The 129853-nt window shown below is 40.6% G+C and overlaps 1 protein-coding gene across 3 annotated transcripts; it reads left to right on the forward strand.

Annotated features, from left to right (window-relative positions):
* Nucleotides 1-38625: 38625 nt before the first annotated feature.
* On the forward strand, nt 38626-113601 carry LOC122553421 (galactocerebrosidase). Of its 3 annotated transcripts, none has more exons than XM_043697162.2 (17): nt 38626-39135; nt 40673-40741; nt 45101-45164; nt 57404-57517; nt 59172-59311; nt 62969-63007; nt 67590-67717; nt 81521-81676; nt 84641-84765; nt 87320-87447; nt 89440-89529; nt 90885-90974; nt 91755-91899; nt 96383-96563; nt 106856-107019; nt 111710-111786; nt 112868-113601. In XM_043697162.2, exons 1-17 carry the CDS (start codon nt 38947-38949, stop codon nt 113009-113011), a joined length of 2043 nt encoding a protein of 680 aa, XP_043553097.1. In that variant the 5' UTR covers nt 38626-38946; the 3' UTR covers nt 113012-113601. The 3 variants fall into 3 exon arrangements, with proteins under 3 accessions (XP_043553097.1, XP_043553099.1, XP_043553095.1); XM_043697160.2 differs by lacking the exon at nt 67590-67717 and adding an exon at nt 80800-80930 and having other exon boundaries at nt 38628-39135; XM_043697164.2 differs by lacking the exons at nt 57404-57517; nt 67590-67717 and adding an exon at nt 80800-80930 and having other exon boundaries at nt 38627-39135.
* Nucleotides 113602-129853: the final 16252 nt, after the last annotated feature.

The raw sequence follows: 129853 nt of genomic DNA on the forward strand, positions 1-129853 counted from the left end.
TTGGGACAAAGAGAAATCCTCATGTGGAAAGAGAAAGGTAGATCTCAGTGAAGTTCATAAGAATAATTTACCACAGGATAAAAAAGAAACACATGAGAGGGACAAAGAAGTTAAAAAGCTCCGTGTTTTCATTGTAATACAGTGGGCCACACAAAATCTCAGTATTGGTGGGCTGGCAGAAAGCCAGATGTAGGAAAACCAGACAAGCCTGAAAGTTTTGTTGGGCTAGTAATAAAATGGACAAGGGAAGTTAGACAACTGCCTCAAAGTGCACAAGATGATAAGAGGTTGGTTAAGGAGGAAGTGCCAGATCTGCTTAAAATGTATACATGAAAGGTAACGTTTATTCACGTAGGCCAGGATTATTTTGTGAGGAGTTTACAATATGAAGGGACACAGGATCCTCTCAGTCTGTAATGCTGAAGGATGAGGAGACATGTACTCCTGAGGGACTATTGCCAGAAAAGGTACTGGTAACAGGAATTCATGGTGAGACAAGAAGTGCTCAATTATGTAAAGTGAGGCTAGAGAGTCCAGAGAAGAGTGGAAAATTTGTGGTCGGAGTACTGTACAAACTCTCAGCTCCAGGAATACAATCTGTCCCTGCAAATGATACAGCTGATTCTTCGGTAGGCGTGCTGCCTACTCTAGTTGAAAAACCAGTGGAGACGCAGGCAACTGAAGACATGAAGGACATTTATCCAGGAATTTTCTCTGATTGTGTGGTCACAAGATCACAGAGGCATACGCTGAAGCAGGAGAGATCAAAAGGCACAGATAAGGAAGCTGACATAGCTTCATCTGAGACTACTTTGATCAGTGGCACAGAGCACGAACAAATAAGTAAACATGCAAGTATCTTTAGCTCTGCTAAGCCGATTGAATTACAGCAGAACGATGAGTACCTAAAACAGTTATATCACAAGGAATTTACAAAGATTAGATTCACTACAGTGTAGAAACAGGCCCTTCAGCCCAACAAGTCCACACTGACCCTCCGAAAAGCAACCCACCCAGACCCATTCCCCTACATTCACCCCTGGCTAATACACCTAACACTACGGCAATTATCATGGCCAATTCACCTAACCTGCACATCTTTGGACTGTGGGAGGAAACCAGACCACCTGGAGGAAACCCACACAGACACAGGGAGAATGTGCAAACTCCACACAGACAGTTGCCCGAGGTGGGAATTAAACCCTGGTCCCTGGCGCTCTGAGGCAGCAGTGCTAACCACTGAGCCACCATGCTGCCCCAAACGGAGAGTGAATGCATCCCTGTGTGTTATTACTGAACAAATGATGTCTTAACGAGGAAATGGAGACCGTGGCACAGTCAAGCAGATGAGAAATGGGCAGAGATTCATCAAATTGTTTTGCCAATAGGGTATAGAAAGGAGGTGCTATGAGTGACGCATGAGCTACCACTAGGAGGTCATTTATGGATGAGGAGAACACAGGCTAAAATACAAAGACATTTTTACTGGCCTGGACTACACAAGGATGTAGCTGAATTTTGCTAGACGTATCATACATGTCAGCTAATCGGAAAACCGCAGGCAGTAATAAAACCTGCACCTTTAATACCTATTCCAGCAATTGAGGAGCCTTTCACAAGACTCTTGATTGATTGCATAGGACCCTACCTCAAACAAAGAGTGTGAATAAGTATTTATTAACAATAATGGGTGTGTCGACTGGATTTCCAGAGGCAATCCCATTACGCAACATCACAGCTAAAAGAATTGTAGAAGAATTACTTAATTTTTTTACGAGATACGGACTACCAATAGAGATCCAGTCAGATCGATGATCAAACTTCATATCCAAACTATTCAAGGAGGTTATGGATAACTTGGGAATAAAGCAATTCAAATCTATTGTGAACCACCCGGAATTGCAGAGAGTGCTAGAGAGATGGCATCAAACACTATAGACTATGTTGAGGGCTTATGGTCGGATTATCCAGATGATTGGGACAAGGGAGTTCCGTTTGTACTTTTTTCAATCAGAAATGCACCGAATAAATCAACCAAATTCAGTCCATGTGAATTAATTTTTGGGCATGATGTAAGAGGACTCTTAAAATTGATTAAGGAGAAATTAATAAATCAGCATTCAGAGACCACCCACTTGGATTAAGTGTCAAATTTTAGAGAACGATTAAATAAAGCCAGAGAGTTAGCTGAACAGAATTTTAAAGTATCACAGCATACATTGAAACAGGAAGCAGATAAGAAATCACAAATTCACAATTTTGCAATTGGGGATAAGGTATTGGTGTTACTTCCAATAACAGGAGAGCCTTTAAAAGCAAGTTCTAGTGGATCTTATCAAATTGAGAGGAAATTGAGTGAGGTCAACTACTTGATAAGGACTCCAGACAGGAAGAAATCTCACAGAATGTGTTATGTGGATATGCTGAAAAGGTACTTTGATAGGGAAGGAAAGCAAGAGGAGAAGGTGTTAATGATTACAGCACAGAAGAAAGAACCAAGTTCAGAGGATTCTGAATTGGACATTCCTCAAATCAAATTGGACAATGAGGAAGCTATCATAAATTGGGATAAATTATTGAATTACCTTCCACAAGGAAATCGAAATGACTTGAAAGAGTTATATACATAAGGAGATAGATAGAAATAAACTGGGATGTACTAATTGTGCATGATGTAGATATAGGAGATACTGTTCTGATTAAGCAAAATCTTTACAGGCATAACCCTCTAAACTTGGCACAGGTTCAGGAGGAGATAGGTCGCATGCTCCGAGATGGCATAATCAGAGCTCACTGTCATGGTGCCAAAGCCAGATGGCACCCAACCGTTATGTGTGGACTATAGCAATGTAAACGCCGTTACACAGACTGATGCATATCCAATTCCACGGTTGAAGGAATGTGTTGAAAAGGTGGGACAAGCAACTTACGTTTCTAAGTTGGACTTGCTCAGAGGCAACTGAGAAGTACCTCTGTCAGAGAGAGCAAAGGCAATTTCAGCTTTCGTATCGCCAGATGGACTATGTCAGTTCAAAGTCATGCCATTTGGTATGAAAAATACCCCAGCCACTTTTCAGTGACTGACTAATAAGGTCATTGCCAGATTACCCAACTGTGTGGTGGATATTGATGACTTGGTGATTTTTAGTCACTTGTGGAAGGAACATTTACAACATTTATCACACTTGTTTGATTGACTTGAGAAAGCAGGCTTGGTGGTAAACCTAGCTAAAAGTGAATTTGCCAAAACTCAAGTCATCTTCCTGGGCCATGTTATTGGACATGGACAAATGGCTCCATGGGATTTGAAAACGAAAGTAATTGGGCCCACACCATCAACAAACAGTTCCTGGGATTGAGTGGGTTTTACTGGAAGTTTGTGCCAAACTTTAGCAGCGTGGCTGCTCCACTCACCGAATTATTAAAAAAGGGCAAGAAGTTTAAGTGGACAGCGGACTGTTAAAAGGCATTTAACAGCCTAAAACCTGTGTTAACCACTGCCCCAGTATTAGTCACACTGGGTTACACAAAACCTTTCAAGGTGGCTATCGACGCCAGTGATGTGGGTGTTGGTGCGGTGCTCCTGCAGGAAGATGACAAGGGGACAGAAAGACTCATCAGGTATTTTTCAGCAAGTTGAACATTCATCAACAGAAATATTCAGTGGTGGAGAAAGAGACTTTAAGCTTGGTGTTGGCATGACAACATTTCAGTGTTTATATTATCAGCAATGCATCTGAGACAATCATATACATTGATCATAACCTATTGACATTTGTGGAAAGGTTTCAGGACAAAAATGCCAGACTGTTAGATGGAGTTTGTTGTTGCAGCCATTCAATTTGACAATTGTGCATGTGACAGGTTGTGAAAACATGATTGCTGATGCGTTATTGAGACCTGAATTTGCATGTAATTGTGCAGGTTACCGTGTTTATAGTTAGTCTTATATATATGTGTGATAAGACTATTAACCAGGTTTTTGAAGGGTTTTAAAAATGAAGCCATCTGTTTAGTATTGATGGTTCATTTTTCTTTCGGGAGGAGGTGCCACAAAGCTGGTTCTATTCTTTCTAAAAGCTGTTCCTTTTCTCAAGGATACTATGTCCTTGGGTTTTCTTCAGAAGGGTTGTGAACACTCCCAGTGCCAATTAGACAGCTTTGGTACAGAGATTAAAGGGTATTGAGAGGTCTTTTTGTTTATATATAAACAGGTGAGACTTCAGGCCAAAGTGGTCATATTTTAGAAGTGACCTGTATTACAAAAGAGGAGTGGTCAGCTCTCTAGCTGAGCAGTTCTGTCCAGAACTAGTTGGGAGTTTAACAGTGGGCTGCATGAAGACAAACTTTCTCTCTCCTTATGCCCTTATAATTTCAACCAGTAGTTGACGTGTGTTCCATTTTTTTACTGTGTCTTCAGGGTGTTTGCTTATTGGGACTGTTGTGTATGTTCAGAACAGCAAAATTAAGTCTAGTTTGGATAGACTGAGTTCTGTAGGGGTTCTTTATTCTGTCCTTTATGTTTCATTGTGTAATTTTGTGAATAATTTTTTGTCTGTTTTAAAATGTGGTAGTCAACCTCACTCACTTAATCTGGGTAATTTTCTCTGTACACTTACCAAAGCAAATTGCAAAGTAATGGTCTGGGTTGCCTGTTGAAGAATGATTTGAGTGATCTGGCCTAGTCCATAACACCAGCAAACCCCCTCCTGGCCACCAACTCTACTTTCGGTAGTGCATTTATTGGGTTACTGAAAAAGCCTGGCCCAGAAAGGTCCTGGAATTAATATTAAGTAGTGTGGAGATAGGGAAATGTTCAAGTGGAGCATCAATCTGACACTTGGAAGATCTGGGCTCATGTATTTCCTCGTTCAGATGCTGTCCAGCCTGACATGATTTACCTCGATGTTTTGTTTTAATTAGTAGTATGGCTGACAAAATCTCCAGAACTATGTTTTAAAAATACTCAGTATTGTTGCAGTGGTGACAATGGTTAGAATGGCAATGCAAACTCAGGTTTAAAATAGAGTCGCTGAGGTTATTGAATTACAAATACCCTTTTACAAGTGTTAAAGGTCAGTAACTCATGAGTGATGAAAATAGAAATGAAAAATGACAGTCTCCGATTATTAAAAAATGGGAACACCTGCAACTCACAGTCACTGGTGTCCAGATTCTTTTAAATTGCAATGACCATGATCATCATGTAAATACATTTTAAATGTGATTGTTATTCTGTACAGGATGCGTATAATACATCATGTGGAACGTCAATTACCAGCAAGAGAAGGCCATATATAAAATAAGACAAAGATTTGCCATTTCTTACTGTTTTTCATCATGCTGCCTACACCTGTACATGTATTGAATTTCCTCTTTGATTTTCAACAACAATAAAAAATAATCAAATACAAACACATGGTTGCAGATGCTGGAGACCTGAAATGGAAACAGAAAGTGCTCAAGAAACTGCACATCGAATAGCATCTGTGGAGAGCAAAGTGAGTTAATGCTTCAAGTTCAATGTGACTTCTTCGGAACTAAAAGAGCTGGAAAATTATCATTTTTATTTTGCTGACAAAGGGGAAGGGGCAGCAAGCGGAACAGATGGTGAGGGTGCACAGAGAAAAAGGCAAAGGGAGAACTCATGGCAGAAACAGGTGCTAATGATATGTGTGAATAGTAAGAAATAGGTCAGCTCTACTGAGAGCCAACCCTTGCAAATAATTGGGGCATTACACCCTTCCCCCCCATGAATATATTTGAATATTGACAATGCCCAAGCAAGGGATGGCAGACTCATTTTACACAGTTAGCTTGTCACGTGTGGACTGGACCATATTGTGCTAGTTCCCAGAATATATATCTTGTACGATGCATAAAAGGATGACACATGTTTGCCAGTCTCAGTCTTGGCATATATTTCATGTTATCCATTCCTTTTGGCATGTATCACCTAGATGTTGATAAAGGCTTCAGTATTTCTGTGTCCATGTGCTGTCTGACTGGGGATTGTAGGTTGTGATGTTACAGCTAGCTCTTAGACTTCATTGATATACTTGCGTGCCATGAAACATACTTGACCTTGATACTCGGTGGGACACTTCTTCACGTGCTATTGTGCAGGTGTTGGACTTCGGGTTTCTCTGAGCAATTAGATTTCTTGCACATATCAGTCCAATATCCTCTTGTTGAATATAGTTTGCATATGTTCCAAAATGTTAAATATGTTGTGTGAGACAATGTACAATTCACACAGGATTTGGATATTTTACTGAACCTGTTGATAGCTGCTATTGTTGTTGTGAAGTCCTGAAGATGTGGCAGAGAGCCCATAATTGCTTTAAATGTGCATCTTTCTATCAGTGTGTTAAAGATTTTTTTTTGGTTTGTCTAAAAGTCCACTTCTGAAGGATTTAATAAGTGTAAGGGCAATGACCAGTTTTATCAGTTTTCAGCGAAGTCAGTTTTGATTAAATCATATGCCATCATTTTGTATCAGCACCTGCCTATGAATAATTCACTGAGCTATTGCGGGTATGAGGGTGGTGGCCTGAAGCTGACTTGAAGTTGATCTGCTAAGATTTGAAAACTTTTGTCTAAGTCTTTGTGATCATCATTAGAAACACTGGAGGATCTTAATCTTCTTAATCCTTAATGTCCCAAAGCAATAAGGAAGCTTGACTGCCTGTCTTTCTTCATAAGATATCTGTTATTCTATGAGTTGAAGATTGGTTATTTTCTTTAAATAACTGAAATTCTGATAGCATATCAATGGATTGTCAACCCATGCTCCAATACAAAGTCCTGATGAATCCTAGCAGGGTAAATGTAGAGAGGATATTTTGCCTTCTAGGAGAATATTGAATTAGTGTGAGTGTTTAAAAATCAAGAGTTGCCTATTTAAATTAGAGATCATGTACAATTGCTTCTCTCAGTGTTGTGTATCTATGGAACTGATGGCGAAAGTTGATTGTAGAATATTTTTAATGCAGAGACTAAATCTTGTTAAGCAAAGAGTTGTAAGATTACGAGCAGTAAGCAAGAATGCAGATGTGAGGTTACAGTCAGAGGAGTCTTGATCTTAGAGAATGACGGAGCTGGCTGAAGGGGCAGAATGGCAAACACCTGCTCCGAATGAGTATGTTCATAAATTTGCTCTCCGTTTTTATTGTGCTCATTATGCTCTTTAAAGATATCAGAATAAAAATCGGTATTGCAGTGCAGTACATTTATTCTGTATTTCATTGTTTGCTGCGGTTTCAGTTTATGTGAGACTGGTATCAGTATTGTGGTAGACGGGACTCACTTGAGCCAAGCTCAGAATAGTGACCTGGTAAATCAAATAGCATGACCTTTTGAAAAGGTTTTAAATTAGGTGGAGGATATATACTCTTATAAAGTAAAAAAATGTAGCATTATGCAGGACAACTATTTTGCCCAGACAGGGACTGGAAAGGACAGAGTTTACAGGCATTAGAAACAAATAGTTAATTGATTCAAAGAGGAGGAAATGGTAAAATGGAGAAAATGTTATTTTACTTAAATTTGCATTGCCTTTGGAACAAATTAAATCATTTAATCATTTAAAGGGGACATTTTCAGAACTGATACTTAGGGTAGTGCCACAGTGTCACAGAAATCTGTCTGGGGACATAATTATTTAGTATATGCATTAATGGCATGGATGGCAGAAATGAATGTACTACTGGCAAGTATACAAATGATACAAATAGGTGGGAAGGCAAATAATGACCATGGCACAACTGCATCACAGAGGTATATAGATAGGTTGAATGAGTGGGCAAAGACTTGGCAGATGGAATATAATGTGAGTATTTTTGCAGGGAGGAAAGAAAAGCTGAATATCACTTAAATGGAGAAAGACCACGGAAGGCTGCAGTACAGAAGGAATGGAGGTGCTTGTGAATGAATCATACAACAAGAGCATGATCTTATAGTCCTTATTGGGGCACGTTTATAACAAGAGCACAGTAGACAATGAAATAGGGGCAACCTCGATTATCCAAACAATACAGGTGGGGAATATTTTGTTCAGATAATCGAATGTTCAGATAACACCATCTATCCAAGTATCAGGACCTTGAGATCTTGTTCGGATAATCTGAAATTTGGATAATCAATGTTTGGATAATCAAGGCTGTACTGTAGTATGAGGTATGTGATTTTTCAGAGCTGAAAATGTGTTGCTGGAAAAGCGCAGCAGGTCAGGCAGCATCCAAGGAGCAGGAGAATCGACGTTTCGGGCATGAGCCCTTCTTCAGGATTCCACAGTGTCACAGAAATCTGTCTGGGGACATAATTATTTAGTATATGCATTAATGGCTTGGATGGCAGAAATGAATGTACTACTGGCAAGTATACAAATGATACAAATAGGTGGGAAGGCAAATAATGACCATGGCACAATTACATCACAGAGATATATAGATAGGTTGAGTGAGTGGGCAAAGACTTGGCAGATGGAATATAATGTGAGTATTTTGGCAGGAAGGAAAGAAAAGCTGAATATCACTTAAATGGACAAAGACCACGGTAGGCTGCAGTACAGAAGGAATGGAGGTGCTTGCGAATGAATCATACAAAGTGAGCATCCAAGTTCAGCAAGTTGTAGGTAAGACAAATAGATTGCTGGTCTGTATTTCAAAAGTATTATTGAATAGCAATGGCTGAATTACTTACTTCTGCTATTACCTCTTATTGCCTTACATTCTTTTATCATCTCTTTTATTTGTGTTGTGACATTTGTCGGTGACAAAGAAGTGCCGTGACGTCATCGATACCTTTTTTATATTTCATGCATTTTCTGAGAAGAAAGATGATAGAATATAATGAGACAATATAATGACATCTGGACATCTTGGTATAGCAAGCGGTATTTTCCAGTATTTCTGTAGTTTGTTTTGCGAGCATTTTAATAGATTGGACCAGTCGGCGAACCTTTATAAACTCATTTTTTAAAAAAGAAGACCAGCTCTGGCCTCTGTCCTTTTAAAAGGGTGGAAGTACTCTCAGATTTTTTTTTCTCTCTGGTTTCCGCTCTATTGATGTTACCATGCTTCAGTATGGGCTGTGGTTTTTGGTTGTAGTTTGACGACTAACTTCAGCTCTGATCTCAGGCAGACGATTAGAAGTTGTCAGTTAAAATACCACTCTCCTATCACATTTCAGCCTTTACTACCGCTAACTTCTAGTGCCCATGTACTGTTACAAAGACTTGGTTTCTCGGGTAAAATACCACTGCCAATGTGATATCTTCTGAGTGCTGCCAGACATGTTAGCTCATATAATAAATACCAAAATTTTGGTTTCTTGTTGACACAGATGTCTTAAAGTTTATTAAAACACTAACTACTTACATTGCTATAATATTGCACTTACATATATTCAAGGTTTGATTCTTATTGACGTCATTGTACACAACATGCACATAATATACTCAATAAATACATCACACTGACCCTGTTTCAACCATGGTTAAATGTTATATACCTTGATATCATGCCTTCAAAGTGCATTGCCTATCTGGTCAAGAATCTGCAATTACACAACATCTATTCCCTCAAATATACTGCTATCCATTAAAATTAAAACCAGCAGTATGAGCTTTTATATTTTCTGACTTATTGTTGCAAGTAATCAATTCAATCTTTATGTCCATCTGAAGTTTATCCTTGTGCATTTCAACAAAATGTACAAATAATTTCTGGAAATCTTGTTTTACCCAATACAGGCTAAAATATAGCTAACATTATCAATCTCAAAAAGAACATAAAGTTTTATATCACTTATTTCAAAATCTGGTGTCTGATAATATTTGATGTGGAGACTCTGGTGTTGGACTGGGGTATACAAAGTTAAAAATCACACAACACCAGGTTATAGTCCAACAGGTTTATTTGGAAGCACTAGCTTTCAGAGTGCTGCTCCTTCATCAGGTAGTTGTGCCAAAACCACCTGATGAAGGAGCAGTGCTTCAAAAGCCAGCGCTTCCAAATAAACCTGTTGGACTATAACCTGGTGTTTGTGAATATATTTCATTATGAAAGATTGATTATTAATATTTAAAGTCTATATTGTGCCTGGCTTCCTAAAAGGATTAATCATGAGAGAGGGAGAAATACAAAAAGAAGTTGAAATGTAAAAGAAAGAAAAAATTGTTTATCATGACAACCTAATTTCTCACTATGGTTTAAACCCAGAGAAATATGTCTTGTAGGAAATGTTGTAGGCAATTTTCTAAGAGCAAACTACCACAAACAGCAATGCAATATTGACCAGATAATTTATTTATATGGTATAGATTGACCAGAACACTAGGGCTAGCTTCCCTGCTGAACTCTAAAAATAGCGTCATGATATCTGGGCTAAAAACACAATAAAGGGCGGCACGGTGGCACAGTGGCTAGAACTGATGCCTCACAGCGCCAGAGACCCAGGTTCAATTCCTGCCTCACGCAACTGTCTGTGTGGAGTTTGCACATTCTCCCCGTGCGGGTTTCTTCCGGGTGTCCGGTTTCCTCCCACAGTCAAAAAATGTGCAGGTTAGGTGAATTGGCCATGCTAAATTGCCCGTAGTGTTAAGTGAAGGGGTAATTGTGGGGGAATGGGTCTGGATGCATTGCTCTTCGGAGGGTCGGTGTGGACTTGTTGGGCCGAAGGGCCTGTTTCCACACTGTAAGTAATCTAAAAGTGAATAGAGCATGACAAATATTATGTTTGAAAGTATGTATTAAGAATAGTAATTAAAAACTGCGAGCAAAATAATTCATAATATCTATTGAAATCCCATGTTTTATTTTCTGGAATAAAATTAACCAAAGTAGCAATCTAGGTTACAATATGAAAGATGTTAAAATATTTCACCAGACATAATGTTTGCAAACTTTAAAAAAACGTTCCACAACCATAGCTTATAGTTATTATTGTAATACAGGAGACCTAAACATTATTGTAGTTGCATAGCTTCAATCACATTTCCAAAATTAATTTGGTTACGTCATGCTAAGAAAATGAAAATGTTTTTCATTTTAGTCCTTTAAGGATTGTCATAGTTTTAAATATATTAGAAACAATTTCAAAAGTATTTCACTCTAATTTCATTCCTACCCAAAGACTGGTTTTATAGATAAATATCAATTCTTTGGTGAATCCTAAGAGATTGTCTCTGAAGAATATAATTAGAATGAATTTGGAATTGAAAGCTCAACATAACCATTATCATATATTATATTCCCCATGATGAATTAGTAACACTGGAAGCTCATTACTGCTCAATTGTCTGAACAAGTGATAAACATTTATGATAAACAAAAAGCACAATAGCCAAACAGGGAGTTCTTAATGCTTATTAAACTCTTTAAGAATTTACATTTTACTACTTAAGTCTCATGCAAAATCAAAGTTATCACAAAGACAATAATTACTAACAAAGAAAATTGTATTACCAAGAAAGAAAGCAAAGCACTGACATAACACAATAGGAGACCTTTGTGTAAACAGTACAGAAATATTATTTGATATTAGGAAGCAAGGCAAATATAGATTTCAAATTTTAAAAGTCAGTCTTTCATAATGAGTCAAATATTATCAGATATTAAATTTTGAAATAAGTGACAAAGGACATTTTTCTGTCCTTTTTTGTAATTGATAAGTCAGTTACCTCAATGGCTGTAATAGGTAAAATATTCACCGTAATAGAACATGTAAATCATTCTGTGCAAAAAAATGTTACAATTTTACTGTCCATGGATAATTTATATAGTCATGACCAATTTCAGCTTGAACCACCTTGAAATAGCTGTTTGACATATATATTTTAGAAACCCTCATCAATACTGAATGTATATCCACACAAATAAATCACTGAAAGGGATTTTTGTTCCAACAAAATATGTATTTATTTAGGAGTGCTTAATGAAATTCATTCAGCTAAAAGGGATTTATATGTCTATTTTTCAACCACTATTTGTACATTTTACTTCTCGAGCAAATATATTAATTGGGTCAAAATCCTCTCATGGTCTGTATGCTACAGTAAATTAAATTCTATACAAATGCAATAAATTTGATCTATTAGTTCTTGCACTGACAGATATACACATTGTGTGAAAATTGCATAATACTGTCATCTGCTGACCACTGTAAGCAATACTTTGCAACAATATTATTTCTCAGAAAGCAGTTATCTCTAGTGCACAGTGCCCCCTGGTGTAACCTTTTAGCAATGAACACAAAATATTTAAACTCTCTTCCCTTGTCAGTTTCATGTCTTTTCAATTCCCACAGGTTCCACAAGCATCTCTGAGCAACTACTGCTGGAGGGGCTTACAGGTCTCTGAGAGTAGGGAACCCACTTTAAGTGGGCACCATCATGTGATTCATTCAGACCTTACACCATTTCAGTGGGGTCACAAAGACAAAGGCACAAAGACATATGGTGAAGCATGTTGTATGACGCAGTTTTTTTCCAAGAATTAATGCTGAAGACTGCATTAAGCTCCACCTAATCTGATGACGGGTTAAGGACTTAGGTAGGGAAAGCCAGAATATCTTCACATATCGAAGACTACAATCTTGCCATCCTATGTCTCCCAAAAGTTTTCTAAGAATGTCTTTATTTTCATCGTGCAAGAAGCTACATCTTGTTTAAGACAACAGCCTGTTCTCATTTGAGTACATTGTGGTATTACTTTAACACTTCAGACCAGATAGATCTTGCAGACCCAGTCAGAAAAGGAAGATAGTGGGGACTATCTACCCAACTTATGGTGGCAGTGTATAATCACGTGATAAAACTCACATCACTGGTGAGCAAGATCAGGTGCTGGAGGCAGGAATAGCAGTGGAGACTCCTTATTGCAGAAGATAGGCATCTCCAAGCTCTGCTCAGCTAAACACATCAACAAAGGAATAATCTGGAAGAACGGTCAGATTCTGTTTTTCCAGCCATACTGCACACATTTGGAGATGGATTGAAGGAGTCCAACTCTAGCATGAGGGCCATGATATCTTAGACTTTCACAGTGATGTCTAACATCCATGAAAAGGGTGGTCACCTGCATATAGTATCCAGCTGAGTAGTCAAATGACTGCACAGGGACCTACACCTATAGCTTACACTCAGAAGGCAGAACCTTATGCCCTCCACAGTCATTTTCTTTTGGTTTGGGGGGCATTTAATTCGGCAAGAAAGTAATGGGCGAGGATTTCATTATATTCCCACCTCCACTCCAATTAAATACATGGTGGGATGACCCACAGACTACCTTCCCACTGCAACACCAATAAGTACTTTCAGTGGACCATTAACGATGTGTAAGTGATTCGTTCCACTTAAACTAGTATTGACCCAATGGTGGGCAGGGGGCTTGCCAGTGAATGATATTCCCTTATTCACAGGCACTCAATATCTGGCATTGGGAAGGATGATGAAGTGAAAACCATCCTCCTGCCTATGACTCCAGCCTCCCTCCAGGCAACAAAACCCTCACTCCCCCACTCACCATCATTCTTCTGTGCCTGTGCCTTTACATCCACTTACCGCCTTCCCCTCCCCACCCCCACCCCAGCCCCAGCCCCAGCCCAAATCCACCACTCTACTGATCTGAGGGCTTTGGTGGTTGTAGTACCAGCACTGGCTCCTTGGTGATGCTAAAGAGCTGCTGGCTACTGATAGGGGAGCGTAGGAGCATCAGGAGGCAACCAGGAACCTGGCAGCATGAGGGTTCCTGCTATTTTATTCTATTTACGCTAACACTATTACTAGCACAGTTAGATCTACAAATCTTCTCAAAACTCACTAACAGTTAGTTACTTCTTAATATTACTTATTGGGAGTTTCTACACATACACTCTTAGAGACTTCGAGTTCCTTATCTGAGAATATCACTCTTTCCAAGACTACAACACACTTCATTTCTATGTTGCAATAACTGCACAGAGGCTGGTATCTCGTCACCAATTCACCCTTTCTTTACTTTTATACATTATACTGGCAATGGCCAGCCAGCTCCGAATCAGTCCACTGAATTGACGAGATTCTACATCCACTGTTAATTTTTTTTCTCTCCCCTATTAATATTGGTCATCCAAAGCTTCCAGGTTGGCTCCAATCAAGAATCTCATATCAATTAGATCAACCTAATTCCAATCGCTATGTATGTATATAGTATTTACATACATACATAAATACAGCTCTCCAGTACAACATCTAAGGCCTCTCCCTTTATAAGCTGCTTCCAGTCTGAACTCACAGTAACATCATCAGTTACATCATCATTATGTGCCCATTCAGTATACCTGTAGCCTTTTACTTAACTGCCACAATGTCTGAAACCTCCACTCTGGGCTCTTTGCTGGGGAAAGCCTTCTGATGATCTGCTAAATGCCTGAGTAGCAGAAGACATGGAAAGAGGTGACACAAGTGGATCCTGCTGCTTGTCCAGTTCGTAGCCAAAGATCCCTATTGTCACTGCAAGATTTTGCCATGAGGCTTCCCTTTTAACTAGGATGAAATAAAAAATGTCTTTGACCATTCAGCGTTTTCTTGGGTCTCAGTAGCAGGAAATTGCCGGTAGGCCTTTGGACTGATACTGAAATGGGGTTGATGGAATCAGGGGCTCTACTGAAAGCATGTGCTCCAATTTTGCATTCCCCCTTTTCCAAGGCAGAGTAGAGTACACTGCCTTTTGTTCTGATGGTCATAGCAACACTCCTGCATTAATGCAGGTGGTGTGATCTTTGCTGGGGCCCACATGTCTTACGCAGAATCTTAAAATGGGGCGATGCCAATTGGGTTAGATGAAAAGGAATGAGAGGAAGATCTTCTGGGTCATTAGCAGTGACATAAACATTTTGAGCCTCGTGACCTGTAGCTGGTCTGTAACATCTATATAATTCTATCCAATGCATTGCACAGACAGGAGTAGAGTTGAGTTTTAGGACCCAAATTGTGAGAGCAACAGGAGGCAAGGGAGAGCAGGCCAACTGCAATTAGAAACACTTGGGTAGTAGCCCAGAGAGCACTCGAGATGAAACCTAATTATCTGTTTTCATTACATAAGTTAAGTTGAATGTGGATTAGGAACAACTTTAGCTTGTTTATTCTTTTAAGAGGACAGAAGCGTTAAACCTGATTTCCGATTTCAGTTAAATTGAGCTTCGATTGTTTAGCTGCAGGCACAAAATTGTCTGTTGTGTTAAAGTAAGCTATTGCATATGTAGACAATTCCTAATGACAATTAAATAGTCCCTGAATGTTAAATATTCTCTGCGCATTACAAGGAATGTGTGGCAGCCAAAACAGATGAAAGGCTTAGGGAGGATGAAAATGGAAACTGCAACAATTATCGTGAAGGGATGTGATCCAAAGTGGCACTGAATTTTTCTGAGGAGTGGAAATCTCATGCAGCTCCACATTTTGGAGAGGAGATTATGATCAGGTCTCCCTCAGCAATATGGAGCCATGCTTCCATTCAGATAGTTCTGACTTAGTGCAGAGGAAACCACACACCCCTTTCCCTGCAGTTAGCTGCCATATTCTGAAATTTAGCAGTCCTCACAGTGACTGCTGACAAATGGCAACTATGATCTTCAGGTGCTAGATAGGTAAAGGGGAATAGAGTGCCAGACAAGTAGGGCACCAGTTAGGTAGAGTGCCAGAGTACCAAGTAAGTAGGATGCCAGGTGACTAGGGATTATAGTTCCTGGTTGAAGGACCTTTGATAACCACGGTATAAGCTGGTTAGGATGTCAGCTGGGGAATCATAGGTAGCCAGGAGTAGGATGCTAGATGGATAGGGGCAAGTTACCATGTATGTAGAGCTCAGGTGGGTAGGGTTCCATCAGGGGGTTGGGTAGGATGCCAGTGCTGAGATACACGTTGAGAGACTTTGGGCTACTTATCTGAGAATATCACACCCTCCAGCACTACAACACACTTAATTTCTATGTCAAAAAGTGTGGCGCTGGAAAAGCACAGCAGGTCAGGCAACAACCAAGGAAGAGGAGAGTCAAAGTTTTGGGCATAAACATTGACTCTCCTGCTCCTCAGGTGCTGGTTGACCTGCTATGCTTTTCCAGCCCTACACTTTTCAACTCTGACCTCCAGCATCTACTGTCCTCACTTTCTCCTACACTTTATTTCTATGTTAAATAGGCGTTGTTTAGCTGGTAATTATGTTGAGCTTGGTCTGGTGCTAGGTGAGTAGGATGCCAAGTGGGTAGGTCATGAGGATCTGAGGTAACTTAGTGCAGTATTTACAGTAAATCGGGTTTGGGGGAGTTAGAACTGAACTGGGTCCAGCCCAATCAGGGTGCTGTAAGGAGATTGGGAAGGATGCACTTGGGAGATGACCTGATTAATTGGTCCTCCGTAGTTAGAAAATGTACTTAATTGTTCAACGTTTCCTGAATAACTATTTTACTTAATTTCATTGGAACCCTCGGAAGGCTATAATTTAAATGGAGACTTTTGGAAGGCTCCAGGCATAGGGAAATTGCCCAGCAGAAAATTCAATTTCCTCAGCAATTCCTTTGGAGTATGCCATGATGAGGCTTTAGCAGAGATTTGCCTGATATATAACTCCAATCTATGTTGGCATAACAACTATCTGACCAGCAGAAAATGCCTGCTATTAAGATACAATATGTAAAATATTATGTGGACCCATGTAAGTATATCATTAACTTTTAAACAAAGGACACTTTGTTAAGGAAAATGGCACTGAGTATAAAAACAACAAATTTGCACATGTAAACAGCAGGTAGCTTCAATGGAGTCATTTAGTCTTTGACAGTTTTTATAAAGGTCACACCACCCAGCTTTGGATGAAATAGGACTATTTCATTTTCGAACTTGAGGAAAAAGAATTTTACTTCTTTCTTGTGATTCCTGTCAGCAATGTGCGTTAGCTGAAAATGGCGGTGGACTCTTGGAGAGAATTATTTGGAATCTAACCCATTCTCTTCCAATAAAGAAAATTTAACCAGCTCCAACTGTTTTAGGAACAATACCCTACTACCATTTGGGAAATCTGTGACTTACCCTTTGTTCATGATTTGCCTGTTATTTGACCAAAGTATTTCAAAATTAACTTTCTGTAGAGTTAATATTTTTTGTTTCTTCACATACCTTTGTGAGTAATAGATTGTTTTCAGAGTATATACATATGTGTAAAATTTGCATAATGCAAACAGTTTGTCAATTGCCTTTGTATGTCTTATTGAGTAAGTTTGTTTTTGTAATGAATCAGTTGTTTGTTGTCAAATAAAGAAATCTGGTGGGCAAATTCTTCACATTAAACTTGACACAGTCTGAGACCAATATTATTGCCATATCACCAACCAAAGTTAAAATTTGTTATGGGCAGTGGCGGAATGGAACGAGAAAAGGAAATAGTGCACACTTCCAATCTCAATGGTCAGGCAATAATGAATAATAGTTTACTGTTAACAAGTAACATGCTGTGAAGTTATCATAGACATGCATTCCATAATAATTAACACTGGGCTACAGAAGGAGATATTTGAAATGTTGGTTAAAGGTTTGGGCAACAGGCACATTTTAAGGAGAGTTTTACATGAGAAGAAATTGCTGCAGAGCCAGAGGAGAGAGAGAGAGAGAAAGAGAGAGAATTTGAGACCTTAGGGCCATGACAACTAAAGATATGTCACCAATCATGACACAGAGTTGTTTGCAAATGCACAGGGGTCAGTTTGAAGAATGTAGAGTTCTCTGAGTATTGTGAGGTTAGTGATGGTTACAGAGATAGGGCCATCATAGGCTTGAGTGGGAGTTGATGCAGGATAGGATAAGGGCAACAGAATTTTGCCATGAACTGGTGTATGTCAAGGGGTGACACGAAGTTCAGCCAGAAACACATTGGAACAATTGGGAACTGCACAGGCATGGATGACCATTTGAACAGCTCATGAGCTTGAATTAAAGGTAGACACTCACCATGTGATGGTGTATGTCGAGACTGTGGTGCCGGAAAAGCACAGCAGGTCAGGCAGCATCCGAGGAGCAGGAGAGTCAACGTTTTAGGCATAAGCCCTTCATCAGGAATGAGGGGTTTATTCCTGATGAGGGGCTTATGCCCGAAACATCGATTTTCCTGCTCCTCAGATGCTGCCTGACCTGCTGTGCTTTTCCAGCATTGCACTTTTGACTCTGATCTCCAGCATCCACAGTCCTCACTTTCTCCATGTGATGATGTATATCTGTATTTATTGTGAGAGGATATGAAGGTGGAAGCCCAATTCAAAGTCAAACAGCTGCCAACAACCTGGTTTAACCTGAGACAGTAGCTGTAGAAGGTACTGTAACATATGTTTACATAGTTTGTAAAAAGACCTAAATAAATTGGCTTTTGTTTATCCAATATGGATTAGAGTGGTGCTGGAAAAGCACAGCAGTTCAGGCAGCATCCGAGGAGTAGGTAAATCGATGTTTCAGACAAAAGCCCTTCGTATTCCTGGTGAAGGACTTTTGCCCGAAACGTTGATTTTCCTGCTCCTCGGATGCTGCCTGAACTGCTGTGCTTTTGCAGCACCACTCTAATCCAGAATCTGGTTTCCAGCATCTGCAGTCATTGTTTTTACCTAGTTTATCCAATATGTACCGGACAGTATCATGGCAAAATTAATGTTCTAATGATCGCTGTTGAATTAAGTTAACATATAAACTAAATAGAGTTAATTGTCAAGAATCAATAAAGTAATGTACTGGAATTAGATATTAGGTGAAACGGGTAGCCAGTAAAATGAACGTTCAGGTAGATGAAGGGTATGCATGTTACAGGAGTCACCATATTTGACACTTCCCCTGAATACAACAACAGATAAGAGACCTCACATTGCTGTGCATGTTACTTATGAGATATTAGTGTAGCTGCATGAGAAGATGGCACACTTTGAAGAAGCCTTGAAATTAAAAAATGAGGGACAATGCTACTATCGGGTAGATATGCCAAGGTTGCACTTCATGTGGTATTGCCTTCAGTCCTAATGTTCATCTATGTTAAGACCCAGTACTAGTCAGCTATGAAATCACATATTTATACAAATATCTAACCTTCAGGATATCATGCTCAAGATGTAATATATAATTGCCAAATTTACTTTTGCAATATGCTGTTTCACCTTTGTGCATCTCACAGTATTTTTTTTCATTGTACAACAAGATAGCATATCAAAGACTCAATTGTAATCCAAAGAAATACCTCTATGTGAACTATAGATGTTGAGCACACATTTTTCAAGTATGCCATTGTAGCTCCAGTCATGTCTGAGGTTATTTAATTGGGCAATGGTGCAGTTTATCTCTGGTTCAGATAAGGATTTGGGGCCTGGAGGACTAGTTCCTCTGAGTGAATGATGAAAAAGAATCTAGAAAAAGAATGGAATTGCATCATTTTATTTCTAACAATGCATGAAACTCAATGAAATAGATGCTGAGCAATTGTAGATCATGCTCATTCAGAAACCAGATTAAAACGCATTTGAAAAATATGGTGCTGAAAGTTGTAAAGTGGATGTGTACCCACTTTATCAATGATAAGATTGAATTCATAAAAGTAAATAAAGAAAAATAGAAGGAAAGTACAAACTTACACGAATACAAAAATGTTTGATATTAGAGAAATGTGTGAAAAGCGTGTACGAAATGCACTTTCAGTGCTATATAGCCCTGGCACCTCCATCACTAAATTTTCTGCTCTCTCCCATTCCACCTTGTCCACTCATGAGACCCAGCACAAAGTTTCGATCACTATTCCAATAGCATATGGTGGAAGTATTAGATGAGACACTAAAGTATGTATCTCCAAGAAAAATATATTTTTGTAGATTATGTTTACAAATAGACAGAAAGAGTTTGCATAAACTAGTGAGCAACAAGAATACAAAATAAAGAAGTTGAAATGTAGAAAACACCTGAAGAACAAAAAGGAAGAAACGGCACTGACCCAACAAACACAACAAATTGATGAACATTTCAAGCAGACAACACAGACATAAAAAAGATGACAGTTATAAAGCACCAAACTTTTTTATTGGAGAAATAGATTGCACAATTTTAATAATAACAAACTTTAATGCTTCTGACATGTGGATACTTTCAATTCAATTTCATTGATTGAGTTATCATCATTTAGATGTTTCTATATCTGGCTTACTTTCAACATAATGTAGATAAACTATGTACATTACAACAGTGTCAAAATTCTCCTCAAGTTCTACAGCAGTCCATGCAACAAAATGTGTAGAATAGTCAAGCTTAGCTGATAAATGCCAAGTAACATTCACACCACACAAGTTCCAGACAATGATCATCTCCTGCAAGAAAGAATCAAACTTTGACCCTTGATATTCAATAATATTATTATCACTGAATCCCCCTCAATCAACATTCTGTGGGCTTCCTGTTGACAAGAAACTGAACTGGACTAAGCATGTAAATACTGTGTCTATAAAAGCAGGTCAGAGCTTGGAGATTTGATGATGTGTAACTGAAGAAAGAAATGGAGGCGAAAGAACTCAGAGAAATAACTATTGATGTTTTGAACAGAAGAGCAAGACTTAGAAAACATAAAGGTGGATAAAGCTCCAGGACCTGCTCAAGAGTATCCCAAGACATTGTGGGAAGTTAGGGAAGAAATTGCAGTACCCCTAGTAAAAAATGTTTTGCATCCTCTACAACCACAGATGAGGTGCCATAGGACAAGAGTGTGGTTAATTTTATGTCTTTATTTATGAAAGGCTGCAAGGACAAGTCTGGGAACTGTAGACATGACATTAGTGGTGGGTAAGTTGTTGCAGATGATTCTGAAAGTTAGGATTTACATGCATGTGGAGAGACAAGGGATGATTAGGGATAGTCAGCATGGATGTGTGCGAGAGAAATCTTGTCTCACAAAATTGATTGAGCTTTTTGAGGAATTATTCAAATTGATTGAGGAGAACAAAGCAATATTCATTGTTTACATGGACTTCAGTAAAGCTTTTGACAAGATTCCGCATGCTAGACTAATTAGTAAAGTTAGATCTATGGGATTCAGGGTGAGCTGACCAATTGGATACAAAATTGGCTTGACAGTAGGTGGCAGAGGGTTGCAGTGGAGGGTTGTTTTTCAGACTGGAGACCTGTCACCAGTGGTGTTCCACAGGGATCAGTACTGGATACATTTTTATTTGTATAAACAATTTGGATGAGAATATCAGAGGCATGGTTAGTAGGTTTGCGAATGACACCAAAATTGTCTGTCTGCCATCTACACAGCTCAGGAGTGTGATGGAATATTCTCCATTTCCCTGAATGACTGCAGCTCCAAAAACACTCAGGAAGCTCAACATTATCTAGGACAAAGCAACACACTTGTCTATCACCCCATCTAACAATGTGAACTTTTGCTCTCACCAGCACTGAGGCACAGTAGTAGCAGTGTGTAGTAAATATCACTTCAACAATTCACCAAGACACTGTAGACAGCAGTCTCAAATGTGCAACTTCTACTGTCTCAGAGGACAAGGGCAGCAGCTGAAAACCACTACATGCAAGTTCCCCTCCTTCCTTGGAACTTTGTTTTTTATTCATGGAATGTAGTCATAACCAGCTGGGTCAACATTTATTAGCCATCCTTCCCTTGAGAAGGTGATGGTGATCTGTCTTCATGAACCACTGCAGTCCACTATGCGTAGGTAGACCCACAATGTTATTATGGAAAGGATTCCAGGACCTTGACTCGACAATACTGAAGGAATAGAGATATATTTTCAAATACACAAAATAATTCCTCTTTATTTACCAAACATGATTTAATTTAATTTGATTTACTTAATGTCAAGTGTATTTATTACAAATAGATCGAAAAGTATTAATTAGTGTTGCCACTCTCCGACACCATCTTCAGACACAGAAAGTAAACCAAAACACAGAATGTAAAGCCAGGAATATAAAACAATAAAGTTCCTCTTACAGTCTGATCTCAATAAGGTTAAGGCTTCCTTGCAATAGCTCCTGCTTCAAGCTCAGCCATGGGCCTGGACTTGAGCTTCTCCATCCTGATGCCTTGAAATCCCTCTGCTAAACTGATGACACTGCTGCACTTTACCACGTTACCACCACTAGATCAAAGAGTGACCACTCTCCGTGCCATCTTGCCTCCACTAACGCAACTGTGTTAGTTCACATTGGAACAACCTCACCAATGCAAGCTGCCAGTTCTGCAGGATCCTATACTGAAGCCAAACTCACTGCCATCAGGCACCAGGCCTAGCTGCAGACCTGGAGCCTCAGCTCAGCCTGTGAGTCTGGACTGGTGGGGAGGCAATTAAATCTGGGCAGTCCCATTCCCCATCCCAATGCCCTACCTGACACGCAGACCCCACCTCAATGCCCTGCCTGACACACAGTCCCCACCCCAATGCCCTGCCTGACACACAGTCTCCACCCCAATGCCCTGCCTGACACACAGCCCCTACCCCAATGCCTTGCCTGACACACAGCCCCTACCCCAATGCCCTGCCTGACACACAGTCTCCACCCGAATGGCCTGCCTGACACACAGCCCCTACCCCAATGGCCTGCCTGACACACAGTCCCCATCCCAATGCCCTGCTTGACGCGCAGTCCCCACCTCAATGCCCTGCCTGACACACAGATCCCACCTCAATGCCCTGCCTGACACACACAGTCCCTACCCCAATGCCCTGCCTGACACAAAGCCCCCATCCCAGTGCCCTGCCTGACACATAGTTCCCACCTCAATTGCCTGCCTGACACACAGTCCCTACCCCAAAGCCCTGCCTGACACACAGCCCCCATCCCAATGCCCCATCTGACATACGGCTCCGAACCCAATGTCCTGCGTGACACACAGTCCCAACCCAATACCCCAACTGTTATTCCCCTCCCCTCCATGTTAGTGTCTTCCTAAGAGCCTCCAAGTCCCCATTCTGCAGATCCTCTGCTGTGGCCCAAGCCTCAATCTCAGTTAAATTGTTCATGTTGATTTGCTCTTTCAATCACAGACTGCTACTCACCAACATTTGCTTCTGATAGGTTCATTAGTGAACAGCTCCTTTCAAAATCTTCCACTCAAAACAACTCAGCGTATCACTCTTTAGCAGGGAGACTGCAGATCCTGGAGATCAGAGATGAAGAATGTGGTGCTTTAAAAGCAGAGCCAGTCAGGCAGCATCCGAGGAGCAGGACAATCAAAGTTTCGAACATAAGCTCTTCATCAGGAATAAGGGGGTGGCCCAAGGGGGCTAAGGGGTTAATGGGAGGGGGTGGGGCCGGAGGGAAGGTAGCTGGGAAGGTGATAGGTAGATGAAGGTGGGGGTGAGGGTGAAAGGTCAGAGAGGAGTGTGGAGCGCATAGGTGGGAAGGAAGATGGACAGGTAGGACAATAGGGCAGTGCCGAGTTGAAAGGTTGGATCTGGGATAAGGTGGGCGGGGAGGGGAATTGAGGAAACTGGTGAAATCCACGTTGATCCCATGTGGTTGGTGGGTCCCAAGGCAGAAGATGAGGTATTCTTCCTCACGGCGTCGGGTGGCTAGAGTTTGGCGGTGGAGGAGGCCCAGGACTTGCATGTTCTTGGCGGAGTGGGAGGGGGAGTTAAAATGTTTGGCCACAGGGCGGTGAGTTTGTTTAGTGTGTGTGTCCCAGAGATGTTCTCTGAAACGTTCCGCAAGTTGGCGACCTACGTCCTCAATGTAGAGGAGACCGCATCGTGAGCAACGGACAGCAGATGACTGGAGACGTACAAGCAAATCTCTGTCGGATGGGGAAGGATCCTTTGATGCCTTGGACAGAGGTGAGAGGGGAGGTGTGGGTGCAGATTTTGCACACCTTGCATTGAGAGGCGAAGGTGCTGGGAGTGGATGGCGAGTTAGTGGGGGGTGTGGACCAAACAAGGGAGTCGCAGAGGGAATGGTCTCTATGGAACGCATAAGGTGGGGAGGGAAGTATATCTCTGGTAGTGGGGTCTGTTTTTACGTGGCAGAAATGGCGGAGAATGATAAGGTGTATCCGGGGGTTGGTGGGGTGGAAGGTCCTTGTTGCAATTGGAGGTGCACGGTTAAAGCCGGAGGTGCGGGAAGTGGAAGAGACGTGTTGAAGGGCATCATTGGCCATGCGGGAGGGAATATTGCTGTCTTTGAAGAAGGAGGCCATCTGGGATGTTCTATGGTGGAATTGGTCCTCCTGGTGTAGTGGAGGCGGAGGAATTAGAATTAAAGGATAGCATTTTTACAGGAGGCAGGATGGGCGGAGGTAGGTTCGAAGTAGATGTCCGTGTTGAATTGGTTTCCAGAAATGGAGATGGAGAGGCCCAGGAAGAGGAGGGAGGTGTCCGAGATGGTCCAGGTGAACTTGAGGTCGGGGTGGAACGTGTTTGCGAAGTTGATGAACTGTTCAATCTCCTCATGGCACTACGAGGTGGCACCGATACAGTCGTCGATGTAATAGAGGAGAAGGTGGGGAATAGTGCTGGTGTGCAGATGGACTGTTCTTTAGCAGGCCACACTGTAGTCAAAAGGCCACCTGACCTAGAAGGAGAAGGGAAGCAGATAAATGGCAACGTCATCACATGAAATTTCCCATCAAAGCCATGCGTCATTCTGACTTGCGTCATCGTTCCTTCACTGTTGCCGGGTCAAAATCTTGGAACCCTCTCCCTAACAGCACTGTGGATTGCAAAGGTTCAAAAAGCAATTCACTGCCACTTTCTTAAAGGCAATTAGACATAGGCAATAAACACTGGTCCAGCCACTGACATCCCATGAATGAATAAAAAAGATGCTCCTCAGCGAAAAGATTAATACTTCTGTATAAACCACAGCCTGCACATTCATCATATTTGATAAACTTTTCCTTTAGTTACATGACGCATACAATATCTATTCAAATAGTTTTTTTGTAGAGGTACAATCTATTCAAACAGAACGTTCTCCTCTGACATTGATTTCTCCCACCCCCACTCTAATGCTTTCATTAGAAACTGCTGACCTGTTAACTATGGTTGATACATTATAAGCACAATTTAATCAAAGTTACATTTGACCTATTACTGTACTGGCAGACATGAGTATTTGAATACTTCGCTCACAGGATCCACTTTAGCAGCAAGTTTAAATGTTAATTTGCTGTCAGGGTTCACTTCATGGTTTTAACCACTGGGGATCTGGGCCATCTCCTATTAAAAATGCTCTTTAATATTGTCTGAATGGCACTGTCAAGCTCATGAGGACAAAAGAGAGCATCAATGCTGCAGTTAAAGCAGCGTTGGCTTAAACAGAAAGCTATTACAGCTGCAAACTGCAGTAGGACTTGAATGGCCTAGTGTGCTGCAATTACAAACTCATTCTGTGATGTTATTACAATGGAGCAATTTAGTGAGAACACAGCACCCTTCTAAAGTGATACCATCACAGCAATATGGAAGGACAAAGTTAAAATGTTCTCAATTTGAATTATAAATTTTATACTTACCAACAAGTCAATCTGAATGATCAAACGGAGGAAATATAATTGCTGAATGAAAAGGTAATTCAAATGCGAGACCTCTGATATTTATGCTAGGATCCTATCAATTCATAGCAAGTCATAGAAAAGCAAAAGTTTTTTTATTAATTAAAAGAGATGTATTTTTAGAGACTCCAACATCTACAACTTGAACTTCTTATCCAACGAGGCACTGACAGAAATGGCTTCCTTCTGTTCTGTATGATTCTATCAACTGTGCTGCGACTGTTTTGGCGTCACTTTGCTTATTATGGGTATGATCATTTGTTCACCATGTAAGGTTTTTGAGCTGCTTATTCCAAGAGTAAAATATTTCAGAAATGGAAGTGGTATACTAATCTACAGAGAGACATTGATTTGATGAGTGTCCATTGTGACACACAATTAGTTCACTTCAGTCAGAAAAACATACTGATAATTAGCAAGCTATTTTCTGAAAATATTGGAAGACAAATTTAAGGAGAAATCAAGCATTCTTCATTTGTAACAAGATCAGAAATTGCTGGAAAAACTCAGCAAGTCAGGCAGCATATGTGGAGAGAAAGAAAAGCTAACCTTTCTGGTCCAATGACCTTTCTTCAGAATAAATTCTTCATTTGTAGGTATCCTGATGAAAGTAATAATGGGATGTGCAACATCTCCTTCTCAACCACGAGCATCAATTTTCTCAAAAAAAGCATTCTTGATTGGTCTACTGTTTCTAAATACTATTCACTCTTTGTCTAGCTACTTTTTTTAAAGATTAAATTTACTTACAGTGTGGAAACAGGCCCTTCGGCCCAACTAGTCCACACCGACCCTCTGAAGAGCAACTCACCCAGACCCATTCCCTACATCTAACACTACGGGCAATTTACCTAACCTGCACATCTTTGGACTATGGGAGGAAACCAGAGCACACCCACGCAGAGAATGTGCAAACTTCACACAGACAGTTGCCTGAGGCAGGAATTGAACCCAGGTCTCTGGCACTGTGAAGCAGCAGTGCTAACCATTGTGCCACCATGCCATCCCTTGTTGAAGCTCAGTAAACTACATATTTATCTCTCCTACAACTGCCTCTTCAAACCTCACTTTTGTAACCCCAATCTACTGACAGTGTCCTGGTCAAAGTTAGCAATGATAGTGCCAGTAACTTCAAATATTATCTCATATTGTCTTACTCAGTACGTCTACAATGTTCAGTTTGGTCAATCACATCTGTCAACTTCATCATCACTCCTCTAGTTTAATATGGTAGTATTGCTCTCACATGGTTCCTTTACAATGTAGCTCCTCCACCACTCACTGGATGGCCCCAAACATTTAAATTCCCCAAAGATCCTAACCTAGCCTCCCTTAATACCCTTTCTAATCTGTATGCTGTCCACTGATAGCATCAACCGTAAATGCTGGAACAGCTTCCATGTATGTGTTGACAACAAAGCAACCCTGGCTCCTTGCATAACACCACTATCACCTTTGTGTGTAAGATGGCCTGGCTTCTAATAGGTCATAGATAAACCACAATGTTGTTTCATTGAACATTGACAAGACCAACGCCATTGCCACTGTATTCCCCTAAAGGTTTTTTACCATGATGCCATAACATTCTAATGAAGCACCTTGTACTATTTTACCACCGTCGGATGTTATATGAATGCACGTTGTCAATATCCTGGAACACTACTAAGGCTGCAGCACTTTCTGAAAATAAACTTAAAAGGATATTATTGATGGTCCCACAACAAATACCAAGGACATTCCCAACTGCTTCCTGCAGCCAAATTAAGCTTCATGTGGCCTTAGCATCTTAATGAGGCTGACACATCATTTCCTATTGATTATCAAGATCATTGACCTCCACTGGTGTAACATACCCTACTGTCACCAACTTTCTGTACATTCCTCATCACCTCTAGGCTCATTGTCTCAAATGCCCTTCTTGCAGACCTTGCAGCCTTCAACCTGCACAATTTCCAACTTGACCAAAATGGTCAATTCCTGCCCATATCTTGTCCCATACTATGTCCTCTTCCCCTCCTTAATGAGCTACATTTGCCCTGATTCCATGAGGATATTAAATGTAAACTCTTCGACATTGTCTCATGATTCTCTACACCTGCATCTCCTTTGCGTAGCTTAATCTAGCATCCTCTCTATTGGAAGGGTCTACCTCAGCCCTATTCTCTGAATCTCCTGTTTCAAACCTCTCTAGTAGTCTACATAAGAACTAGGAACAAGAGTAGGCAATTCAGTTCCTCAAGCCAGCTCCGTCATTTGTTATGATCATAGTTGATCTCACTTCGACCTCAACTCCACTTTCCTGCCCATTCTCCATAACTCTTCAACTCATTAATAATTAAAAATTCATCTCCTTCTTAAATTTACTCAGTGTCCCAGCATCCATCACTGTCCGTCGTCATGAATTCCGCAGATTCACAACCTTTGAGAGAATTGGTACCTCTTCATCTCAGTTTTAAATCTGCTACCCCTTATCCTAAAATTGTGACCTCTCATTCTAGATTGTCCACATGAAGAAACACCCTTTCTATGTTTACTTTTTCAGTCTCCTTCAGCACCTTACATATATCAAGCTCTGCTCTGCTTTTAATAACTCATTGGTAATATATCCCTGCTCAACAGACAATGTGTACTGACTGAAGCCTGAATAGACACTCAACCTCAGCACCATGTAACGTTACTGCCCCCTCTCATGGTCTGCTGTTTTCTCCCAAACAGAGAGGAGGATCTGTAAAGTGCAGATACTTGAAGTTGGGATCACCTGAAGGTACAATGCATCCAATCTTAAGCACCATAAGACCATCAGATATAGAGACCAGTAAGTCCATTGAACCTGTTCCATCATTCAATGAGATCATGGCTAATCTAAATCTTCAAATGCACTGTCCTGCCTTTTCCCCTGATCCTGTGACTGACCAAAACTCTATCTCAGTCTTGAATATACTTAACAATCCAACCTCGACAGCCTTGGAGTACACAATTGTAAGACACAGAATTTATAGCAAAAGTTTACTGTATGATGTAACTGAAATGATACATTGAAAAATACCTTGATTGTTTGTTAAGTCTCTCATCTGTTAGAATGACCAAGATAGTTTCACTTCTTTCACTTGTAAATCACAAATATTTTTTAAATGTTACATTCTCAGGTTAACTGTAACAATTGGTGTCAGGCCAGATAATATGTTGAAGGTGTCAGCCCCCTGTGTTCTGTTGTCTGTGCTATAATGTTTAGACTGATTGTAATAAAAAAAAATGAGTTAACAGAGTCGTACGTGGATTCATGCAGTTTTTGAGCAAAGTATAATGTAACTCTGCAAGTACAAATTCGCCCCACAAATGTCTTTGTGTATATGTGCGTGTGTGTGTGTGTCTGGGGTGAGGGGTTATGAGTGTCTGTGAGTGAGAGTGTATATGTGTGTGTGAGTGTGTAAAGAGGTCTAAGTCTGTGAGAGGATGCATATGTGAGTGTGGGAGCGTGTGTGTCTGGGGTGGGGGTGTGTGAGTGTCTGTGAGAGTGTGTGTTGTGTATGTGTGTAAAAGGGTCTAAGTCTGTGAAAGGACATATGTGTGAGTGTGGGAGCATGTGTTTCTGTAGGAGTGTGTGTGTGCGTGTTTGTAGTGGGGGGTTGTAAGTGTCTGTGAGAGAGAGTATATGTGTGTGAGTGTAAAGGAGTCTAAGTCTGTGAGACGGTGCATGTGTGAGTTTGCGCGTGTGTGTCTGTAGGAGTGTGCATGAATATCTGTCTGCGTGTCTGTGTGTATAGGAGTGGCTGTGTGTGTATAAGACACTCATGCACATGCTCTTACAGACACACTCACACATGCACCCTTTCACAGACTTAGACCCCTTTACACTCACACACATATATACACTCTCTCTCACAGACACTCACAACCCCCCACCCCAGACACACGCACACACATATACACAAATACGTTTGTGGGGTGAATTTGTACTTGCAGAGTTACATTGTACTTTGCTCAAAAACTGCATGAATCCATGTACGACTCTGTTAACTCATTTTTTCGATTACAATCAGTCTAAACATTATAGCACAGACAACAGAACATCTTCAACATCTTATCTGGCCTGACACTATTTTTTACAGTTAACCTGAGAATGTAACCTTTAAAAAAAGTTTTGTGATTTACATATGACAGAAGTGAAACTATCATGGTCATTCTAACAGATGAGAGACTTAACAAACAATCAAGATATTTTTCAATATATAATTTCAGTTACATCTCACTGTAAACTTTTGCTATAAATTCTGTATCTTACAATTGTGTACTCCACAACCACCTGATGAAGGAGCGACGCTCCGAAAGCTAGTGCTTCCAATTAAACCTGTTGGACTAGAACCTGGTGTTGTGTGATTTTTAACTTTTGAGAGAAGAAATTCCTCTTCATCTGTTTTAACTCTTAAGTCCCTGGTCCTAGACTCTCCACATCTTACATGTCAAGTTCGCTAAAAAAATCTTCTATGTTTCAATCAGGTTGCTTCTCATTCTACAGTCTGTTCTGTTGAAACACAATAGTTTTGTTCCCATGTAATCCTGCATTATAAGAAAATTACGAAATAGTAGCATCATCTAATGCAATGGAACTGGCATCATGTTGTAGCTAATACAGGTAAGGAAAGTTTGTATTCTACAAATAATGGTCTTAATTCTTCAATCGCTTTATAGCCAATTCGCGTTGAAGAAATACACGTTATAGCAGAACCGACTGTACTAAACACCAATGAGTAGAGACTCAACTGTAAGGTATAGGGTTAAAATTGTGCAGAATAAGGGAACAGGTGTTGCTTCTGCAAAAGCTTACATTATAAAATTAGGCTGCGCATGCCAATACTAAACAGAAGAAGCGAAAACAGGTAGAATTATCTATGACTAATAGGGCAGAGTGACCGTGTAGCGGGATGTACCAGTAACAGGAGAATAGTGTGCCAGTCGCAGGAGGGATGTGGCCAACGGATGGAATTTAGTTTGGCAGGATGATCGCACGAAGACAGCAAACTATGACAGGATAATCACATATGAGGAATGAGATAAATAAGAATAAGGGGCGACAGGCTTAGAGTAATGGGAGATGTAAACAGAGGTGGAGAGAAGCTAGACAAAGGTGGAGTGAAGCTAGAGCTTGTGACAGGCTACGCGCTACAGCAAAAGTAACCAATGGGGTGAAAGGGGAGGACCGAGAGTCGCAGCTGAACAGCATAAATCAGAATGTAACCCTCAGATCGGGGTGCTTACTCGTTAGGCACCCGTTTTTGCAAGTACGTATCAATAAAATTCGCTGCTTCAGAATTTGACTCGGACTGAAATTTATTAATATGTGAGTTTTGTTTCTCACACAACCTAGGAGAAAGTGAGGACTGCAGATGCTGGAGATCAGAGCTGAAAATGTGTTGCTGGAAGAGCGCAGCAGATCAGGCAGCATCCAAGGAGCAGGAGAATCGACGTTTCGGGCATGAGCCCTTCTTCAGGAATCCTGAAGAAGGGTTCATGCCCAAAACGTCGATTCTCCTGCTCCTTGGATACTGCCTGACTTGCTGCGCTTTTCCAGCAACACATTTTCAGATTCTCACACAACCTACTCAACCTCCCCTCATAAAACAATCTCTCCATACCCAGTATCTGTCCAGTGAACCTCCAAAGCAAGTATATCTTACCTTAGGTAGGGAGACCTCGAGTGTTCATATTCGTCCAAATTTAGCCTAGTATGGTTTTTGCTAAGACTTCTCTAATTTTATAACCCATTCCTTTTGAAATGTCAGGCAACATTATATTTGCCTTCCCTATTACCTGATTAACATGTGATTTATACATAAAGATTCCCAAACCCCTCTGTTCTGTAGCTTCCTGCAATCTTTCCCCATTTAAATATTATCATCTGGATTTATTCCACAACAGAAAAGTTTGAGTTGTGTAGAAATAACTAGGTCCACACGAACTGTGAACTGACCAGAGGCTGCCTGCTATATTATCAACAGAAAGTTCTCCAATGAGAGGAAATCTAAACCAAACTCATTCAGTCACACCCTGAACTCAACATTTTAACTCTGTCAGATGCTACCAGACCTGTTCAGCTCGTCTAGCATTCTCTGTATTTGTCCCAAGCCTGAAAAAGGGTTACACCCAAAACGGCAACTTCTCCACCTCCTGATGCTGCCTGGTTGGGGGGGGGGGGGGGAGGCAGCAGGGGGCAGTGTTGTGTTCCTCCAGCCTCCTGCTTATCTACCTTGAATTCCAGCATCTGCAGTTTTTTTGTCTCATTCATGTTGGAAGCAGGTTTCAAGTAGGCACTCCCTAGCTTCTCCCATTTGGTGGTGTATAACTCTATGATGGCCTCTGGAATGCCATTCCTTGCCAGTGTCTTCATTCTTATCTTCAGCCTTAGAGTGATTTCCTCGGACCCCACTTGCTGAACAGCCAGGACATTCCCCATTTGTCAGTTTCGTCATGAAGTGCTCATCACACCACAATGATGCAGGACACCCTTTCTGGGCTATACTGCAAGGCCCTGCTGGAGCAGTCCAGGCTAAGAAAACTTATCATCAGGAGTCCTATCATCTGTTTCACAATGGCCCTAGTAGAAACATGTATCATATTCTATCTCTTGTGCATCAGTCTGAAACTTTCAAAAAGTTGTTGTCAGCCATATTTAGAGAGGGTAGACCTCGTCATCTAACAGTCATCCCCGTATGGCCTGAAGATCTTGGAAGGATGCAGGCAATTGTGAATTATCCCATGAAATTTGGAGAACAGCTCCAAAATCTGCCAGCGTTGGTCACAGAAAACCAGACCTTGATGATGTTGAAGCTTTTTTGGTTGATGATCTCTGCAGTTTGGTGGTAGGGCGCTCGCAAAGTATTGCAAGTGTACTGTAGCGCATACAGCCAGCACCTGGGGGAAGACAGCAATGTTGGAGAATTCATTGCCTGGGCTGCTTGATTCTCCCCATCGTGGGTGGAGAATTGGCATTAACGACTTGGCATGAACTGGAGAAAATGACATTAGTGACCTCCATATTCATATATAGGTCACAAATTGGGAGATGCTACTTAGATCCCCATTTGTTTCTTGGAGTTGGTTCTGCATCTCCAATGCATGAGCCCAAAACATAATAACATAATAAATAGAACACAATATCAGTAATGGTAATCTCAAGCCCTCAGTATGAAGTATCATATTATACCCTGACACAGAGTGCTATGTAGCTCTGAACTATATAACCTCATCCAAGATGCATGTTTCAGAACCTCGGGCATTCATCGACTGTGATAGTGCCCCCTCACAAAGAAAAGCTCCCCTTAAACATCACAAACCTTGCGTACTTTCTGTTCAGTGTGAAAATGTGACAGCTTCAAAGCATTGTCTTCTAATCTCAAGTATGAGAAGTGATGCAGAAAGGACAAACACAGGTGAGACGTCTGAGGTTGAATCTCAATGGATCTGTTTATGTAAGATGGCGAGGTGGCAAACGATGCAAACCATAAAATGGTCATGATTGCTTAAGGTCATAATTTTTACTGTTTATTCCTGCAAAAAGAATGAGCTGCCAATGAATTGGAATTTGCTTCTAGGTAAGTTGCAATGTTGAATCAGTAAATGCATGATTAGTGCAATTGCCCCTAGCATGACCTCACATACAAAGAGTTCCACTCTGTTCCCAAAGAGAGAAACAGTAACTTAGTTCACACACTTTGCATGTCATGGCATCATTTTGTCTCCTTAATACACAATTGAATTTGGTATTAAAATGGCAAGGTTTCAACTTCATGTTCTGGTTGCAAGGTCAATCTAATACAAAAGGAAATGCAGCCTAACTTCATTTTTCTATTGTGCAGTTGTTCCTGCCAACCTTTTAACCTCCTCCATTTACATTAAACTTCTTTAGCTAATGTTTCCAATTCAATCCCTGAATCCATGGCTTTGCAAATTGCCATGTGTTTGTTGGCTGGTCACCCTCCTCATTATTCATCATCAATTCCTCAACAAAGTTCAAAGGAGATGTGAGGGGCAAGTTTTCTTTTATCCACAGAGAGTGGTGGGAGTCTGGAATGCATTTCCAGGGGTGGTGGTGGAGGCAGATATGATAGGGCTGTTTAGGGGACTTTTAGGTGAGCACATGAATATACAAGGAATGGAAGGATATGGACCGGGGCAAGCAGCAGGGATTAGTATAACTTGGCGCCATGTTTGGCACAACATGGTGAGCCAAAGGGCCTGTTTCTGTGCTGTGCTGTTCTATGTCAGCACTGCCCATTAGCAATATTCAAAACTCACCATTTAAAACTAACCCGAAATGATTGCAGCAATTCAAGAAGGCAGTTCACCACCACATCGTTAGGGTAACTTGGGATGGGCAACAAATGCTGGTCCAGTCAACAATACCCATATCCCATGAAGGAATTAAAAAGACAGGAAAATTGAAAAAAAGAAAATTCAATGTCAGAAATATGACTTTTTTCAAGTTTGCCAAATTCCCAATTTTACCACCATGGCCCACGACACTCAAAAGAGTAGAAAATTCCACTCAACGTTTCCACATTACCTTTCCAAAAACATTGGCACAAGACAATGGCCCAGCCATATTGCCATGCTGGTCAGTAACAGTTGGATTTATGGCGGGAGTTTGTCAAAACAACTAGAATGCCAAGAGCTTTATCTTGTCCTCTAGTTAATAGAAAGGCGCAGTGAACAAACAGAAACACCAGATAATTAAGCTGTTCAAGGAAAAGACACATCTTGTACTCTGACTTATCAAAGTCCCAAGTTAGCAAGAAGACTGAAGAACATAAAGAAAAACATGATTGATATGGAAGATATTCAAGGACAATCAAAAGCATGGAACAGTGAACAGAAAGTCAGCATAGTTTATGGTTCAATTTATGATGAAACTCATGAACGGAGCTCAAATTTTGTTTTAATGATTGGATACCTGGAAGTGGCAACATAAGTGGCATTAAAATGCAGAATTTAAGGCAGAACACTGCAAGATTTATCACCAATTCTGCCAAATTTTGATCCCAGATATCTGTTGGTAATCTTTGAGGAGAAAGTGAGGACTGCAGATCCTGGAGATCGGAGCTGAAAATGTGTTGCTGGAAAAGCGCAGCAGGTCAGGCAGCATCCAAGGAGCAGGAGAATCGACGTTTCGGGCATGAGCCCTTCTTCAGGAATCTGGGAGGAAGAGAGCTTCTTCAAGGAAGACATCCTTGCAAGAGGATTTGCAGTAGGTTAAAATCTTCGAGGAGGAAGTGAGGACTTCAGATGCTGGAGATCAGAGCTGAAAATCGACGTTTCGGTCATGAGCCCTTCTTCATTCTCCTGCTCCTTGGATGCTGCCTGACCTGCTGCGCTTTTCCAGCAACACATTTTCAGATCTGTTGGTAATGCCTTTCAAAAGAAGCTGAATTAAAAGTAGGGTCACTGAATTACATTAGCCAAAAATAAATTGCCTTTTTACTGACTGTTGAAGTTTTTTTTTTAAAATGAATCCTGATGAAGGGTCCTGCCCAGAAAGGTTGACTCTCCTCTCCTGCTCTTCTGATGCTGCTTGACCTGCTGTGCTTTTTCCAGCTCCATAATTTAACAAGTCTGACTTTCCACTGTCTGCAGTCCTCACTACCTCCAAGGTATTTTTAAACGTACATTGGAATTTGTTTAACAAAGCTATGCAATTGCAGCTTCCATCAAAAGCAAAGGAATAAAATTTTAAGGTTTGCATAATTAATCCAGGACACTGAGCATGATAGACAAATTTATAATCATCCAGAACATGGGACATGACAAATAAATGTTAAATAACCCCGGACATCTAAAGAACAAATTTCTGCATCAGTCTATGTAAATGTCTACCTTAGTCCACTCCTTTCAACAGACCACAGGTAAATAGTGGTAAGTATTGATATCCAAGACTGCTGTCAGTACCAAATTGTGTACTGTCACTAACGAAGTGGTACATGGTAAATGAAGTTCAATGTAGCAAAGTTTAAGATTGTTCATTTCTGTAGAAGGAGTAGGGAGGTGACCTAGTTACCAGAAGTTAAGAAACAAATTTAATTTCTAAAGGAATAGAATATAAAATCAGGGAGTTTTTTTAAAAAAATGAATCCTGATGAAGGGTCCTGCCCAGAAAGGTTGACTCTCCTCCCCTGCTCTTCTGACGCTGCTTGACCTGCTGTGTTTTTTCCAGCTCCATAACTTAACAAGTCTGACTTTCCACCGTCTGCAGTCCTCACTACCTCCAAGGTATTTTTAAACGTACATTGGAATTTGTTTAGCCTGCCATTGAGAACACTGGTGCAGTTCCAATCTTCACACAAAAAGCATATTGAAGCACCATAGAAAGTTCAAAAGGTGTGGAGTGAATCCAAAACAATGATCATAAAAAAAGTTCAGATAATATATAACAAAGAATCAAAGAGAAATTTGTTTACAGAGTGGTGGAAATGTAGAGTTCACCAAGATGAAATGGGAGAGGCTGACAACATTGATGCATTTAAGTGGAGTCTTGGTGCAAAAATGAAGAGGAGAACAATAAAGAGAGCTTTACTGTTGGAGGACGCGAGGTGAAATAGAAGCACCGAATGGCTTGTTTCTGTGCGGTTGCAATTCTAGCACTCATGGTTCAGTCTTTAACTTAAGTAGTAGCTTTCAGTTTGACATGTCTGTGAATGTCAAACAATAAGCTGCACATGGCCTTTATTGACTTCAAAAAAGCCTCTGATACTTTATCATCCTCAAATGTGGCAGTCCTCAGAAATTTATAACCATTTTTGCCTACTCCAAATGAGATGCAAGCCATGTTTCTTATCAATGGACCCACCACACATCTTATCTCATTGAAAATTGGGATTGCACAAGACTTTACACCGATTCTCTTGTCATTTTCCTTGCTCAATAATGCATTTCATCTCCAATATATTATTAACAATTTTGGGGAAAGTCTACAGGCAAGATGGAATGAAGGGCTTTTGCCCGAAACGTCGATTTTACTGCTCCTCGGATGCTGCCTGAACTGCTGTGCTCTTCCAGCACCACTAATCTGGAATCTGGTTTCCAGCATCTGCAGTCATTGTTTTTACCAAGGTGGAAACCATTCAACTTTCAATCCAAAACTAAAACAACTTAACCTCAGTACGCTGATGATACTCATGTGTGTGGTCACTTAGAAACTAAACTCCAGGTGATTGTTTATTCCTTCTCTGAAACATAAGAAAAAAAGTGAAGGCCCTCTTCCAACCAGGTCCAACATCAGAACAACTTCTGCTGTGAATTAAGACCAATGGCAAACTCTAAGAACACATGATCCAGTTTCTAAACTGTGGGAGCTTCCTCTTGATGAAGACCAATAAAGAAAATGAAATTTAGCATTACTTTCAAGTTGCTAGCTCAGCTTTTAGCTGACTAAAATAAAGGGTATTAGAGGACCAGGAACTCAAACTCCATATTATGGTGATGACTACCTGGCAATAGTGATCTCTGTGCTCCAATATGCTTTAGAGAAGTATTACCAGCAAAATCTTCCAAACTCAGTGGTAAGATAGGCAATCCAAAATAGCATCCTTTCATGAGCCCCCCAACATGCCCAACATTGTGATGCTAATCACTCAAAACCAGTTGCAGGCTGCAGGATATGCCTGACACTGGGCTTTTGGAGCAATTATGCCACCTGGAACTTGATTGAGACAGGAACCTCTCGGGATGTCCTCAAAGCATCCCTTCAGAGATCAATTGTATCCACTGATTCATGTGAGCCATGGACTGTGACTGACCAAAACAAAGAAGGCTCAGTCAGTAAGGCAGCGAAAGAAAGAGCGAATTCATCAGAAACACGCAGAGGCAAAACCAAGCTGATGTTGTGAAAGCACAAACCTCCAACTACCCTACCCTTCAAGGACGACTGCTTTATATGTGGCAGAGTCTGGGTACTAATGACACAGAGGTAAATGAACACCCATGGCACATTTATATGGCAGAGTGGCTTTGATGGACCAATGTTGCACCTGTGAATCCAATATTCAGCGTAATCATTTCACATCTGGAGCAGTTGGGACTTGAACCCAGGGCGTTACTGGGACACTATTACCGCACCACAAGAATTCCTGATCTGTGGTTCTACATCCTGCATTCTAATGGACTTACCAGTCATCTAAGTAGGCTGGCAAGTTGCATCCAGACAGATGGGACTGCCGAAGAAGGAAGAGTGATCGAGCATTTTTTCTTCCAATAATAAGCTGCTTCTATGCACTGTCCCTAATGAGAGAGGAGCCCTACGGTCCAATTGAACAAAGGCGCTTTTGTTTCCAAGTACGGGTGTCAGATTACTCAGTTGGTTGGATGGCAGGTTCATGATGCAGTGTGATGCCAACAGTATGGGTTCAATTGCCATGCTAGTTGAGGTCAACATGAAGGTCCCACTTTCTCAATCTCATTCCTCACATCTAGTGTGGTGGCTCTCAGGTCAAACCACCACCAGTTATCTGTCTGACGAGAGACCAACCCTCTGGTCCACTGAGGAAGATTACTTCACACATTTGGCAGATAAGACAGTACCAAGTGCAGCAGCTAAGGGAAAGCTGAGTAAAATAAATCAAAGAAGGGCGGATTGCTGGTGATCCAAAACAAACAAAAAAGAGAAAAGGCTGGGGAAACTTAGCAGGTAGTGTAGCAGCCTCCGTGCAAGGAAAACAGAGGTAAGGTTTCGAGTTAGCTTTGAAGGATGGCCAATCACTGGATCGGAAAGCTGGATGTTTAGCTGAAAAGAAACAAATTAAGAAATTGCTGGAGGAAATTCAGCCCTGCTGGAGTCTCGAAACATTAACTCTGTTTTCACACAGGCAGACTTTCCTCCAGCAATTTCTGTTTTCGTTCCAGATCTTCAGTCTTGGTTTTATTTTAGACAAGCAGGAGGCTGGAAGAACACAGCAAGCCAGCCACCACCAGCACCTCCGGACGCTGCCTGGCTTGCTGTGTTCTTCCATCCTCCTGCTTGTCTACCTTGGATGCCAGCATCTGCATGATTTTTTTTTGTCTCTAACTTGGTTTTATTTTAGCTGCAAAGAAATGCTGATTGGCGGGAGGGTGGTCTGCTCACTGTTTGCCTGATTAAGGGCTTTTGCCCGAAACGTCGATTTTGCTGCTCGTCGGATGCTGCCTGAATTGCTGTGCTCTTCCAGCACCACTGATCCAGAACCTGCTCACTGTTTGAGCCAAGATCATTCATTCCCCCTCCCCCTTTCTCGGTCAATGAATGAATGAATGAATGAATGAAGTGCTGCCGCCGCCAGCGCCGGGTGCCTCGTGTCTCCCCATTGTGACGATTGCGATCAGGTGACCGGTAGTGCTCGCGGAGACGGCTCGTGGGGGTGTTTCCATGGAAGCGGTGGAGTGGGTCGTTGGAGTTCGGCGGCAATGGTGTCCGGGGCTGGTGTCCCTCCCCTGGGCCTTGCTCTGGTTCAGCCTCAGCGCCAGCCCGCGCCTCGGAGCCGCCGTCTACGTCCTGGACGACGAAGGAGGCCTGGGCCCGCAGTTTGACGGCATCGGCGGCCTGAGCGGCGGCGGGGTGAGTAGCCGGGGTGCCGGCGCAAGAGGAAGTGAGATGACGCACAAAGAGGCTGTTCAGCCCGTCGCTGTTGTGCTGACCCCCATCCTTTGGGTTAGCAGCAAAGGCAGAGGACGCTGTAGACACTCAGCAGGTCTGGCAGCATTTGCGGGGAGAGAAACGTTTCGAGTGGTTGTATGACTTGTTTGGAATTGCTTCTTTCAGATTTTCAGGAGGTGCAGTATTTTCCCTTTTTGGATTAGATTAGATTAGAATCACTACAGTGTAGAAACAGGCCCTTCGGCCCAACCAATCCATACCGACCCTCCGAAGGGTAACCCACCCAGACCCATTTCCCTCTGACTAATGCACCTAACACTATGGGCAATTTAGCATGGCCAATTCACCTGACCTGCACATCTTTGTGCTAGAAGCCATCTTATAATTCCTTCTCCGTCCCCATTATTATGTCCAAGGTAATAGAGTCACGGAAACGGACCCTGTGACTGAATGTGTGTTATTAAAAGTAGAGATCAGGATGTTGCTAATCCGCTTCTCCGCTATTGACTTGACTGTGGAGTCTAGGGTTATCACTTGCAATTATCAGTTTCAAACTGTTCTATGTAATACTGTTGTGTTACTTCTTTTATGGCTTTACTTCCTTGTCCTGTATGTGCACATACTTTGCCCAACCTATATTTAGTCTCTTGTGCTTTTTAGATTAGATTAGATTACATTACATTACAGTGTGGAAACAGGCCCTTCGGCCCAACAAGTCCACACCGCCCCGCCGAAGCGCAACCCACCCATACCCCTACATTTACCCCTTACCTAACACTACGGGCAATTTAGCATGGCCAATTCACCTGACCTGCACATCTTTGGACTGTGGGAGGAAACCGGAGCACCCGGAGGAAACCCACGCAGACACGGTGAGAACCTGCAAACTCCACACAGTCAGTCGCCTGAGGCGGGAATTGAATCCTGGTCTCTGGTGCTGTGAGGCAGCAGTGCTAACCACTGTGTCACCGTGCTGCCCATGGTTGTAAAGAACGTCAAGATAATGCCTCCTATAATGATGAGTCCATTGAAAGTGCATGTTGCACGTTTGTAGCTTGTTTGGTTTCTCAATGCAGAAAACTGGTAAAATTGTCTGATGTTTGCAGAGAAATGCATAATGGAAGTGATGATCTCATGTGGAACAAATTATTATTAAAAACCCAGCCAGACAAATGTTTTCTATATCCTGACAGTATCTAAGTGGCCAAAACCTCTCAGATTAAGTTTGGCTGCAGTGTTTTGAGCTAAATACAGAAAATATTGTAAGCACTGCAAATCTGAAATAAAAATGTAAAATGCTAGAACAGATAGGTTTGCAGTTTGGGCTCAGCAATTCTTTTTAGAACAGCTACCCCAAGATATCATGCGTTCAGTGCTGCTAACTTTGACTTTATGCTGATCATAAGTGTGTTGTGCATCGTTGTAACTGCAGTAAGTTGTGTAGTAAATTTCAGTGATTTGTTTTGAATTATCATAGAATATTGTGCTTTTTTTTTAGGCAACCTCCCGGCTTCTTGTGAACTACCCAGAGCCATATCGCAGCCAAATCTTGGACTATTTATTCAAGGTAGCAAGTATATCCAATAGATACATTATTATGTAGCGGCCTTGGCATCAAGGGTGTAGCAATGATGTTTAACTGATGAGGTTAGTATTGCTGTAACTGATAAGATCACTTTTCTCTTTTGTACAGTAGATGGGCGACACAGTGGTTCAGTGGTTAGCACTGCTGACTAAGTGTCAGGGGCTGAGTTCAATATCACCCTCAGGCGATAGTGTGGACTTTGCACAGTTTACTGGTGTCTGCTTAAGTTTTCTCCCACAGTCCAAAGACATGCAGATTAAGTGGATTGGCCATATTACATTGCCCACCATGTCCAAGGATGTGCAGGCTAGATGGATTAGTCATGGGAGGTACAGGGTTACGGGTGTAGGGTAGGGGGGTGAGTCTGGATGGGATGCTGTTCAGCAAGTCGGTTTGGGCTCAGTGGGATGAATGGCCTACTTCCATGCTGTCAGGAATCTATGATGGTGTATTCATACTGACTTGGTTTGCTTCAATGGTGTGTAATTGTAATGCATCATGAAAACAAGTAGTTAAGGATCCCACTTGTATATGAACACTTTAAGTGGCATAATGTGGGTCTAGTGCAGGAAAGTGGGGTTTGTGTGGGTAGGAGTGCACTTTTAGCAGTACAGAGTTGTGGGACCAAAATGAATGGTGCCATGATTGGAGCTCTGCTGAGAAGGTACCTCCTTCTCAACTCTTCCCTTCTTCTGAATTATGGTGACTTCCAGTTAAACCACTGCCAGTCCATTCTCTCTGAACAGCCCTGTAATCCTTTGGGAATATGGTGACTCTTTTTTAGTGGAGCTCTGTGCATGTGTATCAATAAGCTTCACATCTCTCCTAGCTGGGGGAACAGAGGCATTGACAATTTTAGCAGTGAATTTATTCAATGATGAAGTACTACCTGATTCATAAGAATTTTCTCCAGCACTTTTGAAGTTTAGTTCATCGCTGTAAAAAATATAAAGAAATGAGTTTTCGTACACACTGATCAAAGTATCCCATGTCACCCAAAGTGAGCTTTCTCTCATATTATTGTGTGATGGAGCCTTTTGTAAATCTTAATCTATAATTTCTTAAATCATATATAAGCAATGGTACATTTTATGTCACCTTGTATACAATTATCTTTGCTTGTTGTTTAACTTGTATAGGCAATAAGTAATACTTTGAAATATGATGGCTTTAGCAAATTAGAGGAAAATGGAATTTCATTTGATATTTGACTAGAAGATTTAACCCTTTTGAAATGTTTATAATTAGAATATAATGTACAGTAATACAGTGCATTTGCAAACATAGCTGTTAATCCATGTTGGTGAGCCAGTGACTTATCGTAACTAAATAGGATTCAGTGTTTATAATGTTTCCTTTATGAATTCTATTCATTTTTTCATAAAGATAGCAAACTAGTGACCTTGCCTATTGATAACAGTTTATCACAAAATTAAAAATGTATCAATGATTTGATTATTTTGAATAAACAAGTAAAATAGGATTCACTGTATATCAATGATCGATGGTGAAATGTTTCTGTGTCCCTCATAGATGGAGGACGGGAAAAATTTCTGGCTGTAAGAGCTGCTCTCTTTTTTTTTGAGGTATTTTAGGTGTTGGAGGTGATTTCCTGAATTCCAGGAGCAGCAATTACTGTTTTATATGCTGTTACATTGTTTTAGAACTTTGGAAAAAGTGGATAAATCCCCAGGACCTGATCAGGTGTACCCGAGAACTCTGTGGGAAGCTAGAGAAGTGATTGCTGGGCCTCTTGCTGAGATATTTGTATCATGGATAGTCACAGGTGAGGTGCCGGAAGTCTGAAGGTTGACAAACGTGGTGCCACTGTTTAAGAAGGGCAGTAAAGACAAGTCAGGGAACTATAGACCGGTGAGCCTGACCTCGGTGGTGGGCAAGTTGTTGGAGGGAATCCTGAGGGACAGAATGTACGTGTATTTGGAAAGGCAAGGATTGATTAGGGATAGTCAACATGGCTTTGTGCATGGGAAATCATGTCTCTCAAACTTGATTGAGTTTTTTGATGAAGTAACAAAGAAGATTGATGAAGGCAGAGCAGTAAATGTGATCTATATGGACTTCAGTAAGGCGTTCAACAAGGTTCCCCATGAGAGACTGATTAGCAAGGTTAGATCTCAGGGAATACAGGGAGAACTAGCTATTTGGATACAGAACTGGCTCAAAGGTAGAAGACAGAGGGTGGTGGTGGAGGGTTGTTTTTCAGACTGGAGGCCTGTGACCAGTGGAGTGCCACAAGGATCAGTGCTGGGCCCTCTACTTTTTGTCATTTACATAAATGATTTGGATGCGAGCATAAGAGGTACAGTTAGTAAGTTTGCAGATGACACCAAAATTGGAGGTATAGTGCACAGCGAAGAGGGTTACCTCAGATTACAACAGGATCTTGACCAGATGGGCCAATGGGATGAGAAGTAGCAGATGGAGTTTAATTCAGATAAATGCGAGTTGCTGCACTTTGGGAAAGCAAATCTTAGCAGGACTTATACACTTGATGGTAAGGTCCTAGAGAGTGTTGCTGAACAAAGAGACCTTGGAGTGCAGGTTCATAGCTCCTTAAAAGTGGAGTCGCAGGTAGATAGGATAGTGAAGAAGGCGTTTGGTATGCTTTCCTTTATTGGTCAGAGTAATGAGTAGGTTAGGCCACTATTGGAATATTGCATGCAATTCTGGTCTCCTTCCTATTGGAAAGATGTTGTGAAACTTGAAAGGGTTTAGAAAAGATTTACAAGGATGTTGCCAGGGTTGGAGGATTTGAGCTACAGGGAGAGGCTGAACAGGCTGGGGCTGTTTTCCCTGGAGCATCGGAGGCTGAGGGGTGACCTTTGTAGAGGTTTACAAAATTGAGGGGTATGGATAGGATAATAGACAAAGTCTTTTCCGTGGGGTCGGGGAATCCAGAACTAGAGGGGATAGGTTTAGGGTGAGAGGTGAAAGATATAAAAGAGACCTAAGGGGCAACTTTTTCACAGAGTGGTACGTGTGTGGAATGAGCTGCCTGAGGAAGTGATGGAGGCTGGTACAATTGCAACATTTAAAAGACATTTGGATGGGTATATGAATAGGAAGGGTTTGGAGAGATATGGGCCGGGTGCAGGCAGGTGGGACTAGATTGGGTTGGGATATCTGGTCGGCATGGACGGGTTGGACCAAAGGGTCTGTTTCCATGCTGTACCTCTCTATGACTCTGTATGCACAAATACTAGAGCAGCTGTTTGACCACAGCACTTGTGGCCGTGAGGAATCAATCATGTGTTTATGTCTGAATCTATACTTCCTTGAGTAGTTAACAGAATTTACTTCCCTTTAGCTTATTACTAGCTCTAGATGGTTGCAACCTTTGCTTAAGTTGCTGAAATAGAAACAAAATTAATTCCGTGTCTCTTTTGTTGCTTGAGTGGCATTAATGTTTTTTCACCAGTACATAATCTGCATTTGCCTCTTCATTTATTTAGATCTAAGACTACTTTTTGGTGACGTTTATGAAGACCGCAATAAGCTCCAGTGTTACTGTTCTAAAAATTTGCTATTTCCTTTTATGATATGCTTTTGAGTTTCTCACAAGATCTGTGAAATTGTGATTAAATCTTTTAAGACAGATGAAAGTGAAGTATTGTTGTAGGAAGTAGCTTCTGCAAAACAAGTTGAATGGAAACTGGTGGTCACTGTGACCAGTTCCTCGAGTTCAACTGAAACTCCATGGAGTTCTCTTCTCTTGCTCTCTTCTGATAGTAATACTACATGATGTGCAGCTGTCTTTGTCAAGCATTATTCTGGTCAGAACTTCATTTGACTGGGATCTTTAGATTTGTCTTTTTTCAATTGTTCTAATAACAGAACAGTCAGCTTTACTGCAGTGAATTGCTACCTATAGGGTGTTTCGTGTAAAGATTTTGCTCTTTTGAACTACAAACCACAAAACCTCTATGCAACTTTTCTATATGTTTTTACTTTTGGACAAATGATTTTTGCGACTGAGAAAATAATTTGGTAGTTGGTGTTTTTTGATCTTCCTGATCCCTTGACTTCACCAATTCTTTATCATCTTTTTGAAAACCTTTTCAAAACCCACCTGTCAACCACTGTTAATTTCACTTCCACAGTTTGGTATCTGTTTCCATTTCTGAAGCTTTTCTTTAAAATATTTATAAAGAGACCATATAAGTGCAAGTTGTATTGCAGCATCCTTCATTACCTAATGAGTAATTCTAATAATGAATGGAAGTCCTGTTTCTCTTCTCACCTGTTGGGGGTTGTATTTGGTGACATAATCAGTATTAATCATAGTAATAATTTGTTCATAAACTTATTTTCTGTTGTCAGCCAAACTTTGGTGCTTCCCTGCATATCTTAAAGGTGGAGATTGGTGGTGATGCCCAAACGACAGGTAGGAACTTCAACTCTCTCTAACTTTGAAATGCACCTGCAAAATGGGTGATTGAAAATCATGTTGGGGTGTCCTGGATTGTCCACTATAACTTTGGAAAACATGATGAGCATTTTATGCATTTGTACTATTTCCTTCAGGTTATTGTAGCAATCTTAAAATTGTATGGACTGCAAGGAGGAGAATCCTCACAGTAATGTAATCTCATGGAAATTAAATCTTGTAAAGAAACTTCAGGACTAAACACAGCTAATATTGCTAGATCTTAAGTTTTATTGACATCTCAACTTTTTAAAGTACTTTATTTTCTGTGACATTCTTTTGTGATTTGGTGGTCAAATCCAAATAGCTGTTCACATTTAATGGCAGAGGTAAGAGTGCATGAGGCGGGGAGGGTAAATTAATTCAGTAGGCTGGTCGCTGGTTTTGACGCAGAATGATGCGTACAGTTTGGATTCACTTTCTGCACTAGGTGAAGTTACGATGAAGGGTCTCCTTCTCAACACCTCACCGTCTAATAACATAGTTAGACATATGACACAGTAGGATTATAGTGACTTTACCTTTTTAGTACTGATAAAAGTCACATTTTGTCCAAGCTTTCCATCTTGCACTTATCAGGACAATTTACAAAAAATGCAAAAGTAAAGGGGATACCAGCATTACACCATATGAGAACAGAGTGCTGTTTGGTTGGCAAGTGGATTCTGATTGAGAAGTGTTGCCATTAGACTGTAGGAGTTAGTGAATGAAGGTAAAGCAGTTGATATGGTGTATATGGATTTCAGTAAGGCATTTGATAAGGTTTCCCATGGTAGGCTATTTACAAAATACGGAGGCATGGGATCGAGGGTGATTTACTGGTTTGGATCAGAAGTTGGCTAGCTGAAAGAAAACAGAGGGTGGTGGTTGATGGGAAGTGTTCATCCTGGAATTCAGGTGACTAGTGGTGTACTGCAAGGGTCTGTTTTGGGTCCACTGCTGTTGGTCATTTATAAAAAATGACCTGGATGAGAGCATTAGTAAATTTGCAAATGATACTAAGGTCAGTAGAGTTGTGAATCGTGACAAAAGATGTTGTAGGTTTCAGAGGGACAGAAGCTGCAGAGCTGGGCTGAGAGGTGGCAAGTGGAGTTTAATGTAGAAAGGTGTGAAGTGCATCCCTTTGGAAGGTGTTACAGGAATACAAAGTACTGGGTTGATGGTAAGATTCTTGGTAGTGTAGATCAGCAGAGAGATTTGGAATTAGAATCCCTACAGTGTGGAAACAGGCCCTTCGGCCCAGCGAGTCCAAACCGACCCTCTGAAGAGTATCCCCACCTAAACCTGTTCCTTTACATTTAGCCCTGACTAATGGGCAATTTAGCATGGACAATTCACCTGACCTGCACATCTTTGGATTGTGGGAGGAAATCCACGCGGACATTGGGAGAATTTGCAAACTCCACACAGATAGTTGCCTAAGACTTGAATTGAACCCAGGTCCCCAGTGCTGTGAGGCAGCAGTGCTAACCACTGAGCACTGTGCCACGCCTGGTCCAGATCCAGATCTGTGGCCAGGTCCATAGATCCTTGAAGGTTGCCATCCAAGTTGATAGTTAAGGCATATGGTGTGTTAGCTTTTATTGGTAGTGGGATTGAGTTTCGGAACCTTGAGGTCATGCTGAAGCTGTACAAAACTTTGCCACACTTGGAGTATTGCGTACAGTTCTGGTCACCGTATTTTAGGAAGGGTGTGGAAGCTTTGAAGAGGGTTCAGAGGCGATTTACTAGGGTGTTGCCTGGCATGGAGGAAAGGTCTTCTGAAGAAAGGCTGAAGGATTTGAGGCTGTTGTCATTAGAGAGGAGGAGGGTGAGAGGTGACTTAATTGAGACATATAAGATAATCAGGGTTAGATAGGGTGAACAGTGAGAGCCTCTTTCCTCTGGTGGTGGCGGCTAGCACTAGGGGACATAGCTTTAAATTGAGGGGTGATAGTTTGTTTACTCAGAAGTAGGGAAGTAGTAGAATACCCTGCCTGCAACAGTAGCAGACTCGCCATCTTTAGGGGCATTTAAATGGTCATTGGATAGACATATGGATGGGAATGGAAGAGTGTAGGTTAGATGGGCTTCAGATTGGTTTCACAGGTCAACGCAACATCGAGGGCCGAAGGGCCTGTACTACACCGTCATGTTCTATGTAACTGCTGCTTGTTCAAATTGCAATTTACGTGATGCTTGCCCCAGAGTGTCAGGTTACTTGGTTTTCCAAACATGCAGCAATCCTTAAACATTGGTTTTAAAATAATACTTTCTCATTTCAGTCTACAAGTTTTAAAAGCACAAAAATAAAAAGGCACAATCTTTTCACCAAATGAAAAAAAATTTAGGTTTGCTCCCATTTCACATTTGCCTTCTATGTAACTAATCTTAACTGGATAGTAGCAAGAGTAGAAAAGTACATTGTTTTCAATAGGGAAGGAAAAAATAAATAAATTAGCCCATGCTTCTACTTTTGATAGCTCATATTACAAATTCCAAATGGGGATTTCATACTGCAATAGTCAAGACACCAGTATCTTTCAGTACGTTCTGTTGTGGCTCCTACCTTTGGTAGTTATGTGTGGTTCTTTGTGGAATTGAAATGCTTGTGATAAATTTCCAAATTCAGTATATTCACCAACTGTTGAGTTAATTGATAATGCTGAAACATTCTGTCATTTCTAAAGAAACCAAGGATTTGGCTACGTTGCTGGGGAATACAAGGTGGAAGGTAACATGGAGTTTGGACATATTTGAATTAGCCAACTAATGTGAACAGAAAATAAATACGCTTTTTTAAGAGTTGACGTTTATATGCAAACAATCAGTCGTTATGCAAGTTATTTTGATGCCACTATATGTGAACTGAAGTTGTTAACTTTTTCACAGAAATTTAAAAGTTGCCAGGAAAATACATAAATTGCAAAGAAATACTGGAACACAACTATACACTTATGGTGAAATATGTGAAATCACATAATCAGGACTGTCAATTCTAGAAGAAAAAAATTAAATTAATTATGTAGGTTCTATGAAGGTTTAGTGATAAATATCCTAATGAGGGAGGCTCTCTGGATAGCCGTTTTGATATGGGAAACCAGATACACTTGGCAGACAACATCAATCATTTTAACTACAATAAATCGCTGTCAGGTATCCAGATAGGAAAGGAAAAGAAGCTCACCATGTGAAGCATGCACTACTGGAGCATAGTCTCCTAGAAAGTGGTTGCATTTTAGTTAATATTACAAAAGGTACATTGGTTAGGTCACTTTTTTGGAGTTGTGCATTTAATTATGGTCTCTTTGCGACAGGAAGGATGTTGTTAAACTTGAACAGGTTCAGGAAAGATTTACAAGGATGTTGCCAGGGTTGAAGGGTTTGAGCAGCAAGGAGAGGCTGAATGAGCTGGGGCTATTTTCTATGGAGCTAAGGGGTGACCTTTATAGAAAATTTTAAAATCATAAAGGGCGTAGATAAGGTGAATAGTCAAGGTCATTTCCCAGGGTAAGGAGTCCAAAACTAGAGTTGAGGGGGAAAAGATTTAAAAGGGACCTAAGGGGCAACCTTTTCATGCAGGAAGCTGTGTGCGCATGGAATGAGCTGCAGGTGGAAGTTATGGAGGCTAATACAATTGCAGCATTTAAAAGGCATCTGGATGGTATATGAATAGGAAGGGTTTGAAGGGATATTAGCCAAATGCTGGCAAACAAGACTAGATTAATGTAGAATATCTGGTCAGTATGGACAAGTTGGACTAACACTACATCCCGATGACTCTAAAAGAGGAGGAATAGTGACACATGGAAACTTTTCCAAATCTCAGGAAGAAAATTCATCAGTGGTTAGCAGGAAACAGGAGGAATAATTTTTTTTAATGTATATATTGTACAAACATTCATTACTTAAGCATAAACTTGATCAGTCTAGGAATGGATGGCCTGAGCATTCTTGTCTATTCTTATGATGTGATGGACATAAAAATTAGGAAAGTGAGTAACAACTTGTATTTAACGGAGGACTTTCATTTTCACAAACTATTAGATTGGAAAAATATAAGTAGAAAAGCACATTAATTTCTAGGATAAATTCTGGATTGTTTTTGTTGAAGAACATGTTTAAAAGCCAACTAAAGAGCCCTTCCTAGATTTAGAGATGAACAACTAACAGTATTGTTATTAATCCATTTGTTAGCGATCATCTTAAATAATCACTGCAGTGACATGAGTTTCATATTAGGGAGAAAGAGAATTACGTTTTTAAGCTAAAGTAGGCCTCGAGATGAGAAATAATTGACTTGTAAACTGAGCTGAACTTTCATCAGCTGTAGTATTTTGCTTTTCTTTTAACGTTCTGTTGACATTTGAATCCTACCGCTGGCAATAATGGGATATACCAGCTTCAGAGTTGATTGTTACATTATTAAGAGAACGTTACAGTGGTTAGCACTGCTGCCTCGCAGCGCCAGAGACCCGGGTTCAATTCCCGCCTCAGGCGACTGACTGTGTGGAGTTTGCACGTTCTCCCCGTGTCTGCGTGGGTTTCCTCCGGGTGCTCCGGTTTCCTCCCACAATCCAAAGATGTGCAGGTCAGGTGAATTGGCCATGTTAAATTGCCTGTAGTGTTAGGTAAGGGGTAAATGTCGGGGTATGGGTGGGTTGCGCTTCGGCGGGTCGGTGTGGACTTGTTGGGCCGAAGGGCCTGTTTCCACATTGTAATCTAATCTAATCTGTTCTCTTCACTTGCTGAACCAGCGACACCTTCAACCAATGAACAGGTAAAATAAAAGAATATTGAACTTGTTAAAAGATGACGTTCATGGTTGAACCTTGTACAAGATCTACATAATGGCGTAGAATACTAACTTTTGTGCTAACAGATATCAGGAGCAAGGCTGGTGGAAAGTAGTTTTGTTTCCTTAAACATGCTGAATTGAGGAATGCTTCAGTGAAGCAATTTCCTCAGAGTAAAGCAATACATTGTCAGTAATCAAAAAGGGAGAATTATTAAACAGACCTTGAAGGGAGTATTTTTAAAAAAGGCCAAGCATTAGCTAATGTGGTTGGTTTTTGATAAGCACCACTAATTACTAACTGAGGACCAAAGAACTCCAGATTTGCATCTGAATTGGTTTTTAACTTGGTCAACTTGAACCAAGTTCAGCCCCCAAACAGTGGGAGGTGAGAAACCTGTCACACCATAGTACACACTGCTGGAACTTGTACCTTACAAAAGATAGTCAATGTTAAATCTTAGTGCTGCAGTCAGGAGGAAAAGTGACTTGTTCAACCACTAAAGAATACAATTAACACTGAACTGGCCATTCAAAATCGCTTTGATTAAGACCCAGTGATGGAACAGACCATCCTCGATTTAGTGATGAACAACTGACGGTTACCAATCCAAAGGTAAAGGATCAATCCACAGTTATGTCAGAGCCTGGGTGTCTCTAGAGAAGGAGCACATGAGCTGTTCAGGGAGAGATGGGCACCACAGGGATTGGAGTGTATTATTTCCCCTTCCAACTCTATTTTGATTTAATCCTGCCCTCTCCTTCACTGATCACGCCGCATTGCCCTCTAGGAAGAATACTGCTTGTCACTGCCAACTTGGGTGTTTCCTTTCTTCCTCGTGGTGGAAATTAAATAAAGATTTGTACACCTTTTGTCTTTCACTGTGTCTCACACCTGCACCCATACAACACACAAAGGGGGAGAAAAAAGTAAAGAATCAACTTTGACAAGGTTCCGCATAATAGACGAACTAGTAAAGTTGGGTCACATGGCATTTGTGGTGAACTTGCCAATTTGGTACGTAATTGCCTTAGTGGCAGGAGATAGTTGGTAGAAGTCTGTCACCAGTAGTGTTCCACAGGGATCAGTTTTTGATTTGATTAGATTAGGTTCCCTACAGTGTGGAAACAGGCCTTTCGGCCTAACTAGTCCACACCGACCCTTCAAAGAGTAACCCACCCAGACCAATTTCCCTCTGAGTAATGCACCTAATAATATGGGCAATTTAGCATAGCCAATTTGCCTGACCTGCACATCTTTGGACTGTGGAAGGAAACCGAAGCACCCGGAGGAAGTCACTACAGACACGGGGGAATGAGCAAACTCCACACAGCCAGTTGCCCAAGACTGGAATCACACGCTACTGCTGTGAGGCAGTAGCGCTAACCACTGAACCACCGTGGCGCCCAATTCTGAGTCCTGCTTTTGTTTGTTATTCGTGGAAATTATTTGAATGATAATACAAAAAGCATGTGTTATAGTAAAAGTCCTAAAACACAAATTTAGAAGCAAGTCAATCAAATTTATTAAATCAAGTGTTTGGGGGGGGGGGGCAAGCATGATTTTGACCCTAACCATGGGACTTGACCACGCCATCTCTCCCTGAACAAGTACAGCAGTTTTTACAGTCTGGAGGACATACAAAAAAAAACACAAAAGACGGTTTCTTGTGTTCTGTGCAGGCGCACGCAGAGATCAGTTTCCAGGAGTGGCGTACTATGACATTGTGTTCTGCAAGTATTTCTTCTTTAGTTTTCTCCCCCCCCGACTTTTGTGGTCTGAGACATGTGGGAGCATAATGAACAGGCTACCTACCCCCCGGCATAATTCTTGCGAATGGAGTTATGCAATGGTCCAAAGGGTATATCGCCCATGTGCAACAGCCTGCGCTCTTGGTCTATTCACAACGACCTGCACGCACAAAGTCAGCCGGCTGCGAGAGGAGTCAGTCTGACAAGAAAGCAGAGGGTGAGGATCATCAATCGGTGTCTGTATATTCAGTTGTGACCAGTGTTTCCAGTCACCACTAATGATAAAGTCATAGGGACATTTCCATTTGGGGGTGAAGCCAGGTTTAACGGGTATATAACCTTACTAGCCGCTGATGGAACCTCTGGACAATCCTGTAATTGCCTCTGTTCATCCCACCTCCTCCTGTTTGTCCCTAACTGTTTTCCACATTCCCTTCAGCTGGGCGCTCAGTTTGAGCACATAGAATACGTCGCTATCAAAGAGAGGGCTAACATCGGAACCCCCCCCCCCCCCCCCCTCAATGAGGATGGACTTGGGTACTTGCATTACCCTACCTGCCATCAATTCAAGGGGTCAAACCTGTCGATTGGCTTATCAGAGTCACATGAGTGTAGCAGGCCGAACCTCAGTCCAGCTTTTGTTAGAGTCCTGCATGGCCTCAGCAGGAGAGGTTTTAAGAGTTCTGTTCATTTGCTCCAGCATGCCAGAACTTTGTGGATGATAGGGTATGTGAAATTTCTGTTGAATGCCCATCAGCTGACACATGAGTTTTTAACATTCTTCCAGTAAAATGGGTCCCTGGTCGGAGTCAATCTGGGATGGCACCCACCCCACCTGGGAATCACGACCTCAGCTAAAATCCTTGCAACAGGGTTAGCTGAGCAGTTCTGGGTAGGGTAGGCCTCGACCCATTTGGTGAATTGGTCAATGATCCCAAGCTGATGCATCTTCCCATGGGATTGGGGAAGGGGTTCCGTAAAATCCATCTATACATGCTCCCAGGTCCCTTTGGGCCACTAACTCTGCCAACTGGGCTGACAGGCCGCCTCCTATTCTCCCCACTCAGACACCTCATAGTTCCATGTTCACTACTGCCCATTCCGTTCGTGGCAAACCGTCTATGTATTTCTGCGTGCCATCCACAAACAGGGCTCACCTGGTGCCTCCATGGGTACATTCTTTATCCTACTTTCCTCTACTTCATCGTCCATGTTCCCACACACGTGGTTCACCATCGCCTAACATCTCTTCTGCTGGGTTTTCCTGAATATCCCATACAATAGTAATTAGTTTGGTTGGTGGCAAAAGGACAGCCTCCCATTTTGCCCTTCTCGTGTTAGAAGCAGTGCATAATCTTCCCGTATTTAACATTTCTACGAGGGTGTGTTTGGTATGCAAGACTATATTCCCTGTCATCACAATAGGCTCACTGATCCTCAAAGCCCATACGACACAGTCTAAAGCAGCTGTACCTCTGGGCACGCTGTTCACTACGGGACCCTTAGCAGTAGAGTAGTACCCTGTAGGTCGCCGTTTTTTCGCCAAGGAGCTGGGTTACTACTGCTGAGTAAAACCTCCCTTTTCGTTGCAGTAAATGTGGAGGTCTTTACTAGTGTCTGGTAATCCCAAAATGCTGCTGACATTAACTCCACTTTCAGTTTTGTATAGGAGTCGTCTTGCTCCAGTCACCGGGGCCCGTTGTAGGTTTACCCCCTTTTACCAATCGTTGTATGAGCTCAACAACTTTGGCAAACCGGGGATAAAATTTCTTTCATAATTAAACAAGCCTAAGACCTTTCTCTCACCACGGACTGTCACGGGCCGTGGCATCTGTTGTATAGCTGTCTTCCTGTCTGTCTAGTTTTCTCAATTTGAGCTTTCTTTGGTTTGGCTTTTAATCCTTTGTCCTGCAAGTGCATCAGGACTAAGCATAGCACCTCCTGATGTCTTGGTTTGGATTCAGAAGCCAGGAGTGGGGCAGGTCGATCTCCCTGAGTACCTCCCTCATTACACGGTGAAAGATGGATGGACGATTACTAAATCCCCGGGGACATCTGATCCAGATATACTGTTTTTCCCTTATGGTAAATGCAAACTTATCTTGGGAGCCACGATGGGGTGATGACCAGAATCCATTCGCAATATCCAGTGCAGTAAAGAGTTTGTGCATCAGGGAGAGCCCATTTAAGATTGTGGATGGATTGGCGACAGTAGGGTGTAATTTAGTAGTGACCTGTTTAGGGCTGTACAATCAATTGAGATGGTAACTTCCATCAGGTTTACTGACCGGTCATGTGGGGGAATTAGTTGTGCTTGCAGTGTCTTGGAGAATTTTCCTCTCTGCTAATCTTTTCATAATTTCCACAACCACCCTTCTGGCTTCAGGTTTGATGGAGTTTGGCGGTGAGGCTTGTGTTCTGGACCATCCATGACTACAGGGTTGATTTTAATCAAGCCTGTTTCTAATTTAGTCTCTGCCCATACCCCTGGGACAGAGGTGCAAATGACACTAAAGCCATTATCATTTAGCTGCCAATCGTGTCCCATAGTGGAGGTGACTTGGACAGTGCTCAAGTGGCTCGCATAAGTTTCCATTTTTTCCTTTCTCCCATTGGAACGGGGCCAGGTTAATTTGCCCTTCCCAGATTCATTAAGGATTTCATACTCCTTTGTTAAATCATTCCCCGTAATAGTTCTTTGATTATTTTTACATACATAAAATCGCATCAATATATGCAGGTTACTGATTTCTACTAGAGTGGTCTCACTGAAGTACGCAGGGGTTCGTTGTCCATTAATCCCCTTCACACAAATCATTTTGTTACTTAGGGATAGGTCAGTAATAGATATGGAGGCTCCTGTGTCCACTAGCATCTCTCACTGTCTGCCCCCTACCAGTGCAGTCGCATAACTCCTTCCTTCCTTATCACCTGTGTCCATGGAGCTGCTGGACGTCAGTACGATGTATTTTCGGTGTTTGTTGGTTTGCCAATTTTTTTCCAACTAGTGTCTTCAGAGTGTTCTGTTTCCTCCCCTTACAATCCCAGACAAAGTGGCCCATTTTGCCACAATTGTGACACATGGGTCTGGATTTTGTCTTTGTGAAGGCGCCTAGGTTTTCCGGCTTTATGCGCATGGGGAGTTTTTCTCGTCCTCCTAAACTCCTTTTGCCTATTCTGCCAGGCATCATAGTCTTGGAGAACAACAAACCCCATTTTTAGGACTGCCTGGTGCGCGGGAGACAGCTCGTCCTTGAAAGACTGAATAAATGCCCGATCAGAGCAGTCTGTCTAGGGAATCCCTGAGCATTCTTGGTAGACCCTAAAGAGTCATTCCCCATATTCTGAGGTGCCCTCCCTCTTCTGTTGTTTGGTGTTTGTTATTTTTGCCCAACTGGTGGGCGGTTTCCCCAGAACGCACTGGATTTCAGCCTTAATTCTGCTGAAGGGCTCCTGCTGAGCCTCGATATCTGCTTTAGTAGGGGTGCCCTGGGTCCATCTGCCTCTCCTATAATCTTGACTTCATTACTATGCAACATCGGCTATGTCAGACTTGTCAGATACTAAACGTCAGTTGCCCTGAGGGCATGCAGCCTGGACCATTTGGTGGATGTCCCTTAAATGTAGTTGGTGGCCCACCCAGATGGTATCTAATTCAGCCCAAAACTTTGCAAACAGCACAGAAACAGTTAGACCATTCAGTCTAACTCATCATGCCAACCAGGTATCCTAACCTAATGATTAGATTACTCACTGTGTGGAACCAGGCCCTTCACTCTGCATATGTCCTCCGAAGAGCAACCCACCCAGACCCATTCCCCTATATTTACCTCTTCACCTAACACTACGGGAAATTTAGCATGGCCAATTCACCTAACCTGCCCATTTTCAGACCATGGGAGGAAACCGGAGGTGGGTTGCCTGAGGTGGGAATTGAACCCAGAATTGAATCTGGCTGGGTGCTCTTTGGAGGACATATGCAGACTGAATGGCCTCTTTCTGGACTGTAGGGATTCTATGATGTCCCTTTTATATCCCCCTTTTACCTATCTTACCTCTGCCACCTTAAACTGTCCAAATGATTGGGCTAATTGCTACAATCAGCTTTGAGCAAGTTTTCCACTTAAACAGTAAAGGATTCCTTCACATTGCAAAGACCATATAGAAATTATACAGTTAATGGTCAGGCCTTGGGGAGTGTGGGTGGAATCCAAAACCATAGGGTATAGTTTAAGGTGGGAAGGGAAAGATACAAAAGGGACCTAAGGGACAACTTTTCACACAGAGGGTGGTGCATTTATGGAATGAGCTGCCAGATTAAGTGGTAGAGGCTGGTACAGTTACATTTAAAAGGCATCTGAATGGCCTTATGAATAGGAAGGGTTCCGAGGGATATGGGCCAAATGTTCGCAATTAGGTCTAGATCAGATTGGGATATCTTCAGTGCTGACAAGTTGAGCTAAAGGGTCTGTTTCCGTGCTGTATGACTCTATGACTTGCAATGCAGTGTTAATGCACAACATTCGCCAATATATCATTCAAGAAAATTACAGACCTCTGCACTGCAGCATCATATCTCACAATCTGAACCTGCCACCACTGCATTAACAAGTGTTTATGAAATTTATGAACTCAGCAACTTGCACAGTTAGGTTCAATTTGAATGTCACCAATGTAGGTCCAAACAGATGATGCTGCCGTAGGAACCCCTCTAGGTCCATCTCTCTCAAATATCTTTATGGGATACTCAGAGACATGTCTGATGTCTATTGCCACTTACGTATTTCCAATATGAGGACAGGATGTTTGCTACAATTAAATCTGCAATTGCATGTAAAAAAAATTCCTTACACGTTTTAAGATTCTCTATCCTGCAGTCAAATTTACTTTACAATTGAGACAGTCAAATGAGCTCCCTTTCCTCCAAATTTTAGCGGAGAAATCATAAGTGGATATGATCAGTAACTTGCTTAATATGAACACATGGATATGCTGTTTGATGTATCCTGCCAGTCTTTGCAATATACAGCTTACTTTGCTCTTATCATATGAGCACTAAAATTTGTATACCATGTCATTCAGGAGAAAGTGAGGACTGCAGATGCTGGAGACTAGAGTTGAAAAATGTGGTGCTGGAAAAACTCAGCAGGCCAGGCAGCTCAGCCCACCTGGCACACCAGCCTCATTCCTGAAGAAGGGCTTATGCCCGAAACTTCGATTCTCCTGCTCCTCGGATGCTGCCTGGCCTGCTGTGTTTTTCTAGCACCACATTTTTCAACATACCATGTCATTCAGTTGTGTGATAGGCAAAATGACTTTTTTGGCTCAATGACAGCTCCCTATTAGTGGCAAGCTCAACTTGTGTTGTTACTGCATACTATCAGCTAGTGATGGTGAAGAGAAACTAGGAGTATCTTTGCATTCCTGCATAATCGTTGAATAGTGAACAATCTTAAGTTTTATTCGGTTGTGAGACTATGATCTCTTTATCATTAATCTTTTGGCGAGGATATTAGGGACTGTGACCGCCATTAGGTGGCACTGAATAATTTATATTTGCCACATTTATGGTAGTAATTGAGACAATAACTTAATACCAATGCCTATTAAATATTAATTTGTATTTTAACATTGAATTGTTTTAAGGCATGTTTTATTATTTGCTAAATAGATGGGACTGAGCCATCACACATGCACGATGAGAACGATGAAAATTACTCACGAGGATATGAGTGGTGGCTAATGAAAGAAGCTAAAAAGAGGAATCCTAATATTAAATTAATAGGTATGTACTAACACCTTGTCAACCATGCAATCCTTTTGGTTCTCAAATTACAGTCAATTGATGGTCATACCATTCTCTGCCAGCAATATCCAATGAATTGCAGTCAGATTAATGACGGACAAATCTGATTTTCTTTGATCTGAAGAAAGAATTTTGGTGGAAGAACCTAGGATGATTTGTGCCTTTTAAATTAACATTCTGTTCAGGTGCATGTTAAAAATTGTAGAGACAGGATCATGATTGACTGCTTTCTCTGAACGACTTCACCTGCAACAGTGCACCATTCCTTTATACTATACTGGAGTGACAGCACACTTTGTGAAAATAATCTGTGTCCATCTGGCTTAAAGGTATTAGAGTGGAGACAAAATGTAAATCATGTAGCTGAAGAAAAAATCATTCCCAGAATGTTCTCAAATTTTTGACTCTTAAATTACAGAATATTAATATTCCAGTTCCTCTTTTTATATTTGTAACAAAATCTCCAGATAGAAGTTAACGGTTCGGTTGTAGAAATTCCTAGTTTGCCGAACAAAACTTTATTGTCGAAACTTTATTGCTGGAACAGCACAGCAGGTCAGGCAGCATCCAGGGAACAGGAGATTCGACGTTTCGGGCACAGGCCCTTCTTCAGGCCTGTGCCCGAAACGTCGAATCTCCTGTTCCCTGGATGCTGCCTGACCTGCTGTGCTGTTCCAGCAATAAAGTTTCAACTTTGATCTCCAGCATCTGCAGACCTCACTTTCTCCTCGAACAAAACTTTATCCCTATAAATGGCATTCAGAATACATTGGAGCATCAGTCTCCATTCTATTCAAGGAAATTAGACAAGATTTTCAGAAATGTAAAGGGCATTTGATAAGGATTGAAAGAAAACTGGTCAATAAAGTAAGAACTTGGAACTGAAAACCAATAGAAATTTGTTATTCATTAAATATAGAATGCATATTATATAATTCTATTTTATAGATTATACATTTGAGTAAACTTGACTGGCTATGAGACTAGCTAGAATACCTTCAGTATCAAATACACATTCCTTTTAGTTCTCCAGCCCTTAATCTTGATACAAAAATAAATCAATCACTTTTCTGAGTTTGTTTTAATAGTTCATGGGATGTGGGTGTCACTGTCTGAGTCAGCATTTATTTGTCCATTCCTAATTGCCCTGGAGAAGGTGCTGGTGAGTTGTAACCTTCTGCTGCATTGGGGTGTAGGGATATGCACAATGCTGTTAGTTCAATTCACATTTCTTATGCTATATACAGAACTGCTTGGGTGATTGTGTGTGTTTATTTGTTTCTATGAAGCCTTGATTGAGAAGAGGAAATTAACAGTATTTTCCAATCATTCTTCAATCACAGATATAATTGGTGCGGCATTGAATCACCAGAAAAAAAACCCAAGAATCTTTTTTTCTTTCATGCTTTTGGATGAGTTGCTTGTTTTGGAAGTGTGGGTTTTGCAGCTTACCTTGGGATGCCCGAGTGAAGGGCAAGGCAGTTGATTAAACTGCAACCTTGGAAGTGTATCACATGTTACCACATTTAGAAGAAACTCTAAAACTTAAACTCAACAAAATTGAATTTGAAAGACTTTTAATATTGCTTTATATCAACTGCATTTGTTTAGTGAGTGTTTATTTTCTTATTAGGGTTACCTTGGGCCTTTCCTGGTTGGATTGGCTGTGGAACCAACTGGCCTTATACCTGCCCAGACAAAACGGCCTATTATGTTGCTTCATGGATTCATGGTGCCAAATCCTATCATAATTTGGATATTGATTATGTTGGGGTTAGTACCTGTATTAATTAATGTTGTTGAAACCCGAATGTTATAGCATATAATAATCAAACTTTCATTGTGCCCTCTATCTTTGAAAAATGAATGAAGAGCAGATTGGCTTCTTTGACATTGTGATCAGACTGTGATATCAGCTGCCCTCTGCTGCGTGTCTCCTTTTCTTGAGTGTACTTAGCGAAACTTTCTTTTTATGCAACCCTGGCATTGCTCTGAACTCTGATCTTTCCCTTGTCTCTTCTCATGTCCTCCCTGAATTCAATTTGCCAATGAGACTCCCTACCTGTTCCCATTAAGGTGTATCCTTCCAATCAGGTTTCTGTCCTTGTTACAGTACTAAAACACCTCTTATGACAGCACTAAATAGATCTTATGACAGCCACAAATTGTATCTTTTGTGACTGTTACAAAAGTAGTTCCCCTCATTGTTGTTTGCCTGTAACTTTGCCATATTTGTTCATACTATTCACTGTTAGTACCTCTGCGCTGTTGTCAGCTAGGTGAGATTATTATCAAGTGGTTTCATTTTTGTCCATCAGATTGTAATAAGAAAATTACTTGCACTGGATTTCCAACCTGCTCCCAAACTGCTATCTCTGGTAACTACAGATAACCTGCCCTGAATCTGCGACTCGGCGATCTCGTCTGAAAGCACAATATTAATTTTCTCAAATGTACTGACAACCTCTAGCTTTAACTCACTACCACTGCTCATAATTCCCAATTATCAGCCCACATATCCAATATTCACTATTGGATGAACAGAAATTCTTTCCAAGATTGATTGTATTGTCTTTGGTCCCCACTCCAAACTCCATTATTTAAGTACCAGCTCCATTCCTCATCAGGGCAAAAGGATGAAATTCTTTAGCGTCCTTGGTGTCATATTTTAAATCTGTGATGAACTTCAACCTCAGTCTGTAATAATGATGGCAAGAATATTTCCACCTCTACTACCATCCAACTTCACTCCTGTCTCAGCTCATCTGTTACTGAAAATCTCATTCACGCTTTTGTTACCTCTATATTTGCATTCCTGACTGGTTTTCTGCATTTCTCTGTAAACCTGAGCTTATCCACATTCCAATCACTTCTGTGCATTTGACCTACATTGGTTCCTGTTTGTCATCCTTTTCACATCTCTCCCCAGCCTCACCCCCCCCCCCCCCCCCCCTCTATTTGTTACTTGTTATTGTGCCACAACCCTCCCAAATATTTGCACCATTCTGTTTCTTATGCATTCTTGATTTTAATAGCTCCACCATTGTTGGCCATATCTGCAGTTTCCTAGGCTCCACACTGTGAATCACTATCCCTATACATCTCTAATTCACCTTGCTTTGTTGAGATTTCTTGGAAACAATTTCTTTGACCAAGACTTTACTCGACTGTCTAATAGTTCCTTGTATTATGCGATGTTATACTTTGTTTTATAATATTCCTATGTCAAGCCTTTGTGTTTTATTTTATAACACCATCATATAGATATAAATTGTTTTCATTCAATTCAAAGTTCACCTTTAAATCAGACAAGTAGGTACAAGAAATTGTAATGAATCATTGAAACTCCTTTACCAATCTAACAATCTGTTTGGGGATTTCTTTCAGATCCTGCCGATTAGGGTTGGAGGAGGGGTGTTATTGGAGACAAAAAAGAATGGAAAATTGGGGGGGGAGGGAGAAAAACGCATTAGTTTTTACTTGGCACATAAAGGGTAGTACTGCCAAATCTAGAGCTTCCTGTTCATCCAGATCTTTATAGGATAGGCTAAAGTTTATTTTTTTAAAAACAAGCCTCTGACAGTTACAAAAACTTAAATTAGGAATAGACAATAAATGCTGGCTGGCCAAAACAACTCCCACATCCCATGAATAATTTTTTTTACAAAAAAGGTACAGGTTGAAGTAAAATAGGAAAGAGAATATGAGAAAATAGTGGCAGTTAAAGTCAAGGAAAATCCAAAAATGTTTTATCGTTACTTTCAGAGCAAGAGGATAACTAAGGAAAGGTAGACCTGATCAGAGATGTATATGGTACCTTGTGCAGGGATAACAAAGATGTGGACAGGGTTCTTCATAAGTACTTCCTCCATTTGTGAAGACTACAAAGCAGGAATTTTGCAGATACTCAAGTTGAAGAGGAAGTGTGAAATAATGGATACCTAAAGCATTATGCATGAGGAAGTATTGGAGGAACTGACCACCTTGAATGAATAAATTACCGGTGCAAGATGGATCATATTGTAGTCTGGTAAAGGAAGCCAGGGAGTACAAAGTGGATGCTTTGAGCATTAGAGGATTGGAGGTATGCAAACGTTGTGCTATCCTTTAGAAAAGGTGCAAGGAGCAGGTCACATAATTATCGGCAAATTATTAGAATCAGTTCTGAGAGACAGGATAAACTGTCTGTTAGAAAGACCTGAATTAATCAGGAACAATTAGAATGGTTTTGTTGAGAAAGGTCATCTTTTACAAACTTGTTGAATTTTTTGAGAAGGGAGATGGAGAATTGATCGTGGTTTGGGAAGAGGCCCAGTGATCTTTGCCTATATAGATTGTAGTAAAGCACTTGGAACTGTACAAAACGCTGAATAGGTTACAGCTGGAATTTTGTCTACAATTTTGGTCGCTGCTATCCAGGAAGAACATAATTACTCTGGAGAAGATATATAAGAGATTTTCAGGAATGTTTCCAATTCTTGAAACATGCAGCTACGAAGAAATATTGAATAGGCTAGAGTTGTTTCCTTAAAACAGAGGGAGCTAATGGGTGAATTCACTGAGATTTAAGAAGTTCTGAGGGACATAGATAGTGTAAACTAGAAAGACTTGTTTTCCATAGCAACAAGGTCAAGTATTAGGGATAGAGATTTATGCTGATTGGAAGAAGAATTAGAAGTGGCACAAGATAAACTTTTTCACCCAGAGGGTGGTGGATGTTGGAATTCACCACCAGGTTTGTTGGTTGAGGCAGAAACCCTTAATTAATTTAAAAGGTTCCTTAGATTTGCACCTGGAGTGCTGTAACCTGCAAGGCTATGGATCATGTGCAGGGAAGTGGGATTAGAAGTGCAGACATAATGGGTTGATTAGCTGTTCTTCCTGTAAATTTTTGTTTGGTTCCAAAGGACATGGATTTACCTGATTAAAGCACTAGATTTAGTGTGGGAATGGAGGGTCGAAAAGCAGCATCCAATGCCATTGCTTTTGTGATTCTATATATGAAATTTCCTAGAAGTACACTCCATCCAAACTTATGAGGCAGAGAGTTTGCCTGTAGAGAATGTTCTTGATGCTGGAAGTACAATGCAATCTGGTATGAACATCATTCAGTAAAAATAATTATATTTTAACAATTCTCCTTAGAACAATGCTGCATGTGCACTTTATATTCCTATTGACCTGCACATGGAGCAAAGATTTTGCTTCTTAATTCTAGAATTTAAAAACATTAACAATTGTAGTTTGACATGCAGAATGTAGCTAAATGTGAGTAATCATTGCTTCTGGTTTTGGGTACAGTTCTTAACAACTAGTAGTAAAATTGTTGCTATTTCATAGACTTAGCATCACATTGTTTTTAAGAACAACTTTATTTGAATTTTAAAATGTCCATAGATAAAAATGGAATTTAATGCTTTTCTGTTCTAGATTTGGAACGAGAGAACATTTAACACAAAGTACATTGAGGTAAGTGTAGAATAATTTTGATGATAAGCTTTTAATTATCTTCACCTTTGTTTCTTTAAATAGTACATTATGTTTTAAAACATAATGTAAAAATATAAAATGAACTTCACAAGGACACATTTCTCTGCATGCTGACCATCTGTGAAATTTACCTAATACAGGTTTTGTGAATATCCTGTTGTGCAAAGATTTTTTAAAAACAAATTATAGCATTTAGACTGAATAAACAAAATAGAACAATTAACTTAGTTTTCATTATGTAAAATTATAATTGGCTTTGAAATTATGAGGTCCAGCATTGTCATTTGGTATGATAAAATTGTAACTGGAACTAGCTACAGTAACATTTTTCTTTTTGAGATAAAGGAGAACTGCTGCTATTGCTCAATTTTGTCCGTTGGAATAAGACATTGACATATTCTTGTAGAAAAGCCCAAATTCATGTCATGACCTTGAAGTAATGTTAAATTATCTCTCAGAATGTACTACTTTGTTTCATAAGTAAGGAATTTTCAATTTATTGGCCATTCATGCTTGGAAAGGCATAGTGTTTTTATGAACTGATAAAAATTTTAATTTTGCAAAATTTTACTTTTGAATAATCAGAGGAATGTGCCTTTGTACTAAAGTAGACTTTTTTTTCAACCTTTGTGATAAATGGCAAAAAGATACAAATTGCTATTTTTGCTCCAAAACTCGGGTGAGTTATTACAATTGTTTTTGAGAGGATGTGAATATGTTATATAATAACTTATTAAATCTTCGTTCATCAAGTACTTAATGAAGACTAAAGGCAACTTGTTATTAGTTTTGACCCTTGCTTTCAGAATGACTGAAATTTCAGTGAAAGCTTGTCTTTTGATTAACAGTACCATGCCAGAATAAGTTGGACCACTTCAGTTCCTTAAGTAATGGATGTTGTAGTTGTGAAAGGAAATGATTTATAGTTTTGTGCTTGCTTTGAAATTACATTCCAACCAGTCATATGATTATTTAATATTGGTTTGGCTTTCTGACATAACAAAGAAACGTTAGTTTGATTTAGAATCAGCTAACATTTTATGTTTTGTAAACATATACCTCGGTACACATATACTTATTAACTAAAGTTACTTTTCTTGTCATCTTCTTGGCTATTCCACCATCTTTTGGACTTGGTAATGTTTACAAATGGTGATCTACATCATAAGTAACTTCTAAAACCATTGTGTGGATAACAAAATATAACTGATGACTCCATGATGCCATATTACTACGCCACATTTATCAAAAGACATGATTAAAAAGCAATGCACTGCAAAAGTTTTTCCTGTGTGAAAACCCTGCCAGTATAACACTTCTGTGATCCTCCTCTTGAAACTCTAATGAATCATGTCTTACAACATTGGACACATTCAATGTATTTGACAGCACATTTCTGAGTAAGTTACCTTCATGCAGCTTCCCCGCAAAGCTATGATCTTAGGTATTTTATTTTCTCTTAACTGTTGCATGATGATGGTTCGATGTTGAACATTTTTAAATGAATGTGTTGTAGATATAGCCCAGTGCTATTCAGTAGCAAATTACAGGGTTTTGACCCAGCAATACTAAAGGAACAACAATATATTTTCAAGTTTATGCATTGGAGAGGAACATGGTGCCTGTACTGCCTTATCTTTCCAGTTGTTAGTGGGTCACCTATTTCAGTAGTACAGTTGGGGAAGCTTTGGTGAATTATTGCCATACATCTTTTGCCGAATGTGAGTTGCAGCAGTGTTGCACTGGAAATTGAGGGTGCGAGGTGGTGGGTGATCAATTTATGTGCTTATCAGTCAAGTTGCTTTGTCATGGATGGCATCACACCTCTTGAATGTTGGAAATGCAGTTATTCTGGCAAGAATAGTATTCCATCACAGTGGGTGAGAGAGAGACTTTGAGGAGTTAAGAGGTGAGTGATGAACCATAGAGTGTTCAGCTTCTGAACTATTCATGTAACTGCAGTATTTATTTGGCTGGTACCGTTAACTTTCTGGTTAGTGGTGACAGTCAAGATTTTGCTGTGGTTTTTGATTGTGGTGGTGAGATTTTTCTTTTCACGTGGAGATGACTGTGTGCCTACATAAACAGCATAATCTAATGAATTGCTCTTAGTTGTATTAGTTTTTGCAATTTATGAGCGAACACTCCTACTTCTAACTTTATGATAAGGAGGAATTTCTTTTGAGGGATGAGCTCTGGGCAGAATTCTTGTGTATAATTAAGACTGAGATAGATCCTTGATCAGTAAGGGAATCAGGGCTTATGAGCAATATGCAGGAAAGTGGATGTCAAATCAGCTTTTGGTGGAACAGCTTAAAGGAGCCAAATAGCCTACTCCAGTTCCTATTTCTTATGGAAGGAAAGTCTTGATAAAATAATGGAAATAGTTGGGCCTAGGACGCAATTATGGAACTCCTGCAATAATATCAGAGGTTAAATGATCAACCTCCGATAATCACAACCATTGTTAGGTGCAATTTCAGTCAGTGGAATGTTTTCTACAGATTCCCAGTAATCTCGATTATACTTTACCTCACAAGTTTTGAGATGATTTGTAATCGGTTTAGGTTCTGGGTGTAAGCTTGCTCGCTGAGTTGGAAGGTTACTTTTCAGAACTTTTGTCACCTTATTAGGTAACATCATCAGTGAGCCTCCGGTGAAGCACAGGGGTTAGTGACCTGTTTTCTATTTGTATGTTTTGGTTTCCTTGGGTTGGTGATGTCATTTACTGCAGTGACATCATTTCATGTGGTGATGTCACTTGACGTTAGCATAAGAAATGATGTCACCGCAGGAAATGACATCACCAACCCAAGGAAACAGAAACACACAAATAGAAAACGGGTCACTAACCCCTGTGCTTCACCAGAGGCTCACTGATGTTACCTAATAAGGTGACAAAAGTTCTGAAAATTAACCTTCCAGCTCAGCATGCAAGCTTACATTCAATAGTATAGCTCCATGATGCCACACTTGATTAAATGCTGTCTTCACATTAAGTCACTCTACCCACTAAGCATTTACTGTACCTTACAAAATAACTAAATTCTAAAGGTGTATGCTTGGGCTAAGGATGTAATGAAGTTAAGAGAAAAGTATTCCTGGTGGAATCCAGCTTAAAAACATTATTGGTGAGTAAGTGTCATATTGTAGTACTTTTCATCAAAGATGATTGAGAATAAACTGGGATGTCAGTTGGCCAGATCCCACACTTGATCAGTTTTCCATTTTGTTGGCTGGAGGCCTGTATTATAATTTTGCGATAATAGTGGTTCAAAGATTTCTGGAGCAAGTCTTCACAACAGTTGGATTGCCATAGCTTTTATTGTGACACATTTACCATTTTGAAGACTTTTTTAAAAAAATCTAGCAACTCTGCTAGAGCCTTGAAATCTTTTCTCGATCGTAAAGCCTGTAGTAAAGGCCATCCCGTGCCAAGTTTTGTCTTTTTTTCCTCGTAACTATTATAATAAAGACTGTAGAAGTTTTGAACAAGGCTTTCGTGTGTGTGGAGGCTCTTCCAAACCCCTCTGCATTACGGCAAAATGCAAGGAAAAGTCTGGTCTAATCAATTAATGCTACACTTGTCTCTGGCTTCTATTATCTCCACAGTAACTCTCCTTTTCTTAGTCTTGGTCAATTATTTTCAAGTTTCTTCCATTCATTTGAAGTTGCTAAAATACCATACTGGACCTGTCCATGCAACCTCATCATAATGAATTGAGCATTCATTTCTGTTTTTGTTCAGTTCTGCCATCTTTCAGGTTTGAGACTCCTTGCCTCCCTCTCCTCTTCTTCCTCTGATAATCTTTAGCCTTTTGGGTCCCAGATGGCATTTCATTGGTATTTCCTAATATTTGGTTTTTCTTTTATATCTGTCTGTGATATCTTGGCTCTTTACTCAATTTTTTTTAGGAAAAGCAAAGTTAGTGCAGTATTAAGTGGTCTTGATCCTATTTTCCTGTATATTTATAAAGATCAACAAGAGAATATTTGGTTTGTCAGTTCATAAGGAAATATTCTTCTTGAATCCAGTGTTTCTTGTTAAGCACTCCACGTGTTTTTTATGCCTGCTATTGAAAGTGAAGCAGACACTTTGTCAAAAATAGCTTTTTAATCTAATTAACTATTTTACATTTTGAGAACAAAACACAAAATCATGAGTAGACAACAGGGGGAGATCACTGATTTTTGTAGTTAACTGGCTTGATTGTGGTTCTGGTACTAACAGTTTCTAGATTAGAGTGGTGCTGGAAAAGCACAGCAGTTCAGGCAGCATCTGAGGAGCAGGAAAATCGAAGTTTCGGGCAAAAGCCCTTCATCAGGAATAGAGCTGTATTCCTGATGAAGGGCTTTTGCCCGAAACGTTGATTTTCCTGCTCCTGGGATGCTGCCTGACCTGCTGTGCTTTTCCAGCACCGCTCTAATCTGAACTCTGGTTTCCAGCATCTGCAGTCCTCACTTTTGCCTTCTGATACTAACAGTTTGTAAATTTGCAGTATAGATACTTAGTATGTTTCTATATATAGTCCAGTGATTTTTGTCTTTATTTGTTGCAAAGGTGCTGCGCCAGTCTCTGGATAAAATTGGTTTAAAGAATGTTGGTATTATTGCTGCTGATGGAACTTGGGGGATCGCAAATGATATGTTAGTTGATCCATACCTAAATGATGCAGTTAAAATTATAGGGTAAGTTTTTAGGGCTAACTTGTCTAAGAAATTTCAACCCATGTTTTTTGTCTGTCTTATGTATCCTGGGGTCCAATTTCGTTTCACATGTACAGGATGCAAATGAAAGCCTATTTTGGATTGACTACATTCATTAGGATTGATCTGTTCTATTCCAGTGGTAAAAGAAATTCCTCTTTCTTATATTTAATGAATGAATGGGATAGGAATTAAGCAAAAACATTGACCGTGGATCAAAATTGGAATATTAAAAATTCAAGGAATGTCTTCAAGGATAACTTTGAAATGTCCAGTGTTGCCTGTCTCCAGCGTGTATATGGAAAAAAAATATAGTTAGCCTAGTTTGGCTCCCTTCCAAATCAGCAAAAGTTTCTGATATGGCTATGAATCGTCTGCCTTTTTAAATCATCTTTTGATGTCTATCAAAAAGAATCTGACTACCAAATGGCTAGAATCCATAAAACAAACCTTTTTTGAAAATTTGGATATCTTTTATTCATTCCTGGGATGTGGGCATTGCTGGTTAGGCTAGCATTTATTGATCTTTTCTTAATTATCCAGAGGGCATTTAAGAGTCGACAAGGTAAAGGTGAAAGATTTCTTTCCCTAAAGTATTGGTGAACGAGATGAGTCTTTGCAATGATCAGTAGTGCTTCCATGGTCACCCTTTATTCCAGATGTTTTTATTGCATTGAAATTCCATTATCTACCATGGTAAGATTCAAATCTATGTCCCAGATCAATAACCCACTATTTCACTGTCTGTCCTTTTGAAATCCAATCATTTGAATTCTTCTACTGACCTCTTATAGGGAGACATTAAGAGTGGCAATAAATCAGATGATTGTATTATCAGCTTGGCATGTAATATGCAGTGCTTTAACCACTTGTCAAAACTATTATCTCTCTCTCTCTCTCTCTCTCTCTCTCTCTCTGTTTTTGCTTTTCTCTTTTTTTTCTCTTCCTTTTTTGTGTTCTTTGCTCATCCTTCTGTTTCCACTTCTCTCTCCCTACTACCTTTTGCAAGCTGAGCCCACATCTTCTTATGAAAACTGAGCTTGGAGAATTGTCAATATCAGTTATTGCAAGATCAAATATACCAAAGCTTTAGTACATATTTCATATATGCACAAATATCAGAAACTTTGCAACATTTTTGAATCACATATTGAATTTATGTTTGTGTTGCATCGTATTATACATGTGAAAGAAAAATAAATGATTGTAGGGTATTTTGATAAAGATGCTGCTTTATTTACAGTCCTGCTTTGAATGTTTTTTGCTGATTTATAAATATTAGGTCATCTGATGTTTTTGGTTGTTACTGTTAACATCCAAACCTGTGAAAATTAGAACTCAAAGGTAACTACAGAGAAAATAACACACATCTTTTGTTTTAATTTTAATGTCACTAAACCTCAAGAAAACCATTAAAAAACTAAACTATCTGTAGTAGATGCATCTGTTAGTGACATTATCAGTAAGCTTGATCACCCCACAGTTATTGTGAAGATGAAGTCTCACCTTCACATTTAAGATGACCATCAATGTATTGTACAGCTCTATCACCATGCTCAGTGACCAAAAAGAGGCTTCGGTCTGGTGAAAGTACAGCACAGGACTAGTTAGATGCCAAGCAGTTCAACCAGCATGTGATAGACTGGGTTAAGTGATCTCAAACAACAGATCAATTTAATGCTCTGGAGTTCTGCTAGATCCAGTTGTGATTAGTTGTGGTCAACAAAATAACTCACTTAAAGAGAGTTCTACAAATGTCTTTATTGAAGTGATTGGGGAGCACAGCACATCAGTGCAGCGGACAAGGTTGAAGCATGTCCAAGCGCTGTGAGCCAAATATACTGAGTGTGAGTGAATGCTCTATCTCAACTTCTTCCTGAGATTTCCACCATCTTGGATGCCAACATGTCAGCTAATTGATACACTCCACACGATATCGCGAAACAGCTGAAGGCACCGGATACTGCAAAGGCTATGGGTCCTCACAAAATTGTGGCAGTAATAGTGAAAAAGTGCCCCAGATCTATCCATGCCCTTAATGAGCTGTTTCAGTATAGTTGCTGGTATCAACCTGGCAACATGTAAAATTGCCTAGATGTGTCTGGTGTGCAAAAATAGAATGAATCCGACATGAACCATTATTGCCTCAACAGTTTACATTCAGTAATCAACAAAGCTTTGAAAGGTTTCATTGACAGCAGTATCGATGACTGTCTTTATCCATGTTTGTCTGCTCACTGATGTAAAATTTGGGTTCCACCAGGCATACTCCACTCTTAATCTCATCACAGACTAAGTCCAAACATGAACAAAATAATGGAACTCAATGGACTCTGCCCTTGACATCAAGATGATTTTTGATTGAAATGACATCAAGGAACCCCAGTAAGACTGGACTCATTGGAAATTAGAAAGAACACTCTGCTGCTTGGAGTCATAGCTATCACAAAGGAAGGTTTTAGATTACATTACAGTGTGGAAACAGGCCCTTCGGCCCAACAAGTCCACACCGGCCCGCCGAAGCGTAACCCACCCATACGTTTATCCCTTACCTAACACTACGGGCAATTTAGCATGGCCAATTCGCCTGACCTGCAATTCGCCTGACCTTGTGGGAGGAAACCGGAGCACCCAGAGGAAACCCACACAGACACGGGGAGAACGTGCAAACTCCACACAGTCAGTCGCCTGAGGCGGGAATTGAACCCCGGTCTCTGGCGCTGTGAGGCAGCAGTGCTAACCACTGTGCCACCGTGCCGCCCATAAGGTTGTTGTTGTGATTCTTGGAGGTCAGTCATCTCAGCTATAGGACATCATGGCAGGATTTCCTGAGGGTAGTATCCTAAGCCCAACCATCTTCAGCAACTTCATAATGACTTTCCCTCCATAATAACATCAGAAGTCAGGATGGTTACTGATTGTTCAGCTCCATTAGCAATGCATCAAATACAGAGGCAGTCCGTGTCCAAATACAGCAAGACCTGGACAACAGTCAGGCATGAGTTAGTGTGATGTAAGTGTTCTTTGTAACTTGTACATAAGTAACAGGAAATGCTCACCACCTACAAGTGAGAATCTAGCCATCACCCCTTGACATTGAGTGGCATTAGCATCGCAGAATTCCACACTATCAACATCCTGGGGTTACCATTGACTAGAAACAAAGCTGGTCTAGCACTAATAATACTGTGGTTACAGGAGCGGGTTGAAGGCTGGGCATTCTCTGGTGAGTAACTCACCATCTGGCTCCTCAAAATCTGTTCACCAGACTGTGATAGAATACTGTATATTTGCCTTGATGAGTGTAGCTCTTGCAACACTCAAGAAGATAAATACATTTGAAGACAAAGCAATTCACTCTATTATCATTCCATTCTCTACTTTCAAAATTTATTCTCTCCACCTCCACAGTGGCACATACAACTGCCACCTGTCGGGAGCATTGCAGTAACTCACCAAAAGTCTTTTTCCAAACTCATTACCTCGGTCATGTAGAAGATCAAGGGCAGCAGAAGTAGGGCAACATCATCCCCAAGCTGCACATCCTGACTTGGACCTATATTACCATTCCTTCATTGTTGCTGATCCAAAATTCTGGAACTTACTTCCCTACAGCACAAGATGAACCTAAACCATGCGAACTGCAGCAGTTCAAAAAGGCCACCACCACCCACTCAAATGCAATTAGGAATGTTAGTCTAACGAGTAATGCCTACATCCCGTTAATAAGTAAAAATGAATAAATAGTATATGTTGACAACTGGCAATTTTCTATTGTTCAAAGAAAATACTTCTGTAGATCTTGTTGCTTTTCCAAATGTAATCCATTTTAAGGATTTTGTGAACACCAAATACTGATGAGCTATTTACTAAAGTATGTGCGATATTTGACAATGGACTGTGTATTCTGACAACTGTTAGAATTAACATTTAATGAGCAGATCATCAACATTACAGTCAAGTTTAAATAAAATTCACAATGTGATTAAGTTGGTGTTAAATTCTATTTCTGTGCCATGAATGGTATATAGTCATAATTGTACATGGTGAATCAGTTTTGTTAATAACAGGATACAGGCATTTTCAGCACTCCTCCCTAACACCTTGTTATTACATATTCATTGCCTGCACGTCTTCTGATGTGATTTTCAAGAAAAACAAATTAGAATTTTTTTGCTTATTCTCTACCCAAAAAAAAAATCTAGTACTTCAGTAGAAATTGTTTGAGCAGTTCTGTGTATTTTGTTTTTTTCACAATAGCTGCTTATTAGTTGATTGCAATGTTGACAAGGTGATTACTTAACACAAATATGATAGTTAAAGCTAAAAATGAAACAAAATCAGGTAACTGATGTAATTAGGAAAACCAGGCTTTTTACAGTACAAAATACTGTTTGTGCATTACCAGCTTTAATGGTTTAGTGAATTTACTGATAAACCTGCAAAATTTCTTCAAACGTGGACTACAATCTTTAATAAAATCAGAAATTGATGGAAAACCTCAGCAGATCTGGTAGGAACTGTGAAGGTAAAATTAACATTTTGGGTCCAAATGAAGACCCTACTTTAGAATTGACTTGAGCAAGGAAAAGGTTGACATAAATGCTGAAGATGGTGCAGGAGGAGTGGGGAGGAGTAAATGATAGGTAGAGATAGAGAGAAGGTCAAAGGTGTGGTCATGGGCCTAGTTATGCCTGTCTTTTTGTGGGGTACATGGGTTCCTTGTTCTGGTCGGATATGAACCCCCACCCACAACCCTTTCTCCGTACATCCATTACATCATTGTTGCTGCTTCCCTGTCCTGTCTGGATTGGAAAAGTTTATTAATTCCAATATCCACCCGCCTTTACCTTTTCACTTGGTCCATCTCTGACTCCTCCCTTCCCTTCCTCAACATCTGTTTCCATTTCTGGGATAGGCTGGCCACCAATATCCACAACAAATGCACTCACTCCTATAGTTACCTTGATTATAAATTGTCACACTCTGCTTTCTGTAAAGACTGTATTCCATTCTCCCAGTTTCTCTGACTCCATTGCATCTGTTCCAATAATGCCATCTTCTGCAAGAGGGCCTCCAAAATGTACACCACCTTCCTTGTCTGAGGATTCCCCACAACTGTGGTTGACAGTACCCTCAGCTGTGCCTGACCCATCTCCCACCCCTTTGTCTTCACCTACCATCTCACCAGCATTCACATTCAAAGGATCCTTAGCTGCCAATTCTGCCACCTCCAGCAGGATGTCACCAGCAGGCACACATTCCCCTACTCTCCCTTATCAGCCTTCCACAAGGACCATTCCCTCTGTGGTACCTTGGTCTGTTCCTCCTCCACTCCCAACAGCGCTCCACAGCATCTCCCCATTCAATTGCAAGTGGTGCAATTTTTGGCTGTTTACTTCCTCTCTGTTCATTATCCAAGGGCCCAGACGCACCTTCCAGATGAAGCAAAGATTTACCTGCTCCAATCAATCTAGTTTACCATATTCACTGTTCAGTGTAGTCTGCTGTATACTGGGGAGATGAAATGCAACTTAGGAGATTGCTTTGCAGAACACTTATATTCTGTCTGCAAAAATGACCCTGAGCTTCATGTTACCTGCCACTTCAGCACCACCACCATGTTCTCTGGCCAACATCTCTGTCTCAGGCTTGCTGTAGTGCTGCAGCAAAGCTCAGCACAAGCTGAAAGAACAGAGTCTCATTTTCCACTTGAGGATCCTGAAGCCTTCCAGGCTCAATATAAAGTTCAATAATTTTAGGAACAAAATCGGAAATTACAGGAAAAGCTCAGCTGGTCTGGCAGCATCTGTGTAGAGAAGTAAGTTAACAATTTCAGGTCCGGTGACTCTCAACTTTGGGGCCTTTAACTTTAGTTCCTGAGCATCTTTGACTGTGACATTGCCGAAAACCCTACACGCCAGACCTTGTTATCACATGGGCTGCTACCAAGAACAACGACTGTCAGCCATTATTGGTCCCCTATTGATTCTCCCAGGCTGATCTTTTGCCCATTCCTTTTTCTCACTCCGTGTCTGTCTCTTCCCCTCCTTCTGGACTCATCTCCACTTATCTCTCCATCCTCTTCCTCCACTCCATCTTCAGCATATATATCAACCTAACTAAAATCAGTTCTGAAGAAGAGTCACTGGACCTGAAATGTTAACTGTCACCTGTTCATAGATGCTGTCAGACCTGCTGTGCTTTTTACAGCAATTTGTTTTCTGATTTCCAGCCTTTGTAATTCTTTGGATTTTTTTTTTGTTTAGTGCTCCAATCTTTAAGTTTATTTTTGTAATTTCCACTGGGAATAATATGTGACAAAACCACTGACTTATTTAACTGTTTAAATGTTTTATCCAAACTGATCATCAATGCCCTAGCTATGCAGTCATTCAGTATGCTGTATCTGGGATAGATGAGAGTTGTTGCTTTATTGAATCACTCAGCTTGCATGATCTTTCAAGTTCTAATGAATCTCTCTGAGCAGTTAAGTTTTTCTTTTGGCAGTGAGAAGTAGTCACGGCCTTGCTGCACTAATCCTCCTTCATCCGGTGAGTCAGTGTTGTGGGAAGAGTGGGCCTAATATGGCAATCTCCTTTCTTTATTTGTTGCTTCCTCTTTGACATGACTATTACAGTGCAAAGTCATCTTTTTCCTTTCTGAATAGATTCAGATAATTTTAACCCACTGTGGGGGGGGGTGCAGTTAGAAAATTTTAGAACAGGCCACCCAGCAATGGTTTTTCTGCAATGCTGTTTCTAGCTTCTGGCAAGGCAGGACTTCAGTACTAAGGCCCATGATTTGCATAAAAACTTACTGGTCAGCTCTTAAGGATTGAAGTTTGTCTGGGGATGGTGAGTCACTTGTCACTGAAGATCCCCATCCTCATAATTGGTGTTTGGATCATTAAATCTCAGCCAGAGTGTTGCCCTTTAAGATAGCGATTGGGAGGAATTTTCTTCTCAAAGTGTCATTATTCTTGGGCATTCTGTTCCTCAGACTGCAGTGGAGACCTGCCATGTCCAACTCAACTTTGAAAATATTCCAAGTTTTTATTGACAAGGGAATTACGGTTATTGAGGACAGGCAAATACAAAGAATTATACAACACTGCAACAGGCTCCTTGGCCCACCAATACTACACCAAATCACTCAAAGCCATTTGCCTCTTTGCTACCAATATACCTCAACTTCTTGCCTATTCATATTTCAGTCAAAATCCTTCTTAAACTTTATCCTCCTTCTCTGGCAGCATATACCAGGCACTTGCCACTCTCTCTATTTTTCAAAAAAAAACTTGCCTCTCAGATCTCCTTTTAAGAATATGGAGTTAAGGCCACAAACTTAGCTGTATCCATATCAAATGGCAGAAGGACTGAGTGGCCTACTCCTATTTCCTAAGACACATTAGTTGATGGGATGGTGGCCAGCTTGTGGCCCAGATACAATGCAGCTTGATGGGCTTACTTCACATAGTTGGAAATTGTGGAGGTGACTCTGTTGTAATTGTTTAAAGTTGCTTTTTTTTAATATGATTTTGATATTGTAGCTTCTACTTCAAAGTTTGTGTATATCGTAATGATTTTGTTTCCTGTCAAATGTTCAGAAAACTAATTCTGATCTGTGTTTTGTACCTATTGGTTTGCTATTCATGAGAAATCTTCATTCTGATTGGCCAATCAGCCTGCTTGTTGATATCATCCTTTCTGGACAGCACACATCTTGAATAAATAATGTCTGTTTCAAAATAATGTTAAATATGCTATTTCACATTCCAAAGCCCATTGAATCTTATGGGCAATGTTTTTTTTTTAAATTAGCAGAGTGCATTGCCTCAGACTCATCTGAATTAAATATTTCAGATTAATGTTGTCAAATGACTAAGCAATAACTGTTGTTTCTGCCAGCCTTGTATTTTTTGAATTCTGTGATGGGGTGTCTCATTGCTACCAAGGTCAGGGTTTTTTGTCAATCCCTAATTACCCTTGAACTGAGTGGCTTGCCATGCTATTTCATGGAATCTAAAAGTCAACCATATTGCTGTGGATCTGGTATTGTATATAGGTCTGTCAGGTAAGGTCTGAATGTTTCTTTCCTGAAAGAACTTTAGTGAACCAACAGCATTTTTTATAGCTGTTTATGATTTGCTGACTACCATTATGAAGGCTACTTTTCAACTTCAGTTTCTTTGTTTAAAAACAAATTTAATTTGTATCATGAGTAAAAACAAAGTGTTGTAGAAACTCAGTATGTCTGGCAGATTTGCAAAGAACCAAAAAATGTGAACATTTCAAGTCCAGTGTGACTCTTCAGCTGCTATGGTGGGATTTGAACCCATGTACTGAGAACATTAGTCTTTGTCTCAGCATTAAAATTATCTCAACATCTTCCCTGCCTTTAACTAGATGATGGTTGTACTTTGCATTGTAAGATGTGTTGTTTTTTTTCTTTAGCCTGCATAAATGCATTAGTGCTTTGGATCTTTCTAAGAGTGACAGAGACCATATTTAAAATTAATTTCAGCACAAATTTCAGGGAAGACTCAACTGGCTTGTATTTCTAGCTCTTGTCCACTATGCATTTAACAGTAAATTGTTTAATCCCATCCTTAATTGGAGGGCAGGAAGACGATAAGCTCGTGGTATCATTGTTAATGTTCTGAGGTCATGAGTTTGAATCCTGCCACAGTAGATGGTGGAATTTAAGAATCTACTGAAGACAGTGAAACCATTCACTGTCAGAAAAGCCCATCTGGTTCACTGAAGTTCTTCTGAGAAAGCAACCTATCATCCTGACTTGGTCTAGCCTCCAGAACTGATACACTCAACTGCCCTATACACCCGAATAGATGGCAGAAATAGCCCTATAGACCCCACTAAGAAGACCTTACTAACATCTGGGGCTAGAGCCAAAATTAGAAGAGCTATCTCAGACCAGTTGAGCAACAGCTTGGCATTGTCAAGCTTACAGAATTCTAACTGACGGGCAATGTCCAGGCACCAGGATCACCATTCCAATGCCAGGACAGACCCAGCAGAAGTAGTGGCACAGTAATATACAGTCAGGAGGGAATTGCCCTTCGAATACTTAACATTGACTCCAGACCCCATGAAGTCTCATGGCTTCAGGTTGAACATGGGCAAAGAAATTACTTGCTGATTACCACATACTGTCCTCCCTCGGCTGATGAATCAATACCCTCATGTTGATCAACACACAGAGGAAATGCTGAGAGTGGCAAGGGTGCAAATTATTTTGTTTTATTGACATGTACATGGACAGTATATGGGTCACCATTTACAATACCATCTTGGGTACAAAAGTACCTAGGTACAGCTTCTTCAATTACAAGATGTTAGAAAATAGAGAAATAAAACGTCCAGCATCGCAGAATAAAAGTTCAGAACAATGTTGTTCCAACCCAGACCACAGTGGCATCCTCCAGTCTGCAGTAGCCCCAGATCATTCCAAGCTTCACCTCAAGGTTCATGAGCCTGGGAGATTGAAGTCCAACACCAAGAATGGCTCAGCAGCAGTACTATTGATCAAGTTGGTTGGATCCTAAAGGACATAGTTGCTAGACTGAATCTGCAGCACTGGTGAGAGAACCAAGAGGGGGGCAAAGCATACTTGACCTCATCCTTGCCAATCTGCTGGCTTCAGATGCATCTGTTATTGCCAGTATCAATAAGAGTGACCACTGCACAGTCCTTGAGGAGACCAAGTTCTGCTTTCAAATTGAGACCTTCCTCCATTGTGACTATCACCATGCTAAATTGGACAGACTTTGAACAGATCCAGCAACTCAAGACCTGGCATCCATGAGAGTCATCAACAGTAGCAGAATTGTACTCCAGCACTCCCTGGCACAGCATATGGGATCAACCCTGATTCAATGGAGAGTCCAGGAGGGCATGACAGGAGCTTCTCCAGGCATACATGAAAATGAGATGTCAACCTTGTGAAGCTACCAAACTAGCTTAATTGCATACCAAACAACATAAGCAGCAAGAGCTAAACGGAACAAAGCAGCAAGTGAAAGACATAGCTAAGTGATCCCACAACTAACAGATCAGATTTACGCTCTGCAATCCTGTCCCATCAAGTCATGAATAAATAACTCACTGAAGGAGGAGACTTCTTCATTTCTCTATCCTCAATGATGGAAGAGCCCAACAGATAAATGCAAATGATAAGACTGAAGCAACTTTCAGCCAGAAGTGCCAAGTGGGTGAACTATGTCAGCCTCCTCCAGTGGTCCTCAGCATTACAAATATCTGTCCTCCTTCAGCTGATGAACCCTCCATGTTGAACAACATGTGGAGGAAGCACTGAGGTACCAATCTGCAGCCAATTCGATTCACTCCATGTGATATCAAGAAACGGTTGGAGGCACTGGATGCTGCCAAGGCTATGGGCTGTGACAACATTTTGGCAATAGTATTAAAGACTTGTGCTTCAGAACTTGTGACTCCCTTAGCCAAGCTCTTCCAGTACAGTTACAACACTGTCCAGGTATGTCCCATACATACAAAGCAGAACAAATTCAACCAATTAGCACTCTGTCAGTCTACTCTCGATCATCAATAAAGTGGTAGAATGTGTCATCTCTTTAACAGTGCTATCAAGCAGAATCTGCTCACTGATGCCCAGTTTGGGTTCTGCCATTTGACTCTTAACCTCATTACAGCCTTGGTTCAAACACTGACAAAAGAGTTGAATTAGAGGTGAGTGTGACAGCCCTTGAAATCAAGGCCGCATATGACCGTGTGGCATCAAGGAGCCCCAGCAAAACTGGAATCAATGGGTATTGGGAGGAAAACTCCCCTGGTTGGAGTCATTACTTGACATATAGGAAGAAATTTGTTGGAGGTCAGTTATCTCAATCCAGGACATTTCTGCAAGAGTTCCTCAGGGTAGTGCTCTAGGCTCAGTCACCACCTTTTGCTTCATTGATGACCTTTCCTCCATCACAAGGTCTAAAGTTTGTTTACCAATGATTGCACAATATTCAGCACCAGTCACAACTCCTCAGATAATGAAGCAGTCCATGTTCAAATGCAACAAGATCTGTTGGACAATATCCAGGCTTGGGCTGACAAGTGGCAAGAAATATTTGTCACACAAATGCCAGGCAATTCGAGACATTCAGTGGTTTAACCATCACTGAACCCCCACTGTTAAAATCATTGGGGTTACCATTGACCAGAAACTCAACTGGACTGGTCACATAAACACCTATGGCTACAACAGTATTTCGGAGGCTAGGAGTATCTCACCTCCTGACTCCTCACTTGCCTGGATGGGTGCTGCTCCAACAACACTCGAGCTTGACACAATTCAGGGCAAAGCAGCCACTTAATTGACACCACATCCAGACAGATCTAATCCTTCCATCACCATAGCAGTAGTATGTGACAATGAACGACATTATGTTGTCTTTGGTTTTTTTCAGAGGGGTCATAAAGTCAGAGGTTCTAATATATCTGGGTTTAACTACTTGAGAATGCTTTTAAGTCTTGCACAATGAAAGGGGAGTGGCCAGTACTCACAGCTCAGGATTTGTTTTGGTTTGAGTAGACTGGCTGTTTCGCAGCTGCTGGTCAAGTCTTAGCTGGGAACTCAGAAGCTGCTGGACCCAAAGAAACAGCTCCATGCTGATTTTTTTTTCTTCCCCCTCTTCCCCCTCTTTCTCTCCTCTCTCGTAAGAACCTGTATTTGATTTTATCTTTTTATGTTTATGGGGACGCATAAATAAATTCTGTTTTGTTTAAAACCAGGTAGTTGATACATTGTTCACCTGCTTAAAACAACTAATAAAGTTAGGGTCTGGGCTACCTTCTTGAAATGTTTTGGGGGGATCTGGCCTAGTTCATAATAAGTGTATACTGTCTACAAAATGCACTGCAGAAATTCACTGAAGATCCTTAGACAGCACCTTCTAAGTTTACAACCACTTCCACATAAAAGGGCAGAATAAAGATGGAAGCACCACCATCTGCAAGTTCCCCTCCAAGCTGCTGACCACCCTGACTTGGAAATATATTGCCATTCCTTCACTGTCGCCAGGTCAAAATCCTGGAATTCTCTCAGCAGCAGTTTAAGAAAGCAGTTCACCACCACAATAGCAACTAGGGACAGGCAGTAAAGGCTGGCCAGCCATTGATACCAACATCTGATAAGTGAATTAAAAAGAGGTGGTAAACATAAAACAGCATGGGAACAGGCCCTTCAGCCCATCATATTTGTACTGTGCGCAATGCTAATCCAAAATAATTCCATCAGTGCGCACATGGTCCATGTCCCTTCTCTTCTCTATCTGTTTACATGTCCATCTGAATGCCTCAAACATTGCTATCATGTCTGCTTCTAATCAGACTACAGTAGTGCAGCATTGATTCACCAACTTACCTTCCTGTCAAGCAAATGGTCTATAATTTTACAGAAAAGTTCAGTTTGAAATCAGTGTATATATATTATGTAAAGTGACCTCAGATTCTTTCATTTTAATGTTACAACTAATTTTCAGTGCAAGATTGCCAAATGTACTGCACTTAAGCATTTTTCACTTGAGCAATTTTGAGTTGTAAATTGCTCCTTTTCTTTTCTTTGTTGTATGCTATAGATTTTTCACAAATTTGCAGTGCATGTTAATAGTTTGAGATCTGTGTTTGATATCAGCCAAATTTAAAACTTTCAACTTATTATAATTGATGTTTCTGTGTTGTAATATGAAAACGTACCTGTTCTCAGTGCTTTGCACTGGCCCACTTACGGATTTGCTAGTTTTGCTTGAAAATAGGAGGGTGAAAGCCAGTTGTGTATGCCAACACACATTAGGAGTATAATGAATTTGAAAAGAACACGTTTTTTTAAAAAAAATAAATAGCTGCAAAATGTTTCAAAGGTGAGTGTAGGATGCGTGAGAGTCCAATATCTATAGACACTTCCTAATTGTAACTTCTGTCTTACAAATTTGTATTCACTCCTAAGTTTAATTGCATTGTGCTTAGTTAGCTAAAATGCTAACATTTCCTTTGACTATCTCTTTTTCTGCCAAGCTGCTGAGATACACCATGGACAAAATGGGTCTAGAGCAGGTGAAAATCATAGCCAGCGATAATCTTTGGGAACCAATATCTTGGTCTGTGCTTCAAGATACTGAACTATGTGATGTGGTCGACATTATTGGGTAGGCATTTATATGCTCTATTCTCGCAAGGTAATAACAATTATTAGGTTTCCAATGTCAGTGAGCTGCTTCTTTGGGGAAGTTCTTTGCACTTGGATATCACCTGACTTGATACTGCAGTTTGAAATCTAACATTCGAGGTATTCCACATATGTGCAGCTATAGAGACAAGCAGTCTAACTATACATACTCCTTGCTGGGTTACAAATGTCAGTGTATAACTTGAAGTGGGAAAGAAATTGAAAACCAAATACGTGACGAGGTCAATGTTTTTGCCTAGGTCACTTTTTTTTTATCCTTTAATGTGGTAAATCCAATATGTAAATCTAATATAGCAAAATCAATTCAAATGGTTGAAGCTGATCACCAACTTATCAAGATTTTATTAATTTTCACCTTTCTCTGTTAACATTTAGCTGTATTTCTGAAGTTGCAATTAATGTGTTTGGGCATGAAATCCATAGCGCATACCATAATTGTTGGTTTTTAAAAATGGTCTGTTTTAAAGTCGAACTAGGTGTAATTATTTTCAATGTTTGAATGAAATTTAAACACTTTTGGGTTTATGAATATTTTGTTTTATATCTTAGAGCCCATTATCCTGGAACATTGTCAAGCAGTAATGCCAGGAAGACTGGAAAGAAGCTATGGTCATCTGAAGACTACAGTACTGTTAATGATAATGTTGGAGGAGGTTGCTGGGCTCGTATACTTAACCAGAATTTTGTCAATGGCAATATGACTTCGTAAGTGTTAACATGGATTCTGTTAACAAACATCTGACTGTACATTTCTCTACAGTATTCTAAAGCAAACAAGTTCTTGGGATGTGTAAAATAACAATAAGACTGAAATTTGTGGACTTGACTTTTGAACTATTGTACTACTCTGGATGATGCTCCTTCCATAGTGCTCTCACATAGTCTGAAGACACTTACTCATTGTCAATAAGTCACTGAAGGCTAAAATATTATTAGGAAGGCTAATGGAATATTGGCCTTCATTGCACAAGGGTTTCAGTACTGGAGCAGTAAAGTAATTCTTCAATTGCATAGACATTTGATTAGACTACACATAGAGTACCATGTGCAATTTTGGTCTCCTTGCCTCAGGAAAAATATTAAGTTAGAAATCCCCTGGACCTGATTAAGTATTTCCCAGGAAGTTAGGGAAGAAATTGTGGGGCTTCAAGCAAAGATATTTGTATCTTCAGCAGCCGCAGGTGAGGTTCCGGAAGTCAAAGTCAAGTCACCCTAATCTTAGCAGACCATAGTGCTGTTCTCTCATTTAGAAAGAGACAATTAGTGATGATTTAAGCTGAGGGCCTCCATACCTCCGGTGAGGGGAGAGGTTGAGAAGTAGACTTCCTCATGGTAACCTCAGCTGATTTGGGGATTGAACCCATGCTGTTGGCATTAAACTGCTTCACAAACCAATCGTCCAGCCAACTGAGTTAAACCAACCCCTGTGGTGCAGGAGAACTGGAGGGTGGCTCATGTGCCACTATTTAAGAAAACCTGCAAGAAAAAGCCAGGCAACTACTAATCTGAGTCTGAGGTCAGTGGTAGGTAAGATCATAGAATTTCTACAGAGTGGAAGCAGACCATTTGGCCCATAGAGTCCTCACCAACACTCTGTAGAGTATCCCACCCAGCCCCACCCCCTACCCTATCCCTGTAACCCTGAATTTCCTATGGGTAACCCATAGCTTAAACACATCCCTGAAAGCTACAGGGTAGTTTACCTATCCTGCACATCTTCCGACTGTAGGAGGAAACCCACGCATACACGGAGAGTATGCCATCTCCACACAGTTGTCCGAGGGTAGAACTGAACCCAGGTCCCTGGCACTATGAGACAGTAATGCTAACCACTGAACTATCACATCTTTGGAGGTGATTCTGAGAGACAAGACTTGTGCGCATTTGGAAAGGTAAGGACTAATTAGGGATAGTCCGCATGACTTTGTGTTTGGGGAAGCATGTCTCTCACACTTGAGTTTTTGAAGAGATGACTTCATGGACTTTAGCAAAGCCTTCAAGGTTCCACATGGAGACTGGTTAGTAAGGTGAGATCTAGGGAGAATGGTGAAGAATACGTTTGATATGTTTGCAGTCATCGGTCAGAGCATTGAGTACAAGAGTTGGGATGTCATGTTATGATTGTGCAAGACATTTGAAACATTGCAGTCAAGATTAGAGTGGTGCTGGAAAAGCCCTGCAGGTCAGGCAGCATCTGAGGAGCAGAAAAATTGACGTTTCAGGCAAAAGCCCTTCATTAAGAATGAGGCTGGGAGCCTCGAGGGTGGAGAAATAATGGGAGTGGGGCTGGGGAGAAGGTAGCTGTGTGCACTAGGTGGATGGAGGTGGGGATAAAGATGATTGGTCAGAGGTTGGAGCTGACAGGTGGGACAGGTCATGAGGAATGTGCTGAGCTGGAAGGTGGGGGGATGGAAAATGAGAAAACTGGTGGCGTCCACATTGATGCAGTTTGAAACATTGGATACAATTCTGGTTGCCCTGTTATAGGAAGGATGTTATGAAACTGAAAAGGATGCAAAATTGCAAGGATGTTACTGACACAGGAGGGTTTGAGTTACAAGGTGAGGCTGAATAGGCTGGGATTCTTTATTTTTCCCCTGAAGCATAGGAGACTGAAAGGTGACCTTGTAAAGGTTTATAAAATCATGAGGGGCAAAGCTAAGGTGAAAAACTAAGGTTTTTCCCCAGGCTAGGGGGAGTATGAAATTAGAGGGCATGTGTTTAAGGTGAGAGGGGAAAGATTTAAAAGGGACCTGAGAGGCAACCTTTTCACGCAGAGGTTGCATATATGGGGCATATATGGGGCGAGCTGTCAGTGGAAATGGTAGAGATGAGTACAATTACAGCACTTAAAAGACATCTGAACAGGTACTTGGATAAGAAGGGTTTAGAGGAATATGAACCAATTGCAGGCAAGCGGGACCAGTTCAGTTTAGGAAGCGTGTTTGCCATGGATGAACTAGGCTAAAGGGCCTGTTTCCATGTTGTATGATTCAGTGTCTTGATAGAGTGCAATGAAAATTCACGAGGCTTGTTCCTGGGACTGACCTATGAACAGAGATTGGGCAACTAGACCTTTGTGCTCTGAAGTTTGGAAGAATGAGAGGTGACCTTGTAGAAACCTACAAGATTTCAAAATGGATAGACAGCATAGGAACATAAGATGTTGCACCTAATTGGGAAGTTTAGAACCGTGGGGCACAATTTAACAATAAGGAGGATGCCATTCAGGTTAGGAAAAATTTTGTTTTACTCGGACAGTTGAGAGTCTTTGCAATTCTCTTTCCCCAGAGGCTGTGGAGTCTCAGTGTTTGATAATATTTAAATTGGAGATTGATTTCTGATTATAAATTGTTGAGAAGGTTATGGGGATACTGTGATTTTAAAAAAACATCTCTCCACCCTTCAGGCTTTCTGCCTGTATTCCTGATAAAGGGCTTTTGCCTGAAATGTCGATTTTACTGCTCCTCGGATGCTGCCTGAACTGCTGTGTGCTTTCCCAGCACCGCTCTAATCTAGACTCTGGTTTCCAGCATCTGCAGTCATTGTTTTTACCTACCCTGATAAAAAATATTGAAATGTTCAATCAGCCAAGACCGAAATGAATGGTTCGATAGGCTGAATAGCCTATGTTACATTTCAGTTTCCAATGCATTGCTTTTTTTCTAGTACAATTGCATGGAACCTGGTGGCAAGTTACTATAAAGAGTTACCATTCGGGCAGGATGGACTGATGACTGCAGATGAACCATGGAGTGGGCACTATGACGTGCAGTCACCTATTTGGGTTACAGGTAAATAAATATTCTTTAAGATTCAAACTTTATGGTCCCAAAGTTAAAACATCCTGTATATTCCACCTAATTAGCAAATTACAGAAGGACGCAATCCAGTCTCTCCCTAGGAGCAATTTCCTCACTACCACTTGCTGTCTTCTCTCTCTCGTTATAAATTATCTGTAAAAACCGATAGCAGAGTCTTCGATTCTTTAACTTTTTTGTGGAATATTCAAAATGTATATTCATGATGTGTTACTTTGTCATAGTTGGTGATTGTTAATAGAGTGAATATGCTTTATCAATAATGTGCTACTCATTTTAGAAAATTGTTGTGGTCTTTGGAAAATTGCCCTGCAAGTGTTAAAAACTGTATTTCTCCACATTTTAACTCTTATGAGCTGCTAAAGTAAATTATGACAGAGTTCTGTCACCAAAGCCTGAGAGAACTAACATTATATAAAGATTGACACAGCTCACAGTTTCTACTGGCACAGTGGTGGAGTGCAGTAATGGAGCAATTAAGCCGGTGCCTCAGTATAACAAATGATGTGCTCGAAGATTAGGTGATCTACAAATACTAAGCAGTAACTGTATCAAGTCATCAACTACATATATTTGCAGCAGAGAAATGACCTATTTGGCCTAACTTGTCCATGCCAGTGTTGATTCTCCGCGCAAGCTTCTTTCTAACCCTTTTCATCTAACCCCATGAATGTACTTTCTCCCTCATAGTTACCTAATTTACTCTTAAATGTGTCAGTGCCATGAATTAGTGTTACTATATGTTCTGAATGTATCCATGTACATTATCCTGACATTGTGAATGAAAGATTAGATTCAAAATGAGCATAGGCTACTAACATGCCTGAATTTACAGTATGAATAATTTTTTGTGCAAATATTTCAGTTGTATAAAAATATTAGTCTTAAGATGTATCTGATTTATAAAGCGAAAAATATGGAGGAAATAACTAGACACAGGACAGAATATAATTCATCTACATTTGAAACAGGTAATATGCTCCATAGAGATTCCAACCTCCTACATCGATGTCCATTCCCATGAACAAATTCAAAAGTAAAAAGGTGGGACTGTTTTCCTTGGTGAAGAGAAGGTTAAGGGGAGGTTTCTTAGAGATATTCAAAATCATGAAGGATCTAGACAAATAGATAGGAAGAGACTGTTCCTACTGGTAGAAGGATCTAGACTGTGAGGGCACAGATTTAAGGTAAAAGGCAATGGAGACAGAGGAACTTGACACTCCAAAAGTGGTTAAAATTCAGAATGTGCTGCCTGAGAGGGTGGTGGAGCTAGGTTCAATCGAGGCATTCAAAAGGAATTCGATTACTATCTGAAAGAGTCCTATGCAGGGTGATATAGCAAAGGGAGTAGAACGGCACCAGGTTACTTGTTTAGTTAACCAACACAGATGGGCCAAATGGTGCCCTTCTGTGTTATAACACTTCAGTGATTCTGTCCTCCGAGTTCACAAATCTATATCTCCAACCCTTCAGTATTCCTCAGCATTCTTGCACTCCTGCTTGACTCCCATTTAGATAAGCCTAAGTCAACAACTCTCTGTCCCAAAATGCCTATCTCCAAATTGTCCATTGAGCCATACGTCATGCCTTGTCATACCTTCCTGCACACCGCATCAGTGCGGGATTAATCCTTCCAACCTCATTCCTCTGCTCCATTAATCATCACAAATATTTCAACTTAATCTTTCCTTAAGCATTTGTACTCAAGACAATGCATATCTAGTCTAGTCTCTTATAACTTTGTCCTCCATATGATTCTGAAGATACACACTACACCCCTCCAAGGCCATTACACCCTTCATGTGATGTGCTGCCAGATCAGAACTCTATACCAGGCCAAGTAAGAGCTTCATATGATTGCAAATTCACTTTCACTGCTACATGATAGGAAGGCTTCTTTAGTTTGAAGGCTAATATTTAATTCACCTCCTGTAATCTTTTGGTATCCTATGGACTACTTTTCATTGATTTCTGTAATTGGTCCAATAAATATTTTCCATTCTTCCATGGTTCTAACTTCTCACCATTTAAGAATTTACTCTCCTTTTTGCATTCAGAGTAGATGACCTGATACATCTCTGAACTCTGCTGCCTCGGATATGCCCTCCAATTTAAATCTATTGACTTGCTTTGTAGTTTTGTACTCCACTTTCACTGTTCACTGTCCCACTTAACTTGATGTTAGCAGCCAGTTTGGATAAGTGGTTCGCCCTTCAGCCAAGTCCTTTATACCTACAGTGAAAATTTCACACCTCAGAGCAAATCACTAACAGAGCTCAGTCACAGCTACTCTTCCAATGTTGTCATGAACCTCCATCAACATGTATCACGTGTTCACTCTATTTATAAAATATGTTAAAGAATAATGCACTAGAAAGAAACAACTTCTGACAATATGTACGTTATTTTCAAAGCGACTCATTACCTTGTCAGAAGTGAGCACGATTGCTCTAAATTCCCTGGTTTGCTTGAACAAACAATGCTGTGTGTGAGAAGTGCTATTTAAATTAACTTTTATTTTTTGCAGCACACACCACACAGTTCACTCAGCCTGGATGGCACTACCTGAAGACTGTTGGTCACTTGCAGAAGGGTGGCAGTTATGTGGCTCTTACTGATGGGAAGGGAAACCTCACCATTATCATAGAAACAATGGTATCTACATTTCATCATGTTACATGCTACATTGTGTCCTAACCCTATACTATGTATTCATGTGTGAATCTTTACCAATTCATTACTCTGTCATCACATTTGGCCATTTCTTTCACACCATATGTTTTTCACTTTCTGGCTGTTTTCCTGCACACAGAATTGGCAATGCAATGTTGCTTAATTTGTTGAGCCATTTCAAAACTCAGTAGCAGCTAATGGCTTCTGGAGTCAACATTTCTGATTCTACGAAGGTGCTCATTAACTTGTGTGTCTTCCCAATATTACAAAGTCTAGAAAGTTAAATGCACAAGATTGACATAAATAAGTACTAAATCTTTCTCTTCCAAAAGTATTTACTTCTAACTTCCTTTTAGTTGACACCTCAAGGGTGGGATATTAGTTCAAAGTTGTTCAGATCTAAATATATTTTTACTTATTTATTATTTGTGTTCACTTTATCTCAACTTTTTCTCATCGTAACATAAAATTGCTTCAAGCCACTGGGTATTTATATGAGATGTCATTTTGATTAGGGTGTCTTCAAAATTGCATTTTTCATTTTGCCCTTGTTTCCAACGGATTCACAATAAATAATTAGAATGGTGACGCCATTTCTCATTACTGCCACTTGCTAGTATGTAGAACATTAATATCTGAAAGGTAACTGGGCGACAACCTGCAGCTGAGATTAAGGCATCTAAGGGAAAGTTTAGTAAGTTCAGTAGTGTCAAAATGTGAGAGGGCCTGTCACTGGAAGCAAACTTTGCACTATAAAACATTAAAGAGCTACTTGAAAATAATTTTCCACTTATTTTAGATTAATTGGATTCTGAGTTTATTATTTAGTAAACAAGATCTCATTTCATGATCTCACTTTAATATATCTACTAGTTTGATTTTCTTTTGGAACTTGAGGAAAAATAGAGACTCCCAATTCCCTGAAAAAGAGTGCTGTATTGGGATAGAGGAGCAGAGGGATCTAGATATTGGTGATTATAAATCTACACCTATCTAGAGGTAGAGTCGTTGATTAAAGAAATCATTTAAAATGTGTAAACACAGGACTGAGGGGAACTTCCAGAGGGATTGAATTGAAAAGCAGATTATGATTTTGTTCAAAACCTTGGTTAAGCCAAATCTGAAGAGATCTGGTCTCCAAAAATGGATTTGTGTCCTGAAGAAAATACAAGAAAGCTTTATTAGGATGCTCGGAGAAAGTGAGTACTGCAGATGCTGGTGATCAGAGTAGAGAGTGTGGGGCTGGAAAAGCATAGCAGGTCTGGCAGCATCCGAGAAGCAGGAGAATCGACATTTCGGGCATAAACCCTTCATCCTGACTCTCCTGCTCCTCCGATGCTGTCTGACCTGCTGCGCTTTTCCAGCACCACAATCTCGACCTTATTAGGATGCTACCAGAACCCTAAAATTTTGCACTCTTCAGGATAGATTGAACAGGCTGGGGCTCTTCGCTGTAGCAAAGAAAAGATGGAAGTGTAACAGAGATATGATTGCTAATTTGTTTGATCAGGTGGAAGTAGGGAAGATGCTGCCGATTGCGAGAGCAAGTAGTCATAAATAGAGTGTAGTCATTAATAAAATCACTGGGGTATTTGGTAGAATTTGTTTTGTCTAAACAATGATTAGTATGTAGAACTTTGCCACAAGGATTAGTTGAGACACTTAGCGTTGATGCATTTAAGGGGAAGTTTTTTAAAAAAGCACAGTTATAGAAAAATACATTGGGGTTAGATGAAGGCTGCAGTGGAGCATAAGCACGAGAATGAACATGTGGCCTGACCTGGTTCTGTGTCACTAATACTGGATAATTAATTGACATGGTTTATAATAGAAATCATGTCAAAAATATACATTTAAGACTCCTTGATTTCGGTAAAATTTCAGGTATCTCTTTACTGTTGCTTTGCATTTTATTTCATTTATGGTGCATTTTAATATTGAGCGATATTTTAAAGCTGTTTTTTTCTAACTTAGACCCATGATCATTCAATGTGTATCAGGCCACCACTACCACCTTACGATGTCCATCAGCAAAATGTGACTTTTAAGTTGCAAGGATCATTTGTAAGTACCATTAGTTGATCAGTGCATATTGTTTTTGTGTATGTGAGAGGAAATTATTTTGTAGTTACATTTTGTCATTATTTAATAATAGTCACCATCAGAATTCCCTTTTTTAAAATCTTCTGCATGGGCCTCCCAAGACCCGTGCACAGTCATGACTTCCAGAACTGGAAATCAATGCTGCAATCCACATCAGCATGCTGATTGCCACGCACCCAAATATCAGAGAATAGAGTGAACATTGGTCATGAATAATAAAGTTGCATGCGGACTGTGAATTGGAGAGTAGCACAATGATGTGATTCAATATACTCCTTCTCAAAGTTTATTGAAACCCCTCCTTCACAGTCGATATGTGTCAATGTTAAATATTGCTGTTTCCTCCCTCTTGTCTCAGGCAGAGGCATAATTTGATTTGATTTATTGTAGTCATGTGTACCTGAGTACAGTGAAAAGCTTTGTCTATCAAGCAGTACAGGCAGATGATAGCAATCATAGAGTGCTTCGATAGAGCGAGATATACAGGTTACCCAGCAAGATCAGCATTATTTGAAAGTGGTTAAGGAGTCCAGTCATTAGTCGAATAGTGACAGGGAAGACGTTGTTCTTGAACCTGTTGGTGTGTGTATTCAAGCTTCTGTATCTTCTACCTGGTGAAAGAGGATATAGGAGAGCATTATCCTGATGGTAGGGGTCTTTGAGCCTTTCCATGCAACAAGAAGTATAAATAGAGTCCATGGATGGCAGATTGACTTCCATGATGGTCTGGGCTGTGCTCTATATTTTACTGAAAAAGTGGTTTTACACTAGCATCCACTGTAATAGGAAATTCAATCTGTTGCCTATTTGAGAATGAGATAAATGATGTTGAGATACTTCCCAATAATGTTCCTTGATTCTGTTCCAACTGAAAAGAGGAACATGCAGTAAAATGTATTTGTTTACTTATATTTCCACTGGAATGAAATCAACATTTAGTTTCTTAGTATTTCTAAAATTAGAGCATTTAGATGTATTGAGTTATATAACCACTTTAACACCATCTGGATTAAGAAAACAGGCTGTGCTAATGCATAAACATTGTTATTACAGAACGTTGCACACTCAATTTATGCTTGACACAGGAGGAACTGAAAAAAAAAGACCTATCTCTTCAATGAGAAGAGAACTTCTGGGATAATGTATATGTGACTAAGATATAATCAAAGACCTAAGCCTATATTAATGACTAATTTTATTAGTTTAAGATGGTTTGTGGTAACAATTTTGAGAGACTTATTTATAGATTTAAATATTATTTTCCTTTGTTTAAATATATATGCAATGATTAATAACCTATGTTTAAATTTCTTCAGAAAAATATTAAAGCTTTAAAAGTATGGCATTCAAAGTTTGACTTTGTCAAGAATTCATCAACATTTTTTAACCAGTTGTCTGAAATCAAGGTAATTCTTGTCTCTTGACCAACTAAAATGATACTTTTTTTAAATTCTGATTTTCTAACATGCTGTTTTAACTGAAAAGGTTAGCAATGCACAGTGAGAGTTACAAAATGAATTTGACTAAGTTCTTCCTCATTTCTAAGCTATATTACTAGCCTTCCTTGTCTCCTTATTCATCTCTGTTGTTGCCACATAACTGATATCATCATAGAATCATAATTAAATCGAGATAAGGTGTCGTTTTAGTTAGCATTTCATACCACATCAGCTTGAGAAAGTTTGTTAAGCCATAATATTGCAGTGGCATCTTTCATTTAAGTCCAATGTTGGGGATCTACAAGTAGCTCATACCTGAACGGTTTTGGAGGAATTGATTAGTACCTCGACTTCACAAGCCAGTAAACTGTTGGAAGATTAGAGTTTTTGGTTTCATTTCTAATTGAGCCACACCTTAATCTACAGAAATCTGAGAGGAAGACAAATACCAATGAGAGCACACACTCTTTAACAAGTCAGTTCAGAAACTTTCTCGTTAGTAAAATTAATTTAGCTCACTAGCAGTTCCACACTTTGTTTTGGTTGCAGTATGAAATGGATAAAAAAATCATTAAATTTTATTCTTTTCATTTTTTTGTGTTTAAAAAAGCTTGCTGGTTTACATTGGACAGCAGCCCACCTTGTAGAATCTAATATAGGCACACAGTTACACCTTCAAATCCTGCTTTTTAAAGCATGCTGCAATTGCAGAAATTCTTGATTTTTACATTAATTATTCTAATTCAGCCCATTAATGGATCATTTTCACTACAATTGGAGCTGGATGAAATATTCACTATAACCACCATCAGCACAGGAAATCGAGGCAGCTTCCCTGAACCACCACCCTCTACATCATTTCCCAGAGTATATAAGGACAACTTTAATGTTGGTAAGTGAGCAAATAAAAAGAATAATTTAAAGCATCATAACTTGTCTGTGTCCAGCATGGGAAACGTAAAGTAATGTACAAGTGTTATAACAAGTATTTTGTAATCATCAACATAATGAGTCAGCATATTTTGCATAGTTTTTAAGTGAAAGCTAATACAAAATACACACACAAATATTGTCCTTTTACCATATCTCACAAAGCTGTAAGAGCAATACAGTTATAGAGTCATAAAGATGTACACCATGGAAACAGACCCTTCGGTCCAACCCGTCCATGCCAACCATATATCCCAACCTAGTCTAGTCCCACCTGCCAGCACCTGGCCCATATCCCTCCAAACCCTTCCTATTCATATACCCATGCAAATGCCTCTTAAATGTTGCAATTGTACCAGCCTCCACCACATCCTCTGGCAGCTCATTCCATACACGTATCACCACCTATGTGAAAAAGTTGCCCCTTGGGTCTCTTTTTTTTAATATCTTTCCCCTCTCACCCTAAACCTACGCCCTCTAGTTCTGGACTCCCCGAGCCCAGGACTTTGCCTATTTACCCTATCCATGCCCCTCATAATTTTGTAAACCTCTATAAGGTCACCTCTCAGCCTCTGACGCTCCAAGGAAAACAGCCCCAGCCAATTTAGCCACTCCCTATAGCTCAAATCCTCCAACCTTGGCAACATCCTTGTAAATCCGATAGGAAGGAGACCAGAATTGCACGCAGTATTCCAACAGTGGCCTAACCAATGTCCTGTACAGCCGCAACATGACCTCCCAACTCCTGTACTCAATACTCTGACCAATAAAGGAAAGCATACCAAATGCCATCTTCACTATCCTATCTACCTGTGACTCCACTTTCAAGGAGCTATGAACCTGCACTCCAAGGTCTCTTTGTTCAGCAACACTCCCTAGCACCTTACCATTAAGTGTATAAGTCCTGCTAAGATTTGCTTTCCCAAAATGCAGTACCTTGCATTCATCTGAATTAAACTCCATCTGCCATATCTGAGCCCATTGGCCCATCTGGTCAAGATCCTGTTGTAATCTGAGGTAACCCTCTTCACTGTGCACTACACCTCCAATTTTGGTGTCATCTGCAAACTTACTAACTGTACCTCTTATGCTCACATCCAAATTATTTATATAAATGATAAAGAGTAGAGGGCTCAGCACAATCCTTGTGGCACTCCACTGGTCACAGTCCCCCAGTCTGAAGAACAACACTCCACCACCACTCTCTACCTTTTGAGCCAGTTCTGTATCCAAATGGCTAGTTCTCCCTATATTCTGTGAGATCTAACCTTGCTAATCAGTCTCCAATGGGGAACCTTGTCGAACGCTTTACTGAAGTCCGTATAGATCGCATCTACCACTCTGCCCTCATCAATCCTTTTTGTTACTTCTTCAAAAAACTCAGTCAAGTCTGAGACATGACTTCCCACGCACAAAGACATGTTGACTATCCCTAATCAGTCCTTGCCTTTCCAAATACATGTACATCCTGTCCCTCAGGATTCCCTCCAACAACTTGCCCACCACCGACGTCAGGCTCACTGGTCTATAGTTCCCTGGCTTGGCCTTACCACCCTTCTTAAACAGTGGCACCACATTAGCCAACCTCCAGTCTTCCGGCACCTCACCTGCGACTATCGATGATACAAATATCTCAGCAAGCGGCCCAGCAATCACTTCTCTAGCTTCCCACAGAGTTCTAGGGTACACCTGATCAGGTCCTGGGGATTTATCCACCTTTACCTATTTCAAGACATCCAGCACTTCCTCCTCTGTAATCTGGATATTTTGCAAGATGTCACCATCTATTTCCCTACAGTCTATATCTTCAATATCCTTTTCCACAGTAAATACCAATGCAAAGTACTCATTTTAGTGTCTCCCCCATTTTCTGCGGCTCCACACAAATGCCGCCTTGCTGATATTTGAGGGGCCCTATTCTCTCCCTAGTAACCCTTTTGTCCTTAATATATTTGTAAAAACCCTTTGGAGTCTCCTTAATTCTATTTGCCAAAGCTATCTCATCTCCCCTTTTTGCCCTCCTGATTTCCCTCTTAAGAATACTTCTACTTCCTTTGTACTCTTCTAAGGATTCACTCGATTTATCCTGTCTATACCTTACATATGCTTCCATCTTTTTCTTAGCCAAACTCTCAATTTCTTTAGTCATCCAGCATTCTCTATACCTACCAGCCTTTCCTTTCACCCTAACAGGAATATACTTTCTCTGGATTCTCGTTATCTAATTCCTGAAGGCTTCCCATTTTCCAGCCATCCCCTTACTTGCGAACATCTGCCCCCAATCAGCTTTTGAAAGTTCTTGTCTAATACTGTCAAAATTGGCCTTTCTCCAATTTAGAAATTCAACTTTTAGATCTGGTCTATCCTTTTCCATCACTATTTTAAATCTAATATAATTATGGTCACTGGCCCCAAAGTGTTCCCCTACTGACACCTCAGTCACCTGCCCTGCCTTATTTCCCAAAAGTAGGTCAGGTTTTGCACCTTTTCTAGTAGGTACATCCACATACTGAAAATTGCCTTGTACGCACCTAAGAAATTCCTCTCCATCTAAACCTTTAACACTATGGCAGTCGCAGTGTATGTTTGGAAAGTTAAAATCCCCTACCATAACCACCCTATTATTTTTACAGATAGCGGAGATCTCTTTACAAGTTTGTTTCTCAATTTCCCTCTGACTATTGTGGGGGTCTATAATACAATCCCAATAAGGTGATCATCCCTTTCTTATTTCTCAATTCCACCCAAATATCTTCCCTGGATGTATTCCCGGGAATATCCTCCCTCAGTACGGCTGGAATGCTATCCCTTATCAAAAATGCCACTCCCCCCCTCCTCTCTTGCCTCTCTTTCTATCCTTCCTGGAGCATTAAGCTGCCAGTCCTGCCCATCCCTGAGCCATGTTTCTGTAATTGCTATGATGTCCCAGTCCCATGTTCCAACCATGTTCATCTGCCTTCCCTGTTAGGCCCCTTGCATTTGTAAGTATTTTGTTTTTCCACAGCCCTTTGTTCATGGCACGGAATCTTTATCATTTCCATGGAACACAAACTGCAAAGTTTGATGATAACCAAAGTTACAGAAGCTGAAGGAGCTGAAAATAGCATGACCAGTGCCTCTGAACAATTCTGGTGCAGCCTACACTGTGTGCCATGTTCAAGGACACTGAAAACATGCAGACTTTGCAGGATGTGACATCAGCAATCTCTTTGGTTGAATGGATGCATGTGCTGCGATCTTGGGTCATATTAGTCTAGTTAACTCTCCCTTTAGATATTTTAATAAACCTGTTCAGATGTGTCACAGCTTGTCTGGGGCAGGGGTAGGGACATTACCACTGCAGCAGCACAAGAGTCCTAATCTCTCTTTATATATTTTCTAATCAACCTGTTTAGTGATGTTACACACCTCTGGAGCAGGTAGAACTTGAGCCCAGATACTTAGTAATTCCTCTCTTTATTTTCTTCTTGTTTGTAGAAGTGCTATAAAGAGGTTTTTTTTCCATCACCAAGTCAAACATATAACCTTTCACCTGTTATCCAGCACCACTAAATCACCCAGGTTCCAATTGATCAATTTACGTGTAAAGCCTTTCAAGGTAATCCCCTCATCACTCCCAGCTAAAAGTATGTCATTTGTAGAAGGGATTTAATAGTATTATTTCAATAATCAATTATCCTATGTTATTGGTGAGGAGCATTTGACTTACCTTTGCTGTTATAAATTTAGTTCAGAGGAGTACTGTGATGTGTTCTGGGAGGCACTTTGGTGACCTGTTATTTTGAAGTGAATCTTGCTGCTTCCTCATGGGGTGTAACAGAAATTTTTCTTGTTCTGAATGTTCTCCACAATGCCCAGTGCAGCTGGTTCAATTGCAGCTGTTCAAACAAGATAAAGTATTGCCTGAGTGTTCTAGAAAGGACAACACCTTCAGGCCTGCCTATATGTGTCCTAGCAATATGTGTCCGTCTGTTCCCTGCTCCAAGGGAAAAAGTGTGTTCCACAAAACTGCAGATGTCAGCACCTAACTGCAATGACAGCCTGAACCTCCTAAGGCACGGTTGTTCCGATAAATCAAGAGAGCTAATGTTCTGAATGTAGACCTGGTTATGCTGCTGATAGTGGCGTGTGGTCTCTGCTCTTGTTGACCAACAAAGGAGACTGGACCAGACTGCTGTAGGAACTAGTCTTAGCAAGTTGGTGATTGTGAAAAGCTTAACAAAATTCATTTAAATGTAACCAGTCATCTGATGTATTTAACAGTGCTAAACTCATGAGGTGCCGCAGAGCATAAATTGGTGTGGTTGTACTTGATTTCCCTTTCTTTCAAGCAATTAGAATATTTTTTGGTTGGTATGACTTTAATATGGTTTTGAAGCCCTTGATGTTGATACGGAGTTTGATAAATACATTTAATCTTGCTGTTCAAATTATCTGTGATCCAGAGAGCCCACCATTCAGTGAAGCACCTAATTTTGCTGACCAGACTGGAGTGTTTGAGTACTTCATAAACTACCAAGATCCTGGTGACCATGTGTATACCCTACGCCAGGTCATAACTCAGCGACCTATAACTTGGGGAAATGATGCTGACCAAACAATTAGTGTTATTGGTAACTACAATTGGTAAGGCTTTATTTTGTTAAATTAAAATATTTAAACATGTGGAAATAGAACTTTCTTTGTGCACACAATATTTCTAGCAATTTCACTAAATTTCATTCACACTTGAACTTCTCATTGTTGTTAAACTTTGCAATGTCTCGGGTGTGTTGATTTCATTTTGATGCAGGAGAAATGAGTAGATTTATATTTCTATCTGCTGTAAGTCCTTGTTTAAAGTTGCCCGATTTAATGTTGTTTTGCTTTAAAAGTTATAAGTTTTTTTAAAAATTCTAATTTCCTTGAGCATTACAATGTTCATTTTACTTTTATCTATCCAACCCGGCTGGTGCCATTTAGGTGCAGCCTTGTCCTTTCTGACTCTCTAACTTGAAGCTGTTTCTGGTGCGCAGCCTTCTGTAGCCTGTCATCATCCTTGACCTTCCAACTTGTGATCTCTCCTGGTGCTTGGCTTACAGCCTCTCCCTTTGTCAAATCCTCAGAGAGTAGAGCCCAAGCTATTGCTGCCCGAGCTCTGCACCAGGAAGCTTTCTCTTTGAGCTGTTGGCTGCCTGTTTGAGATGTTACTTCTTCCTAGCCATGTCATAGCCTGTGTCTGATGGACCTTTTTGAGATTTCTCTGGCCCTCTTGGCTTGCATAGATACTTTGGCCTTCCTCTCCCTCCTGGTAAATGAAATAACTTCTAAAATAAATAAAATTTTGAAACTATTTTAACATACACCTTTCTACGTTAATGTCTCCTCACCACCAACCCTGCTACGTGTTTACTAATCCGGCTAGTTATGGCAGCTCCTTCCCTCCCGTGACAGAGGCCCAGGGAGGAGGAAAGGCCCCAAGTTGGAAGGGTAGAGAGAGACACATTCAGAGGGTCAGGAAGAGGAAGGGAGGCAAGAGAGGAGGGGGAGTGGCATTTTTGATAAGGGATAACATTACAGCTGTGCTGAGGGAGGATATTCCTGGAAATACATCCAGGGAAGTTATTTGGGTGGAGCTGAGAAATAAGAAAGGGATGATTACCTTATTGGGATTGTATTATAGACCCCCCCCAATAGTCAGAGGGAAATTGAGAAACAAACTTGTAAAGAGATCTCCGCTATCTGTAGGAATAATAGGGTAGTTATGGTAGAGGATTTTAACTTTCCAAACATCGACTGGGACTGCCATAGTGTTAAAAGTTTAGATGGAGAGGAATTAATTAAGTGTGTACAAGACAATTTTCTGATTCAGTATGTGATGTACCAACTAGAGAAGGTGCAAAACTTGACCTACCCTTGGGAAATAAGGCAGGGCAGGTGACTGAGGTGTCAGTGGGGGAGCACTTTGGGGCCAGAGACCATAATTCTATTCGTTTTAAAATAGTGATGGAAAAGGATACACCGGATCTAAAAGTTGAATTTCTAAATTGGAGAAAGGCCAATTTTGACGGTATTAGGCAAGAACTTTCGAAAACTGATTGGAGGCAGATGTTCGCAAGTAAGGGGACGGCTGGAAAATGGGAAGACTTCAGAAATGAGATAACGAGAGCCCAGAGAAAGTATATTCCTATCAGGGTGAAAGGGAAGGCTGGTAGGTGTAGGGAATGCTGGATGACTAAAGAAATTGAGGGTTTGGTTCAGAAAAAGAAGGAAGCATATGTCAGGTATAGACAGGATAGATCGAGTGAATCCTTAGAGTATAAAGGCAGTAGGAGTATATTTAAGAGGGAAATTAGGAGGGCAAAACGGGGACATGAGATAGCTTTGGCAAATAGAATTAAGAGATGGAAATGTGTTGCTGGAAAAGCGCAGCAGGTCAGGCAGCATCTAGGGAACAGGAGAATCGACGTTTCGGGCATTAGCCCTTCTTCAGGTTCCTGAAGAAGGGCTAATGCCCGAAACGTCGATTCTCCTGTTCCCTAGATGCTGCCTGACCTGCTGCGCTTTTCCAGCAACACATTTCCATCTCTGATCTCCAGCATCTGCAGACCTCACTTTCTCCTCCAAATAGAATTAAGGAGAATCCAAAGGGTTTTTACAAATATATTAAGGACAAAAGGGTAACTAGGGAGAGAATAGGGCCCCTCAAAGATCAGCAAGGCAGCCTTTGTGTGGAGCCACAGAAAATGGGGGAGATACTAAATGAATATTTTGCATCAGTATTTACTGTGGAAAAGGATATTGAAGATATAGACTGTAGGGAAATAGATAGTGACAACTTGCAAAATGTCAAGATTACAGAGGAGAAGGAAGTGCTGGATGTGTGGTGGAGGAACAGAGGGATCTTGGGGTCTATGTTCATAGGTCTTTGAAAGTTTATCCTAGGATTATGTGGGAAACAGAGAGGAAATTGCAGTACCGTTGGCAATGATCTTTTCATCTTCACTGTCAACGGGTGTGGTACCAGGGGACTGGAGAGTGGCGAATGTTGTGCCCCTGTTCAAAAAAGGGAATAGGGATAACCCCCGGAATTACAGGCTAGTTAGTCTTACTTCGGTGGTAGGTAAAGTAATGGAAAGGGTACTGAGGGATAGGATTTATGACTATCTGGAAAAGCACTGCTTGATTAGGGACAGCCAGCACGGATTTGTGAAGGGTCAGTCTTGCCTTACAAGTCTGATTGAATTCTTTGAGGAGGTGACCAAGCATGTGGATGAGGGTAGAGCAGTGGATGTAGTATACATGGATTTTAGTAAGGCATTTGATAAGGTTCCCCATGGTAGGCTTATGCGGAAAGTCAGGAGGCATGGGATAGAGGGAAATTTGGCCAGTTGGATAGAAAACTGGCTAACCGGTCGAAGTCAGAGAGTGTTGGTAGATGGTAAATATTCAGCCTGGAGCCCAGTTACAAATGGAGTTCCACAGGGATCAGTTCTGGGTCCTCTGCTGTTCGTAATTTTTATTAATGACTTGGATGAGAGAGTCGAAGGGTGGGTCAGTAAATTTGCAGATGATACGAAGATTGGTGGAGTTGTGGATAATGAGGAGGGCTCTTGTCGGCTGCAAAGGGACTTGGATATGATGCAGAACTGGGCTGAGGAGTGGCAGATGGAGTTCAACCCTGCCAAGTGTGAGGTTGTCCATTTTGGAAAGACAAATAAGAATGCGGAATACAGGGTTAACGGTAGGGTTCTTAGTGTGGTGGAGGAACAGAGGGATCTTGGGGTCTATGTTCATAGGTTTTTGGAAGTTGCCACTCAGGTGGATAGAGCTTATAAGAAGGCCTATGGTGTATTAGCGTTCATTAGCAGAGGGATTGAATTCAAGAGTTGTGAAGTGATGTTGCAACTGTACAGGACTTTGGTTAGGCCACATTTGGAGTACTGTGTGCAGTTCTGGTCGCCTCACTTCAGGAAAGATGTGGAAGCTTTGGAGAGGGTGCAGAGAGGATTTACCAGGATGTTGCCTGGAATGGAGAATAGGTCATACGAGGATAGGTTGAGAGTGCTAGGCCTTTTCTCATTGGAACGGCGAAGGATGAGGGGTGACTTGATAGAGGTGTATAAGATGATCAGAGGACTAGATAGAGTAGACAGTCAGAAACCTTTTCCCCGGGTACAAGAGAGTGTTACAAGGGGACATAAATTTAAGGTGAAGGGTGGAAGGTATAGGGGAGATGTCAGGGGTGGGTTCTTTACCCAGAGAGTGGTGGGGGCATGGAATGCGCTGCCTGTGGGAGTGGTAGAGTCAGAATCTTTGGTGACCTTTAAGCGGCAATTGGATAGGTACATGGATGGGTGCTTAAGCTCGGACAAATGTTCGGCACAACATCATGGGCCGAAGGGCCAGTTCTGTGCTGTATTGTTCTATATTCTATGTCTTGAAAGGGTTAAAGGTGGATAAATCCCCAGGACCTGATCAGGTGTACCCTAGAACTCTGTGGGAAGCTAGAGAAGTGATTGCTGGGCCTCTTGCTGAGATATTTCTATCATCGATAGTTACAGGTGAGGTGCCGGAAGACTGGAGGTTGGCAAATGTGCCACTGTTTAAGAAGGGCAGTAAAGACAAGCCAGGGAACTATAAACCAGTGAGCCTGACCTTGGTGGTGGGCAAGTTGTTGGAGGAAATCCTGAGGGACAGGATATACATGTATTTGGAAAGGCAAGGACTGATGAGGGATAGTCAACATGGCTTTGTGCGTGGGAAATCATGTCTCGCAAACTTGATTGAGTTTTTTGAAGAAGTAACAAAGAGGATTGATGAAAGCAGAGCAGTAGATGTGATCTATATGGACTTCAGTAAGGCATTCGACAAGGTTCCCCATGGGAGGCTGGTTAGTAATGTTAGATCTCATGGAATACAGGGAGAACTAGCCATTTGGATATTAATGACTTAGATGAGGGAGTCGAAGGGTGGGTCAGTAAATTTGCAGATGATACGAAGATAGGTGGAGTTGTGGACAGTGAGGAGGGCTGTTGTCGGCTGCAGAGGGACTTAGATATGATGCAGAGCTGGGCTGAGGAGTGGCAGATGGAGTTCAACCCTGCCAAGTGTGAGGTTGTCCATTTTGGAAGAACAAATAAGAATGCGGAATACAGGGTTAATGGTAGGGTTCTTAGTCAGGTGGAGGAACAGAGGGATCTTGGGGTCTATGTACATAGATCTTTGAAGGTTGCCACTCAGGTGGATAGAGTTTGTAAGAAGGCCTATGGAGTATTATCGTTCATTAGCAGAGGGATTGAATTCAAGAGTCGTGAAGTGATGTTGCAGCTGTACAGGACTTTGGTTAGGCCACAGTTGGAGTACTGTGTGCAGTTCTGGTCGCCTCACTTTAGGAAAGATGTGGAAGCTTTGGAGAGGGTGCAGAGAAGATTTACCAGGATGTTGCCTGGAATGGAGAGGAAGTCGTACGAGGATAGGTTGAGAGTTCTCGGCCTTTTGTCGTTGGAACGGCGAAGGATGAGGGGTGACTTGATAGAGGTTTATAAGATGATCAGAGGAATAGATAGAGTAGACAGTCAGAAACTTTTTCCCCGGGTACAACAGAGTGTTACAAGGGGACATAAATTTAAGGTGAAGGGTGGAAGGTATAGGGGAGATGTCAGGGGTGGGTTCTTTACCCAGAGAGTGGTGGGGGCATGGAATGCGCTGCCCGTGGGAGTGGTAGAGTCGGAATCATTGGCGACCTTTAAGCGGCATTTGGATAGGTACATGGATGGGTACTTAATCTAGGTTAGAAGTTCGGCACAACATCGTGGGCCGAAGGGCCTGTTCTGTGCTGTATTGTTCTATGTTCTATGTTCTATGTAGAACTGGCTCAAAGGTAGAAGACCGGGGGGTGGTAGAGGGTTGTTTTTCAGACTGGAGGCCTGTGACCAGTGGAGAGTAACAAGGATTGTGCTGGGCCCTCTACAGGTAGCGCATTCCATGCCCCCACCACTCTCTGGGTAAAGAACCCACCCCTGACATCTCCCCTATACCTTCCACCCTTCACCTTAAATGATTTGGATGTGAGCATAAGAGGTAAAGTTAGTAAGTTTGCAGATAACACCAAAATTGGAGGTGTAGTGGACAGCGAAGAGGGTTACCTCAGATTACAATAGGATCTGGGCCAGATGGGCCAATGGGCTGAGAAGTGGCAGATGGAGTTTAATTCAGATGAATGCAAGGTACTGCATTTTGGGAAAGCAAATCTTAGCAGGACTTATACACTTAATGGTAAGGTGCTAGGGAGTGTTGCTGAACAAAGAGACCTTGGAGGGCAGGTTCATAGCTCCTTGAAAGTGGAGTCGCAGGTAGATAGGATAGTGAAGAAGGCGTTTGGTATGCTTTCCTTTATTGGTCAGAGTATTGAGTACAGGACATTGGTTAGGCCACTGTTGGAATATTTCATGCAATTCTGGTCTCCTTCCTATTGGAAAGATGTTGTGAAACTTGAAAGGGTTTAGAAAGGATTTACAAGGATGTTGCCAGGGTTGGAGGATCTGAGCTTCAGGGAGAGGCTGAACAGGCTGGGGCTGTTTTCCTTGGAGTGTCGGAGGGTGAGGGGTGACCTTATAGAGGCTTACAAAATCATGAGGGGCATGGATAGGATAAATAGACAATTTCTTTTCCCTGGAATCAGGGTGTCCAGAATTAGAGGGCATAGGTTTTGGGTGAGAGGGGACAGATATAAAAGACCTAAGAGCCATCTTTTTCAGGCAGAGGGTGGCACGTGTATGGAATGAGCTGCCAGAGGAAATTGTGGAGGCTGGTACTATTGCAACATTTGAGGCATTTGGATGGGTATATGAATAGGAAGGGTTTGGAGGGATATGGGCTGTCTGCTGGCAGGTGGGACTAGATTGGGTTGGGATATCTGGTCGGCATGGACGGGTTGGACCGAAGGGTCTGCTTCCGTACTGTACATCTCTATGATTCTAATTGAGAGGATCAGGGAAGAGATCAGCCAAAGATCGGAAGGCCAGGAGCTGGAAGGGATTAGAGGATCATGTAGGCCACAAGGCCATGATCCAGTAAGGAGGCCAAATAACAGCTGGCCAGAAAGGGGGAATGATCTAAAATTAATCAAATTTAATTTTTAATTTATTATATACTTTTTAAAATGATTTTTATTTACCTATGTAGAAATCTAGTAAGTTAAAAGCATTTCAGCTAATAGAATATAACGCTTTTTTTTCTGATAAAGAACATTTCAAGGGAACCTAACTCCCATTTTGACATTGATTCCTCTGGGAATCTGCATTTCATGTTTTTTTTTAATTTTTGAAGTTGCAATTTTCAGGAACCACAATCTTAAAGAAGGACTTATTGCCTTGATAGTATTATCATTGATTTGGTGGGTTTTTTTAAAATGCTGTTAAGAGCCCATTTTTAAAAGGGATTTTTCAGATTTAAAAGAAAAAATTTCAGGACTGTTTGCTGAAGAGAAAATGGATTAGCATGGAATAAAGGTCAATAAGGAAAGAGAAAAGAAGGGATGAGCATGAAAAGTTAAGCTTGAGTGGTGAAACTGAATTTCTAAACATTTATCGGTCCAAATTTATATTCTAGTGACAATAACCTCTGTCAACATGAAAGATAATTTCCTTATCTGGCTGTTTTCAGTTTTTGTTGCAGATGACAGCCACACTTTTTTCATCAAGTTATAAAACAGTCATCCATGATATATCATGAGCATTGTGAATTGAGGATATAATCTGTCAGATAAATCTCATTTAAGTAAATGTAGTAAAATTGAGTTACGCTAGTTAGTTTGATAAAAATAGATGGTACAATTTGCAGTACGCTAGACAAATTATGTGTTGAATGTCAAACCAAAAGTATACCAAAAATTAATGTCTTTAAATAGAAGTTACAACGGGCAGAAGAGAAGAACTTGTTCTATTTATGCAGCATGCAAAGCAAGTGGCACTTTAGGGCTGCATACGGCAGAATAGAATATTTTTTGATGCCATTAATACTTTTTGCCTTCTCAAAGGTTTGCCTCCTACAACACTGGATTATGCTATTTGATTTCTGGGATTAATTGCAAAGAATTAAAATGTAACAAGCAAGATAGATACAGGGGAACCTTTTGTGGATTTTAGTGGTGTGTGACCACAATTAGGCAGTCAACAATTTATTGCAATTTTTCTGTTAATTTATTGAGTTTGTTAAGAAGTAGTTAGACATGATTCATTAGTTAAAGAAAACATACATTTGTGGCAATGCAGATGGTTGACTGATACCTGAGGACAAACAAGATGTTGTTGAGGAATATTTCTGTTTTGATGGTGGCAGGATCCTGCACTCTAACTGAGGTGTTAGGGAACTCTTGCCTCAGTCTTCCTCCTCTCTCCTTTTGACCTGTCTTCCATCTGCCTGGTAAGGTCTGCTTGACAAACACAGCTATCTGGGAGAAACTCCCCTCTTCCCTGAGTCTACTGTGTTCTTGGTCCTAGTGTGGATTTGACCTAGCCATGGCGTGGTTAGTCCAGATTGGAATCTGGCTTCTTAATTTCTTGGCCCCCTATGTGCTTTTATTTTTATCACAGTCGTGGCTTCTCTAACTTCTTTGGCCCCAGCATAGTTACTCCAACATGAAATTGGCTTAGTCCCTGCAGGCTTTCTCTAGTCTCTCCTATCCTGAGTACTTCTTTCTCTGAGCCCGATACTCATCGATGTATCATCTTTCTAGGGGCCGGTTATTTTCTCTGTCGATCAGTTGTCTGAATGCTTTTGACCAATAGCCATGGGGCAACCAGTCATGACGTCAAATAATTATCATCCACTTGCCTGCCCTTACCTGAGGGCTGGTTTACCATTCTTTCTAAGCTTAATTTCAAAAGCGGCGTTTTGATAGTAGGGTATGCTTGATGCCAGATGAATTGTTGATACTAATCTTGGGCATCATGACCTTTTTTTTTTTCATAATTCTCCCCTTTATTTTATATGCTAGAATCTTTGAAATTTAAGAACTGCAGTAATAGCTGTTAAATGAAATCTCATGCTATATAGTAATTGGTAGAAACTTCTGTTTTTAAGGTCAGCCAATATTCAACAAGTTGATGAGAAGCATCTGGATTTCCAAAATGCCTTCTATTAAGTATAACACAAGGCTACATGACAAGTTGGAGAGCCCAAGGTGTTTGTATTTTAGCATGGTTAGAGGATTGGCTCAGGTGGGGATGTGGAGAGGGGGCACCTTTCCAGGACGGCAAACTATACCTAGTGGAGTGCTACTAAGACCAATGCCAGGACCACAATTATTTACAACATTAATTATTTTAGATGAGGGGAGTGAATGTGCCAAGTCTGTGGATGATGCAAAAACAGGTGGGGATGCACGCTGCGGATTAGACGTCACAGGAGGATATAGATAGCTTAAATAAATGGACAAAAACCTGACAATAGAAATATAATGTGGGAAAATGAGAGTTTATGCACTTTGGGAGAACTGTAACTGAATATTATTTAAGTGGAGAAAAAAATACAAAGCAGCACAGGGGAATTTGAAGATCCCTCTACATAAATCACAAAAAGCATCCAAGTTCAGTAGATCATGGGAGTGGGGGGGCAAATGGAATGTTGGCCTTTATTTCAAAGGGACATCCTGCTAATCTATGAAAGGTGCTAGTCAGAACACACCTAGAATGCAGTGAACTATTTTGGTACCCATATCTAAAGAATGATATGCTGTCTTGGGAGGCACTCCATAGAGAGCTCAATAGATTGATCCCAAGCATGGAGAGGTTTTCTTATGGATGATTGAGCGAACTGTATGCATTGGGGTTTAGAAAAATTGAAAAAGACCTTTTTGAAACACAAACGATTCTTGAAGCACTTGACACAGTAGACGTTGCGAAGCTGTTTCCCATGGTGGGAAGGACTATGAGCAGAGGGCATAACCTCAGAATAAGTGGTAACTGATTTAAGACAAAGATCAGGACGATTTGTTTTTCTCTCAGACAGTAGCGAATTAGTGAAATTCTTTCCTGCAGATGCCCTTCAAGGCTGGGTCATTAAGAATATTCAAGGCTGAGACAGACAGATTTTCAATCAGTCAGGGAATTGAAGGTTTTGGGAAAGGGCTGGAAAGTGGAATTGAGGGTTCTCAGCAGTCTGACAGGCCAAATGGCCTATGTCTGTTCCTGCCACTTGTGGTCGAAGTCAAGAGTGTGAGTAACTTAGAGAGGAACTTGCAATTGGGAATGTTTCCATACATCTGCTGCTGCTGTTCTTCTAGATGGTAGTGGGAGGGTATACGGAAACTGCTGTCCAAGGAGCCTTGTTTAAATTCTGTATGCTTCCAGGAATGCTTGAATTGACCCAGTAATCTACTTCAGGAACTTTATCAACCTGTGGTTGCAGGAAATTAACATTGCCTTTCATCTCTTTCTCTCTAACATTTTGTCTTTCATCAGGGAAAATGATAGACAAAGTTACACTAATAGTTTGCTCAACAAGCAGCTTACTAAACAGTCCTTTTATACATAGAAGTCCAGCTCATAGTGATGTATTCTCTGCAGCCTGCAGAAATAGCAAGTAGTTACCAATTTTAACCATGTTTGCTTTGTGCGTAACTAGAAGGCATCTAATAAATAATCACAATAAGCAGTAGTTCAATGTACAGCTTTTTGTTCATAATACTTTTAAAACCATATTCTGTTACTGGCTATTGCTAAGAGCACTGGATATACTAAGATGTAGCTCATTGAAGCAATGTCAAAATTATATTAGTGGTTTGAAAATACCGAGGCATTTACTCAATCTAATAGGTTGTGCCCATAATGCAGCCTTAACAGGTGTACATTTTTTTTTGCCAAGTGCAGGGCTGTGGCAATTACTGACCTTGTATATTTTAGTTGACATGCTGCTTATGAACTTTTTTTTTCTAGGAGAAACCTGAATATAACTTGTGATGTACTCATTGAGACTGCCAACACTGGAGGTGTATTTATTGCTGGAAGGGTAAACAAAGGGGGTGAAGTTGTTCGACATGCTGAAGGCTTATTCTATTGGGTCTTTGCAGATGGGAATTACAAAGTCACAAATGACCTCCGTAAGTCTTTTTCAACTTTACCAAATGTCATAATAACAAGAATTAAATGTACTCGTTACCCCATTAAAAAAAATTGTGTATATGTTCACACAGATTCCATGGATAAATAAATCTCTATAATCCATAAGGATGACAATGTTCTACTCTGAATATTTCCCTGTAGTAGCGGGGAAAGAATGTAATTTGTTTAAAACTCAGTTTGTTGTTGCACTTTGGAACACTAATCTATGACCATCTTTGCTGACGTTTTCTCTCATCACCAGTTGCAGTCTCCAAAACAAAATTCAAAAGCACGACTCTGAAAATACTAACCATGTAAAGCAGGCCTGGCAGCATACCTGAAGCAAAGACAGCTTGTTGATATTGTAAATGTCAGTTAGTTTTTCTGTAATTTAACGTTTGCCTTGTTCACTTCTGTTTACCTTGTCTTTTATTTATTTTTGAGACCACTGTTCCCATTGAATCTTGACTTCAGGGTGCATTTTATTTTTCTCATGCTTTGAAGGTGTCTTTCTCTAAAGCCTGAAGTCATTTTACTGTTTGTTAATGATAATTACTAAATTCAGGACAGCTAATTGTATTCATCAACTGATCAGTGATCTGAATTTGTCTCTCAACTTGCTTGATCCAGGGATCATTATGAATGCTGGAACCTTTCGCAAGTGATCCTGATAGGGGTGGAATAATTCATTCATGCATGAACCAATGGTATCTATATCCAGTTCCTCAATAAATTTGAAGTAAAAATGATTTGCATTATAATAAGAATTGTGTGGAACATGAAACAAACTCTACCACAATAATCAAATCATTCTATATTATTGACATCATTATCTGATCATAATTGCAATCTTGAGTACCTGACTTTTCCGCAATAAAATATATCAAGGTATTGAGTTAATTCTTTTTCTAATAGTATCTCAACGAATGTGTAAATCTCCTGTTAGTGTGAAAACTGGTCACTCACAACAGGCTCTCAAAAATGCTGCTGAAGGGTCATTATGTGTAAGAACATCATAAAGGAGCAATGAACTTGGATCGGTTTGCAAGATTTCAAGGTTACATCATTATTCATCACTCTTTACTGAACAAAGAAAATTTACAGCCCAGGAACAGGCCCTTTGGCCCTCCAAATCAGAGCCGATCCAAATGTACTGTCTAAACCTGTCGGTCAATTCCTAAGCATCTGTACCCCTCTGTTCCCCACCCACTCATGCATCTGTCCAGACGCATCTTAAATGAATCTACCGTGCCTGCCTCTACCACCTCTGCTGGCAACACGTTCCACACTCCCACCACCCTCTGTGTGAAGTACTTGCCGTGTATATCCCCCTTAAACTTTCCACTTCTCACCTTGAAAGCGTGACCTTTCGTTATGGAATCCTTCACCCTGGGTAAAAGCTTGTCTCTATCCACCCTGTCTATACCCTTCATGATTTTGTAAACCTCAATCAGGTCCCCCCTCAATCTCCTTTTATCTGATGAAAATAAACCTAACCTACTCAACCTCTCTTCATAGCTAGCACCTTCCATACCAGGCAACATCCTCGTAAACCTTCTCTGCACCTTCTCCAAAGTGTCCACATCCTTTTGGTAAAGTGGCGACCAGAACTGTACACATTATTCCAAATGCGGCCGAACCAATGTCCTGTACAATTTTAACATGACTTGCCAGCTCTTATCCTTAACACCCTGTCTCCAATGAAGGCAAGCATACTATATGCCTTCTTGACCACTCTATCCACCTGTGCAGTAACCTCCAGAGTACAATGGACCTGCACTCCCAGATCTCTCTGCCCATCAACTTTTCCCAAGGCTCTTCTGTTCATTGTATAGTTCGCTCTAGAATTAGTCTTGCCTAAATGCATCACCTCACATTTGTCTGAATTGAAATCCATCTGCCACTTTTTCACCCAACTCTCCAGTCTATCTATATCTTCCTATATTCTTTGACAGTCCCTTATGCTTTCTGCTAATTCAGAATCTTTGTGTCATCTGCAAACTTGCTGATCATACCAACAGTGCCCTCTTCCAGATCATTTATGTATTTTACAAACAACAGTGGCCCCAACATTGACCCCTGCGGAACACCACTGGTCACCTTTCTCCATTTTGAGAAACTCCCTTCAACCACTACTCTGTCTCCTGTTGCTCAACAGTACTTTATCCACCGAGCTAGAACACCCTGCACACCATGTGACTTCACTTTCTCCATTAGTCTACCATGGGGAACCTTATCAAACGCCTTACTAAAGTCCATGTGTATGACATCAACAACCCTTCCTTCATCTATCAACTTGGTCACTTCCTCGAAGAACTCTATTAGGTTGGTAAGGCACAATCTCCCCCACACAAAACCATGTTGCCTATCACTGATAAGCCATTCTTTTCTAAATATGAATAGATCCTATCCCTCAGTACCCTGTCCAGCAACTTTCCCACCACCAACATCAGGCTCACTGGCTTGTAGTTACCCGGAATATCCTACTACCCTTCTTGTACAGGGGGACAACATGAGCAACCTTCCAGTCCTCTGGCACCTCACCTGTATTTAAGGACGCCACAACGATGTCTGTCAGGGCCCCAGTTATTTCCTCTCTCGCTTCCCTCAGCAACCTTGGATAGATCCCATCTGGTCCTAGGGATTTGTCCACCTTAATAACCTCTAGTCTACCCAACACATCTTCCCTACTTATGCCAACATGATCCAGAGTAATCTAACTTCTATCTATAATCTCAAGATTCGTGGTCCTCTCCTCAGTGAACACATACAAAGTAATCATTCAGAATCTCACCCATTCTCTCAGGTTCGACACACAGCCTTCCTTCATTATCCTTCAGTGGACCAATCCTTTCTCTAGTTACCCGCTTGCTGCTTTTTTAAGAATAAAATGCTTTGGGATTCTCCTTAATTCTGCCCGATGGATTCCTCGTTTAAGACTTGTCCTACTCTTCCGATATTCCTCCAGGGCCTGTTCCGTTCTTTGCTGCCTAGACCTAATGTACGCTTCCCTTTTCCTCTTGGCTAGTCGTACAATTTCTCCTGTCATCCACGGTTCAAGAATATTGCTCTTCCTATCCTTTGCCTTCAATGGGACATGCCTATCCTGCACGATCTTTAACCTATTTTTGAAAGCCACTCACATTTCAAGGGACTTCCCTTCAAATAGCTGTGTCCAATCCACATTTCCAAGCTCCTGACTAATTTTGATATAATTGGCCTTGGCCCAGTTTAGTACTCTTCCCTTAGGACCACACTCCTCTTTATCTACGAGTATTCTAAAACTTATAGAATTGTCGTCACTGTTCCCAAAGAAGTCCCCCACTGCAACTTCTACCACCTGTCCTGGCTTGTTCCACAAATATGACCCCTTCCCTCGTCGGACTATTGACATACTGCTCTACAAAACTCTCCGGGACGCTTCTTACGATTTCTACCCGATCCAGACCTCTGACCTAAGTGTATCCCAATCAATGTTGGGAAAATTAATGTCTCCCATCACCACTACCATATTGTCTCTACATCTTTCCATAATCTGTTTACCTATTTGTTCTTCTACCTCACGCTCAGTGTTGGGAGGCCTGTAATACAGCTCCAACAATGTAACTGCACCCTCCTTATTTCTCAGCTCCACCCATAATGCCTCACTACCCAAGACCTCCATAGTGTCCTCCTTTAGCACAGCCGTGATATCATCCCTGACCAGCAATGCAACTCTTTTCCCCCCCCCCCCCCAAACTTCCCTCCCTGTCCTGTCTGAAGTGTCTATATCCTGGAACATTTAGTTGCCAATCATCATGCCCTTCCTTCAACCAAGTCTAAGTCTCTGTGAATCCAAGCCCCTAGTTCATCTGCCTTACACACTATACACCTTGCATTAAAGAAAATGCATTTCAGGCCACCAGTTCTTTTGCGCTCATCTGCTGTCTGCCTACTCTTCCTTTTATTAATGCTATCTTCATGATTCTTACTGTCTCTAGTCTTCACCTCACTGCCCACTTGTTTTCTCTTCTGGTTCTCAGCCCCCTGGCACATTAGTTTAAAACCTCCCCAACAGCAGTAGCAAAACTCCCCCAAGGATATTGGTTCTGGTCTGCGACACCCCCAGCAGTATTGACAGGCAAAATATCGAAAGGGTGAGAGAATCTAGAATTAGGGATCTTGCATCTTAGAGAAACTCTGACTGTAAAAGATTCAAAGTCCTTGACATTTTAAGATACAGGCGTGTGATTTGAGATATGTTTAAGGCTGAAATAGATTCTTGATAAATAGAGGAATCGAGGGTTACAGGGAATGGTTAGGAAAATGGACATTAAATGTCAAATCAGCCATGATCCTATCGCATGGCGGAGCAGCCTCAAGGGGCAAATGTTGGTCTCCTGTTTCTGTTTCTTATAAATTTTGTCTTAATGATTGTTGAAAGGATATTTATCATTTATTGATAAACTTTGTCACTCTTAAGTATTGCTGACTCCTCTAAAACATGCCATTTTTGTTATTGACCTTCAGTGAAGAGAAAATGGCATTCCACCCATTTTATTCAAATGACCTGCATCCCTTTTCTGTGAACATTACTTTTTCTTTTGAAAACTGATGTTTGTCTCCAAATAGTTCTAAAACACAGTGCTGCTGTTGAGCCATTGCTGCATTTCTGCTGCAGTTAACCAACTTTTTTTTTCTATTTTGAAGCTGGTAAAATTGTGTTGGCTTCAGGCAAGTCAGGTACACGTGCAGGAAAATGGCATACCCTCACTCTGAGCATTCAGGTCAGTATAGTATAGTGTTTAAATTGTTTTACTGCATCCTAAACTTTGACATGATATAGAATTCTGTATTTTAAATGTCTTTCAAATGAAAATTAAACTTGGGGTGTTTCTGTGGATTGATTGATGAGCTGAATACTGATTACGTTTTTGGTTTTCCAATTCTAAACGGTTTTCTTAAAGCCCCCGATGATTAACATTCCAACAATTTACCATTGCTAAGCAATGTTAAATTCTAGATTTTTCATTCTTAAAGCCACTTTCACTGCTGGCTTTAGTGTTTATAAGCTAAAGCAATGGATTTTAATACCAGAAGTTATATTTTTAATGAAGAGCATTAAAGCCTGACATTCCTGAGTAGACACTTTAATAATCATTAAGCAAATCGTTTGACCTTGCAGATTTTGCTCAGTTTCATTGCGATGATGCATAATATTGTTTTAGTTTATTGAATCTTGTATACAATGTTGGGAGATTCATAAATTTTGTAAAGTTGCAGAGATGTTGATTACGAAAACAGATCCTTTGGTCTAACTCGTCCATGCCAAAAAGATATTTTATCTAGTCCCATTTGCCAGCATTTTGACTGTATCCCTTTAAACTGTTCCTACTCATATGTCCATCCAGAAGGAGAGAGAAGATCAAGAAGTGTGTGTTTTTAATATGACTTACTTTTCACCTATTGGTACATCCTGAAAGGTTTCTTCAGGATTAAGTCATTGCTGATTCCAACTTAACAGCATACTATTTGAAAAATCCTTTCCCTGTTCCTTCCTGGCTAAAATGGTTGAGCAAAATTTTAAACCATCTTCTGTTCTGGAGCTGTTTAGTGTTTTCTGTTGCTGAACAATTTTGAAGATGCTGCCATTATATCCCAATGAAAATGGAATACGAACATTGAGAAATCTTGAGCTGTTCTGCCAGAAATAAATTTATTATTGTTTCTAAATTTCAATATTTGTGCAATTCTGAACTTAAATTTTAAATCAAATATTATAATTTTGTCTAATTTACTTAAGAACACAGGTTACTTTGAGGGAAACTCGTAAGGCAGCATTTACCTTTTGATTTCATTTTCCCTTAGGACAATTTAGCATTCGGACTGTTGAATGGCTATCCTCTATGGAAGAACGTTCGTATATTTCAACCACAGAATGGCTGGGCAGCTATTGGAACACATGAATTTGAACTGGCTCAGTTTGATAATTTCCACATTCAGGCTAGTTAACCATCTATGAATCCATCTCTACAAATCTTAAAATTTATGTTAAGATTGCTGCATTTGTATGAATAATGTGTAGTGTGTTCTTTTGCTATTTTGCAGTTAAATATTGGAGAGAGTAAACTAAATTTAACAGGATATTTGAGTATTTAATTAAACCCCACCTTCATTGAAACATGCAGAATTAAAAGCTTAATATATCAATATTGTACCAATGCTGATAAATTGTGCAGAGCAAGTGCTGTTGTAACTAATATAATTCAACTTGAAACTGTATATTTCAACCAAAGGTGATTCTATGTTTTATGCAAATATCAGCTAAAGTATGTATTGAGATTGAACTACTTCAGAATGAATGGTATTGTCTAGCAACTTTATCCAGTTTGTAGATGAAATTGGCAATTCACTTCTTCACTTTTTTTATATTAAAATCTTAATCTTTCTTTTCAATTCATTTTTAAATAAGACCTTCTGGATTTCTAACTTTGTTTTTCTAATGTAAGCATTGCCTACTCATACTCAATATTAAAGACTGATCCTCCGGTTGCGCTTTTAAAGCTGATTGTCCTTTAACCAATAAAAATATCTTAATCTAACTCCTGTACTGTGTTTTTTTTTGTCTGTAGTTGGTTTTAGTTAAAATGTATGTTAAGTCCAACAGGTTTGCACTATATCACAGATGGAGATTTTGAGTACTGCACTTGTCCTCACTAAATAATTTGACTCTGATTTTATTACCCTTGTATCTTTGACCTAACTTGTGTGTTATCTGTTATTACCTGACTTGACCTTGGCAGAACCCAGGCTTAAATTCTCACTTCAACTTTAAATTGTCTGGGAATTGACAAGTGTTGAATATTTGGAGAGTGATTTTGTGTACTGCTATGAACCTTTAAAGTGTATAGCATGGACAAAGTCTGGTGCTGGCTGTTGTCAAAACTGGTCTTTCTTCCCAGTAATGGTACCCTCTTGCATGGGTCTGCTCTTCCCAGTCCAGCCTTGTCATACCAAAAGAGTCAAACTAATCTGATAGAAGTTGCTAGCTTCAATCTGAAGGGGCAGCAGTACTATCTCTAAAGCCCAGTGGACAGTCTTGGGATCAAAAGTCTGAGTAAGACCACATCTGGAATAATGTGTACTGTATTGGTTGCCCTACTTCAAGGATATAATTTCTTTAGAAGCAATTCACACAAGTTTGATTCAGCTGATGCCAGGGACAAAAACGTTTGCTTCTGAAATAACCTTATTGAGTTCTTTGAGAAGGTGACCAAACAGGTAGATAAGAGTAAACTGATTGATGTGGTGTATATGGATTTCAGCAAGGTGTTCAGTAAGGTTCCCCACAGTAGGCTATTGTACGAAATGCGGAGGAATGGGATTGTGGAAGACAGAGGGTGGTGGTTAATGGGAAATGTTCATTCTGGAGTCCAGTTCCCAGTGGTGTACGGCAAGGGTCGGTGTTGGATCCACTGCTGTTCGTCAGTTTTATAAACTAACTGGATGAGGGCGTAGAAGGGTGGGTTAGTAAATTTGCAGATGACACTAAGGTCGGTGGAGTTGTGGATAGTGACGAAGGATGTTGTAGGTTACAGAGAGACATAGATAAGCTGCAGAGCTGGGCTGAGGTGTAGCAAATGGAGTTTAATGCGGACAAGTATGAGGTGATTCACTTTGTTCAGAGTAACCGGAATGCAAAGTACTGGGCTAATGGTAAGATTCTTGGTAGTGTAGATGAATAGAGATCTGTGTCCATGTACACAGATCCTTGAAAGTTGCCACCCAGGTTGACAGGATTGTTAAGAAGTCATACAGTGTTTTAGCTTTTATTAATAGAGGGATCGAGTTCCGGAACCATGAGGTTATGCTACAACTGTACAAAACTCTGGTGCGGCCGCACTTGGAATATTGTGTACAGTCCTGGTCACCGCATTATAAGAAGGATGTGGAAGCTTTGGAAAGGGTGCAAAGGAGATTTACTAGGATGTAGCCTGGTATGGAGGGAAGGTCTTACGAGGAAAGGCTGAGGGACTTGAGGCTGTTTTCGTTAGAGAGAAGAAGGTTGAGAGGTGACTCAATAGAGACATATAAGATAACCAGAGGGTTAGATAGGGTGGACAGGCAGAGCCTTTTTCCAAGAATGGTAACGGCGAGCATGAGGGCGCATAGCTTTAAATTGAGGGGTAATAGATATAGGACAGATGTCAGAGGTAGTTTCTTTACTCAGAGTAGTAAGGGTATGGAAGCTTTGCCTGCAATGGTAGTAGATTTGCCAACTTTAAGTACATTTAAGTCATCATTGGACAAGCATATGGACGTACATGGAATAGTGTAGGTTAGATGGGCTTCAGATTGATATGACAGGTCAGTGCAACATCGAGGGCCGAAGGGCCTGTACTGGCCTGTAATGTTCTATGTTCTATAAATAAAGGTTGAGCAGTTTGGGACTGTACTCCATTGGAGTTTAGAAAAATGAGTGTTTACTTATATAAAATACAAAGGGGCATGACAAGATGGATTTGAGAGGGTGTCTCCATTGTGGTAGAGGTCAGAATTAGGGGACACAGTTTTGAAGTTAGAGGCCTCCTGTTTAAAGCTGGGATGAGAAATTGTTTTTCTAAGGGCATAGTTGATCTTGGGAATTCTCTTCCGAAAGAAAATAAAGTCTGAATAATTAAATGTTTTCAAGACCAGGTTAGATTTTGATTGACAGGAAGTATAGGGTTATGGGGACGCAGACTGGTAAGTGGAGTTAAGACCACAGTCAAATCAGCCATGATTTTACTTATTGGTGGAGCAGGCTCAATAGCTGAATACCCTACTCCTCTTTATATAGCTGTGTAAATCTTCATTCCGCAGATGTGGATGAGATTAACTATGTTCAATGATCAGTTAGGTGAAGAGAACTGGATAAAGTTGGGAGCAGAATAAGTAAACCATTTATACGAAAGCAATTTCACAATGCAGGAATAAAATCAATACTGCAAATGCTGGAAATTTTAATAAATGCAGTGAATGCTTGAGAAACTCCCATCTGAAAGTAGTGATGGAGAGAGAAACCAAATTAGTACTTCAAATGCAATGTGACATCTTCTGTGTGGGCCAATATTTATTACCCATTTCTGATTGTCCTTGTGATGGTGAACTGCTATAGCTCAGCTCGGCTAGGTACACCCACACAATGCCATTAAGGGTGGAGTTACACAATGTGGACCTATAAATAGTGAAGGAACAGTGGTATATTTCTAAGTCAGGATGGTGACTGGCTTGGAGAAAAACTTGCAATTGTTATTGTTTCTATGTACCTGCTGCCCTTGTCATTCCACTTGGAAGGTTTTTTGAGAAGGTGACCAAGCATGTAGATGAGGGTAAGGCAGTTGCCATGGTGTACATGGACTTCAGTAAAGCCTTTGATAAGGTTCCACATGGTAGGTTGTTGGAGAAAATGCAGAGGCATGGGATTGAGAGTGATTTAGCATTTTGGATTAGAAACTGGCTTTCTGAAAGAAGGCAGCGAGTGGTGGTTGATGGAAAATATTCAGCCTGGAGTCTGGTTACTAGTGGTGTACCACAAGGATCTGTTTTGGGACCACTGCTGTTTGTCATTTTTATAAATGCAGGCATAGGTGGATGGGTCAGTCAATTTGCAGATGACACTAAAGTCAGTAGAGTAGTGGACAGTGTGGAGGAATGTTACAGGTTGCAGGGGGACTTGGATAAACTGCAGAATTGGGCTGAGAGGTGGCAAATGGAGTTCACCGCTGCTAAATGTGAGGTGATTCACTTTGGGAAGAATAACAGGAAGACAGAGTAGTGGGTCACTGGAGAGATTATTGGTAGTGTGGATTGCAGAGGGATCTTGGAGTCCATTTGCATAGATTCCTGAAAATTGCTACTCAGGTTGATAGTGCTGTTAAGAAGGCATACGGTGTGTCAGGTTTCATTGGTAGAGGGACTAAGTTCCGGAGCCGCCATATCATGCTGCAACTGTACAAATGCCAGTGCAGCCACATTTGGAATATTGTGTACAGTTCTGGTCACCCCATTACAGGAAGGATGTGGAAGTATTGGAAAAGGTGCAGAGGAGACTTACCAGGATGTTGCTTGGTGTGGAGGGAAGCTCTATTGAGGAAAGGCTGAGAGACTTGGGTCTGTTCTCATTGGAAAGAAGGCGGCCCAGAGGGGATTTGATAGAGACCTACAAGATGATCAGAGGATTAGATAGGGTAAACAGTGAAAGTCTTTTTCCTGGGATGATGATGTCATCTTGTACAAGGGAGCATAACTACAAATTGAGGGGTGATATATTTATATCAGATGTCAGAGGCAGATTCTTTACTCAGAGTGGTAAGAGTGTGGAATGCCCTACCTGCCAATGTAGTTAACTCAGCCACCGAAGGGAAATTTAAGCAATCCTTGCATAAGCACATAGATGATGATGGGATAGTGTAGGGGGATGAGCTTAGAATAGTACACAGGTCAACGCAACATCGAGGGCCGAAGGGCCTGTTCTGCGCTGTATTGTTCTATGTTCTTATGTTCTAAGAAGCTTTGGTGCATTTCCGCAGTGCCACCCTATAAATGGTTCACACTGTTGCAATTGAACAAAGATGGTGGAGGGAGTGGATGCTTGTGCCAATTTAAATGGGCTGCTTTGTCCTGGCTGGTGTCCTGCTTCAGTGTTGTTGGAGCTGCACACATCCAGGCAAGAGTACCTATATTTTGTAGATGGTGCATGGGCATTGGAGAGTCATTGCAGTATTCCTAGCTTCTGGCCACAATATTTTTACAATAATCCAGATTCTGGTCTATGGTAAGCCCCCAGAACATTGATAGTGGGTAATGTCATTGAATGTGGAGGGACAATGGTTAGATTCAGTTTTGTTGAAAATGGCCATTGCCTGGCCCTTGTGTGGTTTGACTTATTTGTAGTTATTTTTTATACTATGCATAGAATGTTTCAGAATGGGGACTAAATGACATGTGCACAGCTGACCGAATTATCCTAGATACTCTTGCTGCTTCATAAGTTTCACTTTGTGTACAACACCACAAGAAATCAACTAACACATTTAGTGTAAATCTGTTACTATTGTTCATATATAGAGAGCAAAATCATGCATCTTCAGAACAGCCAAACTTTGAAGAGACACTCTCCGTCCAAAAACTGCTGTACACAGAGAATAATTAATAATATGAGTAAGTAAGGCAAAAAAGGGAATAATGGGATGAAGAATGTATTTCAAAGCAATAAAGTAAAAATAGTAAAAGAACAGGAGCTGGCAAGAAGGTTGGTATTAAAAAGGAGTTGTGAAATGAAATTCATAGAATCCCTACCACACACAAGCAGCTGTTTGGCACATTGAGTCTACACCGACCCTCCGAAGAGTGTCCCAACCAGACACCCGCCAGGCTTATGCCTGTAATCCTGCATTTCCCATGGCTAATCCACCTAGCCTACAAGTCCCTGGACACTACACGCAATTTTGCAAATTGAGGAGTCATGAAATTTTCGGAGGAGCATGGTGGGAAAGGTACAACAAAAGGCCCCATTTACACAAGAATTGCACAAAAGCAGTGTCCTATCTTTGGCCACTCACCATCTCGAAGCTCTGAAGATGGAAAGAGAAAGGCAGGAAGAATTGAGGATCGTGAAGTTAAGGAAATAACCAAAGGGGAGTTGGAATAAAACAGTAAACATGAGGACAGCAAAGCTGGGCATATTTTCAGGCTTACCATATGAATTCCATAGGAGAATGACTAATAATGTATATATAATGCTTAAAGTCCTGGTTGCTATAATGCTTAATTTCCACTATTGAAATTTGGAACTTGTAGTGAAACTTCTAGCTTGTCACCCTGAAATGTAAGTTTTAGTATTATTTTCTTGCTTTTTTGTTCCTATTTATGTATAAATTCAAGGTTCCCTTGTTTTTTTTTTGAAACAGTTTGCTGGATAGGTCCTACCGTCCTTTAGTATTTTGTTCCTTCACCGTATTTTGCTTGTTTTGCCTCATTCTTTCAACTGAAGTGTATGATCTCATAAAATTTCACCAGCCATGACTTTGAAAAACAATTACTTACAATTGTAATAGTTTTCTTTCTGTATATTAGCTAATTTTGTATTCACTTTACTTCCGTGAACTTCAATTGTGATTACAGTTCCATAGAATGTACAGCACAGGAATTGGCCCTTCAGCCCACAATGTTGTCCCAAACATGATGCCAAATTAAACTAATCCCTTCTGTCTGTTCTTGGTCCACATCCCTCCATTCCTTGCATATTCATGTGCTTATCTAAAAGTCCTTTTATTGCCCCTATCGTATCTGCCTCCACCACTGCCCCTGGCAGTGCCTTCCAGACTCCTACCACGCTGCGTATTTTAAAAAAAAACTTGCCCCTCACACTTCCTTTGAACTTTACCCATCTCACCTTAAATGCATGTCCCCTAGTTTTAGACATTTCAACTTTTGGAAAAAAGACAGTCAAGCCTATCTATGCATGTCATAATTTTATAGACTTTTTTCATGTCTCTCCTCAGCCTCTGCCACACCAGAGAAAACAACCAGAGTTTTTTTCTATCCTGTCCTTTTAGCTTGCACCCTCATATCCAAGCAGCATCCTCGTAAAACTTCTCTCCAAAGTTTCCACATCCTTCCTGTAATGTGGCAACCCAGAATTGAACAGAACAGTCTTAAGTATGGCCTAACCAAAATCTTATAAGGTTGCAACATGACATCCATATGTGAAATTTCATTAAAACAAGCCTTTTGAAAGTCTATTTACACAATCCTGATTATTTTCATAAGAGCATTTAATCAAATTGTTGAACCTTGACTTGATTTTAATAAATCAGAGCTGATTTTCATTTATTAATTCCTGCTGTTTTTTTGATTAATTATTGCACAGTTACTTTGTTAAGCTTATTTCCACAAAGGCTGTCGCAACAGTTTTCTCAGATGCGACTCAGTTGTCAGCACTCAAGTCAGGAGGATCTAAGTTCAGGTTCCATGCCAGAAATTTCAGCTACCACAGTGCAGTTTATAGAGTTTTACAGCATAGAAGCAGACCCTTCTGTCCAACTTGTCCATGCTGACCAGTTATCCTAAATTAATCTAGTCCATTTGCCAGCATTTAGCCCAAATCCCTATCCCTATTCCTATTCATGTCCTCATCCAGACACCTTTTAAATGTTGTAAATATACCTACTTCCACCACTCCTTCTGGCAACTCATTCCATACACACCACCCTCTGTGTGAAAAGGTTGCCCCTTAGGTCCCTTTTAAATCTTGCCCCTCTCACCTTTAACCTATTCCTTCTAGTTTTGGACTCCCTTACCCTAGGGAAAAAGACCTTGGCTATTCACCCTTTAAATTACCTCTCAGCTACTGCTGCAGGGAAAATAGCCCCAGCCTCTTCAGCCTTTCCCTATAGCTGTAACACTCCAATTCTGGCTACATCTTTGTCAATCTTTTCTGCACCCTTTTAAGTTTAACAGCATCTTTCCTGTAGCAGGGAGACCAGAATTGAATGCAGTATTCCAAAAGAACATAGAAAGTAAGGAGTAGGAGTAGGCCATCTGGCCCTTTGAGCCTATGCCGCCATTCAATAAGATCATGACTGAATGTTTTGTGGACTCAGCTCCACTTAGCTGTCCTCTCACCGTAACTCTTAATTCCTTTGTTGTTCAAAAAATAATGTCTTTGCTTTAAAAATGTTTACTGAAGTAGCGTCAACTATTTCACTGGGCAAGAAATTCCAAACCTCTACAACCCTCTGAGTGAAGAAGTTCCTTCCCAATTCAGTCCTAAATCTGCTTCCCCTAATTTTGGGGTTATGCCCTCTCATCCTAGTTTCAGCTGCAAGTGGAAACATCCCCTCTATTTCTATCTTATCTATTCCCTTCATAATTTTATATGTTTCTGTACGATCTCCCTCATACTTCTAAATTCCAATAAATATAATCCCAGTCCACTTAGTCTCTCCTCATAAGCCAACCCCCTCAACTCCAGAATCAATCTAGTGAACCCCCTCTGCACCCCCTCTAGTGCCAGTACATACTTTCTTAAGTAAGGAGACCAAAACTCGCAGTACTCCAAGTGTGGCCTCACCAGCACCCATACAGCTGCAACATAACCTCCCTACTTTTAAACGCAATCCCTTTAGCAATGAAGAGAAAGTGAGGACTGCAGATGCTGGAGATCAGAGCTGAAAATGTGTTGCTGGAAAAGCGCAGCAGGTCAGGCTGCATCCAAGGAACAGGAGAATCGACGTTTCGGGCATAAGCCCTTCTTCCTCAAGCACCTGCTGTGCTTTTCCAGCAACACATTTTCAGCTTTAGCAATGAAGGACAAGATTCAATTTGCCTTCCTAATTATTGTTGAACCTGCAGACCAACCTTCTGTGATTCATGCACAAGGACACCCAGGTCCTTCTGCATAGCAGCATGCTGCAACTTTTTACCGTTCAAATAATAATCCTTTTTACTGTTACTCTTACCAAAATAGATGCCTTCACATTTATTAACACTGTATTCCATCTGGTAGACCTTTGCCCAAACACTCAAAGTATCTATGTTCCTCTGCAAAGTTTCACAGTCCTCTGCAGACTTTGCTCTGCTACTCATCCCAGTGCCATCTGCAAATTTGACACACTACACGTGGTCCTCAACTCCAAATCATCTATCTAAATTGTGAATAATTGTCCCAACACTGATCCCTGAGGCACACCACTAGTTACTGATTGCCAACCAGAATAGCACTCACTTATCCCCACTCCCTGCTTCCTGTTAGTCAACCAGTACTCTATCCATGCTAATACTTTACTCATAACACCATGCATCTATATCTTGTGTGGCACCTTGTCGAAGGCCTTTTGAAATCTAGGTTCACCATGTCTACTGTGTCCCTGTTGTCCATCTTACTCATAATGTCTTCACAGAATTTCAAAAGATTAGTTAAACATGACATACCCTTCATGAACCCATGCTGCGACTGTCCAACCGGACAATTTCTATCTGGATGCCTTGCTATTTCTCCCTTGATTATAGACTCAAGCATCTTCCCCACTACAGAGGTTAAGCTCACCAGTCTATGATTCTCCATCTTTTTTTAAACAGTGGCATCACATTTGCTGTTTTCCAATCTGCTGGAAGTGCCCTAAAGTGGCCCAACCAATGTCCTGTATAGCCGCAACATGACATTTATAGTCCTATGCTCAATGCACTGATCGATAAAGGCAAGGGTATGAAATGCCTTCTTCACTACCCTGTCTACCTGCGACTCCACCTTCAAGGAACTACAAACCTGAACCCCAAGGTCTCTCTGTTTGGCAACATTCTATGGTACTTTTTGTTTGGCAGTTTTGATAAGTTTAACCCAAATTTTGTGCACCCTTGGGTAAGTCTGAGCACACCATGAGTGTCCTCTGTGGTGCATACCCCTGAACCAACATTGCTGAAGCAGGGTATGTTTCATAATTTCATTGGTTATGTTCAAAATGTCCAGAATTTATTCCATTAACTGTAACTTTAATTTGTTTTAAACTTGTGAAAGGCACTATGCAAATGCAAGTCTTTCTTTCATAGAATGCCTACAGTGTAGCAACAGGCCATTCATTCCATTATGTCCACACTGGTCCTCCATAGAGCATCCCACACTGTAACCTTGCATTTCCCATAGCTAATCCAACTAGCCTTCACATCCTTGGATACTACAGGGCAATCCGTCTAATCTGTATAATTTTGGAATATGGGAGGAAACCAGAGCACCCAGAGGTGACATGGGGAGAATGTGCAAACTCCAAACAGACAGTTACTTAAGGGTGGAATCAAACCTAGGTCCCTGGCGCTATAAGGCAACAGTGCTAACACTGAGCTACCATGCTGTCCCTATTTCTTTACATCTGTTTTCAGGAGCATCAATACACCAATGAATGGCTAGCTTGTCTTCTATAAACTTACCATTTCTGCAGAGCTACAAAAAATGTACTTTCTTACTCTTCCTTTCCCTGCCCTGCCCAAATAACTACTGCAAACAAAACTTTAGCACAGGTTCTGAGGGGCTGGAGTGGTTCTAAGGTGATCGGGTATGCACCAAGTTTTAAACTCCTTGCAACTTGAGAGGAGAGAAAGTAATGCAGTTGTCAACTGTGGAGCAGAGAATAAATTATTTGAGAAAAATTGTAGTGCAGACATATATAAGCGTTTATCTGAACAACTGATGGAACAGGAAACCGAAAGGTCTGTTTCCTAACAACTTACTCAATCACCACTCAAGACTTGAACATAAATTACAAAAATAAAAATCGCAGAAAAGGCTCAGCAGATCTGGCAGCATCTGTGGAGAGAAATCAGAGTTAATATTTCACATACAGTAACCCTTCCTCAAAACTAATGATAATTAAGAAAACGTCAGTTTACATGCAGAAGATAGGGTGGGGTGGTGGGGAAAGGATTAAACAATAGGTGGGGATAGAGCCCAAAGAGTTGGACAGACAAAGGAGTGGATAACGTTCAGTTTAGGAGAATAAATAGCTATTAGTGGACAATTAATGGCAGACCATGTGATGACAAGTCCTGGTGTGTGGGGATTGGGTTGAGGGCATGGGAGAAGTCCTAAAATTGTTGAATTCCAAATTGAGTCCAGAGGGCTGTATAGTACCCAAGTAGAAACTTAGGTGCTGTTCTTCCAGCTGAGCTTTGCTAGAGCACTGCAGTAAGCCTGAGACAGTGATGTTTGCCAGGGAGCAGGGTGGTGTGTTGAAATGACAGACAGCAGGGTCTTTTTTGCAGACTGGATGTAGGTGTTTAGATTAGATTAGATTACTTACAGTGTGGAAACAGGCCCTTCGGCCCAACAAGTCCACACCGACCCGCCGAAGCGCAACCCACCCATTTCCCTACATTTACCCCTTTACCTAACACTACGGGCAATTTAGCATGGCCAATTCACCTGACCTGCACATCTTTGGACTGTGGGAGGAAACCGGATCACCCGGAGGAAACCCACGCAGACATGGGGAGAATGTGCAAACTCCACACAGTCAGTCGCCTGAGTCGGGAATTGAACCCGGGTCTCTGGCGCTGTGAGGCAGCAGTGCTAACCACTGTGCCGCCCCAAATGGCAAAGCCACTTGTAATAAATATTGACTCTTGTTAGTGATGTAAAAGACTAAATTAGTAGATCTTAAATTTTACTCTAATACTTTTGTCCAGGGAATAACATTTAGATATCGGTGCAGGAAATGCATTATAAACAACCCCTGCGAGCTCCATGTGAAAATAAATTACAATTGAAATGAATCCTATTAGTGTTGAAAATAGGGCTTTCAAATAATTAGTCAATCTTGCATATTAGAGATTTGTGTTTATATGGTGTTCTGTGAAGCTATGCTAGATTTACACTTCAATGCAACACTGAAGGTCAACTGACCTTTGGAGGTGTTGGAAGTGTGAAAACAATCTGGAACTGAGTAGTTCTGCTGAATATTAATGATTCTGTTTAAAGAAGAGTAGAAAATCAGAAACAATATTGCTAATTCAGCCATAAGCACCAAACAGAATCCAAATTGTTAATTTTATTGCATTTTTGTGACCTTGCTGAACATATACAAAATTGCAATACTCACTAAAAGGTTAGCATTGAAGTAATTCATTGTATTTGTGATCTGATTAAAACACCATATAAACACAAATCTCTAATATGCAAGATTGACTAATTATTTGAAAGGTAAAAGCCCTATTTCCAACACTAATAGGATTCGTTTCAATTGTAATTTATTTTCACATGGAGCTCGCAGAGGTTGTTTATAATGCATTTCCTGCACCGATATCTAAATGTTATTCCCTGGACAAAAGTATTAGAGTAAAATTTAAGATCTGCTAATTTAGTCTTTTACATCACTAACAAGAGTCAATATTTATTACAAGTGGCTTTGCAATTATCCTCATTAATCTGTGATTGTATCATGGCTTTCACCAGGACTGGCAGCAATTCTGATTTTGAACGTCTTTCAATATTCAACTTTAGTCATTTGGTAGAACTTTAAAGAATGTGCAGTATATTTCTGTAGCCATTTATTGCTATCTGTAAAGAGTGCATAACTGAACGAGGCAAATTATTAAACAAGGAGACTAAATTAGGGGTGGGTTTCTTTCAAATAACAAAGAGTAAGTATGTAAACAGTTTGGCATGCTATTATGGTGAACATAATTTCCTGTGTATTTAATGTCCTCTGTGCTAGTGTTGAATTGGTATCCCTTGCATAATTATTGTAGTTTCAAGGTAAGTTTTTACAAGTTGTCAACAGTAGTTGGAATTTCATTATTTAAGTCAATCAAGATTACCTAGAAACGTGGGGAAGCAATGTGTATTCATTATTTGTATTTTGTGCAGAAAAGTTGTACGGATTGAATTAAGTTAACTTGATTATAACTGTTCCTTTGTATATTTGTTTTCTGTGAAACAATCTACCTTGACAAATCAAATCTGACGTTTTGTCACCAAGTTTGTCTTCAAAACCATTGAAGAGGTTTGATTGAACACAAAGATTTGATTTAGATTTGGTTTAAATCATAATATGTTACACCCCTAGGCCTATTAGGGATAGTTACATATTGGACAATGTAAGTTCACTTGGGATAATATTACAATTACAGCAATATAGGGGTGGCAGGGTAGCTCTGTGGTTAGCACTGCTGCCTCACAGCATCAGGGACCCAGGTTCGATTCTAGCCTCGGATGACTGTCTGTGTGGAATTTGCATGTTCTCCCTTTATCTGCATGAGTTTCCTCCAAGTCATAGAGTCATAGAGATGTACAGCATAGAAACAGACCCTTCGGTCCAACCCGTCCATGCCGACCAGATATCCCAACCCAATCGAGTCCCACCTGCCAGCACCCGGCCCATATCCCTCCAAACCCTTCCTATTCATATACTCATGCAAATGCCTCTTAAATGTTGCAATTGTACCAGCTTCCACCACATCCTCTGGCAGCTCATTCCATACACATACCACCCTCTGCCTGAAAAAGTTGCCCCTTAGGTCTCTTTCCCCTCTCACCCTAAACCTATGCCCTCTAGTTCTGGACTCCCCGACCCCAATCCTATCCATGCCCCTCATAATTTTGTAAACCTCTATAACGTCACCCTTCAGCCTCAGATGCTCCAGGGAAAACAGCCCCAGCCTATTTAAAGCCCTACTTCCCTTACAGTGCACATTGCCTTCCAATCTGCCCCCTTTCTTGCACTGATGAAAATGGCCAACATAGGAAACAGAGGCAGGGATTTCAGCCCATACTACAAAATCAGGCCCATATCTTTGGTTACACCTCATAAACTTTCATTTTTTTTAAAATGTTTGATCTCAAACAGTTATGGGGCAGTGAGGAAAGTGGAGTTAAGATCACAGTCAGACCAGCCATAATCTTATTGATTGTGGGCCAAGTACTTTTTTTTTCTGCTCCTGTTCCTCATGATCATATGATTTGTCCATTTTTTTAGTAAAGCACTTTGGTTTCTTTATATATATGTTATACACTAGAAAAATGAAATTTATTGTTATCTTGAAAATGGCACAAAGGAGTTATAGTCTGTGTAATATTGCTGAGTGCTTGCACAGTTACACAAATTTCTCAAAGCAGTAAAGTATATTAATTTCAACCATAACAAGCACCTTTTATAAGTTATCTCAATGTGAAAAAAATCACTATACAGATATTCCATTTAAAAAGTAGTTTTGTGCTGGAGAATTTTAAACAGGTCGAGATCACACACATTCCAGTGATTGTTTTTAGTTAATATTTGATTTTATTCATGGACTTTGTCATGGTTCGTGGAACAGTTTGTAGTCAAACTGACATGCAAGTTAAATTAGTATGTTCAAGCAAAATAGTGTCATTCACGCTTTTTCCAAACTAGCACACATTCAACCTGTATTCAATCCATAATATCATAAAAGGAAAAACTATCTTCACCTCAAATACATTTTCTGTCTGGGTTTTGTATTCAAAGTAGTTCATAGAATGCTCTCAGACACAGAATTATCCCTAAATAAAATATTATCTGTCAGAAGCAGAAAAGGTGAATTTCTATAATAAAACTTTAATATGTTCAGAAAATAAATGCTTATTGGAGGGAAAATGCAAAACCTTAAAATCTACATTTAGTTTTCTGAGTAAACTAGACGATTATAGTATAAATGATCCATATTAACTCAGCATTTAAAGGGAAATTGACAAAGTCAGTTTGTAACAGCATTATAAATCAAAACGCATCTTTACAGAAAGAAATGCTCTTAGAATGGTAGCCTGGGGTTATTTTTTAAATGCGTATATGGTGGTATTGATATGAATGACAGTGTAGAGTAATTAAGCTTGCATAAGAACTTTAGATTTACCTTAGAGTAAACCCTATAGTGGAAATGAAAGTGATAGGTGACCATCATGGCCAGGCCACCTGACCACTTCTATACTTGATGTGGATGGGCATATGAATAGGAAGGGTTTAGTGGGGTATGGTCAGAGTGCTGGCAGGTGGGAGTAGATTGGTTTGGGATATCTGGCTGGCATGGATGAGTTGAACTGAAGGGTCTGTTTCTGTGCAGTACATCTCTATGACTCTATGACAATGATGTATAATTCAATCCCCATTTTAGTGGGACTTTCCAAGGCTTCAAAGGTCAACTTACAGACGGACAGCTGCTGCATTTCAGAAATTATCTAACAGTTTCATCCAGCTTGAGAGAAAGTGTTAGGTTATTGCGCTTCATTGTGCACTTCATAGGAGGCACCAGAAGAACGGAAGTGTTTAGTCGTATGTCCTTCGGAAGGGAATTCCTTCAGTTGGGTGAAGAACGGGAGCAGTCAGAACAGCATCATCTGCTGACATAGAGAGAGAGGTTACGGAGGAAGAGGGTAATAAGGTTAAGTGACATTCCTCATTCTCTGGATCTCCTTGAATGGGTGACAGGATTCCCTTTATAATGACCAGATCCCATACAAGGTTCCCAATTCATTACAGTTCCAGATGGGTTCCTCAAACTGTTAAGATCCCAAATGAGGAAGGATAAACTCGATCCTCGTCTTTCTTCACTTACCCTTTCTGTTAGTTGTACCAAGGTTAATAAATATTAAATGGATCAGACTCTGAATTATTAGTACAGACATATAAGTTGACATTGGTTGCATTAGTAATATTGATGTTGGCAACTAAACAATTTGGAGATTTGAAGTTTTGTATGGTTTTGTTAGAAGTTCCTTTGTATTGATTCTCTTTTTAATTGGTTTGTAGCATTCAGAGCGAGTGATAATTTTTACCTGTATTTTCTCTATCACCCTTGATTGCCTTACTGATTAAAAATCTGTCTCTTTTACCTTTGTTTTTTGTTCCTACCTGAAAAAGACCCACATATACCTATTCTCAGCTTCCTGTTGGCCAGCCCATCTTCCATCCATGCCAATATGTTCGCTTCATGAGCTTCTACTATCCACAATAACAAAAATAAATTATTTATCTTAATGAAAACAATTTGAAGGGATAAGAAGAATTTAAAGAGAGTGCAGAAAAATTCAAGCAAATGCTTCCAGGGGTGAGGGACTTCAGCTACATGGATAAGTGGGAGAGCATCGCAGGGGGTGGAAGAGCATCTAATTGAAGTGTACAAAGTTCTGAGAGGCAGAGACAGGTAGAAAGGGAAAAAAACATTACCCCCTTAGCTGAAGAGTCAATAATGAACATTTAGAGGGGATTTGAGGAAACATTTGTTCATCCAGAGGGTTGTGGATGATTGGAACTCAATGCCTGAAAGGTTTGCAGAGATGGGAGATATTTAAAAACTAGCTGAGCACTTGAAACACTATAACATATGGCTCAAGATCTGGAAAAAGGGATATGATGGATGTTGCAAGCCAAGGGCAATGCCAGATTGCCAATGCTTGCCTGGGTGGACAGTGGTCTTTCAAGATGACATAGGGTCCAGGGAAGCCGGCGTTTTGATGAGTGAGTGGCGACTAGCTCTGGGAATGGTAATTGAAAGGATGCGATTAGAATTAGGTGAGAAGGGCACCATGGGAGAGGGAGATAGTTAATGCGTTAGGTTTGGAAAGAAGTGACAAGAGGTCTCTTTCGGCCTTGTGGAAAAAGGCCTCCATGAAACTTGCCAACAAAGTCAGATTCAGCCCTAAGTGTTAATTTATGTTGTTTAAAACAAGAGCTGCCTATCCCAACAACTTCAGTTATATCCCAATTACCTCTGAGATCTGTGGCTATAATGCTTTCTTGTTTGGACATTCAAGTCTTTCTGAATCCTCTGAATTCCTGGATAGCAAAGACATTTCCAATCTTTGGGTAAGCTTTGTTTTTGATATTCCAAACATATAATTCCTACTGCCACAGCAGTTTCCATGTTCCAGGATCTTATTTCTGATGCTACTCTCATTCATATGTACAATGTTACTATAAATTGGCCTACTTTCATATGTCCTAGTGATTGATTTTTCCTGGGGCCCAATCTATATATGTCTTTTTGGGATTTCTGTGTGCATATACTCCATCCTTAGATCTATCCCATTTATGATCCAGTTATCATAATGCACTAATTTCTCTTCCCCAACACCCACCCTACACCCACCCACCTCATTTAAATCTCTAGTTAAACAGTTGTTCCACTTTAAAAATACTTTATTGATTGAAACGTACTTTAGGATACCCGAAAGTCTTGAAAGATGCTATATAAATACAATTCTACATTTTCCAGTTATTTTTCAGTGCTGCCTAAATATTCATAACTAGTCTTTTTATTGCCATTTGAATTATTTGCCACCAATCTGTCCTGTGCCAATCCTCATCA

Source organism: Chiloscyllium plagiosum, unplaced genomic scaffold (assembly GCF_037043375.1).
Source record: "Chiloscyllium plagiosum isolate Xiang-an unplaced genomic scaffold, Cpla_swu_hap1 HiC_scaffold_8, whole genome shotgun sequence".
Lineage (NCBI taxonomy): Eukaryota > Metazoa > Chordata > Chondrichthyes > Orectolobiformes > Hemiscylliidae > Chiloscyllium > Chiloscyllium plagiosum.

Excerpts from the sequence above, each read along its gene's own strand:
- LOC122553421 (XM_043697160.2), top strand. The coding sequence starts at position 38,947 with ATGGAAGCGGTGGAGTGGGTCGTTGGAGTTCGGCGGCAATGGTGTCCG. Across the intron at positions 87,448-89,439 it reads CCATTATCATAGAAACAATG|ACCCATGATCATTCAATGTG; the intron begins GTATCTACATTT and ends TTTCTAACTTAG. Across the intron at positions 89,530-90,884 it reads TTAAGTTGCAAGGATCATTT|AAAAATATTAAAGCTTTAAA; the intron begins GTAAGTACCATT and ends AAATTTCTTCAG.